The following is a 144,179-nucleotide window of genomic DNA, read 5'->3' as shown; positions in this document are numbered from 1 at the left end:
GTTTTAAGGTTCTTTTCTTTTACCTCGTCTATGTTGGAATATGCAGAACCTGCTATGGTAGGATAGAAAGACTCTAGTGAAGACAAACTGCCTTGGTTGTTGTGTTCTTATGCTGGTGGCACCCGGGCACCTGGATTTGAGATGATTATAGGCCAAGGTGCTCATTTCTGGATTTATCTTTGTTGGATGATTGTTGTGTTCTTATGCTGGTGGCACCCGGGCACCTGGATTTGAGATGATTATAGGCCAAGGTGCTCATTTTTATCTTTGTTGGATGATTGTTTCATTTCTTGGTTTCTGTTTCCTCTCTGGGTCCTCAGAGAGTGTGGTGGCTGTGTGTTGACTGTCTTCCCGGCATGTTCAGCTGGTGCATTTTTAAGGAACACCTGATGGTGTTGGCATCTGTGCTACTGGGATGAACTGGAGGAAGAAAGTTTGGAAGTGAAGATCTTTGTGGTACCTTGGGGATTTCATCAGAGAGGAAAGGGAGACTACAGTGGATTTCAGGAGCAATTTGAAGAGGTGTGGGTCCACCTTGAGCCCATTTGCTGTCCTGGGAAAAGGGGTCTTTGGGTTAGCAGTGAGTGCCTATTGGATTTGGGGCCTGGGACAAAGAAACAAGTAGGGGAAGAGAGGTAAAGAAGAAGTGTTTTGTGGAATATGAAGGATGTGGACAGGAAGGAGAGAAGGTTATAGCTTCTGTTCTGATGTAGTGCTAGGGAGGAGACTGAAAGATTGGGTCTGGAGGAACAGAAAAAGAAGAGAAGGCCTGCTGGCAGCCTACCTGGTTTTCTTATAGGCATAGCCTGTGGTTTAGCTCCATCTGGGGGCTGGGATACAGTAATGGGTGGTCAGAGGGAGGTTGGGAGGGGATCACATTTATAACCATGTTATCTCTATCTGCGTGTGCGTGTGTGTGTGTGTGTGTGTGTGTGTGTGTGTGTGTGTGTGTGTGTGCGTGTGTGTTGGCAGTCTGTATCACATGGGTAGAAGTTTAGAGGATGACTTTCAGCAGCAGTGGTTTCCACCTTCCATCCTGCTACATTGACTCTTCACATTCTTGTCTAATAGACCTGGAAGGTCCTGGCAGTTTTCCCATCTCTGCTTCTCATATCATCATAGGAATGCAGAGATTATAGGAGAGCATCACCACAAATGTTTTTGCTTGTTTCTTTTGTCTTTTTTTTAATGTAGATTTTAGGAATTGAACAGTCACCAGACTTGTACAGCAAGTCCTTTTACCTGCTGAACCATCTCACCAGCTAACTATTTGTAATATTTTTTCCTTAGGCTTCACTCACTAATAAAGTGTGAGAGATCAAAGAAAGGACATTAAACACTTTTAAATTGCAAAGCAAAAGCATGGCAAATCGGTGAAATGCTATAATGTCAAGTCATTTATTTACAAAGCAATGCCAACATTTTAAAAGCAGATAAAATTCAAGAAGCTTCTTTTACTGTACTATCATTTAAGGTATCCTGAGTTTTATTCATGTTTTAAATGTCAAACACTCGGAGCAGTGGGCTGTGGAATGTATCCTTGCTCCTAGTTTCAAGGCTTAAAACCCTGGTGACCCTAAGGGATAATAGGCATTTCCCTTAGCTCGAAGGAAACCAGCCCCCGCCCACCCCCCCACCCCAACCCCGTCAATTAGCTACAACTCCCCCACAACCCCCTATAGAGAGGTTTGTGACCATCAGTCACCTAGGAGCAGCACCCCAAGGCCTCCTATCCATCCTCAATCTCCCAGACCAAGCCAATAGGAAGTACGTACTGTCAGGCCCTGACCCACCTCAAAACTGTATGTAAGAATCCTTTCCAGTAGGAATAAAGGTATGTGCAGGAATTACTCCATCATCCGAGAGCTACTGTCATAAGAGCTGTAACACTGCTGGTTGGGGAAGAGATCTACTCTCCCAAAATCACTGCCGGAAGCTCCCCTGCACCCATTGCTAGCTAGTCAGCCTCCTGCTGGCTCATCTGCCCAGTGAGCAACTGAAGAGGCAGTGGCAGAGGTGGGGGTGGAGCAACGCCAGCAGTGGAGGCGGCAGAAGCAATTCCCCCTCCCTGCCCGAATTCTTTCCCCTTCACCGGATCCCTAGCACCTGGCCAGAGATCTCAGTGGAAAGCCTACAAAACACATCAGGAAAATTCCTTTAAAACAAATACAAATGCTCCTTTAACCCTGTAAGTACCAATTACATATTTATAGCATTCCTGAAGCACTGTTTATTACCCTTTCACTTGAACTTTGTGAGGAAGTTAATGGTCTATTGTGTCTATTGCACTTGAAAATAGCACCAATGAATGCAGACAAACTATGCCTATAGTCAAGAGTTTGTTGTTTGTTTTGTTTTGTTGTTGTTGTTGTTGTTGTTGTTGCTGTTTTTGTTGTTTCCTAAGAAAGTCTCCTATAGCTCAGATTAACATCAAGCTCAACTGCACTGGAGAGGATATCCCTGAGCTTTAATTCTCCTGAGCTACCTACCAAGTTCTGGCATTATAGGCAAGCTCTAGCATACTCCTTTGTGTGGTTCTAGGGTCAGAACCTAGGGCTTTGTGCAAACACTGTTCATCCCATCTCCGTTACACAGAGAGCTTTCTGGCCTTGTTTCCAAAACCAAACCGAGCAAAAATTTATGATGATTGTTTTTCAAAAGAATAATTGCTCATTTTTAGGGCATGAACACAAACCTAGAACAAGAAAATAAAACATTATTATCAAATATCCCTACCTTCCTTTTTAAAATGTCATTTGTAGTCCCCGACACAGTAAGCTTTGTGGGACCCTGGCTGCCATAGTTTCTGTGTTGTCCTTGAAACTGCCCTCTACTTTGTAAGACAAGCGATGCTTGCCACTGTCCCTGGAAAAGTCACCTTAAGCTTGCACCAACTTAGCTGACAGCTTCGTTCATCATGGCTCTACCATGGTGTTCTATAACCTTGTTCTCAATCACAATACACTCACTTCTTCCCTCATCTCACCTGCCTAAGACCTAAATTCCCAGTGAAGTTAAAAATCTAAGCAAGGCATGTTGTCTCACTAAAGGAGGCAAATGTTCCTTAGAGAAGACTATGCAATAAGCACGTGGATAAGTCAGAAACATTTATGCAAACATTTTCTTCAGCATATAATGTTTATTTAGATTAGAAACAAATGGGTATGTAATTTACAAAACAGCACACAAGTAGTTAAATGATACACTATCAACTTTTCTACTTCCATTATGTAGGCCACACTGGAGCAACAGAAATAGTAGCCAGAACATTAACATTGTTGTTTTAACAACTTTCTTAAAAATCATATGCTGAAAAAGAAGATAGAATTTGGAAATGTAGAACTAGCAGTCTACAGGCCCCAGGAAAATACAGTCAATTTATGAGGTCTTCCTCTCTTGTTATCAGTTGAAATTTGTTATCAATTAGATGACAAATGTCAGTTTATTCTATAGTAACGTCAATACTAGGGAGATATTCCAGCCTGCTGCAATATTGGAAGTGGAAAATTGTTGTTGTAAAAATATAAAAAATTTAAAAGGTAAGGCTGTCTTTTATCCCCACTAGTGCCCCAAGATATCTGCTAGATATCTTGCCAGAAGCACACATCCCAACTCCGTGGTGGCCCAGACCAGCCGAGTCACACTCCCTTACACTTAAATCGCTACATGAAAGAACACACAACACAACAACCTTTGGCCAAATTGATAAGATATGGTTCCCCACCTAAACATACAGAGCCCAGTACCATCCATCCCTTAAGAACATTAATAACAACCTGTAAATACACAGAGCAAAATCTTAATGTCAGATGCCATTTTCTCTCTGCCGTGACTGCCCTCTCTGTCCTTTCTGTCTCTCCCTCTTTCCGCTCCAGTCTCCTCCTCTTCCTTCAAACTTTTCTCCCATCCATCCTTCCTTCTTGTCCAATGACAGTCTTCCTTCTATCTTATACCTGCCTCACCTGTGACATCATTCCACAGAAAATGATCATAATGAAATTAACAAATTAATAAGGTTATTCACAACCTGCTAAATATTATTTGTTATCTGTACATTCTTTATATCTGAGAGAGAGAGAGATACAGAGACAGAGAGAGACAGAGAGACAGAGACAAAGAATGAGTAGCATGTCTTATACCAGTGTATTCTTCCAGGGTATCCCTGGTCTCATTAGAAACCTTTCCTATCACTCTCATAATGCCTGGATGTATCAATCCACAACATTATTATTACTGCTGTTATTTTTATTACTATCGTAACAAGTCTAATTGTTATAAATAAACTTGGGAGCAAGCATACTGGCAAAGAACCTAAGTTTCTACCTCCTAACTGTGACTATGATCAAAATTTTACTAATTTAATAAACAAGCAACAACTCTACATGACTGCTCCAGACAAGCAGCAGCGCCATCTATATGCTGCAAGTATTAAGCAGATCTGGGCTGGAGAGATGGCTCAGAGGTTAGGAGCACTGGCTGCTTTTGGAGAGGACCTTGTTTCAATTTCCAGCATATTCATGGTGGATTATGATGACCTAGATCTCCAGTTACAGAAGATCTGATGCCCTCTTTTGGCCTAAGCATAGGCATTAAGCATGCAAGTGGTACACATGTGTACATAAGGAAGAACACCCAGACAAATAAACTAAAAATAATTTTAAGAAAGAAAATCAGTGATGTCAATAACTAAAAAATTTGGTGAAATTTCAAAAAGTCCCCATACATATGTAACTAACATAAATAGTAATATAGTTGATTATACTGTCAGTGGTGAAAGATCCCCGAAGAGAGACCCTTACTCAAGTCTCGGGAAGTCACGAACCTCAGACACAGAGAGACCATTTTGGATGTAATATGCAAAGGCGAGGTTTATTACGGAGATCTATTATGGAGATCTCCAGGCCGACATGTATCCCACACAGGAGACAGAGGTGTCGACCCCAAGTGGCTGGGAGAAGGGCTTTTTAAAGGAAGAAGTCACAAGCTCCAGGAGTTGGGGGGATGTCAAAAGGAAATACCAAAAATGTCACAAGGGGAAACTCTCAAAGTCACAGGATTGTTCTTAAGACTCTAGGGTTTGAATGAAGGGAAAGGTCAAGCATTCTCCTGAGAACAGATCCTGATTGTCCTTTAAGGTAAATGTTTGTCAGAGTTGATGAGGCATCTGCATCTGAAACACGTCTGGTTAGGCTTGGCTGGAGTACTCCTGGAATACTCTCTGCAGGACACAATGGCTGGAGGGCACAAAGGGGACTTGAACAAACATCACAAGGGCAGAACAAAACCCATTACTCATTTACTCAGTCCGGTGATAAGTGGGAGGGTCAGTGTATCTGAACCAGTTCTCCTGCATTTTTAACAATCTGTCTTCCTGAGTAAGATCCTGTTGCTGAGTTTTGAGCTAATTTAAAACTCTATCTTTCATTCCCCTCTTCTTCTACTAAGTAATTCTAATCTTAGAATTTTGATATCAAGTCTCATATTTGGTCCCACCAGTTGCTCTAACTGACTGGTACTGTTGTCTCAGAACCATCAACTGCACAGCACCCACCCGATTTTTAACAAAAGCAATTAACCTGTTTGCCATGCAGGGGCCAAAAATTAAAACCAAGAAAATTATTAGTGATGTCCCAGCTACAGCAGAGAGTAGGGTAGTCATCACGGGAGACGGAGTGAACCAAGACTCAAAGCAACCTTGTTGAGCATCTCTATCTTTTTGTCTCTTGTCTAATCTTTTTCTAAGTTTACTCATAGAGTCTTTAATTACTCCTGAATGGTCTACATAGAAGCAACATTCTTTTTTTTAGTGTAGCACACAAACCTCCTTCTTTAAGGAATATCAGGTCTAATCTTCTTTTATTCTGGAGGACTACCTCAGAGGGAGGTTAGGGACTCTTGGGGGTCAGCTAAAAAGTCTTTTTAAAAAAATTTTTAAAAAAAGTCTTTTTTACTATTTTTATATCTAAGTCAATGAGAATCTAAGAATTCTCTATAAGCCTTGTGTTGCAGGGCCTGGCATACAGTGGTTGTGTTGTTGTTGTTGTTGTTGTTGTTGTTGTTGTTGTTATGAACTTTCCTAAAAATCTAATGGGCTAGTTGGCATTCACTAGTGTCATCTTAATTAGAATTTTAATTTATCACTATACGTTCAGAATTCAATTGCTATAATTATTTATATTCCAAAAAATCATAATTCTACTGTCCATTCTCCCCATGTCCTGATTTTTAAAAGATGTTATAAAGACCACAGGAACATTGACTGATATACTTTAGCCTCCATTACACACCACACATACATACTGTATTACTATAATATAGCCGACATAAAGATTTACCAATAGCTTGTCAAAATAAAAGTAAAAGTTAAGTGTAAAATTACAGAACACAGTTTTGCAATAGAAAAATGTCTACTAAAAGGTGATGACACAGTACAGAGTCATCAGGCTTACACTCATGGAGAGCACTATGGTTAGAGACAGAATGGAGTTGCAGGATGCATGGACATCTAAGGCAATCAGCTATGAGAAGAGAAAAGCATCCCTCCTTCAGGCCTTAGGGAAATGCTATGGAGGAGCAGACTGGAGAGTGAGGCATCAGCACAGAGGAGATAAAGGGGAAAGTGTTACAGACACTGGACATGCACAGGTCAAAGCACAAGAGTTACCTGCTCAAGACAAGACGCTGTGTGACTGTTGACATCTCAGGCAGGCCTGTCTGCTTTCACAGCTGGACCATCAAGCTGCTTACCAAAGAGAGCTAGCAAATTGGAAGTGGGATGGGAAGAAACACATTTCTGAAATTCCTTCACTCATCTCCTTTATTCTTGACAATTTCCAGGACATTAGGCTTGTTGCAGTGCATCATATGGGAAGATGTAGCTGAGAGAAAAAAATATTTGTGCACTACAGGCACTGCAGTTCTCTGGAGCCTCGAGTAGTTTAGCTGCTCAGCATGACTATGACACCCAGGTGAATCTGCAGAGCTGGTGCGGACCCTATGTGAATTGAGACTGTCATTCTGCGTTAGAGCTTATGAGATGTTTTACACATGGATGTTGCACTGAAAAGCCTCCTGGAAGAAGTTATTTGAAATGAAAACAAAAAATTAAGAAGGCAAAATCCCCATGAAAGGGGATCTTTTTTTCTGGCTGAAAATGTATGCTAAACATCTTGAAGTCACGAGGGCTGTGCTGACTGCAGTTTCTCTTTATCTTAAGTACTAAATATAATCCTTGAGGCACTTTCTGCTTTGGAACAGTCTTTAAAGCCCTTTAAGAGCATGATAATATTCCATGTCAAATATTCTGCCTAAATTTGTAGTTCTTCACTCTGCAGAATAATACAGAATAATATAGAATAATCAGGACATCTAAAAATGAAATGACAGCTATACTCAGTTGATTTTTTAAATATTAGACCACAGAATAATAAATAATAATGGAGGGATTATTCTTGCAACTTAAGTTCATTAAGTAGTTTCCAAGAACTATCAGCTACTGTAATTTTCTTATCCAATGTGTGTGTGTGTGTGTGTGTGTGTGTGTGTGTGTGTTAAGATTTTATTATTATTTTTAATTATGTGTTTTTATGGGACTGGGAGTGGTTCTGAGTGTGATGCCTACACAGACCAGAAAAGGGCATTAGATCCCCTGGAGCTAGAATTCTAGGCACTTGTAACTCTGTGCACTCCATAAAATAGTACAGGATCTTAATCACTGAGCAATCACTCCTGCCTCTCCCAATTTGATTTAGAAAAAAAGAACAGTCATAATTCTTTCTAATAGAATCTTGTTGCCTTCTGGTCAATACACTATTTTCTTTCTTAGCGATTCCTGTTGTCTTCAGTTCTCTAATGTAACAAACATGAAATAGAAATATTCTCTCCAGCATCCCAACTACAGTGACCATCCATATTTTATCTTTCTGTCACTCTCCTGGTTTTCCTTGAACCCCAATTACTCTTTTGTGCATAATCATATACAATGTGAAGCAGTTCAAAAGACCAACACCATGTGTCCCTGGAATCTTGATTGCCCAAGACCTGGACACCAGACCTGAATCAGAGCAATCAGTCTTCCAAGGAATGTCAGGAGTGCTTGAATGCTGAAACTACCTTGTTTCCCATCTCGAGGGACCAGAGAAGTACTGGAAGGTGACCTATAGAATGGGAAGGTGAATGGGTCAGGTCTGAATATGTTTCTGGTCATGTGACCAAAGAGATGAAAGCAGAAATGAAGGTAAGCCCATTCTCCCTAACACGCATTTGCGGTCCTATCACAGGATTTCTAAGAGATGGCCCAGCAGTGTCAAACTGTGCAGTAGACTGCCAGAGCTACTTAATCTGGGTTTTTTTTTCTCTCTCTCTGTGAAAGCAACAAAATATTATGTATTCAAGAACTATTGTAACTGTAATTCCTTTTGGGAATGTTTATAATTTATAATGCAGAAAGCATTTGCATTTTTATATAAGCAAACATTTTTTTTCAGAGTAGCTGTCTTGAATATAGTTCTTTGAATAGTAATAATAATGACAGTTAATGGGTATTTTGGGGCTATGTAATCCTAAGTGCTATGTTTCTATAAGCTACAGGCATAGTGTTGTAAATCTACATGCTTTACAGACATACTGCTGTCAAGCTATATGCCATGGTAGGAAGAAAACTGAAACTCTGAAAAGTTCATTGGGGGAGGACAAATACATACCATCAAAGAAACACACACACACACACACACACACACACACTCACTCACTCACAGAGAGAGGGGGGGGGGTGGACGACTTCCCTGGAGAAAACTTGTCAAGAAGCAATTTCAGCTGTCAGTCCCTTCAAGAATAGCCTTGGGTGGAGAGAGATTTTGTTGCTTGTGTTCAATGGTAAGTGACGACATAAAATTCTGCAAGCTACTCCAAGAATGGTTGATAAGACTTACAAGTGTACCTTGTGGTTCCACTCCCACCCTACACACTCTGCTTCCTATGACTCCCTTATACAGTTGTTTAGTACAGGGGTCCTCCCTAATAAGCACCTAAGCCCTAGCCTCTGTCTTGGCATCTGTACTCTAGGCAATCTAATCTGTGACATTAAGTTAACCTCTCCAAGTTCTAGCTGACTCAGGCAGAACAGAAAATTACATCCATCTCTTTACTCCTAATATGAGGTGTTTCTCCTCTGTTCTAGACATGGTATGCATACCTGCAGGGCACTCTACATAGTAATAGCTGTTTATTTTTGTGGGATGCTTCATTGGTCAATAGATAAGTCTTGAAATAGTACTCCAGAGGGAAACCAACTATCTTTTCCTTATTAGAAATACCTCTGTAAACTCATAAGTTCTTGAATTAGAAAGTGAAAGGCTTATTTAGCCAATATTCTCACTAAATGTAGGGACAGTTCAATGTTCAAACACAGGAGTGTCCTCTTGGCTCACTTTTGATGTAACAGGCACCGATGGGTGACATAATCCATGTTAATCTCAACCCCAAAGAAAACTCAATACTTCAAATTATTAATTCACTAATGCTGAAAAAAATCAGACTTTAAAATTAATTTAGGACAGATAGAAAATTAGATTAAAATGTCAGTGTTTCCCATTCAAAATCTCAATCCCTTTCCTAGTGAGAGTTTGGAGCTTTGAATAAAAATGGCCTCTTTAGGTGCATAGCTAATGTCATTGTTATGAGATGTGGCCTTGGTGGAGGAAGTGTGTCACTGAGGATGAGCTTTTGGGGTTTCCAGTGCTCAAGCCAGGTCCAGTGTCTCACTCTTTGCCTGCAGCCTCCAGGCCCAAATGTACTCTCAGCTCTTTCTGCAGTACCATGTATACCTGCTCACTGCCATGGTCCCTACAGTGATGACAAGGAACTAAACTTTTGAACCTGTAAACCAGCCTCAATTAGATGTTTCCCTTTATAACATTTGCTTTGGTCATGATGTCTCTTCCCAGCAATAAGCCCTAACTAAGACAGTTAGGGAGTTGATATTCTAGTTTTAGGAGCAAATAAATGCATAAAACACCCTTCTACAAATACTACAGAAATGTTCTCAAGAATCTGCTCAATTAGAAAATAAAATAATTTCAAAGATTCATTTGGGACTTTAATCATAGAGAGAGACTGGCATTCAAGAGCTAATGGTTAGTTAGCATTTAATGAGTCATGTTTCCTACTCCACTCCCGGTACCAGAAGGCAACTGAGAGCTGACCAAAGAACAAAGGCGCACAGAGGCTACTCTGAGAAATGGAGCCCACTGACTGTGGGGGAGGCCAGCTGGGCAGCTTTTATCCCTATTAAGAACATGCTTTTCTTCCTTAATGTGAATTGAACCATATTGCTACTGAGAAGCACTGCCTGGCCCAGGATGGTGCCCTGTGCTATTTAATTTGATCTTAAATTCTGGATGACCCTGAAGCGTGAGAAGACACATGTACTTCAAATGAACTGTAGTAAATTGCAGAAGCATGACCTGAACCCTGTGGACCCAAGCCCCAGGAGTTTCCAGCTGAACCAATGACTGCCCTACCTGCACCCCATGGAGCTTAAGTTAGGTCTTTTCTTCCTTTCTGTTCCAGCACTGATATCTGGGCAGCATCTATTTAGAAGAATTCATGGCTGGTTACCCTTTGCTTGCCAATAGATATGGTTTGTCCTACTTTCCTAATCAAATTCAATTACAAAGCACTTAGTTAGGTAAAAGAAACTTGGGAATAAAAGGCTTCATTTGACTCTCAATCAGAGGTTGTACTGCATCATTATGGGGAAATGAAGGTTTCAGGAATTTCAAGCAGATAGTCAAAGTGCATTCACAGAGCAGAGAAAGTCGGAAAGCTTGATTGATAATGCTCAGCTCCTTTCCCCACACCTCAGCTGACTGGTTAGCCTCTCTGCATAAAATGAAAATTAAATTTGAAATTCTAAGTGTATTACTTCCTATGGTGGTTTGAATGAGAAGGACCCCCATAGGTTCATGCATTGCATACTTGGTCCCCAGTTGATTAACTGCTTGGATGATTAGCAATGTGTCCTTGTTGGAGTAGGTGTGTCTTTGTTGAAGGAAGTACGGCACTGGGGATAGGCTTTAAGATTTCATAGTTCTTGCCAAGTTCTCTCTCTCTCTCTCTCTCTCTCTCTCTCTCTCTCTCTCTCTCTCTCTGTGCCTGCCTCACTACCTGCCTACCAAGTAGGGTGGACAGCTCTCTCAGTTATTGATCAAATGGCATGAATGAATGCTATCATTCTCCTTGCCATGATGACAATGGACTAAGCTTCTGAAGCTGTAAGCCAGCCCCAAATAAAAGGCTTCTCTTTTAAGAGTTGCCTTGGTCATGGTGTCTCTGCATAGCTACAAAACGGTGATTCAGGCAGTTCCACAAGTCCAAGGCAACTATATGCCATGGAACCCTAGGTCAAGACTATGTGGTGGGTCTAGGAAGGAAGATCCTCAGTGTCTCCCCTAGCCAAGGCCCAAGTATCGATTTCAGAATATCAGCAGCACCCTCCCCAGGAAGCTGACATCATGAGGTTTGAGGGTTGATACTGGTAAGAAGTGAATATACGGAAAGAAGAGAAATGCCAGAGAATAGAGTTCACATCTAAGATAGTTATTTGTTCACAAATAGGTTAGAAGCAGCCCCGCAGCCTGGGAAGGAACACCATTTCTTAGGGCCATTCATCAGCTGGGTGAGCAGAGCAAATGTTCCTCTCATGTTGGATTTGATTTGGTTGCTGTGCTATTATATTTTGTGTCTGTTTTGAATGTTTTACATTTTTAATTTTCAGCTAAAATTTGAAAATCAGGTTTCAACTTATAGCTTCCTTAAATCTACCAATACTAAGCCAAATTAAAGAATGCCATCACTCTGCTATGGCTGATACTATGCCTAGAGGAGTGTTACTTATAATACTACCTTACCCCTGTTGTATGAAGAACTGCCAAGTGAGGCAAGGGAGAGTGACATCTCCTGTCAACTGAGGGAGAAGCAAAATGGATCATGTGAGCCTTTATTCTTGTTGGTTGACTGTTTACTACTACTGTGCTTTAAAGAAAAGAACTCTGCCAAATGAGTAAAGGTAAATGACAACTGACTTGCCCCTAAAACTGCAGGTTTACAAGATTCATACAGAAAGAAGAAAAATATTCTGAACCCAAATAATGAACACTTTAAATCAGCACTTGGGAAGTAGAGGAGGCAGAGAAGGAGCTCAGAGCCACCCAGGTTTCACAGACAGTAGGTCTTGAAAGATGAAGAAAGGAAGGAAGGGAAGGAGGAAGAAAGGAAGAAAGAAAGGAAAGGAGGGAACAAGAGAGGAAAGGTAGATAGGAGGAAGAGAGGAAGCAAACAAACAAGTAACTTAAAACACAAGCTAGTACATTTTTAAGTTATAAAACTGGCAGAAGTTAGTAAGAATTTCGGAGGTGTGATGGATATTCCCAGTTGTCAACTTCACTATATCTTGAATGAACTACAATCCAGAAAGAAATAGCACACCTGTGATCCAGACCTTGAGGCTAGAAGTCATAAGCTCATAAGCTTTTGATCCATATCTTGAGGTGGGATGATACATGCTTTTGATTCATATTGACACATACCTTTAATCCAGATCTGAGGCACACCTTTAATATAGGCTATACTTTCTGCTAGAGGCCTATATAATGACAATGGAAGAAGAAAAGGGTTGTTTACTCTTTTCCTGCTTACACTCACTTTGCCAGCAGATTCATTGGTGCTTACTCCTTTGGGATTCCAGCTTATACAAAGGACCAGCTGAAATACGTATCCTCACAGGACTGAGCAACTATTAGATTCTTGGACTTTCCATTCACAGCTGGCCATTGTTGGGTTACTTGGGCTGCAGTCTGTAAGTCATTCCAATAAATTTGATAAATTCCAAAGATTATATATACTATTCCAAAGATTGTATATATTATATATGTACATTATATGTGTGTGTGTGTGTGTGTGTGTGTGTGTGTGTGTGTGTGTGTGTATTCATTCTTTGGAATTTAGATAAATAGATAGGTAGATAGATAGATAGATAGATAGATAGATAGATAGATAGATAGATAACAAACTTATGGAATGAATCTCTCTTATATGTATGAGGGAGGAAGGGGGGAGAGAAAGAGAGAGAGAGAGAGAGAGAGAGAGAGAGAGAGAGAGAGAGAGAGAGAGAGATTCTGAAGAAATAAAGTTTCATAGATGTGAAAAACAAAACTGTGAAAACAAGGTTCTGAGAAATTCATCTGATGTCAGGATGCCTAGTGATATGACAAAGTTTTGGTGATCAAGATGTTGAGTCGGAATAACCAGGCTCAGATCAGCCAAAATAATAATAATTGTTCTCGGAGAAACTCCATACCCCTCCCTGTGGTAAATTCCAAAAACAACCACAAGATGTCATCCTGACCCTGCCCAACCACCCAGTTTCTCCATCCTCTAAGGGACTTGCCAACTTAGCCCTTTCCCTGGGATTTTCCAAGGCCAGGTACAGGGCTCGATGAGGAAATTGACTGACTAAGCCAAGAACAGCCCCTTGAGCAGGCTAGCCAATACCTGAAAAGATCCTTTGTCCTGTGTTCCACCAATGAGAATAGGCCAGCTAGCCCTGTTGCTGAAGTCTGCCCTCTGTAAAGTATAAAAGATATGTGCTTTTTGAGTTTGGGGTTGCCTCTCCCTGTGTGGATGAGCAACCCCACGTATGTGGATCATTAAACCTTTGGCCATTGCATTAATCTCTTCGTCAAGCTGTGTTCTGTGGGTTGTGCACCTGAGCTAAGACCACTTTGGGGGTCTTACAACAATTCATTCCATAAGTTCTGTATCCTTGGGGGACTAATAAGGAGGAAAAGCAGTTTCCAAAACTCTGAAATAACAGTCTGAAGATTTTGAGACCAAACATTTCACAGGGCCGTATCTCAAATTCAAACATCCTTACTTATAAATATAGAGGGATAAAATTATCCCCTAAAATTATGCTCCCAGATATATATATATATATATATATATATATATATGTGTGTGTGTGTGTGTGTGTGTGTGTGTGTGTGTGTGTGTGTGTATGTGTGTGTGTGTGTGTATGTGTGTGTATGTGTATATATGTGTGTGTATGTATATATATATGTGTGTGTGTGTAATATATATATATTTGTTTTCAGCTAAAATTTGTATATATATCTGTTTGAGACAAGATATTCAATCTTAAGTTACAGTTCAGAGTTAGACATCCCATCACTGAATCACGCCTAGGTACATTTAGACTATCTGGTAAGATATTGAAACCAAGCTATATTTCAAACCTCTGTGGACTCGAGATTGAAAATCCACATCTAGAGTTAATTTTTGAATTCCTGGGACATATCTAAAAATAGGTTTTAACAAAATATCTTCAGAGAAGGTTAATCCTCTATTTGTTCTGAAGGGAACTTTTTCCCAGCTGACTTAGGGAACACGAGAAGCATGCTGAGTTTTACTGAAGTTGGTCACTCCCATGTGTCTCCCAAAGTTAGATTGCTCTCTGTCCACAGGAAAGAAAGTGTGTTTCAAGAATAACTTGTCTGAACACGGTTGAGCTGTCTGTATAATACAAGTGAGCAGATATGTTCTGACCTCAATGTTTAGCTGAAGCTGCAGCAGAGTTATAAAGCCTTCTTACAGCTTCTTCTCCACTGCTTGACCCTCAAACTCCACAAGCTCAAAAAACAGATTTAGAAAGGGTCCATTGGCAATGAGGACTGCAAACTAGCATATCCACCTATCTAAATGAGGATGTTGCCTGTACAGTGTACCATCAAAAAGCAACATGGCCACACTAGCCTCAAAAGACAGTGACTTGGATCACCCTTAAGAGGCACATGACAAAAATGCACTCCCTCCCCCTGAAATGCCTTCAGCCCTTCTTCTGGCCCAGAGCAACATATCATAGGAAACCAGGGGAAAAGTTGCTATAGCTGTTGATGATCACACTGAATATGGATTTCTCGAAATAAGAGAAGAAAGAAACAGCTGAATTAGAGCAAACTAAAAAACAAGCAAGCAAGCAAGCAAACAAACAAACAAACAGAAAAGATGCCAAAGGGCCTGATGAGGAACTGAGTTAATCTGTTGGTTATTAGCCAGGAGATGATAGCACCACTAACATTATAGACTATAATACAACCCAGGTTCTACAAAAACAGTAAAAGTATTAGCATTGTTTCAACTTTATTTTGAAACAATTTTCAGCTTTCACAGCTTAGAAAAAGTCACATCCCACCTCTCCTGAAGCTGGCACCTTCGAAATCATAATATAGTTATCAAAAACAGCTAGCTAATACTGGTGTAATTGTATTTACTAAACTTCAAGCCAGGCTTTATTCAAATGCTGCCAATCTTCCACTTAGTGACCATTCCTCATCCATAATCCCAGTCAGGATTTTATAAGAAATCAGCTTTACCATATTAGTCTACTGAGGAGTTTGCAGCTTTCTCTGGCCCTCCTTCCTTCGTTTTTATGCTTGACTGCGTTTGATAAGCATTGCTGCTGCCTGGTCGGATACTTCTCAGGCGATTGCCTGGTGCTTTCTCCAAGTCCAATTTGCATTTACATGAGTCTCCTCATATGCAATGCTACACCCTCTGTGCATCCTTCATTGGGTGGACTGAGATCTGATGTAAAAGTGGCTTGCTTGCTACTGGTGTGGTGAAAATAAGAATGTGTTACCTTAGTCACTTGTCTTGTCTACAGAGATCCTTTACTGCCATTTCCCTTCATTCCAGTTATAATACTAAGTATGCTGTGAGACCATACACAGCTATTCCCCTACAACACTACATTTTGTTTTCATTCATGGATCTTGCAAACTACACTGTTTTGCATTGTGTTGTTAAGGTCTAAGAATAGCAGCACACCAACCGCTCAGACATTAATGTCAGACAAGATGAAAGTTATTAAGCAATTCTTTCAATCTGATTGATCAGGGTCACAGAAAGGACTCCAAAGCCAAACTGTGATTTTGGTTTGCTCTTATGGCAGGCTTTTTACAGAAAAACCATGCATTGGAGACAAGGGACAAACCAGTACTACATTTTGGCTAAATAGACAAAGTATTATCAGCGTACCTTTAAGCTTGTTGGTCCTACGTGATGTAAGAGAGGTGGTGGTTAGGGATTTTCCAGAGTATTAAGATAACAAAACATGAGTAATACAACCATAGTGTTATGACCTTTTAGGAGAATTTTTCCAGTGTAAGCTACAAATAAAGTCCAAACTTAATATCACTTTAGGAGAAAATAAAAATTAAATATAAAATGGCTACAGTCATGTTAAAAGTAGCAGACCTTACCACACCGGCGGATCCCGGACCGCAGCAGCTCTCTGCTCCCAAACCCCGTGGGAGAGAGACCTCACCGCCTGATCAAGTGGGCACTCCTGAGGCTGCAGAGCGGAGGAGACCACCAACACTGCCCACCCCTGCCCACATCCCTGGCCCAAGAGGCAACTGTATAAGGCCTCTGGGTTCCCGTAGGGGAGGGCCCGGGAGCGGCAGGACCCCTGCGCCTGAGACACTGCCGGAACCTGAAGGAAACAGACCGGATAAACAGTTCTCTGCACCCAAATCCCGTGGGAGGGAGAGCTGAACCTTCAGAGAGGCGGACACGCCTGGGAAACCAGAAGAGACTGCACTCTGTGCACATCCAGGCGCCAGAGGAAAACACCAAACGCCATCTGGAACCCTGGTGCACGGAGGCTCCTGGAAAGAGCGGCGCAGATCTTCCCGGTTGCTGCCACAGCGGAGAGGACTTGGGCAGTACCCCACGAGCAAACTTGAGCCTTGGAACCACAGGTAGGACCAATTTTTCCCCTGCAAGAAACCTGCCTGGTGAACTCAGGACACACAGAGGCAAAATTCCTCTAAGGCCGGGCACTTCCTGTGTTTACTGGAAGTCCCACACCGGCGGATCCCGGACCGCAGCAGCTCTCTGCTCCCAAACCCCGTGGGAGAGAGACCTCACCGCCTGATCAAGTGGGCACTCCTGAGGCTGCAGAGCGGAGGAGACCACCAACACTGCCCACCCCTGCCCACATCCCTGGCCCAAGAGGCAACTGTATAAGGCCTCTGGGTTCCCATAGGGGAGGGCCCGGGAGCGGCAGGACCCCTGTGCCTGAGACACTGCCGGAACCTGAAGGAAACAGACCAGATAAACAGTTCTCTGCACCCAAATCCCGTGGGAGGGAGAGCTGAACCTTCAGACAGGCGGACACGCCTGGGAAACCAGAAGAGACTGCACTCTGTGCACATCCAGGCGCCAGAGGAAAACACCAAACGTCATCTGAAACCCTGGTGCACGGAGGCTCCCGGAAGGAGCGGCACAGATTTTCCCGGTTGCTGCCACAGCAGAGAGGACTTAGGCAGTACCCCACGAGCAAACTTGAGCCTTGGAACCACAGGTAGGACCAACTTTTCCCCTGCAAGAAACCTGCCTGGTGAACTCAAGACACAGGCCCACAGGAACAGCTGAAGACCTGTAGAGAGGAAAAACTACACGCCCGAAAGCAGAACACTCTGTCCCCATAACTGGCTGAAAGAAAACAGGAAAACAGGTCTACAGCACTCCTGACACACAGGTTATAGGACAGTCTAGCCACTGTCAGAAATAGCAGAACAAAGTAACACTAGAGATAATCTGATGGCGAGAGGCAAGCGCAGGAACCCAAGCAACAGAAACCAAGACTACATGGCATCATCGGAGCCCAATTCTCCCACCAAAGCAAACACGGAATATCCAAACACACCAGAAAAGCAAGACCCAGTTTCAAAATCATATTTGATCATGATGCTGGAGGACTTCAAGAAAGACATAAAGAACTCCCTTAGAGAACAAGTAGAAGCCTACAGAGAGGAATCGCAAAAATCCCTGAAAGAATTCCAGGAAAACACAATCAAACAGTTGAAGGAATTAAAAATGGAAATAGAAGCAATCAAGAAAGAACACATGGAAACAACCCTGGACATAGAAAATCAAAAGAAAAGACAAGGAGCTGTAGATACAAGCTTCACCAACAGAATTCAAGAGATGGAAGAGAGAATCTCAGGAGCAGAAGATTCCATAGAAATCATTGACTCAACTGTCAAAGATAATGTAAAGCAGAAAAAGCTACTGGTCCAAAACATACAGGAAATCCAGGACTCAATGAGAAGATCAAACCTAAGGATAATAGGTATAGAAGAGAGTGAAGACTCCCAGCTCAAAGGACCAGTAAATATCTTCAACAAAATCATAGAAGAAAACTTCCCTAACCTAAAAAAAGAGATACCCATAGGCATACAAGAAGCCTACAGAACTCCAAATAGATTGGACCAGAAAAGAAACACCTCCTGTCACATAATTGTCAAAACACCAAACGCACAAAATAAAGAAAGAATATTAAAAGCAGTAAGGGAAAAAGGTCAAGTAACATATAAAGGCAGACCTATCAGAATCACACCAGACTTTTCGCCAGAAACTATGAAGGCCAGAAGATCCTGGACAGATGTCATACAGACCCTAAGAGAACACAAATGCCAGCCCAGGTTACTGTATCCTGCAAAACTCTCAATTAACATAGATGGAGAAACCAAGATATTCCATGACAAAACCAAATTTACACAATATCTTTCTACAAGTCCAGCACTACAAAGGATAATAAAGGGTAAAGCCCAACATAAGGAGGCAAGCTATACCCTAGAAGCAAGAAACTAATCATCTTGGCAACAAAACAAAGAGAATGAAAGCACACAAACATAACCTCACTTCCAAATATGAATATAACGGGAAGCAATAATCACTATTCCTTAATATCTCTCAATATCAATGGCCTCAACTCCCCAATAAAAAGACATAGATTAACAAACTGGATACGCAACGAGGACCCTGCATTCTGCTGCCTACAGGAAACACACCTCAGAGACAAAGACAGACATTACCTCAGAGTGAAAGGCTGGAAAACAATTTTCCAAGCAAATGGTCAGAAGAAGCAAGCTGGAGTAGCCATTCTAATATCAAATAAAATCAATTTTCAACTAAAAGTCATCAAAAAAGATAAGGAAGGACACTTCATATTCATCAAAGGAAAAATCCACCAAGATGAACTCTCAATCCTAAATATCTATGCCCCAAATACAAGGGCACCTACATATGTAAAAGAAACCTTACTAAAGCTCAAAACACACATTGCACCTCACACAATAATAGTGGGAGATTTCAACACCCCACTCTCATCAATGGACAGATCATGGAAACAGAAATTAAACAGAGATGTAGACAGACTAAGAGAAGTCATGAGCCAAATGGACTTAACGGATATTTATAGAACATTCTATCCTAAAGCAAAAGGATATACCTTCTTCTCAGCTCCTCATGGTACTTTCTCCAAAATTGACCATATAATTGGTCAAAAAACGGGCCTCAACAGGTACAGAAAGATAGAAATAATCCCATGCGTGCTATCGGACCACCACGGCCTAAAACTGGTCTTCAATAACAATAAGGGAAGAATGCCCACATATACGTGGAAATTGAACAATGCTCTACTCAATGATAACCTGGTCAAGGAAGAAATAAAGAAAGAAATTAAAAACTTTTTAGAACTTAATGAAAATGAAGGTACAACATACCCAAACTTATGGGACACAATGAAAGCTGTGCTAAGAGGAAAACTCATAGCACTGAGTGCCTGCAGAAAGAAACAGGAAAGAGCATATGTCAGCAGCTTGACAGCACACCTAAAAGATCTAGAACAAAAAGAAGCAAATACACCCAGGAGGAGTAGAAGGCAGGAAATAATCAAACTCAGAGCTGAAATCAACCAAGTAGAAACAAAAAGGACCATAGAAAGAATCAACAGAACCAAAAGTTGGTTCTTTGAGAAAATCAACAAGATAGATAAACCCTTAGCCAGACTAACGAGAGGACACAGAGAGTGCGTCCAAATTAACAAAATCAGAAATGAAAAGGGAGACATAACTACAGATTCAGAGGAAATTCAAAAAATCATCAGATCTTACTATAAAAACCTATATTCAACAAAACTTGAAAATCTTCAGGAAATGGACAATTTCCTAGACAGATACCAGGTATCGAAGTTAAATCAGGAACAGATAAACCAGTTAAACAACCCCATAACTCCTAAGGAAATAGAAGCAGTCATTAAAGGTCTCCCAACCAAAAAGAGCCCAGGTCCAGACGGGTTTAGTGCAGAATTCTATCAAACCTTCACAGAAGACATTATACCAATATTATCCAAACTATTCCACAAAATTGAAACAGATGGAGCCCTACCGAATTCCTTCTATGAAGCCACAATTACTCTTATACCTAAACCACACAAAGACCCAACAAAGAAAGAGAACTTCAGACCAATTTCCCTTATGAATATCGACGCAAAAATACTCAATAAAATTCTGGCAAACCGAATTCAAGAGCACATCAAAACAATCATCCACCATGATCAAGTAGGCTTCATCCCAGGCATGCAGGGATGGTTTAATATAAGGAAAACCATCAACGTGATCCATCATATAAACAAACTGAAAGAACAGAACCACATGATCATTTCATTAGATGCTGAGAAAGCATTTGACAAAATTCAACACCCCTTCATGATAAAAGTCCTGGAAAGAATAGGTATTCAAGGCACATACCTAAACATAGTAAAAGACATATACAGCAAACCAGTTGCTAACATTAAACTAAATGGAGAGAAACTTGAAGCAATCCCACTAAAATCAGGGACTAGACAAGGCTGCCCACTCTCTCCCTACTTATTCAATATAGTTCTTGAAGTTCTAGCCAGAGCAATCAGAAAACAAAAGGAGATCAAGGGGATACAGATCGGAAAAGAAGAGGTCAAAATATCACTATTTGCAGACGACATGATAGTATATTTAACTGATCCCAAAAGTTCCACCAGAGAACTACTAAAGCTGATAAACAACTTCAGCAAAGTGGCTGGGTATAAAATTAACTCAAATAAATCAGTTGCCTTCCTCTATACAAAAGAGAAACAAGCCGAGAAAGAAATTAGGGAAACGACACCCTTCATAATAGACCCAAATAGTATAAAGTACCTCGGTGTGACTTTAACCAAGCAAGTAAAAGATCTGTACAATAAGAACTTCAAGACACTGAGCAAAGAAATTGAAGCAGACCTCAGAAGATGGAAAGATCTCCCATGCTCATGGATTGGCAGGATCAATATAGTAAAAATGGCCATTTTACCAAAAGCAATCTACAGATTCAATGCAATCCCCATCAAAATACCAATCCAATTCTTCAAAGAGTTAGACAGAACAATTTGCAAATTCATGTGGAATAACAAAAAACCCAGGATAGCTAAAGCTATCCTCAACAATAAGAGGACTTCAGGGGGAATCACTATCCCTGAACTCAAGCAGTATTACAGAGCAATAGTGATAAAAACTGCATGGTATTGGTACAGAGACAGACAGATAGACCAATGGAATAGAATTGAAGACCCAGAAATGAACCCACACACCTATGGTCACTTGATTTTTGACAAAGGAGCCAAAACCATCCAATGGAAAAAAGATAGCATTTTCAGCAAATGGTGCTGGTTCAACTGGAGGGCAACATGTAGAAGAATGCAGATCGATCCATGCTTATCACCCTGTACAAAGCTTAAGTCAAAGTGGATCAAGGACCTCCACATCAAACCAGACACACTCAAACTAATAGAAGAAAAACTAGGGACCATCTGGAACACATGGGCACTGGAAAAAATTTCCTGAACAAAACACCAATGGCTTATGCTCTAAGATCAAGAATCGACAAATGGGATCTCATAAAACTGCAAAGCTTCTGTAAGGCAAAGGACACTGTGGTTAGGACAAAACGACAACCAACAGATTGGGAAAAGATCTTTACCAATCCTATAACAGATAGAGGCCTTATATCCAAAATATACAAAGAACTCAAGAAGTTAGACCGCAGGGAAACAAATAACCCTATTAAAAATGGGGTTCAGAGCTGAACAAAGAATTCACAGCTGAGGAATGCCGAATGGCTGAGAAACACCTAAAGAAATGTTCAACATCTTTAGTCATAAGGGAAATGCAAATCAAAACAACCCTGAGATTTCACCTCACACCAGTGAGAATGGCTAAGATCAAAAACTCAGGTGACAGCAGATGCTGGCGAGGATGTGGAGAAAGAGGAACACTCCTCCATTGTTGGTGGGATTGCAGACTGGTAAAACCATTCTGGAAATCAGTCTGGAGGTTCCTCAGAAAATTGGACATTGAACTGCCTGAGGATCCAGCCATACCTCTCTTGGGCATATACCCAAAAGATGCCTCAACATATAAAAGAGACACGTGCTCCACTATGTTCATCGCAGCCTTATTTATAATAGCCAGAAACTGGAAAGAACCCAGATGCCCTTCAACAGAGGAATGGATACAGAAAATGTGGTACACCTATACAATGGAATATTACTCAGCTATCAAAAACAACGAGTTTATGAAATTCGTAGGCAAATGGTTGGAACTGGAAAATATCATCCTGAGTGAGCTAACCCAATCACAGAAAGACATACATGGTATGCACTCATTGATAAGTGGCTATTAGCCCAAATGCTTGAATTACCCTAGATCCCTAGAACAAAGGAAACTCAAGACGGATGATCAAAATGTGAATGCTTCACTCCTTCTTTAAATGAGGAAAAAGAATACCCTTGGCAGGGAAGGGAGAGGCAAAGATTAAAACAGAGACTGAAGGAACACCCATTCAGAGCCTGCCCCACAGGTGGCCCATACATATACAGCCACCCAATTAGACAAGATGGATGAAGCAAAGAAGTGCAGACCGACAGGAGCCGGATGTAGATCGCTCCTGAGAGACACAGCCAGAATACAGCAAATACAGAGGCGAATGCCAGCAGCAAACCACTGAACTGAGAATAGGTCCCCCGTTGAAGGAATCAGAGAAAGAACTGGAAGAGCTTGAAGGTGCTCGAGACCCCAAAAGTACAACAATGTCAAGCAACCAGAGCTTCCAGGGACTAAGCCACTACCTAAAGACTATACATGGACTGACCCTGGACTCTGTCCCCATAGGTAGCAATGAATATCCTAGTAAGAGCACCAGTGGAAGGGGAAGCCCTGGGTCCTGCTAAGACTGAACCCCCAGTGAACTAGACTATGCGGGGAGGGTGGCAATGGGGGGAGGTTTGGGAGGGGAACACCCACAAGGAAGGGGAGGGGGGAGGGTGATGTCTGTCCGGAAACCGGGAAAGGGAATAACACTTGAAATGTATATAAGAAATACTCAAGATAATAAAAAAAAAAAAAGAGGAAAAAAAAAAGTAGCAGACCTTGTTGCTTCAGTCTTCTTTTGTGTGAAAAAATGTTTCTGTAAACAAGAGAATTCTCCTTTTCCTACACATCACGTATGGCACGATGGCCTCATGGATCCTGTCCTAGGCCACAAGTCACAGTCCATCTACCATTATTTGTTCACTCATGTTGGTCCCATGTGAGTCATCAAGAATGTCCCACTGACCTCTTGAGTCCTTCCAGTAAGCTTTCCTGTCCGTTTATCTTTGGAATGCATTCTTACTTTACCATAACAGCAGCCTATGATTCCTTTTAATGACAGTGACTGAACTGGCAACTAGAACAGAAGACTGCATTCTTCAGAGTTGTAAGAACAGAGAGGAGTCTCACAATGTTCCCTTCACAATATACAGTATACATTAAACATTACTAGATTTGTGAAAAAGCAGAACAATGCCACCTGTAATCAAGACAGCAAAAAGAATAAATACTAGAATGAGCCCAACAGACAAACCAGGTATTGAAATTACTTGAAAAAGAATTCAAAAGTGGAAGTGGTGTTAGAGACAAGGCCATGATGTGTGACAAACTAGACTGAAATTCATGCTTGCCTAGCCTTAGCCTCCTGCAAATTGAGATTCGAGGTATGTGCCACCATGCCTCATACAAAGAGTCAGTAATTTAAAATTGGATAAACAGAGAAAAGCCCATAGAAAGGGAGATAGAACATTTCAGGAGTCTTTAGGAAATCAGAAATGAATCCGGAATTCTAGAACTGAAAAAATATGTCTAAATTTTTAAAGAGCCATGAACCCAAGTTTGACCACAGCTGGATAGATCCTGACAAGTCTTTCTGCCATACTTGTTTCATGCCACAATGCTCCTCTGATTTGCCTCTGATTCTATTATTTCTCTCAACCTTTGGAGCTTATCATCATCCCTGGTCGAAATTTACTTGTTGCCTAAGTGAAGTTTGCATTATTTTGAAATAGGCAAGATATTTCAAAATGAAATATGTTTTTGTATTTTTTGATATATATTATAAAGCTTTTTTAAAAAATGCAATGTCATGTATTTAGATTTCATTCATATTGGTATTTATACTTTATTACTTCTAGCACAGTAATTCATTTCTCAATGAATCTCTACTGATGTTTTGTGTTTTTGTTGTACAACTAACATAGAACAACAGTTAAGATTGAAATTAAAGCTACCATGAGTTGAGGCAAGGTAACCCATGTCTATAATCTTTTCTTGGGAGGTGGAGGCAAGAGGATCTGTAGTTCAAGATCAACTTTGGCCGTAATGAGCTTGAGCACACTCATAGTGTCGAGGATGTGAATCCATTTCACAGGATGAGAAACAAACTAAGTATAATGCTACAATAAACACTCGATGTCAGTCTGCTTGAGAACAGGAAAGAGAATCTAAGATACTCCACGTAATATATTTCCATACAAATAGCTTCTTGTTTTATTGTTTGAAACTTGATATCAAATTTCCTGACATCAAGCTTTTTTCCAACTTAATTGTGTGACTGTACCTTTCCAGTATTTGCCAAAATGTGCCATTATTCACCTTTGAACATATTACCATACGGTGACTGATTGAAATTGTTTTAATTTGATTTAACTTGATTCTTATGTGTATAGTATGCTCCTTTTCCATTTTTCTATCACTTGTTCAGCTCCTCTGTACATTTTCTGCTGGGTGATTCTTAATGTATAACCTCCATGTAAAATTCTTCAAGAGCTTTTAGTCTTATAAGCAACCATTATAAGTTAGTTCTAAGCAACCACTCTATATTATTAGCTTTCAATTATTTTCTGTTATGTTACTTATTCTAAATAAATTTTGATAAGTTAGGACATAATGGCACTTCCTACCATACATACTTGAGACCATACATAATATACCCATCACCTTTCAGTTTCCTTAGAGTGATCGTTTGATTGGCCTAAACACTCTTGGCTCTTCCTTTGTGAATTTTAGTATCAGCTTTATAATTTCCACAAAAGAAACTCCATATGTGTTTTCAAAATAGATTTGCATTGAACTGACAGGCTTATCTTGGGAACCTTGACTTTCTGTGATAGTCATTTTTTAGTCATGAGCATGTTAGAAGTCATCTTTTACTCAGATTTTTCTTTTACGTGTTCTTTGATGACTTGATTTTTCCATAGAGTGCTTGCAAACCTACCATATGTTCTTGTTGCTACTGCTTATTTGTTTCTTTATTATATTCTCTAATTGGTTCTTACTTGTCTGGAGCTATTGCTTTTGATGTGGTGTTTTAGGAACAGCTCAGCTCCCGGGGTCTGTTTTGACAGTGATTTGAAGTGTGTATGGGAATAAACAGGAGGCATGACGCAGTCTGACTCAGAATCAATGGACGCACAAAGCAGATGTTATTGCATTCACTTGGAAATTTGTATTCACAGTTTGAAAGTCTCTGTCTGCTGCCATTTTAAAAAGGCTTAAATGGAAAGTATTTGTGAACCACATAAGCTTCAACTAGATCCAAGCTATTGGCTTGACTGGCAAGTGCTTTCCTGTTGCCTCACTTCAGATTCAGAAAGTATGCATCTATCAGCTGACAGCTTTATGCCCATCCATGCTTGCCTTCCATGCTTGCCTTCACAGTGAATTCAGATCAGCAATGGTGATAGTGGTGTTGCACATCAAACTGAGCCAATTAAGCTGCAAGGCCTTATTCTATTTGTATGAAAGGCCCCTCAAGGATATATGCCCTGTGGCAAAAAGCAACTCAAGTTTTCTTTTCAGTTGTTTCATTAGAAAGGGAATTAAGGGTCAAATGGCATCCATTATCCCCCTGTTCTTATATTTCTCTTAGATGCATGGCACAATTTCTAGACAAAAGTTCATTTTTAAAATATGTTTAAATAACCTGCAAACAGAATGATTTGGATTCTGTGGGCTTAATTTCAATGCCAGTGGTTTTTATTCTATTTACTTCCTCCTTTTATAAAATATGTCTTTATCTCCATTATCTACAAAATGCAGAATAATAGAAAATATTTATTGAGGAAATAATTTGATGAAAACCACTTTAAAGTAATAACTTAAATAATCTGGAGAAAGGTTTCTCACTGGTTCACCTTTCCCCCACACCATCAAACTGCCACTTCATGATGTGCATTAATTAGTCTTGTCTAAAAGCCCTCAGTTTGGTGTGGTAGCCACACAGATTCCTAGCAATGTCACTGACTGGTGTGTTGAAGTCTGAGCCAATGGGCTTGGAGAAAACCCCAGTCAGGAATGCTGTCATTGTCCTCTGCACAAACAGCCGTTCCTTCTTTACATCTAGAATGGTCACTGTTTCATGGCCATGATTCTTCCCAGAGGTCAAAGGATGACTAATTCCCTGCTGAGTCCCAGTGGAAGTAGAGGGTAAAACACCGTGTCAACCTATAATAACAAAGTAAGGACTGCTGTCGTCTTTAGTGTTCTCCATGTGCTGAGCCCTGTGTCAAAATTATAACTCATTGGTTTTGTTCCATCATCACACACACTCATAATGATTGCCAGCATACCTCATAGTCACATGAGTCAGGTGTGTACCTCACGCAACTTTAGTCACCCCATTTTTCTTCCATACATCCCTCCGAGAAGGCACTGTTAAGAGTTCCCTCTTCAAAATGAAGGAAGCAAAGCAAGAAGAGAGCAACTAACTGCAGTAGATGGCCAGTAACTGAATGTCTTTGATCCCAAGCTTGTACCAGAGCCACACCCTCCTGTATGATGTCACCCACTTTTCTAACTCCATCTGCAGCTCACAGAGATGGCAGAAGACCAGAGAGAATGGACTGTGTCAGACCCTACTGTGGAAGTTCTGCAGTCTGAGTCATATAATGATTCAGCCAAAGCCGGTCTGTGTTCTTAGTTGCTCTTAGGGAAACATCTATTAACCACACAGTGCTCTCACTGGTGGTGGCCCTGCAGGGCATTCTGGTGTCTATAGCTTGTCACACAAACAGAAAAATCTGTTCTTCAGTAATGTACCACATATGGTGAAAGACCCCCATGATCTATGAGAGTAAAAAGACTGGGATGGAATGCATGATGGTGCTTCTCCTTCTGTTCAGAGTAGATGTAGAGGGGAAGGTGATGGCACAGCACACAACGGATGGAAGGATGCTGGCTGGTACCTGTGGGTCTGCAAACACACTGACAGGGAAGCTGGCTAGTCTTCTTTCCTGTTTCCTATAATTTAGCTCAATATGTGCAAATGTGACAGACATATTGGTTTGTTGAAGAATAATTCAGCTGCCCAAGCAAAAGGGAAAGAAATATCACTGTGGACATTTGTAATTCCACTCATTATGCCAAGCTACTCTGAATTTATTGCCCTATTATAGTCCAATGATATAATTAAAAGCTATGTTTGCCCCATGGTAATTATACGGTATCCACCATGCTACTTCTGGGCTTTAATATTTATTCATAATTTCTTCCAACTAAATCAAAGAAGAAATATTAGACAGCTATGTGGTAATTTGGGATTTTTTCCCTATAAGTAAACTTATTACATTGCAGCTGCCAGCTTATGTTTGTAGAAAGGATTCTCTATCATTCTCATTTTATAGCAAAACATAAAACAAGCATTCGAATTGCTGTAAATATCAAATATCTGAATCTATCAAGGCTTTTAAAGATAATGAAGCATTTTAAGTTAAAAAACAGATGGTTCAATGATGTTTCTCATATTCTTCATGAAGTCAAAATCAATGACTGAGTTAGGTCGGAGTTTTCTAGAATAAGTTGGGCAAAACAGAAGTTCAAACAACAACCACTTAGAAAGCAACTTTAAAGAACACGTTTTGGAGTGCAACAGTGGCAGTTATATCTTGGAGCTAACCAATAATCATGTAATTAAGGCTAGATCAATAAAAGGCAATTCATGCCTAGTATTGCAAATCTAGTCGAATACATGTGTATTCATGGCTAATGAAACCAGAAACCCTAGAACAGTGTCTATTATAGCCATTTTCCTAAATGAGTATAATTTCCAACTGTATTCTAAATACTTATATCCATATCTAAGTGAAACACTCACTACTTATCAAAGAAGTTTTCACCCGCGGATCCCGGCCTGCAGCAGTTCTCTGCTCCCGGACACCTTGGGAGAGAGACCCAACCGCCTGGTCAGGTGGGCAATCCTGAGGCTTCAGAGTGGAAGAGACCACCAACACTGCCCACCCCTGCCCACATCCCTGGCCCAAGAGGAAACTGTATAAGGCCTCTGGGTTCCCGTTGGGGAGGGCCCAGGAGCGGAAGGACCGCTGCCTCTGAGACACCGCCGGAACCTGAAGGAAACAGACCAGATAAACAGTTCTCTGCACCCAAATCCCATGGGAGGGAGAGCTAAACCCTCAGAGAGGCAGACACGCCTGGGAAACCAGAAGAGACTGCACTCTGCATACACATCTCGGACGCCAGAGGAAAACACGAAACGCCATCTGGAACCCTGGTGCACTGAAGCTCCCGGAAACGGCAGCACAGATCTTCCTGGTTGCTGGTGCCTCGGAGAGCTCTTGGGCAGCACCCCGCGAGCAAACTTGAGACTCGGGACCACAGGTAAGACCAACATTTCTGCTGCAAGTGACCTGTCTGGTGAACTCAAGACACAGGCCCACAGGAACAGCTGAAGACCTGTAGAGAGGGAAAACTACACGCCCGAAAGCAGAACACTCTGTCGCCATAACAGGCTGAAAGAAAACAGGAAAACAGGCCTACAGCACTCCTGACACACAGGCTTATAGGGCAGTCTGGCCACTGTCAGAAATAGCAGAACAAAGTAACACTAGAGATAATCTGATGGCGAGAGGCAAGCCCAGGAACCCAAGCAACAGAAACCAAGACTACATGGCACCATCGGAGCCCAATTCTCCCACCAAAACAAACATGGAATATCCAAACACACCAGAAAAGCAAGATCTACTTTCAAAATCATATTTGATCATGATGCTGGAGGACTTCAAGAAAGACGTGAAGAACTCCCTTAGAGAACAAGTAGAAGCCTACAGAGAGGAATCACAAAAATGCCTGAAAGAATTCCAGGAAAACATAATTAAACAAGTAGAAGCCCATAGAGAGGAGTCACAAAAATCCCTGAAAGAATTCCAGGAAATCATAAACAAACAAGTAGAAGCCCATAGAGAGGAGTCACAAAAATCCCTGAAAGAATTCCAGGAAAACACAATCAAACAGTTGAAGGAATTAAAAATGGAAATAGAAGCAATCAAGAAAGAACATATGGAAACAACCCTGGATATAGAAAACCAAAAGAAGAGACAAGGAGCTGTAGATACAAGCTTCACCAACAGAATACAGGAGATGTAAGAGAGAATCTCAGGAGCAGAAGATTCCATAGAAATCATTGACTCAACTGTCAAAGATAATGTAAAGCAGAAAAAGCTACTGGTCCAAAACATACAGGAAATCCAGGACTCAATGAGAAGATCAAACCTAAGGATAATAGGTATAGAAGAGAGTGAAGACTCCCAGCTCAAAGGACCAGTAAATATCTACAACAGAATCATAGAAGAAAACTTCCCTAACCTAAAAAAAGAGATACCCATAGGCATACAAAAAGCCTACAGAACTCCAAATAGATTGGACCAGAAAAGAAACACCTCCCGTCACATAATAATCAAAACACCAAACGCACAAAATAAAGAAAGAATATTAAAAGCAGTAAGGGAAAAAGGTCAAGTAACATATAAAGGCAGACCTATCAGAATCACACCAGATTTTCGCCAGAAACTATGAAGGCCAGAAGATCCTGGACAGATGTCATACAGACCCTAAGAGAACACAAATGCCAGCCCAGGTTACTGTATCCTGCAAAACTCTCAATTAACATAGATGGAGAAACCAAGATATTCCATGACAAAAACAAATTTACACAATATCTTTCTACAAATCCAGCACTACAAAGGATAATAAATGGTAAAGCCCAACATAAGGAGGCAAGCTATACCCTAGAAGAAGCAAGAAACTAATCGTCTTGGCAACAAAACAAAGAGAAGAAAAGCACACAAACATAACCTCACATCCAAATATGAATACGACAGGAAGCAATAATCACTATTCCTTAATATCTCTCAACATCAATGGCCTCAACTCCCCAATAAAGAGACATAGATTAACAAACTGGATACGCAACGAGGACCCTGCATTATGCTGCCTACAGGAAACACACCTCAGAGACAAAGACAGACACTACCTCAGAGTGAAAGGCTGGAAAACAACTTTCCAAGCAAATGGTCAGAAGAAGCAAGCTGGAGTTGCCATTCTAATATCAGATAAAATCAATTTTCAACTAAAAGTCATCAAAAAAGATAAGGAAGGACACTTCATATTCATCAAAGGAAAAATCCACCAAGATGAACTCTCAATCCTAAATATCTATGCCCCAAATACAAGGGCACCTACATAGATAAAAGAAACCTTACTAAAGCTCAAAACACACATTGCACATCATACAATAATAGTGGGAGATTTCAACACCCCACTCTCATCAATGGACAGATCATGGAAACAGAAATTAAACAGAGACGTAGACAGACTAAGAGAAGTCATGAGCCAAATGGACTTAACGGATATTTATAGAACATTCTATCCTAAAGCAAAAGGATATACCTTCTTCTCAGCTCCTCATGGTACTTTATCCAAAATTGACCATATAGTTGGTCAAAAAACGGGCCTCAACAGGTACAGAAAGATAGAAATAATCCCATGCGTGCTATCGGACCACCACGGCCTAAGACTGGTCTTCAATAACAATAAGGGAAGAATGCCCACATATACGTGGAAATTGAACAATGCTCTACTCAATGATAACCTGGTCAAGGAAGAAATAAAGAAAGAAATTAAAGACTTTTTAGAATTTAATGAAAATGAAGGTACAACATACCCAAACTTATGGGACACAATGAAAGCTGTGCTAAGAGGAAAATTCATAGCGCTGAGTGCCTGCAGAAAGAAACAGGAAAGAGCATATGTCAGCAGCTTGACAGCACACCTAAAAGCTCTAGAAGAAAAAGAAGCAAATACACCCAGGAGGAGTAGAAGGCAGGAAATAATCAAACTCAAAGCTGAAATCAACAAAGTAGAAACAAAAAGGATCATAGAAAGAATCAACAGAACCAAAAGTTGGTTCTTTGAGAAAATCAACAAGATAGATAAACCCTTAGCCAGACTAACAAGAGGACACAGAGAGTGTGTCCAAATTAATAAAATCAGAAATGAAAAGGGAGTCATAACTACAGATTCAGAGGAAATTCAAAAAATCATCAGATCTTACTATAAAAGCCTATATTCAACAAAATTTGAAAATCTTCAGGAAATGGACAATTTCCTAGACAGATACCAGGTACCAAAGTTAAATCAGGAACAGATAAACCAATTAAACAACCCCATAACTCCTAAGGAAATAGAAGCAGTCATTAAAGGTCTCCCAACCAAAAAGAGCCCAGGTCCAGACGGGTTTAGAGCAGAATTCTATCAGACCTTCATAGAAGACCTCATACCAATATTATCCAAACTATTCCACAAAATTGAAACAGATGGATCACTACCGAATTCCTTCTATGAAGCCACAATTACTCTTATACCTAAACCACACAAAGACCCAAAAAAGAAAGAGAACTTCAGACCAATTTCCCTTATGAATATTGACGCAAAAATACTCAATAAAATTCTGGCAAACCGAATCCAAGAGCACATCAAAACAATCATCCACCATGATCAATTAGGCTTCATCCCAGGCATGCAGGGATGGTTTAACATACGGAAAACCATTAACGTGATCCATTATATAAACAAACTGAAAGAACAAAACCAAATGATCATTTCATTAGATGCTGAGAAAGCATTTGACAAAATTCAACACCCCTTCATGATAAAAGTCCTGGAAAGAATAGGAATTCAAGGCCCATACCTAAACATAGTAAAAGCCATATACAGCAAACCAGTTGCTAACATTAAACTAAATGGAGAGAAACTTGAAGCAATCCCACTAAAATCAGGGACGAGACAAGGCTGCCCAATCTCTCCCTACTTATTCAATATAGTTCTTGAATTTCTAGCCAGAGCAATCAGACAACAAAAGGAGGTCAAGGGGATACAGATCGGAAAAGAAGTCAAAATATCACTATTTGCAGATGATATGATAGTATATTTAAGTGATCCCAAAAGTTCCACCAGAGAACTACTAAAGCTGATAAACAACTTCAGCAAAGTGGCTGGGTAAAATTTAACTCAAATAAATCAGTAGCCTTCCTCTACACAAAAGAAAAACAAGCCGAGAAAGAAATTAGGGAAACGACACCCTTCATAATAGACCCAAATAATATAAAGTACCTCGGTGTGACTTTAACCAAGCAAGTAAAAGATCTGTATGATAAGAACTTCAAGACACTGAAGAAAGAAATTGAAGAACACCTTAGAAGATGGAAAGATCTCCCATGCTCATGGATTGGCAGGATCAATATAGTAAAAATGGCCATTTTACCAAAAGCGATCTACAGATTCAATGCAATCCCCATCAAAATACCAATCCAATTCTTCAAAGAGTTAGACAGAACAATTTGCAAATTCATCTGGAATAACAAAAAACCCAGGATAGCTAAAACTATCCTCAACAATAAAAGGACTTCAGGGGGAATCACTATCCCTGAACTCAAGCAGTATTACAGAGCAATAGTGATAAAAACTGCATGGTGTTGGTACAGAGACAGACAGATAGACCCAGAAATGAACCGACACATCTATGGTCACTTGTTTTTTGACAAAGGAGCCAAAACCATCCAATGGAAAAAAGATAGCATTTTCAGCAAATGGTGCTGGTTCAACTGGAGGTCAATATGTAGAAGAATGCAGATCGATCCATGCTTATCATCCTGTACAAAGCTTAAGTCCAAGTGGATCAAGGACCTCCACATCAAACCAGACACACTCAAACTAATAGAAGAAAAACTAGGGAAGCATCTGGAACACATGGGCACTGGAAAAAATTTCCTGAACAAAACACCAATGGCTTATGCTCTAAGATCAAGAATCAACAAATGGGATCTCATAAAACTGCAAAGCTTCTGTAAGGCAAAGGACACTGTGGTTAGGACAAAACGGCAACCAACAGATTGGGAAAAGATCTTTACCAATCCTACAACAGATAGAGGCCTTATATCCAAAATATACAAAGAACTCAAGAAGTTAGACCACAGGGAGACAAATAACCCTATTAAAAAATGGGGTTCAGAGCTAAACAAACAATTCACAGCTGAGGAATGCCGAATGGCTGAGAAACACCTAAAGAAATGTTCAACATCTTTAGTCATAAGGGAAATGCAAATCAAAACAACCCTGAGATTTCACCTCACACCAGTGAGAATGGCTAAGATCAAAAACTCAGGTGACCAGCAGATGCTGGCGAGGATGCGGAGAAACAGGAACACTCCTCCATTGTTGGTGGGATTGCAGACTGGTACAACCATTCTGGAAATCAGTCTGGAGGTTCCTCAGAAAATTGGACATTGAACTGCCTGAGGATCCAGCTATACCTCTTTTGGGCACATACCCAAAAGATGCCCCAACATATAAAAATGTCACGTGTTCCACTATGTTCATCGCAGCCTTATTTCTAATAGCCAGAAACTGGAAAGAACCCATATGCCCTTCAACAGAGGAATGGATACAGAAAATGTGGTACATCTACACAATGGAATATTACTCAGCTATCAAAAACAACGGCTTTATGAAATTCGTAGGCAAATGGTTGGAACTGGAAAATATCATTCTGAGTGAGCTAACCCAATCACAGAAAGACATACATGGTATGCATTCATTGATAAGTGGCTATTAGCCCAATTGCTTGAATTACCCTAGATGCCTAGAACAAATGAAACTCGAGACGGATGATCAAAATGTGAATGTTTCATGCCTTCTTTAAAAGGGGAACAAGAATACCCTTGGCAGGGAAGAGAGAGGCAAAGATTAAAACAGAGACTGAAGGAACACCCATTCAGAGCCTGCCCCACATGTGGCCCATACATATACAGCCATCCAATTAGACAAGATGGATGAAGCAAAGAAGTGCAGACCGACAGGAGCCGGATGTAGATCGCTCCTGAGAGACACAGCCAGAATACAGCAAATACAGAGGCGAATGCCAGCAGCAAACCACTGAACTGAGAATAGGACCCCCGTTGAAGGAATCAGAGAAAGAACTGGAAGAGCTTGAAGTGGCTCGAGACCCCATATGTACAACAATGCCAAGCAACCAGAGCTTCCAGGGACTAAGCCACTACCTAAAGACTATACATGGACTGACCCTGGACTCTGTCCCCATAGGTAGCAATGAATATCCCAGTAAGAGCACCAGTGGAAGGGGAAGCCCTGGGTCCTGCTAAGACTGAACCCCCAGTGAACTAGACTGTTGGGGGGAGGGCGGCAATGGGGGGAGGGTTGGGAGGGGAACACCCATAAGGAGGGGAGGGGGAGGGGGGAGGGGGATTTTTGCCCGGAAACCAGGAAAGGAATAACACTCGAAATGTATATAAGAAATACTCAAGTTAATAAAAAAAAAGTTTTATTTTGCTGCAGACTAATCTCATTAAAGAAAGCCAGTACTGGTCAAAATGCAGAGAAAAATTGGCTATGAGTGCCCAGACCCAGTTTATACATCCATAATACAACGCCTATACCTAAAGTTCAGGAAACATCAAGGAACATAGAGAGGAAAAGATTTAAGTACCAGAGGACTAGAACATCAATTACTGAAGGCCAAGATACAGTGCATCCTTACTAAATGTTTACTCGATGAATGAATATATCTGCGTCTCATGTTATTTTCCAGATAAAATTTTCATATGCTACAAAGGACGCACTCAGGAAACAAACAATTTCTTTGGAAGAATAATCTTGAAAATCCCAGTCTAGAAAACATATGTGCATTGTGTCTGTAGCTCACTGTCTTTGTATGAGCCCATATGAACTACATATCATAATATAACCACTTGCTAGCTGCATTCAGTGAGATATGAGTACTGACTTATAACCTAACTGGTTTATGTCTCTGTCTGGGTGCCTCCAGAAATTCTCAGGCTATGCCTTTACTGTAATTCTGAGATGTCCTTTGCCATTCTGCAGATGATGGCTGTTCTTATTTGAAAGTACTCTTCCACTTCTATATTTAAACAGCAGAGATCTATCAAGAGTCAAGTGAACATTTCTCACTGACTCTCTGTGGAAGTTAGTTTGCTGCTCTACGGGGATTCTTTATCTCTCCACAGAGTGTTAAAAAATAACAGCCACTTGCTGTGTTTGTTTTATTTTCTTCTCTCCTTAATGAAGACTTCCTCTGCTTGAATGGAGTCTCAGTTAGGGCTTCTCTTGAAGCAACAAAACACCATGACCACAGTAACTTGGGAAGGAAAGAACTCATTCAGTCTATGCTTCCAGTCACTGTCCATCATTCTTTGATGTTTGTAGAAAGGATTCTATATCATCAGAACAGGAACTCAAGCATTGCAGGAACCTGAGACAGAAGCTGATGCAGAGACCATGGAGGCTCTGCTTACTGGCTTTGTCCTTGTGGCTCTCTCAGCCTGCTTTCTTATAGATGCCAGGACCAATAGCCCAGGGATGGCACCACCTGTAATGGGGTTGGGTCCTAACGCATAAATCTCTAATTAAGATAATGACCTACAGGCTTGCCTACAGCCCATTTTATGGAGGCAGTTTCTCAACTGAGGCTCTCTCCTCTCTGATGACTTTAGCATGTGTCAAGTTGACATAAAACAAGCCAGTACAGGGGCTGGGGATTTAGCTCAGTGGTAGAGCGCTTGCCTAGCAAGCACAAGGCCCTGGGTTCGGTCCCCAGCTCTGAAAAAAAGAAAAAAAAAGCCAGTACAAGTAATTCTTTGTCGATTTGTCACACAAACACATGATTTTTCAATTAGAACCTTATTTTCTCCTTTATCCCCTACATTATTATTAATACAGCAATATCAAACATAAATTTCTTTGAAAGTCACACATTCCTTAGAAATTTAAACACATTTAAACTCTAATCTCTTGAAAATGTCCAACTCTTTTAAAAATCCAGACTGAACTTTTCAAGACTATCCCTTCAAAGAAGTTGTTTTGTGAGTGTGTCCTTTGTAGCATATAACAATTTTATCTGGTATATAACATATGAGACACAGATGTATCCATTCATTGAATAAACATTTAATAAGCATGCACTGTGTCTTGGCCTATAGAAAGCAGGATGTGAGGCATAATCTATGAAACTCTTTCCAAAGTGGACCACGTTTAGGACACAAAGCAAGGCACAATAGTTATAAGAAAATAGAAATAACACCCAGCATTCTATTTTTCTCTCAGAGATTAAAGCTGGATATCAACAAAAGAAATGACAGAAAGAACACAAATTCATGGAAGCTGAATAGTTCACTACAAAATGAAAATTGGCTCAAAACAGAAATCAAGAAAGAAATTAAAACTTTTTAAAAGCTGAGTGAAAATGAAAACAGAACATATTCAAACCTATGAGATACAATAAAGGCAGTTCTAGGACAGCAATTTATAGAACTACATGCCTATGCCAAAAAAGAAGAGATTTCATATTAATGACACAGTGACACACTTAAAATGCTAGGAAAACAAGAAAAAACAATAGTCAAAAAAGGAGTAGATAGGAAGAAATAATCATATATATATATATATGTATATATATGTATATATATGTATATATATTGACCCAACTTACTGTTCTTTCTCTTCCCCTCCCTCTTCCCCTCCCCTCCCCCTCTGCCCTCTGTCTCTGTCTCTCTGTGTCTCTGTCTCTGTCTCTCTGTGTCTCTGTCTCTGTCTCTCTCTCTCTCTCTCTCTCTCACACACACACACACACACACACACACACATACACAAAAGCAGAAGGCTCAGTGAGTTTGTGCATATGCCTGGCCATTCACTTGTCTGAAGCCTCTTGCCACTTCAGTGTATGTGATTCTGCTTGCACCAGAATAGAAGGCGACAATGAGAGAAATATGAGCATGATTTGCTGCTTGTGAGCAGAATTAGTGTGTAACTTATGTAATTCTTTGTTTTTTTGGTTTTGTTTTCATTGAAAATGTTATGGTAAAGAAAACAAAGCTGAAAATGTTGCTGCTGATAAGAACCGATTCATCACTTTTTCAAATTTCAAGTTACTAATGTCCATTGTGACTAAGGGTAAAAAAGCCTAATCACTTTGCACAAAATTGTTTTTGTACTATCCACTCTCAATTTTGAATTATATGCTCATTTGAGGTACATTAGCATATTGATATTACATGTTTCATAATGGTGCAGTTTTGATGCTAAACTGCCTTACTTAATACTTAGTGAGAATGCCAAACAAGCAGAAATGGCTGCCCCAAGCTAATATCATTTTATTGGCAAGTTGAGATTTAATGATAATCTCATGGACTCCATGGGCAGGTACTGTTCCATTGTACCTCTAGGCATAAGTGCACAGGTTATCCTTTCTTCCATCACAGAATAGATGGCTCAGGGGAGAGGAGCCTCCTATTTGTAGAGGTGAAAGCAGGTAATTAGAGAAGATGGCACAGGGTTCTGTGTCTGCAGAACAAATTTGTTCCTGCCACATTTCTCCCTAAATTCAACATGTAAAAGAAAGCTTGTCTAAAATCCATTTCCCAGGTCTTTAGGAGATGTAGTAATTCTCTCATTATGGTAGCAGCAGGACACAAATTCAAGTAATTCTCAAAACAAAACCACTCTCATGCTTCAACCTAATGACTTGCAAAACATTCTAAAATAACACTAATATCAAAGAGGTTTTAACTGAAGTTTCCTTTCCTGCAAATAGAAACATGACCTGGTACCAGGTTTTAGATTCTTAAGATCCTTAAGACGATGACAACTACTACTACTACTACTACTACTACTACTACTACTACTACTACTACTACTTTCTTCTCCTTCTCCTTCTCCTTCTCCTCCTCCCCTCCTCCTCCTCCTCCTCCTCCTCCTTCTCCTCCTCCTCCTCCTCCTCCTCCTCCTCCTCCTCCTTCTTCTTCTTCTTCTTCTTCTTCTTCTTCTTCTTCTTCTTTCCTTTTCTTCTTCTTCTTTCCTCTTCTTCCTCCTCCTCCTCCTCTTCCTCCTCCTCTTCTGGAAATATATTTTCCAATACAATATAGTCTCCTCCCCCAACTCGTCCCACACTCTTACCACCTCGATAAAATAACCTACCAGGAAAAAATGTTAAAGGAAAAAGCTTAAGAAACACATACAGGTGCAGGACACACATACTCACACAAAGAAATACTATTATTAGAAATCATAATAAATAAAGGACCTATATAAGGTAGGAAATGACAAAGTCTAGTGAAACATAAAAACCCTCCAAAGATACCACTGAGTTAACTTACTATTGGTTATCGACTATTTGCACATGGCTTGCCTTTAACTGTGGTTTGGATACCCAGTGAGATTCCACTGAAGAGAACTGATTTTGTTGTTGTTTCTGGGAGGTTGTCAGTTGGAGATAGCTTCTGGGTTAAAGATGGAGTCATGCCCACTTGCCCTCTCAGCTCTGGAACCTCATCTGGCCCAAATCTGTTGAGGATCTGAGCTTGCTGCCACGATCTCTGTGAGTTCTATGTGCATCAGTCTTGTTGTGTCTAGGAAGCCATAATTCCTTTGTATCTTCCATCTCCATCTTCTGCCTACTCTTTCACAAATTTCTTTGAGCTCCGAGGGGAAAGATTTGATAGAAGTGTACCATTCCTAAATGAGCATTCTGAAGTCTCTCACCCTTTGCACATTGTCCAGTTGTGGGTGTCTATATTTGTTTCCATGTACGGGAGGTGGAAGCTTCTCTGATAATACACTGATAATGAACAAGGCACTGATCTAGCTGGTCACTAGGAGTCATTATATTGCTACATTTCTTTAGCAGAAAAATGGTATTTAGTTTACTCTTAGGTCCATAGCTTACCTAGTCTAAGCTTCTTGGTCACCAAAGTAGTGTCAGATACAAATTTCATCTCATGGACTAGGACTTAAATCTAATCAGAAAGTTATTGGTTACTCTTACAACTTTAGTAGTTATTACACCAGCTCATGCAGGCAGGTCACCATTGCAGATCAAAGGGTGTATAGCTACATTGGCATTTACCTTTTCTTCTGATACTGTGCAGAGTACTTTCCTGTTAGAGTAAATCTCCAACTCCAACAACCAATGCAAGGAAAATGCAACTCAGTTATATATTTATAAGGTGCACACCTATACACCTGCCTCTACACCACTTTCTTCCCCAGCTATGAAATCCCTGCTATTTGCAGTTTCTCCAGGCCACACGCTTCTGTTCCATCTTCCTTCTAACTCTCAACCTCTGTCCTCTGTCCTCTGTCCTCTATCTCCTCCAACTCCTCCTCCTCCCCTTCTCTTCCTATCTTGCCCAGAAAACCTGTCTCCTCATTTTCACCCACCAATTAGCTATTTGTCATTTTCATTACCCAATCAGATATTCCTTCACATTTTCCAGTACTATTAACACATTTTCATAGGCTTGAAGGCACTAGGTAGGCACCAGTTTGACTTCTCTAGCAAAAGGACCTTACTATCATCTTGTGACAGCAACCAATAACCTTCACAATAGCCTGGATTGTTTGGGGTTTTCAATGGGACCTCTTTGATCAAATGTTAATTAGATGTAACCCATTCCTGGCACTGGAAGTTTGACTTGGTGCCAAGAGTGGTCCAGTTGATGATTTTGTCTTCCCAAATTTTTGCTGATTCCATTTAGATTTCTTTCACACATGTGTATATTTTAATAATCTACTATAGTAGGTTTCCATATGTCCCCGAAAATGTCTTTTGGTTTTTGCTGTCCCTCCCCATATTTCCTTCCTCAGATTCTTTTTCCTTCCCTTTTCATATAATCCTCCTATGTCAATACCCTACCCACTCTTCCTCAATCCATAACTGCATATTCTATTTTCCCTCCCTTGGAGGATCCTTCCCTTCTCCCTGGTCCCTTACATTAGATATAACCTCCGTGATTATATGGACTATACCTGCTTACCTAAGACTTAACATAACATTCGCATATACATAAATACACTGTATTTGTCCTTGTGAATCTGGACTACCTCAATCAGAAGGTGTTGTTATTGTTGTTGTTGATGTTGTTATTGTTGTTGTGTTTTGTTGATAGTTGTTGTTTTGTTGTTTTTTCCTGAGAGTCATTAATTTACCTGAGAATTTCATGATTTCATTTTTGTTATTTCTAGCAGCTGATTAATACTGCATTGTGTAAGTGTATCACACTTTCTTTATGCATTCATCCAATGATAGACATCTACATTGTTTCAAATACCTAGCTATTACGAATAGAGGAGTAATGAACATGGATGGGCAAGTGTCTCTGTAGTAGGATGTAGAGTTCATATGGTCTATGCTCAAGAGTGATATAGCTGCAACTTGAGGTAAATCTGTTTCCAGCGTCCTAGGAATTGCCACACTGATTTCCACAATGACTGTATGAGTTTTCACTTCCACCAGCAATTGGATGAGAGTTCCTTTATTCCAGATTCTTGCCAGCATGAGCTGTCACTTGTTTTGTTGATCTTCACCATTCTGACAGATATGAGATGAAATTTCAAAATAGTTTTGATTTGTCTTTTGCTGATGGCTAAGGATGTTAAACATTTCTTTAAGTAATTCTCAGTCATTTGTGTTTCACTTTTGAGAACTGCATAGCTGTGTACCCCATTTTAATTAGGTTATTTCTTTCATGGTGACCATTTTTTGAGTTCTCTATATATTTTAGATATTAGCCCTCTATCACATGTATAATTAGTAAAATCTTTTCCCCATGTTGTAGCCTGATGTTTTGACAAAATATGGTGTCCTTTGCCATACAGAAGCTTTTCATTTTTAGGTCCCAATATTAATTGTTTTTAATGCTTGTGTTGTTAGTGTCCTGTTCAGAAAGACATTTCCTGTTTCAATGTGTTCAAGGCTACTCCCATCTTTCTCTTCTATGAGGCTCTTATGTTCAGGTCCTTGAGCTATTTGGAGTTGAGTTTGGAATTGAAAAATATTTGTACATATTTTCATCTCTTTACATGCAACCATCCAGTTTGACAAGATTTTTTTGGTGTATTCTGGCTTCTTCATCAAAAAAATCACATGTCTGTAGATATGTGAACTTATATCTGAGTCTTCAACTTGATTCTATTAACCAATGTATCTGTTTGTGTGCCAAAACCATGGTGTTTTGATTACTACAGCTGTATAGTACAACTTGGAAGTGAGAATGGTAACACCTTTAGCAATTCTTTTATTATTCAATATAGTTGTAGCTATTCAGTGATGTGCTTCTATATGAAGCTGAAAACTGTCCTTTCAAGATCTGTTAAGACTTGTGTTGAAATTTAGGTGGGAATTGTATTGATCTGTACCTTGCTTTTTGTTGGATGGGCATTTTTACTTACTTCATATTACTCTTATGGGTCAATGGGCAGGGGAGATCTTTGCATGATCTGATAGCTTCTTCAGGTTTTTTTCTATAGTATCTTAAAGTTTTTATTACACAAGACTTTCACTGCCTTTGTTATTGTTATCCCAACATATTTTTGAGGTAAGTGTGAAAGTTATTGTTTCCCTGATTTCTTTCTTAGTCTCTTATTTGTATAGAGGGAAGGCTACTGATTTTTATGTCTTAATTTTGTGTCCTAATACATTCCTGAAAGTCATCATCAGCTGTAAGTTTTATGGCAGAGATTTTAGGATCATTTACATGTACTATCATATTCTTTGCAAATAAAGATACTTTATTTACTACCTTTCCTATTTGTATCCCCTTTATCTCCTTCAGTTGTCTTATTGTTCTAGCTAACACTTCAAGTACTACATTGAATCATGCATGGAGAGAGTGGACAATCTTGTATTATTCTTGATCATAGTGAAAATTATTTGAGTTTCTCTCCATTTAGGTTGGTGTTATCTTTGGACTTTCTGAAAACTGCCTTTATTATGTTGAAGTATGTAATTTGGATGCCTAGTCTATCAAGAAATTTTATCTTGAAGGAGTATGGTATTTTGTCACACACTTTCTGCATCTAATAAGATGATCTTTGGTCTTTAGGAGTTTGTAGAACAACTTTCTGGGCCTCTCTGGGTTTTAAAGTCTCCATTTTAAAAAATCTGAAGTATTCTAATTCTGCCTATGTATGGTCCTTGGTCTTTTTCCCCCTAAAGCTTTTAATGTTTTCTTTGTTCTGTACACTTAGTATTTTCAAAATTATGAACTGATTATTCTGTACAATATGTATTGGTCTAGTCTATTTCATGTTCTGTGTGCTTCATAGGCCTTGATATACATCTCTATCTTTAGGTTAGGAAATTTTTCTATGATTTTGTTGGAAATATTTTCTATGCCATTTACCTGGGTTTCTTCTCCTTTCTCTATTCCTCTTATTTTCTTAGATTTTGTCCTTTCAGTTTCCCATATTATGTAGATGTTCATGCCTGTTGTTTTAGATTTTACATTTTCTTTGAGATATCTATTTTTTATATCTTCTTGTCAATTATTGATAGTCTCTCTTCAGTGTCTTATATTCTGTTAGTGAGAATTGCTTCTAAGATTTTTGTTTTCCACCTAAATTTCATTTTGTTTCACCCCGGTTCAGGTTTTCTTTAGTGATTCTGTTTCCACTTACACATCTTAACTATTTTCAACATTTCCTTCCACTATTTGTTGGCATTTGTAAAGACTTCATTTCAAAGACTTTCAAAACCTTATACATGCTATTTTGAAGTTCTTGTCTTGTGCTTCTTACTGCATTTCTCAGAGCTTACTGTTGTAGGATTTCTGGGTTTTGGTTTGGTTTAGGCATCTGGTTTTGGATGATTGTAATTCTAGGTATTGATATCTGGTCTTGTCTTTATGGTTCGGGTGTTCTATTTCTTGGTTTCTGTTGCCCTCTGTGGATCTTAGGAATGTGTAGTGGCTGTGAGTTGCACAGCAGAAAGTGTTTCTAAGAGCTGCCAGATGTGGACACTGGGAGTCATAGGGATAACATGTTTCTAGGTAATGGGGTTGACACAAAGGGGAGGAGATGGACTGGAATTGCTCACAGGATTCACAGAAAGGAGAAGAGCTTGGTTTGCTACAATCCTCAGCAGAGTCCCCAATGGACAAAATCAAAGAGGGAGGACAGATCCCTGCAAGTGACTTGCTACAGGAATTGGGATGGGACTAGGAAACTTGCAATGGAGGGCAGGAAGGAAAGTGAAGATCACCTACTTCTGGCCATTGGTTTTAGGTAAAGAGTGCCACCATGTATAGTGGCTAATACAAAGAGATGAGGTGAGGGAGGAAAGTTGGTCCACTGTGGGGTTCCATGGAGTCCTCAGAGATTGGAGGCAGAAAGGAAAAACAGGATCCTCCAAGTGTTCTGCCTAAGGGCTGGAGATGTGTTTCTTCCACGTGAACTATACTAAAGAAAGTCAGGCTGTTAGGACTAAAGAAACTTGGAGATGGTCTTCATATTAGTACAGATTTACAAACCTAAATATTATACAGGGAAAAAAGCCAAGTTCTGTGACTAAAGAATTACACAGCAGAATGCTAAGCAGAAATTCAATATGATGTTTATGAGAATTTCTAATAACACAACTCTCAACACAAGTGAATGATGGGAAAGAAAACAACATTGTTTGAAGACTGATATGACAGTAGTCATGGCCTATACATGTTAAATCTGTACATACAGTGATTAGTCTGAAAATATACAGAAAAGAAATATACAATACATATATTTTGTAATATTTTATAGCTTTCTACAATTTAAACTTGTAACCATAAACATACTAACATTATGAAAACATATCATAAACAAATAAAATTATAGGTTTTGGAGAACAGTGACTTAAAACAAAGGTTTTGTTGTGAAAATGACTCAGGTTTCTGTCATACTGCTACTGCTATAAGATGAGACAATTATATTTGCCTCTCTAAAACTCAGGAAAGTGGATGAATATATTAGTCATGGTTCTCTAACAGAACTTATAGAATGAATCTATTCCTCTCGCTCTCTATCTGTAAAGGATATTTACTGGAATGACTTATAAGCTGCAATCCAGCTAATCCAACAATGGCTAGCTATAAACAGAAATTCCAAGAAGCCAGTAGTTCTTTAATACATAAGGCTGAATGTGTCAGCTGGTCCTCAGTATATGCTGCCACAAAGAAATAGGCAGTGATTTAATGGCTATTGATATAATGCCAGTGATATAATGGATGTGTTAGGAAGGTGAGGACAAACAGGCAAGGAGCAAAAAGCTCCTTTTTCTATGTCTTTATATAGATTTGCAGCAGAAGGAATAGCTCAGGTTAAAGGTGAGTCTTCCCACCTGAAATGTTTACAAATGGATTTACCACTTCAAGCCAAGCAAAAAAGTCTCTCACAGGTATGCCGTCTATTTCTGGATTGAAGATCATTCCAGATGTGATCAAATTGTCAAAAGAAGCCACCACAGCTACGTTTTTAAACAGGCAAAAGATTTGTATGAGCTGAAGAGAAAACAGTGTATGGTTTTAAAGCAAACTCAGCAAATAAAGGCAGTTGACAGTAATCCTCAGTTCCCAGCAAGAGAACAATTTACCCCAGTAAGTTGTTTACTGACTCCTGTAGGAGTATGTACACAATACATAAATATAATTTTAAAAAAATCTACAAAGTTGCAGAGCCTTTAATCCCAGGACTTGGAGGCAGAGGTAGGTAGATCTCTAAGTTAGAGGCCAGCCTAGTCTACAAAGCAAGTTCCAGGACAGACAGGGCTACACAGAGAAAACCCGTCTTGGAAAAAATCTAAAAACAATAACAAAGTTAAAAAAAAATCTAATGTCAAAAGCCAGTCAGTTTCACTATTGTACTATAAACCAGCCATTTAAAGAATAACCAAGGTCAGTTCTTCCCAAATTCTTCTCAAGTAAACCTGTAAAGGAAAAAACTCTGACTCATTCAGTGAAGACTAAGATAATCTTTTTAACTAAACTGAACAAAGAGAACGCAGAGACCAATGTCTCCTCCACACAGAGATACCAAAAGCTCTAGAAGATCTTAACAGAGTCTAGCAGCATAGAAAATGGCTGTGAGAGCCACCAAGATGTCTCAGTGGGAAAAATCACCTGTTGGACAAGCCTGAGGACCTGAGTTTGATCCTCTGAACCCATGGTGGAAAGAACAAACAGACTCATAAAAGTTCTTTTCAATCTTTCACATGTGTGTGCTCATACCATCTCACACATTGTGAAAAGGAAAACCTTACAGTGCAGCCAAGTAAAAATGTAGAGAAAATGGTTGATTCCACTCCTAAAATTAATGTGATTTTTGAAGATGAGAGAATAAAGGGTTCTGGGCATGAAGATTCCTGCCCGTCCTCCTGCCCTAAGAAAGCTAAGATCAACAATTGATAAATGAGATCTCATAAAATTGCAAAGATTCTGTAAGACAAAGGACACTGACATTAGGACAAAAGGTAACAAACAGATTGGAAAAAGATCTTTACCAACCCTACATCTCATGGAGAGCTAATATCCAATATATATGAAGAACTCAAGAAACTAGACTCCAGAGAATCAAATAACCCTATTAAAAATGAGGTATAGAGCTACAAAACAATTTCTCAACTGAGAAATGCTGAATGGCTGAGAACCATCTAAAGAAGTGTTCAACATTCTTAGTTATCAGGGAAATGCAAATCAAAACAACCCTGAGATTCCACCTCATACTAGTCAGAATGGCTAAGACCAAAACCTCAGGTGACAACAAATGCTGGTGAGGGAGGATGTGGAGAGAGAGGAACACTCCTTCATTGTTGGTGGGATTGCAAGCTGGTACAACCACTCTGGAAATCAGTTTGGCAGTTTTAAGAAAATTGGACGTAGTACTACCTGAGGACCCAGCAATACCACTCCTGGGCATATACCCAAAAGATGCTCCAATGTATAACAAGGACAAATACTCCACTATGTTCATAGCAGCCTTATTTAAAAAAACCAGAAGCTGGAAAGAACTCAGATGTCCTTCAACAGAAACTGGGATACATCTACACAGTGGAGTACTACTCAGCTATTGAAAACAATGACTTCATGAAATTCTTAGGCAAATGGATGGAACTAGAATATATCATCCTGAGTGAGGTTACCCAGTCACAAAAGAACACACATGGTATGCACCCACTGATAAGTCAATATTAGCCCAAAAGCTCAGAATACCCAAGATATAATTCACAGACCCACAGCTCAAGAAAAAAAGAAGTTCAAAATGTGGATGCTTCAGTCCTTCCTAAAGGGGAACAAACTACTCACAAGCTGTAGAGGGTAGGGACTTGGGAGGAAGAGAAGGGATGAGGGGGACAAGGGGCACAAGATCAGGTATGGGGGAGACAGGGATGATATACAGAGGGTCAGGAAATTGTAGCAAGGGGAATGAGGAACTGGGGGTAGCCAAGAGCAGGTAGAGGATGTCAGGAACGCAAGAGGCTCCCAGATCCCAACAGGGATGAGATTAATTGAAATGCCCCAACAAAGGGAAAGGAGAACCTGTAGAAACTATATCCAGAGGTTAGGCAAGGTCCCTGGTTGGGGAATGAGGCCACCCACTCATCTCCAAATCTTTAACCCAGAATGGCTCCTGTCTAAAGGAAATACAGGAACAAAGTGTGGAGCAGAGACTGAAGGAAAGGCCATCCAGAGATTGCCCCATCTGGGGATCCATCCCATATACAAGCACCAAACCCAGACACTATTCTGGATGCCAAGAAGTGCTTGCTGACAGGAGCCTGTTCTAACTGTCTCTTGAGAAGCAATACACAAGCCTGACAAATACAGAGGCCGATGCTCACAGCTAACCATTGAATTGATCATAGGGACCCCAATGCAGAAGGTTGAGAAAGAATTCAAGGAGCTGAAGAAGTTGCAACCCCATAGGAAGAACAATACCCACCAACCAGACTCACCAAAGTTCCCAGGAACTGAACAACCAACCAAAGAGTATGCGTGGAGGGACCCATCATTACAGCTACATATGTAGCAGAGGATTGCACTGTCTGGCATCAATATCAGGAGAGGCCCTTGGTCTTCTGAAGGCTCCATACTCCAGTGTAGGGGAATGCAGGGGCAATGAGGTGGGAGTGTGTGGGTCGGAGGGGGAGCACCCTCATAGAAGCAGGGAGTGTGGGATGGAATAAGGATTTCCGGAGAGGAACCTAGCAATGGGGATAAATTATCCCATAAAAAATAAATAAATTATCCAATAAAAACAAATAAATTAATTAACACTTGCATGATTCTTGCTGCTGCCTTTTGCACAGGGAAAGAAAGAGAGAGAGAGAGAGAGAGAGAGAGAGAGAGAGAGAGAGAGAGAGGGATACAAGGCATGACCTGAGTTCAAGGCATGCCAGGGCAACCAGCTAAGTACCAGTCCAATCTAGATGGCATAGAAAGAGCCTCTCATAATAAGAGAGATGAGAGAGAAGACAAACAGACAGACACACACACACACAGACAGACACACAGAGAGGGGGAGGGAGAGAGAAAGGGAGAGGGAGAGGGAGAGAATAAGAATATAGTGTCTTGGGGTTGGGGATTTAGCTCAGTGGTAGAGCGCTTGCCTAGGAAGCACAAGGCCCTGGGTTCGGTTCCCAGCTCTGAAAAAAAGAACCAAAAAAAAAAAAAAAAGAATATAGTGTCTTTTCAAGGTTGTGTTTTAATTATAACATTTCTCCTTGTCCTTTTCTCCCTTTAAGTTAGTGGTTCTCAACCTTCCTAATGCTGAGACCCTTTGATATAGTTCTTCATGTTGTGGTGACCCCCAACCATAAAATTATTTTTGTTGCTATTTCACAACTGCAATTTTTCTGCTGTTGTGATATGTAATATAAATATCTGTGTTTTTCAATGGTCTGGTCTTAGGTGATCCCTATGTAAGGGTCATGTGACCTAGAAAGGGATCACAACCCATAAGTCGAAAACCTTTGTGTATCTTTTTATTAAAAACAAAACTACCCCTTTTTCAGAAATTTAGAGCACACTGGAAGTTCCCTGATGTAGGGAATGATATTTATGCAAATCTACAACTAAGACTGACTCTGATAGTAAAAAGGAAGTTATTTTCCTCCAAGAGAAAGAAAGAAGGAACAGTGTTAACCACTATCCTATGGCTGTGACAAAAACCCACAAATGTATTCTGTGTGTGCATGTGATAGATTTGAACTCACTCTTTCAGGAATTTTAATGGAGTCCTGGGTTCTATCACTTCAGGGACTGTGTTGAGGCTGGGCTTCTTAGAGGAAGCATGGGAAGAGGAAAAACAGCTGCCTCATAGGGATCAAGAAGCAGCAAGAGGGTCTAGGCAGGACAAGACATAACTTTCATTATCAAACTATCAGTGCCCTGTGTCCTCCAGCCAGAAATAGCTTCTCCAGATGGAGACACTGCCTACAACACTAAGCCTGAAAGGACATTTTCGTCTCAGTTGTAACAATTGAAGTGGCCATTTTTACCAGTTCTTTTCAATATTGTAACAAAAATCATAGCCAGATAATTAGATAAGAAAAGTAAATAAAAGATGCCAAGACTAGGAATGAACAGATAAGACCGTGTCTATTTGCTGATGTCACATTTTTTTGGATATTTTATTTATTTACATTTTAAATGTTATCCCTTTTCCTGGTTTCACCTCTGCAAACCCACTATTCTATCCCCCTTACTCTACTTCTATGAAAGTGCTCCCCCTCCCACCCATCCACTCCTGCCTTACCACCCAAGCATTCCTCTACACTGGGGCATCAAGCCTTCACAGGACCAAGGGCCTCTCCTCCCATTGAAGCCAGATATGGCCCCGTCAGCTCCTTCAGTCCTTCCCCTAACTCCCCAACTGGGGTCTATGAGATCATTCCAATGGTTGGCCACATCTTTATACCAAACACAGAAACCGAAGAACAAAGACACATGTTAAAGTTAACAAGTTCACCAAGGCCACAAAATACAAGGCACCATAGAAACCCCATTGTATCTCTGTAGGCTGACAATGACCATCTAAGTAAGGGATTTAGAAAAAAAAAATCTCTTTATGATAGTATTAAAAAGAATAAAGTATTTAGGAATAAAGGCAGTCAAGGAAGTACAAGGTTTATACATTGAAAGCGTATATCATTGATAAAAAGCAGTGGAGAAATCTCCTGATCATGGGTTGGAAGACTTTACAATGTTAATGTAGCAGTAGTGTTACTGAGAGGGAACTGCATATTCAGAGCAAACTCTTCACAAATGCATCTTCCTGTTTTATAGGAAGGAAGAAGCATGTCAACAATTTTAGGAATTGAAAGGTACTCAGAACAGCAAAGACAACCTTGAAAAACAGTTAAGTTGGAAAATATGCTTCTTAGCTTCAAAACTGATTGCTGAGCTATACCAAGCATGCGATGAGGGCGCAAGGGGAGAGATGGAGATACACACAGTAGGACTGGAGTCCAGAAACAAATCTGTACATCCTTAATCAGCTCATTTTCCAAGGGTCTAAGACCTCCCATGCTAAAATAATGGTCCCTGCAACAAATGAGATCAGGACAACTAGATAGGCACCCAGATGAGCTGGGGCCACTCTGTCCATCACATACAGATGTTAGGTCAAAATGGCTCACAAAGGTAAAAATACAAAGTTCTTAAAACATAACAATTAAATCTGTGTGACCTTGTATTGCACAACAATATCTAATACGTGTTTTCAAATGCACAGTTGGCCAAAGAAAATGGACTGATTAGACAATGTTCGTGGTTAGAATAATACATTTGGTAAAACACCAGTCCTTTTACAAATGACCTGCAGTATTTGTTTTGTTTTATTTGCACATATATGGGGGTGGGGAGGGGATATATGTGCATGTGGCAGGGGAGCCTGTTCCCATTCTCATGTGTAAGGAGGGCAGAGGATTTACTCTGCTAACACTGCCTATCACATTCCTGTGTGACAAAATCTCTCACTGGACCTATAGCTAAAAACACAATCTCATCCATATACCAAGTGACACTATCAAAACACAATGAGGAGATAATAAATAAAATGAGAGAAAATATGTCACTGTTTATGTAAAGACGTTAGTCCAGAAAGAATCCGAAGCAACCCAAAGTCAACAATAAAACAACTCAAATTTGTACCAAATTTTCGTATTCATGTAACAAGATGAACAAAAAGCCAATAATTCCAGATGAGCTGCTTAGCAGCATGAGTCAGTGGATAAACACATATCACTCAGAGTAGCACTTTGTACATGTGAGCATGCCTACAACCACAAAACAAGTCTTGAACAAGAGATATGGATGCCCCACCACTTACACACCACTGCTGGGCCTGAAGTGATACAGACTCTGTGGAAAGCAGCATGGCAGATCCTCAGAAAGGTTAAGTGCAAAGTCACTATGTTGTCTGACATTCCACTCTTGGTATAAACTCAAAAGAATCGAAAAAAAAAAAAGTCAGGCATGATGCCTCACATCTGTAATTCTTGCCTTCTAGAGACTGAGGCAGGAGAATTTCTATCTTTTGATTCCAGCCTAGGCTATATAATGAATTTCAGACTAGCTGGTCTACAGAATGAGAGATTGTTTCAAAACAAAATAATACAAAATGATCCAAACTTGTACCTGAATGCTCATGGTAGCATCACTTTAATAATTATTCATCATCACTTAAATGGCTTACATGTCCAACAACTGATAAATATCTACGATGATGACTATTCTCACTGCCATCATCCAACAGGGGAAGGGTCGGGGAGAAGTGCGAGACTTAAGTCTAAGTTTAATGAAAGGCAAACCTTGTAATATACAGCCTCACTTCAGAGCATCTATCTGTAGGGACCTACAGTCCACTAGAGAACCCTGAGGAGCTGACAGGAATTCAGTTCCAGAAAATCATCCCTGTATACCCATGGAGGTTGGCCACAGGACCCTGAGCAATATGGAGATTGGTGTATGCTCAAGCCTCTGGCATAGCATTTGCATACAACCTGTATACTTTCAGCACTGAGATCATTTAATTAACCTCCTAAAATGCAAATGTTCTTATATGACATTATTTAAAGAATAATGGCAAGGAAAGTTAGATAAGATTAGTTTTTCTTCAAATTGAAGGACTTGAATTCAAATCCCCAGAATTATCTGTCATATACAGCAAAAGCCAGACTTGGTTGCATGTAATATGCCTGGAATCCCAGCACTGGGGAGCAGAGACAGGCAGATCTTGAACCACATGGCCAGACAGCCTAGGAAAACACAAACCAATCAAAAGCAGTGAGCCACCAGTTTCCTGATATACACTGTCTCAAGGCAATAATATAGACAACGCCAGGCGAAACCATCCTACTCTGGTTTCCACATGTTCATGCAGATATGCATGCCCACACACTGACTCTTACCCCACACACAACACACACGTACACACACACACACACACACACACACACACACACACACACACAGAGAGAGAGAGAGAGAGAGAGAGAGAGAGAGAGAGAGAGAGAGAGAGAGAGAGAGAGACTCAGGCTGTGGTTGGTTGAGTCACTGAGGCAGGTCTATCTCTATGTATATATGTTCACGGATGTCACTATGTGGAATATTGATGACAGGTTCAAAAACAAACGGTAAAATGTGTGTCAACTCTCTCTCAAGTGACTACCAATGTCACCAAAGCTGCTTCCTTTTGCGGAGTTTGCAATGAGTCTCAGTATCCTTAATGTCACTCTCCTCCAGGCAGTCATTGATAAGTGAACAGCATCGTCATATGGAATGAAAACATGTTTGTAAATACTTGCTCAAACCCTCAGCTTATTGTAATGTCATTAGTAATATGCATATTTTAAAAAGGCAAAGCAGAATGATTGTATGTTTTGGAGGATCCTACTGACTAACATGGCGTCTAGAGTAAGACCATCCTTAAGTAGGCCCAAAGCCTTCGTGGTATATGACCACGAAGACTGTACAGGGCTTAGTGGATTTGGAGAACAAAACTCAAAGATAGCAGAAGCTGCTTTCTGTACAAATGATGCAACTGTTCCTAGCTGTACCTGGGAGGGATCCAGAAGTCTGTTAGAGAAGCCAGGACAGGATGAGAGCCATTGATCCCCACACCCCAGTCAGTGAACCACGATGGGTGAAGACCTGTTCCCAGTTTCCCTTCTAAGGGTTTATGATGGAAACCTCACTGTTGTTCTCAGCTCTGGAAAACAACTGAGCCTGGGGCAGTCTATGCACAAGTAAGAAGGTCCAGCTGTTTCCACTACAGGTAGAGCCTTAGGTGGGCTTTGTCCTGTCTGTGATGCCTGCTGGGTAAGCAACTACAGCTGGACTTTTCCATCAGCCCAACCAACTGTCTTCTCCCTTTTGTCCTTCATTGATATTGACACCTAACAAAGTCTTGCACCCAAATGTTTCAGAACCTTTATCTGGACAAACATCCTATAATCTCCACTCCCCAATGAAATCTCTCAGTCACTACAAACAAACAAACAAGTGCATGTGTGTATCAAGTCCCAAGGCTTGCATGTGGCATCCCAGGGATCAAACTCAGGTCTCAGGTTGCCAGACTTGAAGGCAATTATTTTTACCACGAAGTCGTCTTGCTAACTCCTCAGCCGAATGTAATCCCTTATTCCACAGGCTCGACACACAAAGAAAATGACAGGAGACCTCTGTTGCTCATCCCAGAGCTGCTGGAGTGAAGGAACAGCATTCTTAGCATTGTTATTAGATGGCCACATGTTTGACTTGGGGACAGATGCTTAAATTTCTTTGTAGCTAAAAGCAAATTAATCCCTAAGACAAGACACAGATGTTACATTTTTCCTTTATAGCTTTAACTAGAACAACAGAACATTAAAGTTAACTGGGACAACAGACCATGAAAATGCATTTATGAAAATTTGAATTTCCGGAATTCACAAAACAAAGGTGAGGGAACCATGATTGACAGGTTACTGTGGAAGCTATGCCCTTACTCTTACCACAGACTATTTCTAAGATGTAGCTGGAATGAAGCTGTTCCTTCAGAGACACAACAGCTTTCCACAGTGGGCCATTTCAATTCAATGACCATTCAGAAGCGTGCTCTATAGCATCCATCAGCCCATCCCCCACTGGGCTGCCTCAGCACCCAATTCTAGGCCTGCAGCCCCAGCTTTAAATCAGACTCCCAGGTGAAGGGCTCCAGCCTGCAGTCACCACACATAGCCACAAGGGGTCAACCATTCCATCTACTGTAACCAAAATACTGTAAAAAACACAAAAACAAAACATTCATTTTTATGTTTAACAAAATGTGTTCACGGCAATGTATTTTTCAAGTAAAGAACTACACAACTATAATTTAAAATTATACTTATTTATTTCTCTCACACACACCCCCAAAATGGTTAAGTTTTATTCAAATGAAAGCATGGATTTGGATAGTTAGGAAGCACCTGCTGTCAGTGAGGAATGCAATGGAACCACTCACATTGGCTATCTCAGTGATACTTTTGAATCACAGACACTTGGGCCAGATGTCCCCATCCCACATTCTAGATCAGATATGGGAGTGCTCGCTCGCTCTGGTTTGCTTTTCTTGGGCTGTGACAGAGCACTAGCCAAAGCCAACTTGGAGAGGATTCTTCTACTTACAGGTTACAATCCGTTACCTGGCAAAGGCTCTTCAGGAACCCAAGGCAGGAGCTTGAAGCACAAACCGTGGAAAAGCAGGATGTAGTGGCTCACACCTTTAAGCACTCAGGAGGCAGAGCCAGACAGATCTGAGAGTGGGAGGCCACCCTGGTCTGTGTAGTAAGTTCCAGGACAGCCAGAGTTAAATAGTGAGAGCCTGTCTCAAAACAAAACAACAAGAAGGAACACTACTTATTGGTTTGCTTCCAGACTCTGTTTCTGCTGTCTTTCTTATGAAAGAGCGTACCCCCAAAACGGGGAGCCGCGTCTCTCGCTCCGATCGCAGGGTGGGGTGCCCCCAGGAATCACGAGGAGCCATTCTTGATGTAACAGCAAGAGGTAGCTTTATTAACGAGATCCCAGGTCTTAGCGGGATCCCGGGTCGACACATATCTCACACAGGAGACAGAGGAATCGACCCCGAGCTTCCAAACTCGGGGGTTTATATAGGGGAGGTTAGGGGCATTCGCGCGGTTACACATGATTGGTCAATTCAAATGGTGCACAGTTACTTTCGGCGCGAAATGACATCAGCAAGGAGTACGTGCTCTCTAGCAGCTCGGCAGGCAGGTACGGTGGCTCATCTCACTCAGGGGGGTGAAGGAAGGGGACGGGGTGGCTACAGATGATCAATGTCCTTGGGGCTGATAGCTGGTTTGGCAAGTCCTATTTCTGGCTCTCCCTCAGGCACGTCCGGCCCTGCACATCAGACTCTGACAATGAGCAACCTTTATGAAACTCTAGTTCTACATTTACACAGCTCAGGAACCTCCTATGTCAATTAGGAAGCTAAGAAAATGCCCTACAGACAAGACCAGTGGTCAATCTAATAGATCCAAGTCCTCAGCTGAGGGTCCCCCTTCCAAGGGGCAGTTAAGCTGACAAGATCATGGAGCACAGGGAGCCTCAGAAAGACGAAGTTTCTCCCATCACCAAGTATTTTAAAGCAGTAAAGACAGGAGAGAAAATCAGTGGGAAGTGGACTTTATTTTGTCTGACACCAAAGCCGGGAGCTTTCTGAGGTTCTCCAATCCTTTCTTTTACAGTTGGGGAAGCTCTAAGAGAGAGGATAAAGTGATTGGCCAAGCCGGGAGTAGATGTTAGATTCTGGAGCCTTTAGATCATGACTCCATTGGCCGTTGTCTCTACCACCCAAACTAATGTTGTATTAGAGGTGACAAACTGTCCTTTCTGTCAGAACCTCAGCATCAGAGAACTATTTTAAAGCCAGCTTTTTATGAACATTTTTTTGAAGAAACTTGTAGATTTCATTGAATCCGTAATTTTCAAGACTTTGATAAGAAAACCCCAAATCATGATGGAATGATTTTAGATCAACTTCAATAAGTTTTCACTAGATTGGTGTTGCCCCACAGTTTTAACAGTATTATTCCATCACCTCTGATTCCTCTTATTACTGGTGGAGCAGCTAAGTGTTCTGATGATATTTTAATATTCTGTCATTTATCTTGGGCTCTCACCCATCCTTTTGTCAGTGGCATCTATTATCACTACACTGTGGTAGATGGCACTGTAGTTTATATCCAGTGTATATAGAAAGGAATTACTACTTCACCTTATGATCAGAATCAAGCAGAATTGTGCATTAATGGTTTTTACCTTTGCTAGTTCTCTACCCTGGTATCCTTGATAAACTTACTGCTTCTCACTGGACATGCTGTATCTTCTAGGTTGTCTTTTGTACCATTGGTAATGACTACTGTATAGTTTCTACATATCTAATTTCAAGTGCATTACTTTTAAAAACTATGCGTGGCATGTTATTTTATCTCTTGTTTATTTTTAATTAAAAAACTCTTTAAGGTCTATGATGTTTTTTTACTTTTAAACTTTTTTGTGTTTTATGAGAGTTTTAGTTCTTCATGGAACACTGACTCCTCTGTACCTTTATCTATTTTAAATGCCATCATACTATGTTCCAGTTTGGTTTGCTATTCTCTTTTTACACATTCTGGGGTTATGATCATGCACCCAATTTGGTGTAGGCTGTGCCCTATTTTCCATACCATAAACTGAGAGACAAAGACTAAGTCACCCATTGTTCTCTGAGATTCTACTATTGTTTCTAAGTAGAAGCCCCCTGTGTTACACACAACAAAATTTCGAAATTAAAACATAGAGGTTATTTTTATCCCAATTCTCAGACTGGGATTCTGATACTAGTACAATTGTTTGGTTTCTGCTAAGGCTATCACCTTGACTTGCAAACAGTTTTCCACATATTCTGGGCTTCATCTAGCTCCAGATACAGCCACAACATGAGATAGTGGGGTTTAGTGCTTTAGCTGATAAAGGTGCGGGATGCAGATATAATTGAACCTTTAGTAAGCTCAAGTGTTGACTTCCATATTATAACTCGTTGTGTTATAGACTAGGATAAACTTTTTAGAGTTCTTGGCTCAAGTGTTCTTATGTCAGTAGGCAGTAAAAATTTAATATCCAGATCCCTGCATAGACAAGGAAGTCATTTTCAATGGTGTAAAGAGGCCTCCATTACTGCATCCACTCAAGAAAACAATGGGAAAGCAGTGGTTCATTTCTTACACCCCCACACCACTAGGTTAAGTTTGTTATACTTAACTTAAAGGTGAATAGACTAAGGATCTTTTACTTTGTATAAATAATTGCCCTGAGACTTTGAGTTTTTTTGTGGAGACAGACAAAAAGAGAGAAATAAAATGAATTTGAACATATGCTTCCAAACCCTATGGACCTGATTTGGAAGTGAGTTTGAGGATGATCTTCCTCTGAACATGTTTCTCAGGGTCTGGGCCATTGTGTAAGCTCAGTATCAAAGCATGAACTTATGTGTCCTGTTCTGTATACCCCACATGTCCTTTCCCTGAGTGTAGCAGAACCCAGAGGCATGGTAAGATATTGGTCTTAAGGTTTGGTGACCAATCAGACACATTATTAACCTGGGTGGAACTGACATAACAAAAGGAGATTGTAAAAGAGGGTAAAACATCAAAAACATGCTCTCCTGATGACATTCTTACAATAGATAGATAGATAGATAGATAGATAGATAGATAGATAGATAGATAGATAGATAAAAGATAAAATTGAGTAGCCAACTCTGATGTGAGACATTTCTACAGAGGGTAGTGTCTATGTTAAAATGATCATTTGTATGGCCACAGGGAATGAACTCAGCAAATGCTAGTTGAACATGGGAGGAGGACTTTGAATTCCAGCTAATAATCTGAGTGCTGTGGTTGATATGTGGCTTCCAGCCTGGCAGTAGCTTGGGCAGGAAAGCTCATCTGGAATTCTACAGAACAGAAGCAGGAAGTCAGTGTGAGTTTCCTAGTTAGTTCAGGAGCATTTTGCTCATAGTTAGAAATTGCTACAGCAGCGGCTACCATCCCTCATCGGTCCTACCCTCTGCCTTTGGTGGTATCAGAGGCTCACAGAGCCTGCCTCGTGTTGGCTTAAGTTCTATTTGTGTGGAGGTTTCACAGGAACACTGAGCCGCCCAACAGAGAAAGCCTGATAGTCTTTTCCACTCCATGTCACAAATGGAGCATTTGTGTTTGTTACTGTGGTTGAACCTATCACTCATCACCTGGAGGAAAAGAAACATTTTCTAAACAGAGCTAGTGTTCTACCTCATGTACGTGTTACTTAATCTACAGAGACACCTCTAACAATAAAGACAGTCTGTATTGTTCCCCTTATTCAGGAAGGTCACTCAGAAATTTTAAACAGCTTGTCTTCTCATAAAGTCAGTGGGAATAGAACCAGCTGTTCAAATGCTATGAGACATGCTAGATAGAATATTCTGTGATTTTATTAACAGCATTTATTATCACTTGTTTTATCAATGACCTGTTACAATTTAGCTGCCACACAAAAGTTTTGAAAGGTTTTGGGCCTAGGTTGAAATAGTTGAATTTAAAAAAAAGAAGAAGAAAGAAAGAAGGAGAGGGAAAAAAGGGGGTTTCATAGTTCCTCAGAAAGCAACCAACACTTGCCTGCCATCCATGGGTACTTCAGACTGATGCCTTGACAACATTCAATTAGGACAGGTATGCGACAGAATGATGTGTCAGCTCTGTGAATTTCCTATTGACATATTAATTACAAACATCTCTCTTGCTTGCCAGACATTACAGAAGCAAAAGAGATGGGTTTACTTTTAAGAGAACATTCAAGATATATCAAGACATGTTGTTCATCTTCTTATTACCCCAAGGTAATATAAAATATGGATTTTGCACAGGAACACCTGCAGTGTAATAAAAAAATACACAAATCCAATCTTCAAACTGCCTTGACGCCTCACATTACAGTACTAATATCCCTAACTGGCAGACAAGGCCTTGGATAACAATGTGCATAGGAATCTATTAAGCTTATATTAAGCTCATCAATCAAAGAACAAGTAGGAAAAACACACCTTGAGGAATGAGCTCGTGTACAGTTGTGCAAGGTTCTTTTACCTTCCTGTCATTTACAGTTGACTCTGTATATTTGTGGGGAACACAAGCCCTTTCTTTTGAGATTTTGGTCTATTATCATCATGATTTAAATGTGGAGCCAAAGAAGCAGTCGAAGAACTAATCTACAAATAGCATCACTGTTGCCCCTGTGACATGCATAGATAATTATTTTCAAGAGGCTCAACTGTGTCTATCCCCACTCCCCTGTCCATCGCTGAGCCTAACATAGGCTCTACCTAATTATAAGGAAAGCAAGAACTTGTGGATGAAACAGAAGAGTCAGAGTGACTTGGGGCCTTAGGGCTTCTTTGATTTTCTTTTGATTTCATCTTTTTCTTTCTAATGAAACATTTGGTTGAAAGACTTGGTGACTTCATTCACATCCTTTTCTTTTTCAGTTCTAAAAATAATGTTGTCACAGTCTCCTTGAGTTTTTCTCCAGTGCTTACCCAGATCCCAGTTCATCAAAGTTTTGGGGTTGATCTGGTACTGCTATGTATTTAGATTATAAATACTGGTCTCAAATATCCAGTTGACCCAAGACAAGTGAATTCTCAAGTATGCCAGCTTTTGTTGTACATACCTTGCTTCCCAAGTTAATTGGTCAATAAAAGGCTAAAGCCTATAATTGGGTAGTAGAGAGAGAAAGGTGGGACTTGAGGATAGAATGAACGGTCTCAGAAAAAACTAAAAGAGGGAAAAGAGGACCTCCATGAAAGGAGATAAACCATGAACATGTGGACACATGGCTGGAATATAAGTTAGAATAGTTCAAAACCCGCCCAATCTAGGCTTATGTTTACAAATAACATACCAGGACTGTGTGTCTTTTATACATCCTAGATAGATTAAAAAATCCATAGTACAACTTGGTGCCCAACTTAAAACAATTACAACTCAAACTTACATACAGCCTGACTTTTCCCTTGACCTTCATCTGGGCCAACTAAGGTTGAAATGTGGCTTCTAATTGACCACATTGAGCATCACTTATAAAATGATTATTAATATTTTCTATATATTAATTAATGCTTGAAATTAATTCAACAGCAGTTGTTCCTTAACCAGCTAGTTCCCCAAATAACCACACAAAGACCTTTTAATATATTTCAAAACTTGGACCTTAGCTGAATACATTCTCAATGAGCACATCTAAGTTAACAAAACCACCTAGCCACATCCGGCCATATGGCTAGCTAACTATATCTTCCAGACTCTTAGTCATGACTGTCTCCTCTCATGTTTCCTGGAGAAAGAACCTTCCTTATCCTTCTTCCTAGAGTTCGTTTCTCCCTCCCAGGAAGCCTGCCTTCTACTTTCTGCTCAGCTAATTGACCATCAGATCTTTTATTAAAGCCAATCAAGAATGCCTTAGGTATGTGAGGAAGGACAGAGACACAACTTTGTACAGTGTACCCCAACACCATACAGTTCCAATCAGAGGAGAATATGAGTGTGTAGTTTTAGGGATATAAACTTTTTCCTCTAAAGGCTGTAGGTATGTGTGGCCATGTACCTGACAGAGACAACTTGCAGGGTAGAGATTAATTCAGGTCCATTGTTTTGTAAGGTTTGGTACTTGGTTGCTTAGTTCTATGAGCTGTTCACTTCACTGTCCTAGGGAGGATAAGGGCAGATAGAGACTGTTTTAATAGCAGTAACCCAAGATGTTCAGGTAAAAGAGCATTTCAGACCAGAACTGACGTAAGAGTTAATAAAGAGTAAATACTGTGGACAGAACCACAATGAGAAAATTCTCAGAGACATGGAAGTTTTGCCCTTGCAAAGGGACAAGGCCCTTCTGTGCAGTTGACAGAAATTACCTGGGTGAGCCTATTGGGCCATGTAAATAGGGTTATAGTTACGTAGAGTAGAGTTTACAAGGTCACTTGCTGACTGAAAGTAGTAGATCTTCTTATACTACTTGTTCTTCTGAAGAATGGCCATTTGGGGTAAGGCAATGGAACTTTCCAAGTCCTCTGACATTTTCTGTATATGACCAAACATCTTGGGTTAGGCTCTAAGCCTTTGTTTGTTAAAGGGGTGGGGTTGAGATTTTGTTTGCTTGGAGCTTTTATTCCTGGTTGATTAAGGTCACATTGCTTGACATGTTTAATATGCAGCTGTCCTTTCATGTCTATGCAGGATATAGTTTTCTAGGAAGTGCTTCAGACAGCTCTATAATACTACATAGCCTCGCACCTCCTCCAGCATACTTTAAATTGCATCTAGTTTATTAGATTGTTTATAATACATGTTATTATATAGATGCTGTTGAAGCCGTGGTTAATCTGTATAGTCTATGACATGGAAAACATCTGTACATATTTAGTACAGACACTGTGTGTTTGTGTGTGTGTGTGTGTGTGTGTGTGTGTGTGTGTGTGTGTGTGTGCCTGAAGGTATAGTTTCATGCATCCATACATCTATGTGTGTTGAAGCAGGAGGTCAATATTATTAGTTCCAGGGGTCCTTTTGTCTCACCTCCATAGCACCAGGATTACAGAAACACAAACCACTATGCCTGGCTTTTTATATGCATGCTAAGAATTTTAAGTCAGGTCCTCCTGTTTGTGCATCAGGCATTTAATGCCCCAAGCCATCTTCTTAGCCCTAGATACAACTTCGTAATATTCCTTGTCTTCTGTTAGTTTAATATATGCATACAGAGGTCAAGGATATAGAGAAAAAAGGCAAATGATACGTGCACTGACTACACATTTATCGACTTTATGAGCAGGACTCCACAGTCCCTGCAGTAGAGCAGCTTTCAAGATGGCTTACTGATGGTGTGATTCATGGGCTTCCTCTCTCCCTCTGTTGACTAGAATTCCCTACTTTAAGGAGAATCCAAGATAAGCATGGATGATCTTACCACAACCTTGGTGTGGAATGGTTATATTTCTACAATATTTCTGCTATGTAAGCTGTGAAAGGAGCAATCATTTAGAATGGGAGTCAGCTGGGAAAAATATGCCTTGAAGCATATTGTATTCACATTCTCTTTGTTGCCATTATTAAATAGGAAGGATCATTAACCACCTACACCCAACTTCCCACCTCAGGAATTCAGCCTGTCACAGCCTTCCATGTGACCCCTGAAGGATCCTACAGAGCACAGGCAAAGCCAAATTAAGCCACTAAGTACTCTTAAAATTTCTTTTTCATGGCACCCAGAACTCTGACTTTATTCATATGATAACCATGTCTTTCACAAAAGTGTACTAAATGTAACAATAAAAAGTCTAACTTTCATAAGCTCTTTACCCCAGAAAAGCCTGTTTTGGGAAACAGAAATGGAACAAGTGGGAGTGTGTAGGGTGGTGGGTCCCTTGTCCCTCTACAACAGAGCATAATCACTGCTGAATGGACACTGAAAGTTTTACAGCACTTTCCCCATGCTGTCACTGGGCTGGTGTTGGGCCATAGGGAAGCCCCAGGACACTGCTCCTCTGGCTCAGGGGTTCCCAAGCCTTCGAAGAAGTCAGGGCATCTGGTTCTTAGGCTCTTGGACATCCAGATGCAGCTGTGAGCCACAGAAGAGCTGAGAATAGAGTGAGGACCCCAGGCTGAATCTATCCCAGGTAGTAGGGGGTGGGGGGAAGTGTAAGGGGAAGAAAGGAGGGAGTTCTAGTTGGTCCCACCAGGAGAGTCCTTGGTTTGACAACGGTGAACTTGAGTTTGTTGGCAGAAGTGGCAGAGAGGCCTTCTCCAGGAGACTAGAAGGCTCCTCTATAGGCTAACGACTTTTCTATGACTCCCCATGGTGGATCCCGATGAAGAGGCAGTCTGTGATTCCAAATCATTTATTGCCATGGTGGAAAGTAAATATGTAAAACCATGCCCTCCTCCTCAGGGTGAGCCTGAGATTAAATACTCTTTGCAAGGAGGCGTGTCTGGAAAGGAAAGCTTATTGGCTAAGCCCTCCAGGCCTCTAGGTACCTCATTAAAATGGATATGAGCCTATGTGACCACAGGTCATGTGTAGGGGCTTGGGGCTGCAACACTTACATGACTGATGGCCACAAACCTACAGGGGGGGGGGGGAGCTTCGGCTAGTGGCAGGGGCATGGTGCCTGGGAACAGGCAAAGCTCTTTCTGTCCCTTCAGGTTCTCCAGGGCTTCTAGCCTTAGCTCAACAGGGAACCACACTACCTTCCACGGTCCCACAGAATGGAACTCAGCCAAATTTATTTTCACACATGGAACGTGAAAGAAGCAGAATGATTCATTAAATCAGATATTGCAAATCAAACTTACTACAAACCTAAACTGGTCTTGCCTAGCACAAGTCAATAAAACTCCTCCTTTAGTATTTTCATAGAAGATGAGATAAAGTGTCACCTCTCAAATTTTTAAGCACTTGAGGATTACATGGAAATAACAGATTTCCTTATAAACATTGTATATACCATATAAGAACAGCTTGGATGACTTCTGGGGCATGGTGTTCTTTGCCTCCTTCTTAACTCTTCACTGGTTTATGAGCTATTGCAACCCCTCTTGCACCAAGAAGGGAGAGTGGAGAGGTGAGTGTGATTATACAAGTGTGTGTGTGTCCTGTGTGTGGAGTGTGGAGGTGGAAAGATGACATTAGATGCCCAGTTCTGTTATTCCCCATTCATTATCTTTATAGAAAGTCTTTCACAAAACCTCAACCTGCAGCCAGTAAGTTGCAGTGACTGTCTTGTCTCCTCCCTTTATAGCACTGGGGCTGCAGGCATACATAAAGCCATTCCTAGGATTTTATGTGGGTTCCAAGAATTTGAACACAAATCTTCATGCTTGAACTGCAAGATTTCCTACCTGCTGAACCATCTCTGCAGCAACCCTCAGTGGATTTCTTAGCCATAATCAAGTAAACTTATTCAGATAGAATACACCAGTGACTGAAGAAGACTATGAGTCACGTGGCATGAAGCAACTGCATTTTCTTCTTTTCCTTTTAACTGATGGTGAAATTGGACTTGCCAGGGGAGTCAGTCCCCAAGGCTTCCTATATACTTAGTCTTGGACAGCTGCACTTAGAAGCTAAGGAGACCTGAGCCCCAAATGGACATGCAATGTCTCAGAATATTCCAGCTTGTACAACTTTATCCAAGTTGAAGTGGTAAGTCTGCTTCTATCCTGTACGTTGCAATGTGTTAACAACTTAGAAGTCTTGCTATCGGGAGAGACATTGTCCCTGAAGATGGTCAATTCCTAGAGACAGCAAAGGACTTGGATTCAATCATACAGCTTTCAAGTGCAGACAAGCTAATGCCAAACTCATATTCCCCCCAAACACCAAACTAACCAATTTCAGACGCCAAGGCAATAGTTCCTTTGCTCTAGGAAACTAGAGACTACCAGACACAACTTGTAAGGAAAAAGTTTAAAATTGCCCCCTAGACAAAAGTTGAAGCCAAAAGAAAGAAAAATAGTCGGGCCCTGGAACTGCCTGTTCCAGGAACTAGCTGATCACAGAAAGAATAATTGCACGAGCTGGTTCAGCCACCTTGTTCCAGAAACTAGCTAACCATAATAGCAGCTGACCATAATAGCAGCTGGCCATAGTAGCAGGAACTGGTTAACCATAAAGTTAGATTAAAATCTTAAAGAACAATCATGACAAACAGGAGGTTCTTCCTTGTGATTCAGTATGGTTTTTCCTTTAAATACCCCTTTTTCCAACCATTCGAGGTTGAACTCCTCTACCCCTGCACGGGATATGAGTCTCGACCCCAGTGCACTAATTTCTGTCATCCCTATCAATAAACCTCTTCTTGATTGCATCAAGATTGGTCTCTCGTGAGTTCTTGGGGGGGTCACGTCATGCCAAGACTTGAGTGAGGGTCTTCCTGCTCCAGGGGTCTTTCCACAACCCATTTGGCTCAAAGCTGCCCAGAGCTCACAAACTCACTCAAACCAAGTTGCTCCTCTACTTTCTGTTTTTCCAGAAAACCCCAGGAAGAGTCTTATCTAGGCTCCTCCTCATTATAGTCCTTTTGTCCTGACCAAACATGCAGCTTGGCCTGCATGGGGGAAGTGCTCCTTCTTTCGGGAGATGTAAATGATTCACTCTTCCTTTGGAGGTATTGGCCTTCCACACATACCCTCTATGCATCACCTCCATTAACTTACATCTTTGTCAGCACAGAAGTGGAGCACATTGCAAACACTTAACCCCTCTGCTGTCTTGCCCCAGCATTTTGTTGAGAAATGCTACACACATTAAAATTAATCAGGAAAAGACAAATATGTGAACAGATTTATTAGGAGGAAAAAATCCAGAATTTTAGCCCTGTGCTTTTAGTCATCACAAAGCATTTAGTTAGCCTGTAATCTTATTCTAAGGAAGTTTCATAAAAGCTGTTTGAATTAACAGATAAAATGGCTTTTGAATGAAAATCTAGTGCCTCAGTTATAGGTGCCAGCAGTTCAGGATGGGGTTCCTGAACAGAGTGCAGTCTACCTGGTGAACTCCTCCCACCTGAGGGGAGGAGCCTGCTGGAGCTTTTAACCATTCTTAGGTTCTTTAAAATTTTGTCTAAGACACAGCAAGCCCTCTGCTGGAAGCAAGAATGGGTTGTATGGTATAGAAAATAGTACTTACCAATCAGAGGCACTACATTCTCTGTGTGGCCATGGTTCTTAAAACTTCCCTGGGCAAAGAGCTTTTTGTGGAAGTTTGTGCAAATATCATGGTTTATGTTCCACCGCAAGATGTTTGTATTCAGGTAGTTGAAGTCTAAACACTGAAATGTTTAAAAAGCAGAATTTATAGCAATTTTATCAAGTCCCAGCACAGACACTATAAAATGTGAATCTCCATCCCACCCACCAAGATGATGCCACAAGATTGTGCACATTTAGTGCTTACCTACAAACCAAAGCCTCCAGAAACAGTTTGGTTTAGAGAACAGAAAACTGGCATTAGCAGTGTTAATCCACAGCAACTCTCCACCTGCTAAGAGCCCTTGGATAAGTTGTTGTCATCGTCACCACCACCACCACCATCATCGTCATCATCATCATTGATCTGTTCCAAACTCATTTATTGTGGTCTATAATTCAGAGCTTCTAAGTGATCAGACTTCAAACTAAATGTTGGTGAAAATAAAAAAGAATAATCTTGGTGATACCATGTGCTTCACAGCAGAACTAATCCCTTCCCATAAGCCAATGGGAGTTTGGTGATTTGTCAGAACATTTTGGTAAGGAAAGTAAACGATACTAAAAAAGTGAGGTTGTTTTTGTGGACAAAAGTTGCAGGAAGTTGTGGACAGGAAGTTGCACCTTCACGGGACTGCAAACCAAGGTCTGAGCAAGCGAGTGTAACTGAAGAAGATGCTTTGAGAAAGTGATGGTGTTGTAGATCACTAAGAAAAACATCCTTAGTGCTATGTCTTCTCTTTTAAATTGAATATAATTGAACTGCTGTGAAATTTGTCTCTTTTTTTCTCTTGATATCAAAGAAAGCTCAGATGCCTCATGGGCATGTTCCAATTTTATGGCAAGTGATTCAACTTCTCTAATGCTCTGACAATGCTTCATAATCTTCCATGTGTCTCCTGATTGAAGTGTCTACAAACTTTACAAACAGATTCGTTCCTCTTCACATCATCTTTAAGGATAGCAACTAAAGTCAAGTAGGAACTTTAGTTCTGTCCTGGCTTCCTAAAGAGAAAGTCCTGCCCTTTATATCCTTACAATCACAGACTTCAGCTTCTAAAACATTAAGACACCGAGACATAGAGTGGCTGTTTAACAACTTTACAATGATTCCTAGAAGTGAAGGGAGAGAGTTGATTACAAGAATGCCTGTCCGAAACTGAGTATGAGTTGACTGGATTCTTCAGGTCGTGCCTCTGAACTTATTTTCTATAGAGTTTAAGTTTCTCCTTGGTTCTGTGAAGCTTGTCATCTACTTCTGTGCCAAAGTGGGGGTAGTGGAAAGTCAGAAAACAGCAATGATCCTCAGGACTTCATCTTGATAGGGACACTATCAGTGATGACATTTTCTCGGAGGAAAGAAGACGAGCTGTCCTGAAAAAGTCTATTTGGAAATGAGACCATGACCTGGATGAATTGACCCAGAATTGATGACAGCTTTTCCCCAACACCAGAACTTCACAAAAGACAACACTAGTTCCTGGATTAAAATTAAGCAAGTAACAAAGGATTTAACTTTACACATAAAATATTATAGCATCACACATGGGATGAACAGTTGCCAGGAGGGAATTAAACATCAGCCTTTCCCAAGTCTGTTAGAGGAAACCAAGACTAGCAAGCAAGCGCCTCAAAAGCTGGAAGAGTGCAAAGCCAGCTGGCCAGCACTGTTTCCTGTGCCTCTTAGTGGATTCCCTGCTCCAGTTGCTTTGCCTGGAGAAGCTATAGGAGAGGTGCACTAGAGATGTTAGATCCCTTTGATCCATCTCCTCCTACTTTTGCAGATAAAAGCTTCTACAGTTTAATATAGAGGGTCAGTGGGCAAACACTTTATTTGACAAGAAAGTGCTTGAGAAAAAGGAAAGCCAACAGTGTACATTGTGGGAAGCAGCATTCGAGAGAGCACCAGAATGAGAAAGGCAGTGGCAGCAGCTGGACATTGTTTATGGACTTGAATTATCATGGCTGGATTTACTCTCCTTAATAACGATGCATTCGTTACCTATCTTTGTGCACGATCCAACAGCTTTGAGATCCAAATTATTGTTTGTTTACAGAATGTACAAAAAGACTCTTTACCATTCACCAATCCAAATACTTAGTCATCAGATAACACAGATAACCTATCACTGAGACTTCCTGTCTTCACTGTTATTTGCCTACTGGTGTTTTTAGTCCACCCCCCTCAAATGGCTTGATTAGTAACTCTGTTTATCTGTTACTATAAAATCTTTATGAAGCCATTACCTCATTAGAACATTTTATTTGGGGGCAGCCTGAATCTGTACTTCCTACCTAAGGTCACTTACATTTGGCTCCAGAGTAAACTATGTCTTTCCCCCTTTCAGATAACCATTATGTTTGTGCAGAAGGATTAAACTATTTACCCACTTATAAATTATAATTACATATATGTTAATGTATATTAAGACACTACCTCATACTTGTGCCTAGATAAAAATAAAAGTGCCTTCAAATAGTGAACCTTGCCAGCTATTCTAAGGAAGATTAATTAGGAGTGTCATAAGTTCAAGACTAGCCAGTATAATCCTGGAGAGCTTAACTCAAAGAAAGGAGGAAAAAGGGAATGGCATACAAAGGGTTTCTCTATTGGCTTGAAGGCCAAGTGGTCTTCACTTGTGGATACCTCACAGTATTTCAAGTGCAATATCGAATGTGCAATATGAAATAGAGACTACAGAGAAAAGACACAATTGTGTGGAATGTGGATAGGATAATTTTTGCAAAATGGTGTTTTATAGCAGTTTAGATTGTGTGATGCTTTTGTAGCTTGACCTCCCTATCCTATCTGTTCCAGCAAAAGCTCGTCTTGCAGTCTGGAAACACAGCGTTGATCTAGGCTTCCCTAAAGTGAAGTATGCTAGTTCTAGGCTCACAACATGTTCACAATGTTGTACTAGTAAAGAGATATACTGTAGCATGGCCAAAGGCAAGTCCCTTCTACAACTTGTCATTGCATTTTAACAAGACCCCAAAGTGAACCTTACACAAGATAGGGCTTGAGAAAGGTGGATGTGGGACAGTCTATCTGCTACCAATGAGTGACAAACCTTTCCCTGCTTTTCTCTTATGAGCTGCTTATGCATTCAGTTGTTTTTCACATGCTTTATTCAGTCATCATTTCAATTTCAGAAGTGAGTTCTGCTGACTGCTGCTGCGGATAGTGTCTGTTGTTCCAAAGTTTATTTCTCCATGTCTTCCAGACTACTGTGGAGTCTGGAGCTCAAGGGACTTTCTGCATTGTCTTCTGCAAGGTTCCTCATGGGTGTCATTGTTAAAATAACACTTTTAGGTGGTTTCCCACCTTGGTGCATCTGATCCTACTCTGAGAGTCTAGATATACATTCCTGGAACTTTTTAAAGTTTTTTGCTCTAACTTAGAAATCTCTCACACCTAGTAATGAAATATCTTTCCTCTACCATTTAAGTGCTGCTTGCCAGTGAGGGAGTCCAGGTCCATGTATGCGGCTGTGAATTCATTGTCCATTTTGCCATTTTCTAGTCTAATAATCTCTCTTACGCTTCACATCATTAGCTTGTGGTCTATCTGTTCATGTTCTTACTTCACATTCACGACTTAAATCTAAGAGTCTTTTAAGAATCTCTGTCAGGCATGGTGGGGCATGCTTTTAATCCCAGCATTTGGGAGGCACTGGTAGATGGATCTTTGAGCTCAAGACAGCCTCGTCTATATAGTGAAATCTGGAACAGCCAGCACTACACAGAGAAATTGAAAAAGAAAACAACAATAAAAAAGAATCCCACCCAATGAGTTTAAGGAAGAAAGAGGGCATGAGTCCCAAGTCAAAGAGTCCCATGCCACAGGAAGCACCATGGTCATTTGCTTTGTGTGTACTCATCAGGCAATAGAAAAGGAGCAAAAAGTGAGAGAAGACAGTTTCTTGAGGTTTTATACCTATTCCCTGGAGATGTGGAGAGAGAGAGAGATTGATTAACCAGTGGTTCTAGGGCTTTCATTGCCCTGATAAATATTTTCTGTGCATCAGGAAGAATGAGGGAAACAATAATTTCTCTCACCCCCAGCTGAAGGAGGAGCTAGAGCATTACTTAATGCTCTCCTTAGAAGCCTTCTTTCAGTCTGCCCCCAGCAACCCTCCACACAGAACATCTTTCCATCACCATGGAAGCCCAGACTTCAGCCTTTGGGGGTTTGTTCATCTAGTTCCTCAAAGCCTTCCTTTCCTTTCCATTATTTCCTTAGTTTTGAGCCTGGAAGAGAAGTGCAAAGGTCACGTTTCTTTGAAGTCATCATAGAAACCAGTTACCTAGCTTATCATTCCTTTCTGGTACCTACTTTTTTCCTGGGACTCAAAATATTTGAGATATAAATTTGAAAAGTTTGCATGGCACATGAATATACAAAGGTTTATGGGTTGGCACAATCTTAGAAGTCACTTAGATATAATTCAGTTCAGACTTTTCAAACTTGCAATGCGTATCTTTATGTATCTGTATTGGCAACTCCCCTTCTACTGGTTGCCAAGTACTCCAGGAGTCATTTATTAATTCAACTTACTCTTGCTTGCATAATCTTATATGTATTTTATGATAAACATTTTGAAACTATAGTGAACAAGACTGTGGCAAAGAAAAAAAGTAAGGACTTGGTCTTAGCATGATGATCCTCAGGGAAGGGAGAGAATTTTCTATAGAGGATGTTCTATAAATTATGGTTGAGATCTCAGCTTAGTTCTGAAGCTCAGTCAGATCATGTGCAGGCTCAGCCAGTTAGTAACTATATATCCTAGAGGTTGGGTTTGTAACCTCTCCAATGGCCAACATCATCACCTATCACATACGCATTACTGTGAGAATTAATGTCTATAACAGACACTTAGCAAAGGCCTAATCATACAGTAAGTGCCTAATTAAAGGCTTTCATTTTTATTATGTTTATTCTATTTTATAAACTAAGAGTATTGAGAAAGATGGACAAGATGCTAGGTAAGTGTTCCATTTGAGTCTTTCTATAAAACCTTACTCAGTTCCATGATCCTCACTTATGCTCATATTTATATGTTTGAAAACTACCAATGCCCAAACTTTCATATAATCTCTTATTTTCCTCTTTAAATCTAGTTATTCTTTCCATTGCTTTCAGTTTCTGAAGTATTCAGTAATTTAAACAAAGCCCTTCAAGAATAAGTAGTTTATCAAATATAACACATTTTTAGTCAGATGTTATTTGGAATTAAAATATTTATCTTTAAGGCCTAGTGAGAACTGAGGCTTTGTTAGAATTCCAGGAAATAAATAAAAGTGAAAAGGCCTTAAACTATTAAAGTATGCATAATGTTTGGAATATAAAATAGCTTAAAAATGCCTGCTTCATTTTGCTATTTAGTAGGCTGCTAAGCATGTTAAGGACTTAAGACAAATTTGCATTTTACTGAAAGAAGATGACTTTAAAAAAACCTATCTTGTTTCATATTTGCTTAAGATGTTATTTATTTATTTTACAATTATGTTTTGTGGCTTAAATGTAGTCAACAGATCTTTAAGTCCTTCCCCTAGTTTTTAAAGATGTCTAGGGCATTTATGGTCCAAAAATGAAAAAACATGTACTGACTAATATTTCTGCCTTGAAAGAAGAAGTTCTGGTAAAATGTACTTTTTTAAAAAACAGTACTTTCGGACCTCATTACTGTGTGCAGAGAATACCTCCAGACAATAAGTGCTTATGCTATTGAGAAAGGAGCCCTATATATTTATGGCCAACAGAGTGACCTACCCTTATTTGCGGGAATCAACAACTTGCTAATTCTTGGGACCAATATAATCATCTTGGATAATATATAATGTTGGAGATTTCTCAATATACTCTTGGGGTTTTCCAGCCTAGCACCCTGACAAGCACCAAGCACACAGTGTTTCTCAACTAGAGGCAATTTAACAATGTTTAGCAACATTTTTGGTTGACATAACTTGGGTGGAGGGACAACTGGTTGTCAATGGATGGAGACAAAGGACATCGTTAACTATCTTTCAACGCTCAAAACAGCTCCTCTCAACAGATGGTCCTTCAGTATTAATGATGTTAAGGCTAAGAAACCACCATTTTCCTGAGTGGTTACATCAATGCAGAAGTTTCATTTCATTCTTTATTAAAGAATATCACTTTTTTGTTTGATTTTAGGTGAATTTATTTATTTATTTATTTATTTATTTATTTATTTATTTATTTATTTATGAGACAGGGTTTTATGTAGCCCTGGCTATCCTGGAGATTACTATGTAAGCCAAGCAGGCCTCATGGTGGTCTGCTTGCCTCTATAGCTTAAGTGTTGGAATTCAAAGCACATGTTGGGCTTTGTTTATCTGTCAGGTTGCCCAAGTTAGACTTGACCTTGCCATCCTTGAAAGTCGTGAAAGCTGGTTTTCTTCTTTCCTTTCTTTCTTTCTTTTCTCCTCCTCCTCCTCCTCCACCTCCTCCTCCTTCTTCTTTTATTTTTTCTTTGTTTTGTTTTCGGTAGTACTAGGAATCCAAACCAAAGCCTTGTATGTAAAAGGCAAATGTTCATCTAATAAGCAATATTCCTAGGCCTTGTTTGTCTGAAACTGAGTTTCATTATGTAGCCCAGGCTGCCCTTGACTTCTTGATCCTCCTGGTTCAACCACCTAGGCACTGGCATTACTAATGTGGAGCACCATACCCAGCAGAAAGCTCTTTATTGTAGCTGGGATACATACAGGATTCATCTTGGTATCTAAGCAACCGGAGGATCTTGTGTCCTGCAATTGTTGAATTATTTTACATAAGAGACATGGTGGCCTTTGTGGCTACTGAAATAGAAACTTGTTTACAATATGTTTAACTGAAAAAAAAAGCCCCTTATAAAATGATATGAATAACCAGATGTGGGGGGGGGATTGCAAACCCTACACCAACCCGAGCCACCTCCAAACCAGACAAAGCAAGAGGCTGGAGACCTTTCTCAGCAGTAAGAACACGGCCTGCTCTGGCCTTTGACAGACTTCGGCAACCTCTGTCCTCAACTCTGGAGCTCTGTAATTTCCGTCTACCTACAGGCACTTTATGAGTCATCTGGTTGGGGTTGGGGAAAGGTAGTGGTTGAGAGAGAATGCAGCTTGATTTCTGCAGTGATACAGGGATACTTCAGAAAAGACTGAATTTTACATCTGAAAAGACTGGAGAAACACCCTGTTGTGGAGTTGGGGGGGGGGGACTCATCAGGCCCCTCTATTCTCTGAGGATTTATACACAGTTCAGGGGGGAACATTTTTTTTCAGCAGTGTAGCCACTGGTAAGTTGCGCACACTCTCGTAAATAACTCCTCACCTATAACCCTGTAAGCAACTCCACTGAATCTCATCAGTAAAAACACCAAAAAAGGCATGCTGTTAGCAGTGGGCCTTGTCGGGAAGAGGAAGTGTGTCGGGGGAGCGGAAGAGGAGCAAGAGAAGGTAAGGTGAAAGAATACGATCAACAGATATGCTTTATGTACACACGTGAAAATGTCATAATGAAGCCCATTATTGGGCAGCTCAGTGGTTAATATCAGGTGTCTGGTTGTCTCTTCAAGACAACCAGAGTTCAGTTTTCAGCGCCCACGTTGAGTGGCTCACAACTGCCTGTAACATGGGATCTGATATCATTTTCTGGACTCTGCAGGCCCTGCTCTCCACTTCTATGTGCATAACCCCAATAACTCCACGTGTACATCCAATTTGAAATAAAAAGGAATATAAAAACTAATAAGCAAACAAAACCAAACCAACCAAACCCCCACACCCTAGAAACAGTACCAGTGACTTACAGAGTCTGTCAAATCCTGATCAGAACCTAGACCACCTTCTTGGTGGGAGGGACAAGCAGATCCTTAGGTTCGCGTGAAGAGTCAAAAGGACTTTGAAAGACTAAAATCATCTTGAACAAACCTGGAGGGCTTACACCCCTATATCAAGACCAACGACAAAGTTGTGGCTCTCAAGAAGTACAGTACCAGCATGCCTTAATGTGACAGAAGTTGCAGTTTGAAAATAAGACACAGTATTTGTGGTCAGTTGACTTTTGACAGGACTTAATGAGGGAGAGAAGAGTCTTTTCAACAAATACCATCATAAAGTTGTATCGTCAACACCTCATAGGAAAATTAACTCAGAGTAGACCAGGAACCTACATGTAACATTCATGTAACCTATAGGAAATACTCACGGTAAATTTTAGGAGGCACTGGACCTGGTGGTGAAAGCCAGATCACAGCAAGTTGGGAAGCCATCTGGTCTACTTAGTAGTAAGTTCAGGTCAGCCTACTGTACACAGCAATGTCTCGAAAAACAGAAAAAAAAAAAAGCTTTAGAGAAAAACGTTGGGCTGGAGAGATGGCTCAGAGGTTAAGAGTACTGACCGCTCTTCCTGAAGGTCCTGAGTTCAAATCCCAGCAACCACATGGTGGCTCACAACCATCTGTAATGAGATCTGATGCCCTCTTCTGGTGTGTCTGAAAACAGCTACAGTGTACTCACATGAATATAATAAATACATCTTTTAAAAAAAGAGAAAAAAAAAACAGTACTTTCCAGACATTAAATAATAGAGAGTCTAGGGAAGCAATCTATAGAAAGGCAGTAATCCAGGCAAGCTGGTAGTTATTGGGACTTTTTTTTGTTTGTTTGCTTGGTTTTTGTCTGTTTTTGAGACAGGATCTCCTCCTATAGTTTAAGCTGGCCTTGACCTCACAATCCCCTGGTCTTTTCTTCTGAGTACTAGGATTACAACCATAAAGACCATGCCCAGGTCACAGTTGTCTGTGGTTCTCAATAGACATGGTATGAACACAGTATTAGAGGAAGTTCAACTAAATCAACTGCCCACCAGAACAAAACCTAACATATTTTAAAGTTAATAGAACTAGACACAGAGTATAGACTGTGAATGATGATAAACATCTAACTGAAATTAATAGTCTCGTGAAGGGACAGGAAAATATAATACTTCAAAAGAAAAGCCGGTTCATGAAGTAAGACCAGGAATGGTATAAATAATGAATAACTGAGTAGTTCTTTTCAAAATATATTTAAATCCACGTAGTAGTGATACATGCCTTTAATCCTAGCTCTTGGGAGAGAGAGGTAGGTGGATCTTTGTGAGGTTGAGAACATCCTGGTCTACAAAGTTCCAACAAAAGCTACACAGTGAAATCATGTCTTGAAAAAAAACCCCAAACTTTATATTTAAACATTGATTTTCAAATGTCCTATCAAATGTTTTCTTATAAACATTTGAATGTATTATATATTGAAATATTTCTGAACATTTAAAAATTATATATATACATATATATATATATATATGTGTATGTGTGTGTGTCAAAATTAGACAAAAGTATTCCAAAAAGGAAACTATGCCAATATTCCTGATGAACCCAAGCAAAATTCTGTTTAATGAGATTATATAGCATAGTATCTTTTTAGTTTGTGTGTGTGTGTGTGTGTGTGTGTGTGTGTGTGTGTGTGTGTGTGTGTGTGGTGTTTGCGCTAGGACCAACCAAGGCTTACCAAAGGCTGATACATTTGAAAATAAGACAATGTAATTCACACATCAATTGAACATAGAAGAACATCTATTATCATCTCAAATAGATTCAGAAAATATATTTAACTAAATTTATTACCTGCTTATGATAAAGATTTCATTAATATTATAGTTTAAATATTTCTAACTGGGAAATTAAAGTATATTTTCCTTAAAAGATTGGGATAAAACAAAGTACTAAGAATCTATACTAAATATTGTCCTGTACTTTTTCCTGTAGAAAGTTTAATATAAGGTTTCACATAGAAAGAAAGAAGATTAGAAAGAAAAGGTACAAGATGAAGGTTAGAAACAAAACTACCAGTAAGTGATAAAATTATGTTTTGAAAACTCTAATCTTCGAAACAATGATCATGGATGATAAGTAAATCTGCCAGTATAAACATGACTAAACAGTTCATTATTAAGCCCATATCTTGGTAATCATTGGGAAATTAAAGAAAAACCAATACATGATCAGTAGAATAGAAACACATAAATCTATAGAAAGTTATAATTAAAATATTTATAGAAAATTCACAACCACAGCACTTCACAAACTTTAAAAAATAAGGTCAAAAGCTATCTGCTGAAACCTGAGAAATGACTGTGATAAAAAGAGAGGATCTCCAGAGACTGACTGTGTTTATTGATCTTAAGTTTCAGGATGGTCACGGTGTTAGCTTTCCTCAAAATTGATGACTTACTGCAATCGCCAACTCTCACGGGGACAGTTTTCTAGAATTCCACAGGCCAGTTTATGATTGCATGAAAATTCAAAGAACCTAAAATGGTTAAGGCAACTGAAAGAAAAACCAGAGCAAGTTTTAAAGCTTTGACTATTACATCCCAGATAGTGTGCTACACGCTTGATAATAAACAACTATTGAAGAGTAGACCCATGAGTTCTGTACCATTAGTCAGGTTTGACAAAGACAACATAACAATTCAGTGAGACAGAAATAATGTTTGCATCATTTGTGTGGGAATAACTGAGCAGCTATATAAGATACAACGTATACAAAGACAGGCCGAAACACAGCCATGACCACTAGAAAACATTCATGAAGACATTTTCAGAATCTTATTATATGCAGTGATTTCTCGAGCTAGTGTTTCAAGTAAAATATTGAAACACAGGGGGAGTGGTAGGCAGTCTTGTGATATCAGTGGGGTTTCCCTGGGCTTTTCTCCATTTAGGATAATAATGGTGGCTATAGGTTTCTCCAAAATGGCTTTTATTGTGTTCAGGTATGTTACATTCTTTTTTATCATGAACGTGTGTTAGTTTTTTCAAAGGTTTTTTTTTTCTGCATCTATTGCAATGATTCTATGATTTCTGTCTTTAAGTCCATTTATGCAGTTTATGACATTTATTGACTTGTGTATATTGAGTTATCCAGGCATTTCAGGGGTAAAGCCAACTTGGTCATGGTGTGTAATCTTTCTGATGTATGTCTATATATTGGCAAGAATTTTACTGAGAGTTTTTTAGTTCAACAGGAATATTGCCCTATAGTTTTCATTTTTCTGTTAAGTCTTTATCTCGTTTAAGTATTAACATGATAGTTTGTCTTCTGTTTCCCTTCCTTCTTTCTTCTTCCCTTCCTTCCTTCCTTCCCTCCCTCCCTCCCTGTTAGGAACTGGTTCTAATGCTTTGCATTAATTCAGCTCCCAAAAGCCATTCTTCTAAACCTGACCCCAGCTGGCTTCAACTGGTGATAAAAATTGCTGTACAGTCAATGACTGGACAGAAAGACAGAGGCAGGTATTTGTTTGTTTGTTTGTTTGTTTGTTTGTTTGTTTTTTGTTTTTTTTATTATAAAAATTTATCTATTTTACAACATGGGTTTAGCTACACTGAAAAATTACACAGCTTATTGAAATACATCTCATTTTAGAAACAGACTACTAAAGTCTATACAAAACCTCTAAAATAATTTCTGTAGTAAAATAAAGAGTGTGTTAAAAGAGCTACACAAAGAAGGAAACTCCCATCTTCTCTATAATGCTTGATATTGTATGAAACAAGGCCAGCGCGACTCTGCAGCCATCACCAAAAGGTGAAAAGAATTCATTACAATACACAGTGATACAGTTAATACTCCGGATTAATCTCACAGCCTTCCCGATTAGTATAAAGGAAACCAGGGCCATCCCCTCTTTGAGGAGAAGACCGGGATATAAAAGCAAGCATACCTCATCCACTGATATGAAATTATAAAATCCCACAATCACAGTATCTGAAATTTATAAAAGTCATCAGAAAATGCAAGCAAATTGGGCTTTAGTTCGGTGGTTCCCCTGGTTTCAAGGGCAGTCTTCTTACTCACTCCCTCATGTCAGTCTTGTGGTTCCCCAGGACAATGGCAGAGGCCCTGATGGAGGCCATGGAAACAGGAAGGCCCCAGAGGAGTCCGCTGCTGCAGCCCTTCTGCCACTCACCATGGGGACTCACCGGCTGGTGCTAATGATGCTGGGCCTGGGCTGGGCTGTTGTTCTCCGCCAGGTGCCTCAGAAAGGTGTCCTCGCTCTGGCTTCTGTGGTTTAGGGGCTCACTCTTGAAGAGAGCTAGAGGCGGGGGCAGGTGAGGCACAGGAGGGATGAGAAGGTGGTGCGCATGGTGTGGATGCGTGTGGATGTGCAGGTGTGAGAAGGGGTGTGGGACGGGTCTTGAGGGAAGCGCACCACCCACAGGGTTCATACTGACTGCGGGGGTGGGGGGGGTGGGGGGGGCTGGGCGGGAGTGTTGGCCACGGCTGGAGCTGGGGCGGCTGAAGCTGAGGCCAATGGGATCTGGACCACTGGTGGCACATTCACTGGGCTGGTCACTCGGAAGCACTTCTCCTTGTGGGCCTTCAGCATGTTGGAAAAGCAGAACCGCTGACCACACATGTCACAGGGGTAGGGCTTCTCGCCTGTGTGAGTTCTGCGGTGCCTCTTCATGTTGGGTCGACTGGTGAAGCTTTTGCCACAGATTTCACAGATAAAAGGTTTCTCTCCAGTGTGCGTCTTCATGTGCTCGTCGAAGTACTGCTTCATGTTGAAGTCCTTGCCGCACCACTGGCACATGAACTGTTTGTGCCCGATGTGGATGCTCATGTGGGAGCGGAGCTGGTACTTGTACTAGAACCTCTCGTCGCAGTTCTCACGTCTGAAGGGTTTCTCTCCAGAATGCTGCAAGGAGTGCACCTTGAGTGACATACTGCGCTTGAAAGACTTTCCACAGGTCTCACATGTAAATGGCATGTCTTTTGTGTGTGCAACCATGTGTTTCCGTACATGAGCCATGGTATAGAACTTCTCGCAAATCTCACAGGCAATTTTTTTTTCTGCATATCCATGGACAATCTTGATATGTTCATGAAGGGACCAGAGTTTCTTGAAGGATTTGTTACAGGAAACACACTCTTGACACATTTAGTGTTGCCATCTCTCCACGGGTGTAAGGAGATCTTCCATTTCCACAGGTCTGAGTAATTACAGTCTCTGTTCCCATCAGCTGCACTAGACTCTGGCATCCTTCTGAATGTTTTTTTCACAGTCTGTCTGCTGGTGAAGGGACAGCTCACTTTCCAGGACAAACTTCTTGCCACATTTATCACAGATTTGCATGCGCCTGTGAGTAAGGTTCATGTGCTTCTCCAGGTACCAGAGAGTATTAAACACCCTAGGGCACTTCTCACAGGTGAGAGTCTCTTTCTCGTCACACTTAGCTTTCTGGACTGGCGCTTTAGGCTCCTTGGCGGCCTGCTTCTTCCTCTTAGGTAGCTCTGGGCCTCGAGTTGTACGGGGCGTAGGGGAAGTGGTAGCTGCAGCAACAGAGGCAGCTCTCCGGGTTCGCCTTTGTGTAACCCTGACTTTCTCTACTTGCTTCTCCTTTTTCTTCTGCCGTCCGTTCTCTCCGTAGTCACTGCTGTTATCTGTGGCGTCCTCCTCAGTCTCTTCCTCTTCTTCCTCGCTGCTTGTCTTAAGAACAGGAGTCTCTTTGGACTGAGAAGAGACACCCTTTTCCCCTTTAGACACATTTAATGTTTGATTATTAAGGTTTACCTCCACTATGATCTGCTCCCTTTTGTAAGAGACTTCGGAGGCAGGTATTTTAGATTGCTCTGGCAAGGCACCTACAGAGGAAGAATCGCCATGACTCTGAGAGAGAGAGAGAGAGAGAGAGAGAGAGAGAGAGAGAGAGAGAGAGAGAGAGAGAGAGAGAGAGAGAGAGAGAGAGATCAGATTTAAGAGCCGCAGGAGAGAAAGATCTAACAATGTAGGTGGAAAGGAAATGTGGCCCTATTGGGGGTACCCAGAAGGTAACAGGGCAGCAAAGATAAAATATAAATTTAGAAGGTGTTGAGCCAGTAATGCTGGAAAGGGATGTGTGCTAGCTGCAGGAAGGTTTAGAAGTGCCTAGCCATGAAGATAGTCAATAGTCAACGCATATCAAAATTAGCTGGTGTGTGTGTGTGTGTGTGTGTGTGTGTGTGTGTGTGTGTGTGTGTGTGTCTTTCATTCATGAATCCAGAGCTTTTGGGCAGGTACAGTGCACTCATGACACTTCGGGAGCCAAGGCAGATTAACTAATTCACTGCTGTACGTCCCTCTTCTTCCTTCCTTCCTTCCTTCCTTCCTTCCTTCCTTCCTTCCTTTCTTCCTTCCTTCCTTTCTTTCTTTCTTTCTTTCTTCCTTTCTTTCTTTCTTCATTTTTAAAATTTAAGAAGGATTGGTTGTAGATCTGAAAGTCTGGTAGAGATGTGCTGTGAATCCATCTAGGCCTGCCTGGGCTTTTGTAGTTTACAAGTTTCTGTTTCAATCTCCTAATTTGTTATGGGTCTGGTTAGGTTGTTGAGTTCTTCTTGGTTTAACTTTGATGGTAGGGCTCTATTTAGAGATTTATTCAAATCCACAGATTTTCTAGCTTAGTGGAATATACATTTTAAAAGATATTTCCTTCTAATATTCAGAATTTCTTTGTTGTCTGTAATAGTGTTTCCATGTTCATTTACTATTTTGTTACTTTAGGCCCTCCTTTTCTTTTGAACTAAGGGTCTACTGAATGTATTTATCTTCTTGAAGAACCAGCTTTTAGATTCACTGAATCTTTGTCTTGTTTCATTTGCATTTCATTAATTTCTGTTCTCATTTTTATCACTTCTTATTGTCTACTGGATTTTGGTTTTATTGGTGTTATTTTCCAAATTTTTGAATTGCATCATCATGTCATTTGGTTCTGCTTTCTGATTTTTTAATATAGGCTCTTAGCTCTATAAGTTTTATTATAGGAAGGCTTTCAATGTCTTGTGGAGTTTTTGTTGTGTTGTGTTCTCATTTTCAGTAAGTTCTAGGAAGGTATTTAATTTTGTATTAAGTTTTCCTCTGAGCCACCGGTTATTTGGTAATGAGCTTGTTAATCTCCCTGAGCTTGTGTGCTTACCAGAGTTGGGTATCAATTTTAAGATTTACTGCATTATTATGAGATAGGTAGCATGGAGTTATTTTAATCTTTCTAAAATTTTAAGAGTAGATGAGACAAATTGATGAATTGAACTTCATAAAAGTCGGAACATGTATTTGAGCAAAATACAATGATATATGTACATGGAAGATCATAAAGGAAACCTATTACTTTTATACCAGTTAAAAATATGTGTGTTTATCACTATTTGCCAAACAATGTACAAATGTATACAAAATACATGTAAAAATAAATAGTTCCAATTACCCATTCATATGTCCAACTCTTCCAATGATCCCATTTCAAAGTTTGTGACACATAATATAAGCAACTTTCTGCACATTGCACCATCTCCTTGCTCTTTCCTCAATTGAACATGAGCAGCCCTTCACTTGAGAATGGCCTTTTGTTTACAAAATTTATTTATTTAATATGTTTCTATGTATTCTATACATATGAGTATATGAAGGGTACATCATTTTCATTGAATACATCTGAAACATATTTTAAGTTCATTATAATATAATCACCTTAGACTTTTCAAAAGATGAAATATTTTCCAGAGTGTGAACAGAATAGACTATATTAACCATTCCTGTATTTGTATATACCCATGGTCACACACACACACACACACACACACACACACACACACACACACCCCACATGTGTTCTTCCTCTTACTAAAGATATCTGAAGAAAGACAAGCCTATAGTACATTCTTCGTAGCTACCATTAAACAAGGTATGAGTCAGGAGCAGTGGCACTCTCCTGAAATACTAGCACATGGAGATAGAAGCAGGAGTATTGTGTGTTTAAGGTTATCCCTGGCTACACAGGTGAATTTAAAACCAGCCTGGAATATATAAGATCATGTCTCAAAAAGTATAGAAGGAAAGATGGAAAGTAATCAAGGGAATTATGTTGGAATAAATATCCTGGCAGTAAATACTCTGTAGCAACTCTTCCACTTAAAAAAGAGACATAGATGTTTAACAGTGAAAGCATAGGTTTCTGAATAATAACTTATTTTTCTTTTCTATATGGCATGCCAGTATTTTAAGAAAGCAGAGTTTCTCTGACTGACATAGCCTAGGACTAGAACCCCAGACTTCAAGTCGCCAGGACCTCAGTGCATAAGTGTGCAGAAAACATGAGGTTCTTACAGTGCACAGTGCAGCCACGATATGCCACCTCCTACCACTAGTGGCATCTCCTGTACAAGATCCAACCAAGCACTATCCTTAGCACATCCCCAGAAATTACTTAAAATGAATAGCAATGTATAACAAGCAGTTTTTTTTTAAAAAATTCTGGCATTAATATATTTATATCCTACATTCAAACATTGCAACCTTTGCTTTAAAAATTTGTGACAATACTGAATAAGAATTAGAACCAAAGCTCTAGCTTGAGAATTTGTAACATTCCTGGAGATACCTTTACTGAATAGATAATCTCAAATTATGAGGTGAATTAGTCAAATACTGACCACAGAAATACAAAACAAAAACTGTTAGTCTCTATGGAAAAAAACCTACGTTTTATTTATTTCCAATTCTTCTATATAAATACAAAATCAATTTGAGACACCCGCGGAACCCGGCCCGAAGCAGCTCTCTGCTCCCAGACACCGTGGGAGAGAGACCCGACCGCCTGGTCAGGTGGGCACTCCTGAGGCTGCAGAGTGGAAGAGACCACCAACACTGCCAACCCCTGCCCACATCCCTGGCCCAAGAGGAAACTGTATAAGGCCTCTGGGTTCGAGTGGGGGAGGGCCCAGGAGCGGCAGGACCGCTGCCTCTGAGACACCACAGGAACCTGAAGGAAACAGACTGGATAAACAGTTCTCTGCACCCAAATCCCGTAGGAGGGAGAGCTAAAACTTCACAGAGGCAGACACGCCTGGGAAACCAGAAGAGACTGCACTCTGCATACACATCTCGGACGCCAGAGGAAAACACCAAACGCCATCTGGAACCCTGGTGCACTGAAGCTCCCGGAAGGGGCAGCACAGGTCTTCCTGGTTGCTGCCGCCACAGAGAGCTCGTGGGCAGCACCCCGAGAGCAAACTTGAGCCTCGGGACCACAGGTAAGACCAACTTTTCTGCTGCAAGAGACCTGTCCGGTGAACTCAAGACACAGGCCCACAGGAACAGCTGAAGACCTGTAGAGAGGGAAAACTACACGCCCGAAAGCAGAACACTCTGTCCCCATAACTGGCTGAAAGAAAACAGGAAAACAGGTCTACAGCACACCTGACACACAGGCTTATAGGGCAGTCTAGCCACTGTCAGAAATAGCAGAACAAAGTAACACTAGAGATAATCTGATGGCCAGAGGCAAGCGCAGGAACCCAAGCAACAGAAACCAAGACTACATGGCACCATCGGAGCCCAATTCTCCCACCAAAGCAAACATGGAATATCCAAACACACCAGAAAAGCAAGATCTAGTTTCAAAATCATATTTGATCATGATGCTGGAGGACTTCAAGAAAGACGTGAAGAACTCCCTTAGAGAACAAGTAGAAGCCTACAGAGAGGAATCACAAAAATGCCTGAAAGAATTCCAGGAAAACATAATTAAACAAGTAGAAGCTCATAGAGAGGAGTCACAAAAATCCCTGAAAGAATTCCAGGAAATCATAAATAAACAAGTAGAAGCCCATAGAGAGGAGTCACAAAAATCTCTGAAAGAATTCCAGGAAAACACAATCAAACAGTTGAAGGAATTAAAAATGGAAATAGAAGCAATCAAGAAAGAACACATGGAAACAACCCAGGATATAGAAAACCAAAAGAAGAGACAAGGAGCTGTAGATACAAGCTTCACCAACAGAATACAGGAGATGGCAGAGAGAATCTCAGGAGCAGAAGATTCCATAGAAATCATTGACTCAACTGTCAAAGATAATGTAAAGCGGAAAAAGCTACTGGTCCAAAACATACAGGAAATCCAGGACTCAATGAGAAGATCAAACCTAAGGGTAATAGGTATAGAAGAGAGTGAAGACTCCCAGCTCAAAGGACCAGTAAATATCTTCAACAAAATCATAGAAGAAAACTTCCCTAACCTAAAAAAAGAGATACCCATAGGCATACAAGAAGCCAACAGAACTCCAAATAGATTGGACCAGAAAAGAAACACCTCCCGTCAAAACACCAAACGCACAAAATAAAGAAAGAATATTAAAAGCAGTAAGGGAAAAAGGTCAAGTAACATATAAAGGCAGGCCTATAAGAATCACACCAGACTTCTCGCCAGAAACGATGAAGGCCAGAAGATCCTGGACTGATGTCATACAGACCCTAAGAGAACACAAATGCCAGCCCAGGTTACTGTATCCGGCAAAACTCTCAATTAACATAGACGGAGAAACCAAGATATTCCATGACAAAACCAAATTTACACAATATCTTTCTACAAATCCAGCACAACAAAGGATAATAAATGGTAAAGCCCAACATAAGGAGGCAAGCTATACCCTAGAAGAAGCAAGAAACTAATCGTCTTGGCAACAAAACAAAGAGAAGAAAAGCACACAAACATAACCTCACATCCAAATATGAATACGACAGGAAGCAATAATCACTATTCCTTAATATCTCTCAACATCAATGGCCTCAACTCCCCAATAAAGAGACATAGATTAACAAACTGGATACGCAACGAGGACCCTGCATTCTGCTGCCTACAGGAAACACACCTCAGAGACAAAGACAGACACTACCTCAGAGTGAAAGGCTGGAAAACAACTTTCCAAGCAAATGGACAGAAGATGCAAGCTGGAGTTGCCATTCTAATATCAGATAAAATCAATTTCCAACTAAAAGTCATCAAAAAAGATAAGGAAGGACACTTCATATTCATCAAAGGAAAAATCCACCAAGATGAACTCTCAATCCTAAATATCTATGCCCCAAATACAAGGGCACCTACATACGTAAATGAAACCTTACTAAAGCTCAAAACACACATTGCACCTCACACAATAATAGTGGGAGATTTCAACACCCCACTCTCATCAATGGACAGATCATGGAAACAGAAATTAAACAGAGATGTAGACAGACTAAGAGAAGTCATGAGCCAAATGGACTTAACGGATATTTATAGAACATTCTATCCTAAAGCAAAAGGATATATCTTCTTCTCAGCTCCTCATAGTACTTTCTCCAAAATTGACCATATAATTGGTCAAAAAACGGGCCTCAACAGGTACAGAAAGATAGAAATAATCCCATGCGTGCTATCGGACCACCACGGCCTAAGACTGGTCTTCAATAACAATAAGGGAAGAATGCCCACATATACGTGGAAATTGAACAATGCTCTACTCAATGATAACCTGGTCAAGGAAGAAATAAAGAAAGAAATTAAAGACTTTTTAGAATTTAATGAAAATGAAGGTACAACATACCCAAACTTATGGGACACAATGAAAGCTGTGCTAAGAGGAAAATTCATAGCGCTGAGTGCCTGCAGAAAGAAACAGGAAAGAGCATATGTCAGCAGCTTGACAGCACACCTAAAAGCTCTAGAAGAAAAAGAAGCAAATACACCCAGGAGGAGTAGAAGGCAGGAAATAATCAAACTCAAAGCTGAAATCAACAAAGTAGAAACAAAAAGGATCATAGAAAGAATCAACAGAACCAAAAGTTGGTTCTTTGAGAAAATCAACAAGATAGATAAACCCTTAGCCAGACTAACGAGAGGACACAGAGAGTGTGTCCAAATTAACAAAATCAGAAATGAAAAGGGAGACATAACTACAGATTCAGAGGAAATTCAAAAAATCATCAGATCTTACTATAAAAACCTATATTCAACAAAACTTGAAAATCTTCAGGAAATGGACAATTTCCTAGACAGATACCAGGTATCGAAGTTAAATCAGGAACAGATAAACCAATTAAACAACCCCAAAACTCCTAAGGAAATAGAAGCAGTCAGTAAAGGTCTCCCAACCAAAAAGAGCCCAGGTCCAGACGGGTTTAGTGCAGAGTTCTATCAAACCTTCATAGAAGACCTCATACCAATATTATCCAAACTATTCCACAAAATTGAAACAGATGGAGCACTACCGAATACCTTCTACGAAGCCACAATTACTCTTATACCTAAACCACACAAAGACCCAACAAAGAAAGAGAACTTCAGACCAATTTCCCTTATGAATATCGACGCAAAAATACTCAACAAAATTCTGGCAAACCGAATCCAAGAGCACATCAAAACAATCATCCACCATGACCAAGTAGGCTTCATCCCAGGCATGCAGGGATGGTTTAATATACGGAAAACCATCAACGTGATCCATTATATAAACAAACTGAAAGAACAAAACCACATGATCATTTCATTAGACGCTGAGAAAGCATTTGACAAAATTCAACACCCCTTCATGATAAAAGTCCTGGAAAGAATAGGAATTCAAGGCCCATACCTGAACATAGTAAAAGCCATATACAGCAAACCAGTTGCTAACATTAAACTAAATGGAGAGAAACTGGAAGCAATCCCACTAAAATCAGGGACTAGACAAGGCTGCCTACTCTCTCCCTACTTATTCAATATAGTTCTTGAAGGTCTAGCCAGAGCAATCAGACAACAAAAGGAGGTCAAGGGGATACAGATCGGAAAAGAAGAAGTCAAAATATCACTATTTGCAGATGATATGATAGTATATTTAAGTGATCCCAAACGTTCCACCAGAGAACTACTAAAGCTGATAGACAACGTCAGCAATGTGGCTGGGTATAAAATTAACTCAAATAAATCAGTTGCCTTCCTCTATACAAAAGAGAAACAAGCCGAGAAAGAAATTAGGTAAACGACACCCCTCATAATAGATGCAAATAATATAAAGTACCTCGGTGTGACTTTAACAAAGCAAGTAAAAGATCTGTACAATAAGAACTTCAAGACACTGAGGAAAGATATTGAAGAAGACCTCAGAAGGTGGAAAGATCTCCCATGCTCATGGATTGGCAGGATTAATATAGTAAAAATGGCCCTTTTACCAAAAGCAATCTACAGATTCAATGCAATCCCCATCAAAATACCAATCCAATTCTTCAAAGAGTTAGACAGAAAAATTTGCAAATTCATCTGGAATAACAAAAAACCCAGGATAGCTAAAACTATCCTCAACAATAAAAGGACTTCAGGGGGAATCACTATCCCTGAACTCAAGCAGTATTACAGAGCAATAGTGATAAAAACTGTATGGTATTGGTACAGAGACAGACAGATAGACCAATGGAATAGAATTGAAGACCAAGAAATGAACCCACACACCTATGGTCACTTGATTTTTGACAAAGGAGCCAAAACCATCAAATGGAAAAAAGATAGCATTTTCAGCCAATGGTACTGGTTCAACTGGAGGTCAACATGTAGAAGAATACAGATCGATCCATGCTTATCACCCTGTACAAAGCTTAAGTCCAAGTGGATCAAGGACCTCCACATCAAACCAGACACACTCAAACTTAATAGAAGAAAAACTAGGGAAGCATCTGGAACACATGGGCACTGGAAAAAATTTCCTAAACAAAACACCAATGGCTTACGCTCTAAGATCAAGAATCGACAAACGGGATCTCACAAAACTGCAAAGCTTCTGTAAGGCAAAGGACACTGTGGTTAGGACAAAACAGCAACAAACAGATTGGGAAAAGATCTTTACCAATCCTACAACAGATAGAGGCCTTATATCCAAAATATACAAAGAACTCAAGAAGTTAGACCGCAGAGAAACAAATAACCCTATTAAAAAATGGGGTTCAGAGCTAAACAAAGAATTCACAGCTGAGGAATGCCGAATGGCTGAGAAACACCTAAAGAAATGTTCAACATCTTTAGTCATAAGGGAAATGCCAATCAAAACAACCCTGAGATTTCACCTCACACCAGTGAGAATGGCTATGATCAAAAACTCAGGGGACAACAGATGCTGGCGAGGATGTGGAGAAAGAGGAACACTCCTCCATTGTTGGTGGGATTGCAAACTGGTACAACCATTCTGGAAATCAGTCTGGAGGTTCCTCAGAAAATTGGACATTGAACTGCCTGAGGATCCAGCTATACCTCTCTTGGGCATATACCCAAAAGATGCCCCAACATATAAAAAAGACACTTGCTCCACTATGTTCATTGCAGCCTTTTTTATAATAGCCAGAAGCTGGAAAGACCCCAAATGCCCTTCAACAGAGGAATGGATACAGAAAATGTGGTACATCTACACAATGGAATATTACTCAGCTATCAAAAACAACGACTTTATGAAATTCGTAGGCAAATGGTTGGAACTGGAAAATATCATCCTGAGTGAGCTAACCCAATCACAGAAAGACATACATGGTGTGCACTCATTGATAAGTGGCTATTAGCCCAAATGTTTGAATTACCCTAGATACCTAGAACAAATGAAACTCAAGACGGATGATCAAAATGTGAATGCTTCACTCCTTCTTTAAAAGGGGAACAAGAATACCCTTGGCAGGGAAGAGAGAGGCAAAGATTAAAGCAGAGACTGAAGGAACACCCATTCAGAGCCTGCCCCACATGTGGCCCATACATATACAGCCACCCAATTAGACAAGATGGATGAAGCAAAGAAGTGCAGACCGACAGGAGCCAGATGTAGATCGCTCATGAGAGACACAGCCAGAATACAGCAAATACAGAGGCGAATGCCAGCAGCAAACCACTGAACTGAGAATAGGACCCCCGTTGAAGGAATCAGAGAAAGAACTCGAAGAGCTTGAATGGTCTCGAGACCCCATATGTACAACAATGCTAAGCAACCAGAGCTTCCAGGGACTAAGCCACTACCTAAAGACTATACATGGACTGACCCTGGACTCTGATCTCATGGTAGCAATGAATATCGTAGTAAGAGCACCAGTGGAAGGGGAAGCCCTGGGTCCTGCTAAGACTGAACCCCCAGTGAACTAGACTGTTGGGGGGAGGGCGGCAATGGGGGAGGGTTGGGAGGAGAACACCCATAAGGAAGGGGAGGGGGGAGGGGGATGTTTGCCCGGATACCGGGAAAGGGAATAACACTCGAAATGTATATAAGAAATACTCAAGTTAATAAAAAAAAAAAAAGAGAGAGAGAGAATAGTAGAAAATCTTTGCCAACCATTAAAAAAAAAAAAAAGAAATACTCAAGTTAATAAAAAATAAATAAATAAATAAATAAATTTGAAATATCTTTTCTATCATAGACTTACACTTCAACTGGATAAAAAATCATATATTAATTATTAAGTATTAATAAATTTTATTATAAACATCTTGCAAATTAAACATCATACGCTAAAACTAGTCAGACTTTAGTTTGTATAATTCAATTATTTCTATACAATTAGAATTGGCTTTCAAATCAGAAGTTTTGAAGTGGCACATTTAAATTTACATTCTTAGTATTCAATGTATTTTATTAATTTCCCACCACCAAAACCACCATGACCCGATAGTCAACAAGCTTTATATCCTCTGACTCAATTGTTTTCTTAACCTGCTTGTTCAACTTTATCTCAAATTCTCCAACCTTTTATAGGTGTCTAGAGGCTTCATCAAATATATCCAGTTCATGTATTTTGAAATCTAAGATATGTTTATTTACAGTATGACAGGAAATTCTTATTACAAAATAAGATGTGACTCAAGAAGCGAAATAAAATACTCATCTAAAAAGGGTTTTCTCCTCTAAGAAAGTATACAAAAACATTGATGGAAACCCATACACGAAATAATTTGTTAATATGGTATTTGAGTGATTATTTACTTCTACTTATGCTACTAAATCAAATCTTTGCAAGTAAGGACATCTATAGTGAGTATAGTTTTAGACTAGATATGTTGAACATCTATAGAAAGAATTTTTCTCATTTTCTTTTTCCATTGCCTTGATAAAGCACTCTGACAGAATAAACCTAATGGTAGAGGGCTTACCACTGACTCATAATTCTCATGTGCATGGAATTGGATGGATTGGCGTCCAGACAACAGAAGCTTGAAGCATCTGGTCACTTTATCTCCACAATCAAGAATCAGTGATGAATGTATACAAGCTAGCACTCAGTTGTCTTCACTCTTATGTACTACAGGATTCCCTGCCTAGGAAATGGTGCCACCTAGAGTGTGTGGCTACCTCAATAAGCTTGATCAAAAGAATCTCACACATACATGTCCAGAAGCTAACTAAACCTAGATAAACCTTCACAAGTGTGGTCAAAGATTTGCCTCTTGGGTGGTTTTAGATCTTGTCAAATTGGTAATTAACAGTAACAACAAGAACAACATTTTATAAATTACAACTTCCTGAAAGGAAGACAGTGAGAGACATTTTTTATTTCTTAGATGCAAGTGATGCCAATTATATCACTAAGAAGAAAATCTGACAAGTAGATTGGCACTTTTCTTTTCAGTGGAGTTTTTATAAGTTGTGACTACAAAGTACTATATGATTGGAGGACCACACAAACAAGAATTTGAGCAGTACTAAATTTTGAAAGAATGAATCTGATAAAAAAAATTCCCCAAAAAAGTCCCTTAAGGAGGATATAAATAACTCACTGAAAGAAATACAAGAAAACACAGGTAAACTGGTAGAAGCCCTTAAAGAGGAAACAAATAAATCCCTTAGAGAAATACAGGAAAATACAATCAAACCGGTGAAGGAATTGCATAAAGCAGTCTAAGACCTAAAAGTGGAAGTAGAGACAATAAAGAAAACACAAATGGAGGTAAACCTGGAAATGGAAAACCTAAGAAACAGGTCAGGAATTACAGATATAAGTATAACCAACAGAATACAAGAGAGAGAAGAGAAAATCCCAGGTGTAGAAGATACTGGAGAAAAGATTGACACAATGGTGAAAGAAATTCAACACATAAAACTTCTAAGCCAAAACACCTAGGAAACTCAGGACACAATGAAAAGACCAAATCTAAGAATAATTGGAATGGAAGAGAATGAAGATTCCCAGTTCAAAGGACCTGAAAATGACTTCAACAAAACCATAGAAGAAAACTGCCCCAACCTAAAGAAAGAGTACCATAAAGGTACAAGAAGCCTACAGAACACCAAAAAAATGGGACCAGAAAAGAAAATCCTCTTGTCACATAATAATCAAAACACTAAACACAGAGAACAAGAAAGTATATTAAAAACTGCAAGAGGAAAATGCCAAGTAACATGCAAAGGCAGACCTATCAGAATTACACCAGTCTTCTCAACAGACACTGTAAAAGCCAGAAAAGCCTGGTCAGAGGTCATGCAAGCTCTAAGAGAGCACAAATGTCAACCCAGGCTACTATACCCAGCAAAACCTCTCAATCAACATAAATGGAGAAACCAAAATATTCCAGGACAAAAATAAATTCAAACAGTATCTATCTACCAATCTGTCCAACAAAGAATCCTAGAATTAAAACTCCAATACAAGGAAGATACCTATACCAAACAAAAGACAAGATATTAAGCATCTCACAGCAAAGCCAAAAGGAGAAAACCACAAGCATATAAGGCTACTGAAAGAGCCAGAATTGGGGCCAATCTGGGACCAGTGGGAAAATTCCCACCACAAACCTCCAGGCACAAGACTCTTCCCTTCCAGAAAGAAAAAAGCTGGTTTAGTTCCTGGAACAGCTACAAGCCAAACTATCACACAAAGCTACCTGTGGTTTCCAAACGACCCCCCTCCCCCAACACTGAGTTGGTTCTGAATGTTGTTTTGTTCATTGTACCCTGCCTGGTTACCCTTATGCAAATTGTGCCCCAATTGTTTGAATTCTGCCACAATTCTTTGCAATGTATAGAACTTTCTGGTAGAATATGTTCAGGGTTGTTTCCCCTTGAAGTGGGATGACCCTAACATGTGGGAATTAAACTCCTCTTGCTTTTGCATCAATCACTGCCTCCAGGAGTCTCATTCAAGAGGTCCAGAAATAGATTCAATTTGGACCTTACACCACATACAAAAACAAATATAACAGGAACCAAGAGTCATCTGTCTTTAGTATTTTTCAATATTAATAGTCTCAACTCAGTTATAAAAAGAGATAAATTAACAGATTGGATAGACAAACAAGATCCAACATGTTGCTACATACAATAAACACACCTCAATAACAAAAACAGATGGTATCTCAGAGTAAAGGGATAGAAAAAGTTCTTCCAAGCAAGAGGTCCCAAGACACAAGCTAGAGTTGCCACCCTAATATCCAATAAAATAAACTGTCAATCAAAAGTTGTCAAGTGTGATGAGGAAGAACACATAATATTCATCAAAAGGAAAATCCACGAAGAGAAAGTTTCAATTCTGAATATCTATGCCCCAAATGCAAGGGCACCCACATTCATAAAAGAAACTTTATTAAAGCTCAAAACACACCACACAATAATAGTGGGAGACTTCAATACCACACTTACACCAATGAACAGGTCATTGAAAGAGAAACTAAAAAGAGACATAGTGAAACTAACAAAGATTATGTACCAAATGGATTTAACAAATATCTAAAGAACATTTCTCCCTAAAACAAACGAAAATACACCTTCTTTTCAGCACCTCATGGCACCTTCTCCAAATATATATAATTGGTCACAAAACAATGTTCAACCAATACAAGAAGATTTAAATAATCCCATCAATCCTATCAAACCACTATGGCCTATAGCTGGTCTTCAATAACAGCAAAAGCGACAGGAAGCCCACATACATTTGGATACTGAACAACTCTTTACTCAATGATAATTTGGTCAGGGATGAAATAAAGAAAGGAATTAAAAACTTCCTGGAATTTAATGAAAATGTTGACACATCACACCCATAATAAATGGGACACAATGAAAGCAGTGCTAAGAGGAAAATTCATAGCACTAAGTGTATTGATAAAACTAGAGAGATCTTATACTATCAAGTTAACAGCACACATGAGAGCTCTAGAACAAGAAGAAAGAAGCTTGCCCAAAATGATTAGAGTGCAGAAAATAGTCAAACTCAGGGCTGAAATCAACCAAATAGAAATGAAGCGAACAATACAAATAGTCACCAAAATAAAAAGATGGTTCTTTGAGAGAATGGACAAGATAGATAAACCCCTGGCAAAACTAACTAAAGGGCTCAGAGGCAGTATCCAAATTATCAAAATCAGAAAGGAAAGGGGAGATATAACAACAGAAGAGGAGGAAATTCAAAAAAATCATCAGATCCGACTACAGAAATCTATACTTAACAAACCTGAAAAGTCAAGATGAAATGTATGGTTTTCTAGATAGATACAACATACCAAAGTTAAATCAAGATCAGGTAGACTTTCTAAATAGGCCTGTATCCCATAAGGAAATAGAAGTCATTAAAAACCTCCCAACCAAAGGAAGCCCAGGGTCAGATGGACTTAGTTCAGAATTCTACCAAACTTTCAAAGAAGACCTGATACCATTATTCATCAAACTATTACACAAAATAGAAACAGAAGGAACACTACCTAATTCATTTTATGAAGCCACAATTACTCTAATACCTAAACCACATGAGGACCCTACCAAAAAAGAAAACTTTAGACTAATATCAATGAATATCGATGCAAAAATACTCAATAAAATTCTTGCAAACCAAATCCAAGGACACATCAACACCATCATTTACCATAATCAAGTAGGCTTCATCACAGTGATAGAAGGGTGGTTCAATATACAAAATCCATTAACATAATCCACCATATAAACAAACTAAAAAAGCAAATAAACAAAAAAAAAACACATGATCATCTCCTTAGATGCAGAAAAAGCATTTGACAAGATACAACACTCTTTCATGTTAAACGTATTGGAGAGATCAGGAATTCAAGGTCCACACTTAAATTAATGTAAACCAACAGCCAATATCAAATTAAAAGGCGAAATACTGATAGAAGGCTAATATTCAAAATATATAAAGAACTCAAGAATCTAACCACCAAAAAAACCCAAACAACACAATTAAAAAATGGGGTATAGAACTAAATAGAAAATTCACAACAGAGGAATTTTGAATGGCTGAGAACCACCTAAAGAAAATTTTGAAGTCCTTAATGATCGGAGAAATGCAAATCCAAATGACCCTGAGATTACATCTTACACCAGTCAGAAGGCTAAGATCAAAACCTCAGGGGAAAACACATGTTGGTGAGGATGTGAAGAAAGAGGAACACTTCTCCGTTGCTGGTGGGATTGCAAACCAGAACAACCACTCTGAAAATCAATTTGGAGGTTCCTCAGAAAATTGGAAATAGACCCACCTAAGACCCAGAAATACCACTCTTGGAAATTGTGATGGTTTGCGTTCACTTGGCTCAGGGAGCAGAATGTAATGGTTTGCAAATGCTTGGCCCAGGGAGTGGAACTATTAGAAGGTGTGGCCTTGTTGGAGGAAGTGTGTCAATATTGGGTGGGCTTGGAGACCCTCCTCCTAGCTCTACCTAGGATTCTGAGGCTGTTCCTGACTTCCTTTCTGTAAAGATGTAAAACTCTCAGCTCCTCCTGCACCATGCCTGCCTGGAGGCTGCCATGCTCCCTCCTTGAGGATAGTGGATTAAACCTCTGAATCTGTTAAGTCAGCCCCAATTAAATGTTGTGCTTTATAAAACTTGCATTGACCGTGGTGTCTGTTCACACCAATAAAACCCCTAACTAAACTGAAGTTGGTACCAGGGACTGGGGTATTGCTGTGATAGGCCTGACCATGCTTTTGATCGGAAGAATGTGAATTTTGGGACTTTGGACTGGGAAAGCAGAGGAATGCTTTAAATGGGGTTTAATGGGCTTAGTAGGAATGCGGAAGTCTTTGTTGCTAAGAGTGATTTGAACTGTGCAGGCCTGGCTCTAGAGATTTCAGAGGAGAAGAATTTTGGTATGTGCTGCTTTTGTGTTATTTTGGTGAAGAATGTGACTGGTTTTTGCCCTTGTCTGAAGAGTCTGACTGAGGCTAAGGTGAAAAGACTCAGATTAATTGCATTAACAAAGGAAGTCTTAGAAGCACCCATCATAGACTTTGTTCTCTGGTTAAGTCTCCTGAAGAACATTTTAATGAAAAAAAAAAAAAAAGGAAGTTAAGAAAGGAAAAATACAAAACATATGGTTCGAGTATCAAAGGGACACCAGGAAGTGAAATGAAGCTGAATCCTGTGTTCAAGGATATTAAATTGAATTAAGGGAGTAAAGACCTTGGGACAATATCCCACCCAGCTAAGTTAGCTCCAGGTAACTTGGTACAAACCTTTAATCCCAGGAGACAGGTATACAGATCTCTAAATTCAAGGTCAATCTATAGAACAAGATTTAGGACAGCCAAGTTTAGGCAGTGAAGGAGTTAGAAAAGAGGAACCTAGTGATAATGTTGGAGGGTAGACCAGGAGGGAGATAAAACCTGGAGTGTGGAAATAAATTGTTTTTAAAAAGAAATTTAGTAATAAAATGAAAAAAAAAACAAAACAAAAACTCTAATTAAATGTTAAACATAGAGTTGCCTTGCTCATGGTGTCTCTTCACAGTAATGGAACTAAAACAATAGGAAAGCCGATGTCTCCGCAGCTGCCATCAGGAGGGAGGACTGCAAGAGAAAGGGAGAAAGCATGACTTTTGAGCTAGGGCCTGAGCAAGATAGCGTTTCAACAATGGAAGTCATGAAGGTGCTCCATGCTATAACAGGAGGAAGCTTCCAGAAAAGGCAAGAAAGCACAGAATGCCAGGGAAACCTTGCATAGAACATTGACTAATATCCAAAAGGAACCTGTGTTCTCTCTCTCTCTCTCTCTCTCTCTCTCTCTCTCTCTCTCTCTCTCTCTCTCCCTCTCTCTCTCTCTTTCTCTCTCTCAGTTCCTTTTGGATATTGGTAGAGAGAAAGAGAGAGAGAGAGAGAGAGAGAGAGAGAGAGAGAGAGAGAGAGAGAGAGAACACAAAGGAACAGTTACACCTTCCTGCGTTATAATTGAAAATCAGCCAAGAAAATTCGCAGTACTGCCAAAAAGGAAGTTTTTCAAGGAGCTATGTCAATGACAGTTAGGGGAACGTAAATATCTTATCAAATTGATAATGATTCATCTGATATCTTTACTGTATCTTCAGAACAATTAGACTTCCAGAGGAGTGGTCCCCTAGAAGCCCAGTAGATTAACTACTAGGGAAGTAGGCCACTGTGTATGTACTGGAGCAGAATAGAGTGTCATATCTCAAGCCAAGGTGAGAAGTAGGTTAGATTCTTTGACCAGGAAGAAATAGTTTTCTCCTAAAGGGATTCAGCCAAGCACAGAAATCCCCACCTTTTCATGTGGCATTGTAGATTCTACAGAGTGACAAAATCTGATGTGTACTTTTCTAATGTTGCCAAAAAAACAGGAACTGGGGTTGAAACCCAACCAGGAAGGAGATTCATCTTTCACAGCCTCCAGGAACAATAATCCTTGTAACCACAGCATTCCTCTGCAAACATGGGGTCCTGGTTTTGAATCCTTTGTAGCCACATAAAAAACACCCAGCACAAAGAGACAGGTGGCTCCTGAGAGCTTGCTGCCAAGTCATCTTAGCCAAATGGCAAACTTTCAGTTCAGTTGAGAGAACTTTCTCAAAGAAATAAAGTAGAAAACAATAGAAAATATTGAATGTCTTATTTTGCCTTCATGTACACATACATGGGTACATTATACATACTAACACAGGCACATGGATTTTATACACACACACACAGAGAGAGAGAGAGAGAGAGAGAGAGAGACAGAGACAGAGAGAGAGAGAGAGAGAGAGAGAGAATGACTTTTCTTGAGACTTGTACTTATATACTAAAGCAAAAAGCTTAATCTCTCTCTCTCCCTCTCTCTCTCTCTCTCTCTCTCTCTCTCTCTCTCTCTCTCTCTCTCTCTCACACACACACACACACACACACACACACACACCTCCTGATTTATTTTCAGTTTGTTTTCCCAAGGAGAGACATGTTAATTTCACTGACTGCTGGCCAATAGTAGCATTATCCAGACCCAGTTACATAGGCCAAATCTTTGTAGACTACAATATGGAAATCCCTTTTAGACAGCATCTCAATTTTAACTTAAATCAGGAGCAAGCTCGTCAACCAATAATGGTACAGGAAAAAGGGCTTCTCTAGAAGTCTGAGGCCTAGAGGAAATTGGGAAATAGTTGTCTTAGAAATAGGATAGTGACTTGACATAGGAAATGTTTCTTACTGGTAGACAAGCCTGAGTTGTTAAAAGCCATGTTACAAGTTCAAAATAAGTATGTTATTGATTTCTGTAGAATTTGGATTTGACTCAGTCTTAACCCATTTTCTAGAATTTGACTCATTCCATGACTTATACCTTGACCTCCACCCTAATAAGATGTTTTGTCAAACTATTTTGAAATGCTCTACCAAGTTCTTAACATAAGCAAAACCCACTGGAAATCTACTGCTCTTGTAGTTTTGGGGCTTGTAGATAAGCCCCATCTTTTCTATGTTCAATGCTATTTTCTCAAACACAGCTTTTGGTAGATAGCCTTGTGTGACATAAACTAAAGCCCAATTTGACCAAATTGTTGGGTAATGATCTTTCTTCTCTTTTGGTGGAATCAACAGTGTCCCATCACTAGAGCTTCCATCAAGACAATGATAATGAGCCCTTCAGCCCTGGAAGACGTTCCAAGGGTGTTTGGAGCCCGGTTTTTCGGGGCTCAGCCTGTATCGGAAGGATACGTGGTTTTAGGTTGGAGGAGAGAGGAGAGAGCCAGATCCACTGAAGGATCCGGACCCTCGTCGCCTCTGTCTGAATTTTTGGTTTCAGTTTGACACCGAAGCTGCGCGGTGCATCTGTCTGTTGCTTGTCTGACTGTTGGAATTGTTTGTCTTCTTTGTGTCCTAATTTTCTTTGAACATCTGTGGAAATTGGTTATAGGATTCTTTGTCTTGGTCTTGTTTGTCTGGGTTGTTTTCTGTGGTATTGTCCAGTGTCTTTTTGGCTTTTGTTTCGTTTTTGGACTTTGGATAGACAACTGTGTTTAAAATTTTGGACTGACGACTGTGTTTAAAATCATGAAACTGTTTGTTTGTCAAGGAGTTTTACTTGGTCCTCTTGGTGCTTAACTTGGAAATAATTTGCTTGAGAAAAATTGTTTTCTGCCGGGGAGTTTTATCTTTCTCTCTTGGGCCTCCTCTCCAAGGAGAGATGCCCCTCCCTTTGCTCCCCTTGTCCAGTCTAGCTGCTGTTAACAGTTGTGTATGAAGAACTCCAGGTTAGTGAGTGACCCTGTCTGAAGCAGGTATTAACAAGAGCCTGAAAGCTTTACCTTAGATCCTGAAGAAAAATTCTCCCTGTTGCTTAAACATTCACAGCTTCTAAGGAAGGGACAGCACAGAGTAGAGAAATATAGGGGCTGAGGGTGACAAGCATGCAGGCCTGCTAGCAAGCTGCAGGCTGCGCGTGGGCAGTGGCACAGCTCTGGCCAAGTCAGCGTAAGAGGAGTTTCAAGGTGATGAGGCCGGCTGGGGTTGACGCTTTGACAACAAAAAGATAGGTATAGAGTTAGTGGTTGTTTTATGAGACTTTTGGCCCTGAAAAAAAATAATTCTAGTTGCTGCCTTCAGTGGCCAGACCTTCAACACTTGCTCACAGAAGGAGAGCGTTCATTAGGAGAAGTTCTTTAAGGGAGCCTGCCATATCTGCTGGCCCTATTCCAAGAGAGGAGTTGATCTCCAACATTAAGTAACCTTCCCTGTTAGTCATCATTGACATGGAGAGTGCCTTTGATCCTATCCCCTCAGCAGCCAGTTCCTACCCCTGTGGTCAAAATGCCCCAGGTTGGGGGGCAGAGAAGCCCCTAAAATAGTTTCAAAAAGAATCTGCAACAAACTGTGAAGAACTTTGTTTTGCCAGTCAAAATTTAGAATTCAAGCTTTGGCTGTGGCCAAGGTCAGTATTAATGTTTTCTTTTCCATGGGCCTTTAACCCAGTGAGACAGTTTGGTAAAGGGCTGCTACTGAGGTCCTGAAAGTCCCAGGTGAACCGGTTACAATTCTTATGTCAGCCACTTGGCATCTAGCACCCAGGTCCTAACTATCTCTCCATCCTTTTGTTATTAGTTCTTACTGGAAGCCTAGTGTCCTTCAGAGGCTGGGTCTCTTGAGAGGCAGAGCCACTGAGCTGGCACTGAAGGGAGGTACTCCTTAAGTAAAATCTAAGTCCAGAGAGACAATCGGTAACAGATCAGCTGCCTCTCTGCTTGCCTTTCTGTTTCACAGACACAAAGCTTGTGCTTATTTTTACACTGGCCTTTTTGTCCCAAAAAGTCCTCCTGGTTTAGCTGTGTGACTAAATGCTATTTGTCCTCTTCAGTGGACTTCTATTCTCTAGATTCTCTTCTTGTTTTCTCACATCCCATTTGAGATGCTTGTTAGTAACTGTTGCAGGTCTTCTTTACCACTGAGGAAAGACAGAATCCTGCTAGAGGCCAGAAAGAATGTTCCAGACATAGATGGAAGACCCTCACTCCTGACTGTTGACTTGAATACCCCTGAAGGTAGGGAGTGCTCCAGGTCTGCCACCAGGCTCCAAGGGTGGGTCTCCGAGGGGCTGGAAAATGCCCCACCAATCTGGCTAAGATAAGGAAAAGATATAAAGAGAGAAAGTTACAGAAATGTAAAGGGTTAAGCTAAGTTGCTGAGAGTTAGTGTAAGTTACAGAGAAAGTAAAGTTGAAGTGTAGTTACATAAGTGGACAGCATCTAATAGCTGTAGAGGAAGATACAGGAGATATGAGAGCGACTGAGGAAGAGAAAGAGGAAAGAAGGTAGAAAGAGCAGGAAGCTAAGGAAGAAAAGAGACAAAAAGAAGAAGCTAGAGAGCTAAAGAGGGATAAAAGACAGGAGAAGAATATATACTGGCCACAGTAGTTAGGGAACCTAGGAAGACAATACCTGGCAACAGAAGAGAATTCCTAGCTAAAGATCAGTGTGCCTATCAAAAGGAAAAAGGACACTGGGTGAGGGACTGCCCCAGGAAGAACAAGAGGGGCCTCTCCAGCAGCCCGGAAGGCAAGCCTCTTGGTCCTAGAGTGCTGGCTATGCGCAAAGATAGAAGAGAAGCCCGCCCAGTTGTTTTGTGAATATGGGGGCCCAACACTCTGTGCTCCTACGCCCAAATGGGCTAGTGTCCAGCAAAAGACCTTGAGTACAGGGGACTACCGGCAACAAATGATACTCATGGACTACCTGAAGAACGGTGGACCTTGGCGTGGGCCGGGTATCCCACTTGTTCCTTGTGATTCCAGACTGCCCCTATGAGTCTAAACCCTGCAACCCTGCTCCCGGACCCCGACCTAGACACCCCCTTTCATGACTGTCAGCAGGTGCTCACTAAAGCACAGGGGTGGCATAAAGATCTGACTGACCAGTCACCAGAGGGGGTAGATGCCATCTGGTTCATAGATGAGAGCAGCTTCTTACAGAAGAAAAAAAGATGGGCTGGGGCAACAGTGGTAGATGGAAACAGAATCATATGGGCTCAGGCCCTACCAGAAGGCACTTCTACTCAGAGGGTAGAGCTTGCTCCCCTCACCAAAGCCCTTGGGCTGAGAAAGAGACTTAACATCTATGTGGACAGCACGTATGCCTTTGCTACAGCCCATCAGCAGAGGGGCCTGCTGACATCTGAGGGCAAGAAAAAAAGAGATTCTGGCTATGTTAAGGGCCCTCTATGACCCAGCCAGGCCGAGGAAGAGACTCTGCTACACCTCAACAAGAAAGAAGATCCTAGGGTTGGGGATTTAGCTCAGTGGTAGAGCGCTTGCCTAGGAAGCGCAAGGCCCTGGGTTCGGTCCCCAGCTCCGGAAAAAAAAAAAAAAAAGAAAGAAGATCCTGCTACAATTTTTACAGGCAGAGGCATGGTAAAACAAATGCATCAATAGACTCACTTAGGGGTAAGCAAACTCATCCAGACGTTTTCAAAAACTAAATATTATGTCACAGGTCTCAAGTATCTTGTGGAACAGATAGTGCACTGATGTATACCATGCCAAAAGGTAACTGTTTTCAGGAAAGTTGACTGTGGTAGGAGGCTCCGTGGGGAACGGCCTGGATACTACTGAGAAGTGGACTTCACAGAGATAAAACCAGGAAAATATGATTTCAAATGTCTCCTAGTGTTTATAGATATCTCTTCAGGAATAGATAGAAGCTTTCCCCACCAAACAAGAGATGGCCTCTACAATCAAGAAGATACTGGAAGAAATCTTCCCCCGATTTGGAATGCCCAAGGTAATCTGGTCAGACAACAGCCCTATTTTCGTTGCCAAGGTAAGCCAGGGTGTGGCCAGGTATTTAGAGGTTGATTGAAAATTACGTTGTATTTACAGACCTCAAAGTTCAGGACAGGTAGAATAAATAAATAAGACTCTAAAAGAGACCCTGACCAAATTAACCATGGAGACTGGCACAGACTGGGTGACACTCCTTCCCTCTTGCTCTCTTCAGAGCAAGAAATACCTCTTCCAGATTCAGCCTTACCCCGTTTGAGATCTTATACGGGGCCTCAGCTCCCCTGACCGAATTAGATGATGTTAATGAACCAACATGTCATAGTAATAATGATTTGTATGCCAGGCTAAAAGACCTACAGGTGATATAGAAAGAAATCTGCTCACAGCTGACAGCAGCCTATGCCCTGGAGACCCCTGAGACATCTCATCAGTTCCAGGTTAGAGACTATAGCTACACTGAGCCCAGACACTCGAGCCTCGCTGGAAAGGACCGTACCTGGTGCTGCTGACCACCCTGACAGCCATCAAGTCTCAGCCCTCACCAACAGCGTACTAGCTGTTGGGGCTGAGAGCTGGGACCTAGAGGGACACGCAGATCTTCAAAAAGCTCCCTAGACTTACACATCAGATAAGTGGATATATCAGAGACATGACTGGGAGGTTGCTATAATGCTCACTTGAGGAGTGTGCTTTAGAAACAAGAAAATCATGTTTGCTCTCAGTTCCCTCGGAATAGGTGTAGGGATAGGCTTGATTTTTATTGCAAATGATGTAACATTGCATATGTTAGTACTCCTAACACTTCTTGGGACTGTACCTCAGGGACCATAAGTTTAAAAGTTCTAAGATACTCATGACCTTGGTGTATAGGTTTAGATAGTGTTCAGATTGGAATCCTAAAGACTTTTTAGCTGACCTCCAAGAACACCTAACCTCCCTCTCAGAGGTAGTCCTTCAAAATAGAAGATTAGACCTGATATTCCTTAAAGAAGGAGTCTGTGTGCTACACTAAAAGAAGAACGTTGTTTCTATGCAGATCAGACAGGAATAATAAGAGATACAGACTTTCAGTCATTCAAACTTTTGTGCTGAGACAACAGTATCAGATGGTGAAACAACAAAAAACAGAGGTACCTTAACCAAGTTGAGTGGAAGATTCCACTCAAAGACAAAAAGAAAATGGGGGAATGAAAGACCCCCTCCTAGAAAGGGAATTGTACAAGCCCAAGGCCCTCAACTATAAAAGTAAAAAGTAAGTTTTTAGATATGTGGGACAAGCTGACCCATCATTTAGACGAAACAGACCAGAAAAGAAAACAAAATGCAGAAACCAGACTAAATTATGGGCACTGCTCCATGGGCCACCTGGCAGGAAAAAGAAAAAGTCCCTGACCCCCCAGAAGCCCTGACCACCATGTACTTTTTGCTAACTCACTGTTATGATTATAGCCAAAATAGGTAACATACACGTATGCCTCATTTACTCCACCAATCACATCCCTGTAACCATGCATCTGCTTCTGTAAGCCTGCTTCTGCTCCCCAATGCCCTATAAAAACCCGTCCCTGGTTCTGCTAGGCGCGCCAGTCTTCCGAATTGACTGGGACGCCCACAGATACCTGTGTATCCTGATCAATAAAAATCCTCTTGCAGATTGCAGCCTGTGGACTCGGACTGGTCACTGGGCTCGAGGATCTCCCTCCTGAGGGAAGATTCTCTCAGAGAGACTTACACTATTACCTTGTTGTTTGAGTAAACTTACAAGCTTATCTACGATCAATAACGAGGAACTTGTAGTTCCCATTGCTAAGACAAAACCTTTGTAGCACTACTTACTTCCAGTTTTGCCCTAGGGTCGCCGCTTGTCCCCAATAAGTTCTGCTTCCTTGCTGGCCGGCCTTTTGGAACGATCCCGTCAGTTTGTCCTCTCTTTCCCAATCTCGGTGGGACCTCCAGATGTCGACGCCTGCGCCGCCAGTGTGTGAGTATCGGGCATAGCTCTGCAGGATTGAAAGAAAACACGTACACGGGTCACCCGTTTTCAGCAAGTGCCACCAAGGCTTTACTGAGATCTCCTTACATACCCCAGGCAAAAGCCGAGGAAAACAAGAAGGCAGGTGAAAATCCCCAACCAGGAAAACAGGAAAAGTCTGTGTGGTGAAAGTTCTGGCCCAATCAGGGGCATAAACAACTTCTTAACAACAACAAGCAGGAAGGCTCATTGGGGAGGAAGGGTGCCATGGAAAATCCCAGCCCCAAATCAGGGGCTAAGAGCAGCTCCCAAGGGTGGAAACAATTTCTTGCTATAGCAGGCTAAGAGGCTCAGCGAGGTGGGAGGGAAACACCAAGGTAGGGCCCAACAAAATGGAAAAGAAAGGAAAGGAAGATGGCTGCTTTTAGGTGGAGAAGAGTTTATTAAAGATATGTGGAAGAGCATAGACAGCTACAGGAAGAGTCATCTGAGAGAATCCAATGTGGAAATGAGCAGACTGAGTTGTTTTGTGTGTGCGTGTGTGTGTGTGTGTGTGTGTGTGTGTGTGTGTGTGTGTGTGTGTGTGTGTGTGTGTGTGTGAGCCAAATGGGAAGGGAAAAGAAAAGGCAAAAGGAGACCAAGTGCAGCAACCAGGACCCCCCCCCCACCCACACACACACAAAGAAACGCAGACAAAAGGGACCATGTAACCAAAATGGTTGAATTATAGTGGGAAAAGCAACCCAGCCATCTGGGCTGGAGAAGTTTGTGATAGAAGGAAGGCATGCTACCCAGGAGAGGATTAAGAAATACAAAGAGAATCTGGTGTCCAGTTCTGCTTTGAAATATTAAACAGGTACCTGTCTTAGTTCGGGTTTCATTCGTTAAGTGAAGCGACTCCATGGCCACTGCAACTCTTATAAAGGACATTTACTTGACTTGAGACTGGCTAACAGTTTTAGAAGTTCAGTCCAGGGTTGGGGATTTAGCTCAGTGGTAGAGCACTTGCCTAGCAAGTGCAAGGCCCTGGGTTCGGACCCCAGCTCCGAAAAAAAAGAAAAAAAAAAAAGAAGTTCAGTCCATTATCATGGTCAGAAGCATGGCAGCATCAAGGCAGCTATGGTGCTGGAGAAGGAGCTGAGAATTCTACATCTTGATCCAAAGGCAGCAAAAGGCATCCTGTTTATCCCACACTGAGCAAACTTTGAGTACTATAAACTCTCAAAACTGGCCTACACAGTGACATGTATCCTCCATCCAGACCACAAGTAATCCTACAAGGCCACACCTGACAGTTCGATTTCCCATGGGCAGATCATATTCAAACTACCACAGCACCTTAGCCATTTGTCCCTGGTATGAAACTTAACAGTAATCATGGATTTTAGAAGTGAGCATTTCTCTGTGCCTATATGTCTTTCAAATGGGATTAAAAGCTGGTAAAGATTGTGAAGGTAAACATAAACCTATTACATGTAAGGACTGAACTGATAGATTTCCTTGTGACCTGCCATCTGCTTGGCTGAGCTTCTGAGGGTGAAGAGAGCCCTCTGCCCAGTCATAAGCTTCAGATTACTTGTTGCTGCCTAAGGAAGGACTTATCTACAAAAGCATCTTTTAAAAGAAGGCAATCTCGTTCTTTAAATTGATTGTACTCCTATCAATCTCAATAGGAATTGTCTACAAACACAGAGAAGAAAAAGGTCCCCTTAATCGTGATCTGCCTTGTGAAGGGTTAGAAAGCGTTAGCTATTCAGCATTTACAACAGTTTTATTTATTGGAAACAGGATGGAAAGAACTCGTTTAAGTTTTATTTGAGTCATCTCTGTTTCTCTTACAGCTAGGGCATTGCAGAAATTGTCTGTACTTGACTGAAAACGAATATCCTATTAATGATAAAAGCATTACACTCATGGAATGGGAAGGGAAAACCCATCAGTTTTCACTTGTTATTTTATTTTTTCCTTTTTTCTTTCATTATTTATTTTTACACTCCAGATTTTATTCCCCTCCCAGTCTATCCACTCCTGACAGTTCCACATTCCATACCTCCTTCCCTCCTACCTATCCCCCTCGTTTCTCTACAAGGATGTCCATATCCTAACCAACCCCACCAGACCTCTAAACTCCCTAGGGCCTCCAGTCTCTTGAGAGTTAGGTGCATCTTCTCCAGACCCGGGAATCCTCTGCTGTATATGTGTTGTAGGCCCAAACTGGAATCCAGATCAAGAGGAGGCCCCAAGACCTGACACCATTACTGAGGTTATGGAGCACTCACAATAAAAGGGTCCTATCATGACTGCCCTCCAAAAGACCCAACAAGCAGCTGAAGGAGTTAGATGCAGCAGTGTGCCCCCAACCAATGGACAGAAGCTGTTGACCCCTCTTGTTTGAATTAGGGAAAAGCTAGAAGAAGTTGAGGAGGAGAGCAACCCTGTAGGAGCACCACCAATCTCAATTAACCTGGACCCCCGAGATCTCTCAGGCACTGGAACACCAACCAGGCAGCGTACACCAGCTGAGATGAAGCTTCCAACACATAAGTTTTCTTAAAAAGATATTAAGTACAGAAATTCCTGCCCAGGACAAAAACTCTGGATCATCATTGGTAGAATTAAAGCTGTATTTTCCTATTACTTAGCATATTTAATCCCCTAATGTAGACTGGTAAATGAGGATGGTTGGAGCAACCAAAGAACTTATATCTAGTATTATACTCTCAGAAACTCATTCCTTTCCTGAGATAGTTTGTAGAAGTTTAGAAAAAGTATAGCTTAAATTGTGAAAATTGAAAACTAGATCAGTCTGTAACTCTGCTTTCTTTTTCTAAGTAGAAATGTTTTCTATGAATAAAGATTGAGGTTGGAGGGCAAAGGTTCAATTAAAACAATTCATATTTTCCTTCTGAACATCTGCAAAACCACTGACAACCTGATCATACAAACGCCTAAGAGCAGAGAGTGCATCATATACACAGATATTTTGTCACATATAAAATTAGATATTTTTAACTAATTTCACCATTTAGAATGTGTCATCCTTAGTCGAGTAGTGGTAGCACACACTTTTAATCCCAGCTCTCATGAGGCAGAAGTAGGCAGGTCTCTGAGTTCAAGGCCAGTCTACAGAGTGAGTTCCAGGACAGCCAGGGCAATATGGAGAAATCTGATCTCAAAAACAAAAACAAAAATCAAAACAAAAAAATAATAATAAGTCATCCTCAAAAAGTATGTAAGTTAATAAGGTAGTGGTTTTGTTATTAGTCTTGTTGTTAAAAATAGCAAAATAAATCAGGAAAAAGAAGAGAAATAGAAAAGATGGCTTAAAATTATCATAGAACAACCATGCAGAAGGATACTACAAAGACTTTTTAAAGTATTCAACAAAATATAAATGACATAAAATATATTTGCACTGCATTTTAAGTAGAGACACAGGTTATAAAACATACTCTTATAAAACAGGAATTGGACTGAAGAGATGGTTTGGCCATTAGAGCTTACTCTTTCTGCAAAGAACCTGGGTTTAGCTCCTAGCAACACTTGGTGATTCACAACCACTCATAACTCCAGTTACAGGGGTTCCAAGGCTCTCTTCTGACCCCACAAGTACTATGAATACATAGAGCACACATATAAAATATCAGGATTATATAGGAAAGAGCCTTAGGGGAAGGAAGCCCAGCTTATGAGCTGAAAAGTTAAGGGTAGAGGGTGGGTTAGTCCAGATAGGGACTGAGGGATGTTAGGAAAACCTGGACACCACGTCCCATTTAGTATCTTAAATATGCACCTCAGCCCTCTGTCACACATCTGAATCCCAGGAGGTATATAACGATATCTTAGTTAAGGTTTTATTGCTTAAGAGACACCATGACCAAGGCAAGTCTTATAAAGGCAAACATTTCCTTTAAACTCGCTAACAGTTTCAAAGTTTAGTCCATTATCACATAGCCAGAAGCACAACAGCTTGCAACAGACACATTGCTGGAGGAGCTGAGAGTTCTACATCTTGATCATCAGGCAGCCAGGTAGAGAATATTCTAGAGATAGCCATGAGGAAACTCTGATTTGACATTGGGCAGAACCTGAGCATAAGATTTCTCAAAGCCTATACCCTCAATGGTGCACTTCCTTAATAAGGCCATGGCTATTCAAACAAGGCAACATCTCCTAATAGTGCATTCTTTATGGGCCAAGCATTCACTCTATAGGGGCCAAACATATTCAATCCACCACAAATAGTATCCAGGGTGATTAGAAGTGCATCAGATGAATTTGTGTACATGTTCATCTTTACTCTGTTAATATGGTCAATCGCCTCAGTTGATTTCTAAATATTTAACTTTATACTTCTGAGTAAAACTCCCTGTATTAAAGATTTATTTTCCTTTTTATGCACTGCAGACTGTGCTTGGTTAGGGGTTTTCATGTCTTTGTCATCTTTAGTTTTCCTAAGTTAAGCCTGACTTTATTAAATGGGCAGAGATGGGTCTTGCTACACAAGCATTATCTGTTGAAGTAGTACACTGCACATGTGAAGTCACTTGGGCCCGAGTTGAATTGCTCTTTGCAGTCTATGTAAGGCTAAATGAAGAGAGTCTTTCTTCTGCAAGATCTAGCCAGGCTTAGTAGGGCAACTGGAAATCATAGCTACTCAAGAGCATGAAACAGGAGGCTAGTGAATTCAAGACCTACCTGCATGATATAGTGAGTAAAAGGCCAGCCCAAGCATTTGGGAAGTATAGTGAGCAGTATTCTACAAGTGTGGAGCCAGCCTGGTATGTAGAATAAAAGAAATATAGTGAGACTCTATCTTAAGAAAGCAGAAGGAATTTGGAATTAGCAAGACCTTATCTCCAAATAAAAGTCAATAAAAATGTGTGTGTGTTGGGGGAGCCTGGGAGTACTGGTATGTAGTAGAACTCTTGGCCAACCACTCCAAAAGTGCTAGCTCAAGCCCTATTAGTATCATAAAATAATAATGTTATTATCAATTATCAATTAATAATAATTCTTAAACACAAAATATATAATTTTATATTTATACATTTTTCTTTTTTTAACTTGGTTAGTAAAGCTGGAATTCACTAACTTTATTGATTTTTAATATAAGCAGCATTACTGTAGTGATAATTTTTAGCACATCTCCATTTTCTCTTCCTTTCCTTTCAGTACTCACCATTTTTTTTTGCCAATTTTTGTGAGGATTGTATCTGCAAATGCACTTTTTAAACCAATTCCAGCCCTCTGGTTGCCACTCCAGCTCCTCCAAAGTACTCCCCAACCTATCGAATCCATATCCTCTTCTTCTATAACTATTATATATATATATATATATATATATATCTTCTATATCTTCTATAACTATTATATATATATATATCCCTGTTAGGGTTTTGTGTTTCCATGGGTTTGGAATTTACCAACACATGCATTAGGAGTAAGAAACTTCCTGTTTCTCTTTACAGTGCTGTTAGGTTGTTCATATAAGATCTCTCCATTTCCTTAATGGAGGTACTTTATGCTATAAACTTTCTTCTCAGCACCATTTTCACTGTGTCCCTTAAGTTTGGGTGTATTGTAATTCATTCACATTAAATTCTAGGGGGTATTTGATTTATTTATTTCTGCTCTAACCTAGCAATTATTCTGTAAAGAGTTGTTCAGTTTCCATAAGTTTCTAAGCTTTCTGTTGTTTCTATTGTTGGAATCTAGCTTTAATCTATGGTAGTCTTGTAGGATGCAGGGGGTTATTTCAATTTACTTGTATCTGTTAAGAATTGCTTTGTAATGGAGTGTGTGGTCAATTTTGAAGAACATTCTATGAGGTGCTGAAAAGAAACTATATTCTTTCGTGTTTGGGTGAAACGTTCTGTGATATTTGTTAGGTCCATCTGGTTCATAACATCTGTTAACTCCAGTATTTCTCTGTTTACTTTTTGTCTGGATGACCTGTTTATTGGTGACAGTGGGGAACTTAGTCTTCCACTAAAAATGTGTGAGGATTAATGTATGACTTATGCTAAAGTATCTTTACCTTTACAAATATGGGTACCCTAGGGTTTGGGGTATAGATATTAAGAGTGAAAAGTTATCTTGCATGATTTCCCCCTTTTTAAGAAGGGCACTTGATTTTTGACAAAGGAGCCAAAATCATCAAATGGAAAAAAGATAGCATTTTCAGAAAATGGTGCTGGTCCAACTGGAGGTCAACATGTAGAAGAATGCAGATCGATCCATGCTTATCACCCTGTACAAAGCTTAAGTCCAAGTGGATCAAGGACCTCCACATCAAACCAGATACACTCAAACTAATAGAAGAAAAACTAGGGCAGCATCTCGAACACATGGGCACTGGAAAAAATTTCCTGAACAAAACACCAATGGCTTACGCTCTAAGATCAAGAATCGACAAACGGGATCTCATAAAACTGCAAAGCTTCTGTAAGGCAAAGGACACTGTGGTTAGGACAAAACAGCAACCAACAGATTGGGAAAAGATCTTTACCAATCCTACAACAGATAGAGGCCTTATATCCAAAATATACAAAGAACTCAAGAAGTTAGACTGCAGGGAGACAAATAACCCTATTAAAAATGGGGTTCAGAGCTAAACAAACAATTCACAGCTGAGGAATGCCGAGTGGCTGAGAAACACCTAAAGAAATGTTCAACATCTTTAGTCATAAGGGAAATGCAAATCAAAACAACCCTGAGATTTCACCTCACACCAGTGAGAATGGCTAAGAGCAAAAACTCAGGTGACAGCAAATGCTGTCGAGGATGTGGAGAAAGAGGAACACTCCTCCATTGTTGGTGGGATTGAAGACTGGTACAACCATTCTGGAAATCAGTCTGGAGGTTCCTCAGAAAATTGGACATTGAACTGCCTGAGGATCCAGCTATACCTCTCTTGGGCATATACCCAAAAGATGCCCCAACATATAAAAAAGACACGTGCTCCACTATGTTCATCGCAGCCTTATTTATAATAGCCAGAAGCTGGAAAGAACCCAGATGCCCTTCAACAGAGGAATGGGTACAGAAAATGTGGCACATCTACACAATGGAATATTACTCAGCTATCAAAAACAATGACTTTATGAAATTCGTAGGCAAATGGTTGGAACTGGAAAATATCATCCTGAGTGAGATAACCCAATCACAGAAAAACACACATAGTATGCACTCATTGATAAGTGGCTATTAGCCCAAATGCTTGAATTACCCTAGATGCATAGAACACATGAAACCCAAGACGGATGATCAAAATGTGAATGCTTCACTCCTTCTTTAAAAGGGGAACAAGAATACCCTTGGCAGGGAATAGAGAGGCAAAGATTAAAACAGAGACAGAAGGAACACCCATTCAGAGCCTGCCCCACATGCGGCCCATACATATACAGCCATCCAATTAGACAAGATGCATGAAGCAAAGAAGTGCAGGCCGACAGGAGCCGGATGTAGATCGCTCCTGAGAGACACAGCCAGAATACAGCAAATACAGAGGCAAATGCCAGCAGCAAACCACTGAACTGAGAATAGGATCCCCGTTGAAGGAATCAGAGAAAGAACTGGAAGAGCTTGAAGGGGCTCGAGACCCCATATGTACAACAATGCCAAGCAACCAGAGCTTCCAGGAACTAAGCCACTACCTAAAGACTATACACAGATTGACCCTGGACTCTGACCTCATAGGTAGCAATGAATATCCTAGTAAGAGCACCAGTGGAAGGGGAAGCCCTGGGTCCTGCTAAGACTGAACCCCCAGTGAACTAGATTGTTGGGGGGAGGGCGGCAATGGGGGGAGGATGGGGAGGGGAACACCCATAAAGAAGGGGAGGGGGAGGAATTAGGGGGATGTTTGCCCGGAAACCGGGAAAGGGAATAACACTCGAAATGTATATAAGAAATACCCAAGTTAATAAAAAAAAAAGAAATAAACTTCTCTTATGAAAAAAAAAGAATGAAATGTCCTTCCTCATCTTTTTTTTTATTAACTTTGATTTGAAATCCATTTTGTTAGATATTATAATGTCTATGCAAGATTCTTTTTTAGACCCATTTGCTTGGAGGATCTTTTTCTGATCCTTTACCCTGTCTATGATACTGAGGTTATGTTTCTTATATGTAGCACAATGCTAAATCCTGTTATCACATTCATTCTGTGAGTCTGTGTCTTTATTGAAGGATTGGAAGCATTGATATTGATAGATCTCAATGAGAAATGATAGTTAATTTATGTTGTCATTGTTGTTGTTGTCATTGCACAAGAACTTTCCTTCTTTGGGTTTTGCTGGTGTGAGGTTATTTATTACCAGTGCTTTGTGAGTGTAGTTAGTCTCCTTGTGTTGTAATTTTCCTTCTAGTATCTTCTATAGGTCTAGATTTGTGAATAGATATTGTTTAAATTAGGTTTTATTACGGAATGGCTTGTTTCTCCATTTATAGTGATTGAAATTTTTGCTGGGTATAGTAGTCTAGAATGGTATCTGTAGTCTCATAGATTTAACAGGACATCTGTCCAGACCCTTCTGTTTTTAGAGTCTCCACTGAGAAGTTGTGTAATTCTAATAGGGTCTGTCTTGCTATTTGGTCTCTGCCTCTTGCAGCTTTTAATATTTTTTTTCTTCTGTGGCTTTAGTATTTTGATTATTATGTGGTAAGGGAACTATTTTTACTGCTCTGACCTATTTAGTGTTCTGTAAGCCTCTTGTACTTTTATGAGCATGTCTTTCTTTAGATTAGACTTTTTTCTTTTATGATTTTGTTAATATTTTCTATGCCTTTGAGCTAAGGTTTTTGTCCTGTCCTTACTATTCTTGGGCTTGGATTTTAATGGTGTCCTAGATTTTCAGGATGTTTTATATCAGGAATGTTTGTTTTAGATTTAACACTTTTTTGACCAATGTATCAGTTTCTTCTATTGTATCTTCTATGCCTGAGATTCTCTCTTCCATCTTTGTATTTTCTTGGTAATGCTTGTGTTTGTAGTTCCTGTTCATTTACTTAGATTTTCTATATACAGAATTCTCTCAGTTTTTTTTATTGTTTGTATTTCCATTTTAGGTCTTGAATGGTTTTATTTGCTTCCTTTAGCTGTTTAGTTGTTTTATTTTGTTTGTGTGTTTGTTTGTATTTTTTGGGTTTCTTTAAGCGATTTATTTATTTTACCCTATTTTACTTATTTCCTTCTTAAGGACCTCTATCATGTTCATAAAGTTGGTTTTCAGGTTATTTGCGTGTGCTTCAAATGTGTTGGAATATTCAGGGCTTGTTGTAGTAGGATAGTTGTAATCGAGGTGATATATTGTTCTGGCCATTGTGGATTGTGTTTTTCCACTGTCATCTAGGCTGCTAGGTTTGGGGTAATTATAGGTTTAGGTGCCAATTTCTGAGTTTGTCTTTGTTAGATGGGTGTTGTGTTCCTTGGTTTCTTTCCTCCCTGGCCTTCTGGCTGGACTAGCTTATGGTTAGTTAAAAGGTTGGGGGACGGATTTCTGATAGCCATAGCAGCCTCTGCTTGAGCAGTGGGGTTCTACCAGAGTTGGGGGGCTGGATTCTGGCAACCTCTGGGTCTTTGTCACAAGTTGGGGGCTGGCCAGGATATTGTGACAATGTGAGGAAGGCCTGTTGTGGTGGACTGGGCAGGCACTGAGAGATTGGGGTTAGTCTGTCTGTGAACAGCCTATCTGGGGTTTTGAAAGCCTCTGGTGGAGCACATGACATCTACCAGGCTACGGTGATAAGGATAAAAGGGGTGGCTGGGAGAAGGGTTGGAGAACAGGCAGGAGTGTTAGTAGTCTACCTGAGGTTCTACTTGTCTGTCAGCATGATGTCTGGTAATGCAGGTGTGGGCCAGATATGGTGATGAGGGGACAAGGGGTAGATAGGGATAGGGTAGGCAGGTGCTAGGGGAGTGTTGGTAGTCTGCAAGTACAGGCTTACTTGGAATTCTGAGTACTAGCATTGTCTCTGGTGAGGTAGGAGCCAGACTACTTTCTTATACCATCCAGAACCACCTATATCCTGTGGAATGGACCAACCCTTGTCAATCATAAATTAATAAAATGTTCCCATGAGCTTGCCCACAAAGAGCATTTTCTCAATTAAGATTCTTTCTTTTGAAATGACTCTAACATATATTGAGCTGACATGGGGGCACAGGAGGTCAGTGTCAAGTGTTGCTCCTCAAAATCTCTCTACTTCTCCCCCAGTGGTCTCTTACTAACCTGGAGCTTACTACTGAGCAAGCTTGGCAAACTTCAAGATCAGACTGGCTACTCTGCCTCCCTTGTATTGGGATTACAGCTGGATACATTTTTGTATGTGGGGTGAGGGTATTGAACTGGGGTCATCACACTGACATGCCAAGCACTTACTCTTTAAGCCATCTCCCCAATCAGTATCTCTTAAACATTGAGACTTGTTTTGTCCTGTTTAGTTTATTTGTTTTATCATTGTATTGTTGTTTATTTGTCTTATTTGTGTTTCCCATTATCATGCAGATCAAAGCACTTTTAACTTTTCTATTAGTTAAAAAAAGCCTGACTTTATTTATTTTGTGATTCATGCATTCCTTAGAACATTGTTTAATTCCCAAATACTTTGACATTTTTCAGAGTCTAAAACTTGGCTTCTAGCTTTGTACTGTTATGACCTAGTATAGGCTCTGCATTTCCATCTTTAAAAATCTGTTGATTCTTACTGGTTTCCTGTATGGTTCAGCAAATTATGTTGGTTGGTGATTCAAGTATACTGATAATATATTGTTTGCCATGCTGGGTGGAGTATCATATAAATGTCACTGAGGTACAGCTGCTCGGCAATATCAGCACTCACATTTTCAGTGCACTTCCTGTTTTTTTTTTCTTTTGTGCACATACTGTAAAAATGACAGAGGTGCATTTGGAACCTTCCTCTACACCTATGGCTTTGCCCTGTTCCCCCATTCTCTCAGTCTTATTCTGCCTGTGGTGATGTACATGTGCTCAGATCATTACGTCACAACGACTGTCTCACTCTCACAACATCAAAGAATGCCTTGGTTCTGAATATTACTTATTTGCTCAAATTTTGTTTTCTTTCGTATTGATATAATTCCTCCACATTTTCTCTTCTCTCACTCTGATAAATCTCCCCATCCTCCTGCTTCAGTCTCTTGAAGGTTAGCATTACAGGCATGTACCCCGCTATGTTTATAGTAGAATGAGTAGCTTCTTTAGTATGCGTTTCTTATGTATGTATAGAACTGTTTTCTCTGTTATATTAGATCTGTCTGCTAAGTAGTATGTTTATACAACAGCCACTCAATGCTATTACAATATGACTTATTAGAATATGACTTATTCTAGACTATATCTTTCTTTCTGTCTTGTTCCTCTTTTTTCTTTTCTTCATGTAATTTTTTGATAAATGCACATTTGTCTTTTCTTGTCCTGTTTTATTTTGATTTTTCAAGGAAGAATTTTTCTGTGCAGCAGCCCTGGCGGTTCTAGAAATTTGTAGACCAGACTGGCCTTGCACTCACAGACATTCACCTGACTCTGCATCATAAGTGCTGAAATTAAAGGCGTGTACCACCATATCTGGCAAATGTAATAGATTTTAAGATTTCATCTCCTGAGTTAATATGGTTAGATATTAAGTATCCTCTTTTATTAAAGAATTGGTTCTCAGTGCAGTGTTTTGAGGGTAGAGCTTGTGACCCATGAACCTCTGACCTAATAGCTTCATCCATGAATTTGATGCCATTACTGAGAAACTGTGTAAAACGGAAATAGAATCTTTTCTGAAGAAGTATGACACATCAAATGTGAGCCAAGGTAAGTATTTCTCCATTTAAATGACATTCTTAGGCATCTGTTAGGATGTCTGAATTAGTGTGCCTGGTTGGCTATTTGTTATTATCCATTGTTGCTATTCTTTATCATATCAGTGTGTCCATTCAAATGGAATAGCATCACAGTTTACCAAGAAGAGCCACTTATTTTTCCTTTTTTTATTATTTATTTCTTTTATTAACTTGAGTATTTCTTATATACATTTCGAGTGTTATTCCCTTTCCTGGTTTCCGGGCAAACATCCCCCTCCCCCTCCCCCTCCCCCCTCCCCCTCCCCCCTCCCCCTCCCCCTCCCCCTTCCCCCTTCCCCCTCCCCTTCCTTATGGGTGTTCCCCTCCCCACCCTCCCCCCATTGCCGCCCTCCCCCCAACAGTCTAGTTCACTGGGGGTTCAGTCTTAGCAGGACCCAGGGCTTCCCCTTCCAGGATATTCTTTTTTCTTTCTAAAGATTTATTTATTTATGTAAGTACACAGTCATTGTCTTCAGACACACCAGTAAAGGGCATCAGATCCCATTACAGATGACTGTAAGCCACCATGTGGTTGCTGGGAATTGAACTCCAGACCTCTGAAAGAGCAGTCAGTGCTCTTAACCACTGAGCCATCTGTCCAGCCCAGAAGAGCCACTTCTAATGGCAGGTTTTATGTTCCCCACCTCAGTCTTGTTGTGTCATTGTGACATGTTTCAACTCACATTACAAGTGATTTTCTTGAAATTACTTTAAAGGTTTACATAAGTAAGATTACTGTTTTATTTACCAATCTGTTGACTATTTCTACTAGGCTTTCCTTCCTCATGTAGAGTCAAGTTTTCATTTAATGTTATTTGCCTTCCACTAGCATTCTCAGATTTCTAATAGCATTTCTTATATGGGCAGGTTATCCAGGAAGAAAACATTCTTGCTTTTTGTCTGTCAGGAGTGGTCTTTACTCTCAGTTTGAAAGCTATTCTCACTAAGAAATTGTATCCTGGCACCATTTTACATTCAGCTCCTTAAAAGTCACTTAATAGTTTTGTGGCAATAATATTTTTAATTTCAAGTACATGTTTCTCATCCGCTCTTTTGTATAATATATCTTTCATTTCCTTCCTTCTTTCCTGTCTGCCTTCCTTCCTTCTTTTCTTCTGCCTCTCTTCTTCTATTTCTCAATCTCTCCCTCTTTCCCTCTCTCCCTCTCTCCCTCTCTCCCTCTCTCCCTCTCTTCCTCTCTCCCTCTCTTCCTCTCTCCTCTCCTCTCCTCTCCTCTCCTCTCCTCTTCTCTTCTCTTCCCTTCCCTTCCCTTTCTCTCTCTCTCTCTCTCTCTCTCTCTCTCTCTCTCTCTCTCTCTCCCCCTTCCTGTCATTCTTTCTTTATTAACAAGGTCTCACTAAGAGCACTGGCTGTCCTGAAACTTTCTACATAGACCAGACTGACTTCCACCTCACAAAAATCTGATTGAGTTCTGTAATTAAAGTCATGCACCACCACACTCATCATGTTCTTTATTGCCATTTTTAGCATTGATTTTGTTTTGTTTGGTTTTCAAAGTTTTGTGAGGATGATCTTCCAGATTTTGTCTAGAATGGCACAGTGTTAATCTTGGATCAGACCAAGGTTTGATCCTTTTGTAGCTCTGTAGAATGCCGTGAATCTTCATCTAAATGTCTATGTATGACCAGTAGCTCTCACCGAGCTCTGTTCTCTTTCTAAACCTGTAGAGTTTGTCTGCCTATACATATCTGAATGCTGAACAGAAGAAGCAGACATGCGTACAGACTCCAGGATCTCCCAGTGTTTGGGAATTACAGGCACCATAACATCCTGAAATGTGAATCACTGTCTCTACAGTAATATGAGAGTCCTCTAGGTAGTGTTGTAGGACTCTTTCTTCTTGGGCTCCTACCAGACAAAAATAAATACAAATATAAGTGTCTTTGCTTTCTGGTAATATTACAAAATGCCTAAAACTGGGCAGCATTATGCACAAAGTTAGTCACTTATATGAAGGTCCAAAGACACGATGCTCTTGGCTCTTGGTTCTATGCCATCACAATGGAGAATGTGTGAAAAGAATCACATACCAGGACAGGGAGCCAAAACACAAGTAATAGCTAGTTTTATGACTCCAATTAAGCCTACTTGCTTAAGGTCTCCAACATGCCCAGTTAGCCAAACTGAGGTCCAAGCCTTCAGTACACTAAACCCTGAGGACATGTTCAAATTATAGCTACAACAAAATATAAAAAGTAAGCTGCAACTTACTTTTCTTAGTTACCTCAGAGATCTTAACCCTACAGTGCCTGTGCCCAGTATGCAAAATTTACTCTTCCATGTAGTTTATCAAATTGTTTGTGGATGGAGTAAACCAAACAACCGTACTCCTATCAAAGGGATGGGGGATGTTTGATCTCCGCTTGACTGTGTTTTGCCAAGGCAGACCTGCCAGGTGGTAATGCAGACAAAGTTCCCAATGAAAAGAAATTTACTTTGATAAGAGAGGGCAATAGGTAGCAGATGTGGCCCAGGGATATCATGGAGGCAATATGATTAGCATGATGTGTGATAAGGGAAATTCCACAACTCAGGATCAGAAAGGTAGGCATGTTGTTCAATGCTATTGTTTTACCAAAGATATATGTGTGTGATTTTTACAGAAATAGTAGGCATCAGAGAAGCATTCTAAATTTTACTCCAGAGTCAAGTGCCAAGATCGTCAGGAACCCATAATCCTTAGGAGGAAATGACGCCTCAGATAAAATGTCCAGAGAAACAAAGACATCCACCTACCTCAGATCCAGGCTTTTTTATTTAGGTCCATCCAACTCCTATTTTTATGAACAACTTAGTAGCTACTTTGGCAACTTGGCTGGGGATTTCCTTTCTGTAGAGGGGATTATTATAGGACTCAGCTGAAACATAGATAACAAAAAAATAGTTTCTGTTATTCTCACCCTTCATTAGACTAAATACTCAACAGTCCTTATACATGATGCATTGTCTTAATGACAATCGAGAATCATTCAGAACTAGGGCTAGACTTGATGTTCAGGGTCTCAACCCCAATGTCCTGGATCAATAGAGAATAAATGGTGTAGAGAAAATGCTATGCAGGAGGTAAAGGTATATCCCACAGTGTTGATAGACATAGTAGGATGTTTTTCTCATTTTCTTTAGTAAATATTCTGATTTATTTACCAGCAAAGCAGGAAAATATTAGCTATATGGTAGATGCTAGCTGGTGATATGCTTAGCTTTTGGACTGATGGTAGCAGTGGTCTGTTAAGACACCCCAAAAGCATTCATGTGATATTCATAAAGACATTAGGTCAGATACAGTGGTGGGTGATTAGTGGCTATTAAAGGGAGGTAAAGATAGACCACAACAATTTGGCTCTAGACCGCCAACATTCCAAGTCTTTACACTAGTGTAGGTTCTAGTCAGCCAATCCACCTTCTAGAATCTTGAATGCATGTAAAAGGAGAGTGGAGGCAGGAAATCATTAGTTCACATCTTCCTATATGGTCCCAGTTGACTTCCCTTCCCTCTCCCAGATCTTGCAATCCTCTGGCCCCAACCTCTGAAGTACAAGGATTATCAGCTTGTTCCAATAGCCTGGATCTAGTAATTTCCTCTTGTATCATATTTTAAAGAAAACACACACACACACACACACACACACACACAGAGAGAGAGAGAGAGAGAGAGAGAGAGAGAGAGAGAGAGACTCATACGTAATTTTTATTTGAAGACTTGTATCACATTTAATTCCTACTTTATGCTAAATAAGCCAAGTCTATATGAAAGCCCGTGTATTCATTCATGAAGTTATTCCTGCTAAGCTGAAGACAACATTTTATTTTCTATTATTTTATGTTTCCTCCCATTACCCCTCCATATATCGATCATCATCCAAACATCCATCCATCCATCCATCCATCCATCTATCCATCCATCCATCCATCATATAGCTAACAAGGTATTCTATTAGGTTGTCTCCTTCAAGCTAAATTGTCTTCATTACTCTGTGCATCTTATAAACAATGCCTATTGTATCTATCACTAGTCTGAAATTTTTACCGTAACAATGCATCCCTCTGAAGTTATAAAATTCATTCCTAGGCTCTTTTGCAATTATTTCCTAGTCATAGTGATCAAATGATAATTGGAGGTGGGCACCAACCATGTCTATGAAGGATCAATAAGGATCCATTAAGAGAGACCAGAGAGGAAACTTGCATTGTCTGGTTCTCTAGCTGTGTTAGCAAGCTTAGATTCCTGACCAGAGACATACCATAGAATAGCAGTGTCTGGTGCAGTATGTTCTTTGTGACTTCCCAGGCCAGGAATAATAGCTCTTAGCTTCCTTTTAACAAGCATCATTTCTGCCTCAGCACACTGTGTCTTTGAGACGTGCTTTCTGGTGCCCTAGTTGTTATCTCTGCTCTGGCATTAGAGTCCCAATCAATGTACTCTCAGTAGAGTGTGCTCTTTACTAACAATAGACTTTCTACCTCTCTGCTCTGGGATCTGAGTCATAACCAAGGACCCTCAGAGTGAGCCTGCAATGTAGAAACAATAGAGTTCTCACGCTCTATTCAACATGCAGAAACGTTCCAACCTCCCAACCTAAAAATAAAGTGAAACCCTTCTGGCTCTACCAATATCTGCCCTTCCTCTCACAACAAAGACCCAAAGAAAACTGCAAGATTGTTGGCTTTGCTCTCACTCTTCCAGCCAAAGCTGTCCATCACTCTACAGATCTTGCTGTCTCCAAGGCCTTCAATTAGCCTCTTAGTACAAATAACAGATGATTTTGGGAGACAGATGCTAAACCTTTTTACTTGGAAATTTCCAGTTACTTCTAACTATATGTCACCTATCTAGAAAGGAGAAAAATGCAAGGAAGGCATTCTATTCTTTCCATGGTAACCTCTAATTTGAATCCACAGCTACCCCCTCTGTATTCCTTTATATCAAAACAATCTCTTTTTGCTATGAAATTCTTTGCCATTATTTGTGCAAACTATAGTCTTCCAAGTAGGAATCTGGGTAAAAAAACTGTACTGGAAGTTTGACAAAAATGGAGGAGGTAAATTCCACAGAAAAGCAATCAGGCTCATTGCAGTTCTTCAGCCTCCCCACTCTGTGCAGCATCTGAACATCTCCTTTGCTCCTCTCTCTTCCCCCTCTGATATCTTCTTACTCTGAAAAGAAAATTATACAGATTTAAGGTTTAAAATATAAAATATAAAGAGTAAGTTATAAAATCCACAGACTCAGAGCCAAAAACTATAAGAAACAAGCCCAGACAAGTCCAGGCAGGGCAGGGCCCACCCTGCAACCAAGACTGACAGGCCATAAAGGTAAAGAAAAGGAATACAGGAACCAGCCCAGGCTTCTAAAATCCTGAACGTCCCAGTCAGCACGTACTCTTCTGCTGTGCTGTAATCTCACTGCTATGTTTGAATGAGCCAATCACTTATAGCCGAGCCGACTCTCCCCAACCCCCTGTTCCTCACCCTATAAAAACCCCTTGCTTCTGAAAGTCCGGGTCGACTCCTCTGTCTCCTGCATGGGATACGTGTCGGCCCGGAGATCTCTATAATAGGTCTCCGTAATAAACCTCGCCTTTGCTTATTACATCCAAAATGGTCTCTCTGTGTCTGGGGTCCGCGATTTCCCGAGACTTGAGTAAGGGTCTCTCTCTGCATGGGATCTTTCATTTGGGGGCTCATCCGGGATCAGTGTTTCCTGGGGCATGCCATCCTGAGACTCGAGCTAGGTTCTTTCAACTCCATTCTTAAAAGTCTCTTGTTCCCTTCCCTCCATGATAGATAATTAAGTTAGTCAGTTTTCATAGAACTAGCAAATTACAATCTAATCTTTTTAAATCTAAATAAAAATAAAAAGGCTAGGCCATCGAGATCACTCAGCAGCTAACAGCTGACAGCTCAAGTACCTGAGTTGTAACATGGTTTGAGGAGAGAACCAACTCCTGGAGTGTGTCCTCTTCAGGCATGCAGTAGCATGAATGCCACACTCGTGTAAAATAAACAATAAGTCCAAAACAGAAAGAGATGAATCAGGCTTTTCTTTCTGTTTCGTGGTTATCACTTCACTTCAGAATGGCCTGGATGCATTGAAAACAAGTGACTCCGAAGGGCCATCTGCCTCACGTCAGTGTCCCCGCCAGCAGGGACCCAGTTATTCAGGGTCCCGAAGGGGCGCTACCCTTGGGCCTAAATGGGGGGCGAGAGAAGAAGGAGACCAAGCAAAAGTTCTGTTGTCAAGGTCTCATTTATTGAGAGAAATGTACAGCATTTAAAGCTCTGAGGCAGAAATAGAAGCGGGAACTGAAGCTTAGAGTGGAGGAGTTTGGGAAGTGTCCAAGGATATAAGGTGAATCACTACACTGCAAGATATCCTCCTATAACAAAAAGGCAACAGTCTTTCAGGGACATGTTCTTTGAAAAGGTCGAACCCTTCTCAGGAATCTGCTCAGGGACATCCGGTGTTTTGCTCAGGCTGAAACATCCTGTCATTGCTCCCAGGGTCTTCCTGGGAGAGGCTTTAGTTCAACAATCTCATGTCTGTATGGCAGTCATTTCAAGGTTGAACCTCTGTGGCCATGCAGCCCAGAGTCACGTAGCCACCTTGAGCTATGCAGTCACAAAGTGCCCAGGCCCAAATCCAATACGGCTCCCTACACATCAGGGCCTGAATAGGAGAAGGGAAGAAAGGTCCTAATGGATAGTTCCCTTAAAAAGATACAAGACCAGTGACCTCAGACCTCTAGGCCCAAGGTTATACCACTGTATCCTATTTCCAAGCAGCAGAACAAACCTATAACAACACTGGCTTTGGGAAACATTCCAGACCCTAGAGTATAGTAAAAAAACAACTTTGTCTCATCCCATTTTGTGAAGTCCTTTAGTCATTTCTAACCCTTACTCATAAACTGAAGACTAGGCTTTCCTGGTTCCTCCTGATGTTTCTATTTTGCAGGCTTCTATTATTCTGCACATTCTTTTTTTTTTTTTTTTTTTTTTTTTGCTCAGAACCAAACCCAGGGCCTTGGACTTGCTAGGCAAGTGCTCTACCTCTGAGCTAAATCCCCAACCATGTAACTTTTTTTTCTGCACATTCTTTAAAACTTTATTTTTTCCTTGTCCTATGAGCTTTGCTTCAGAGCCTCTCTGGCCAATAGTAACACGTTACTCATAATATCTGTAACTTTAAATGAGCTGTTAGCCTCATTATAAAAATACAGAAGAGTAGAATTTCTCTTGTTAGTATGTTTTCAACTGAAAAATAGCTAGTTTTCCATCTTGTCTTCAAATTTGTAATGTATACTTCTAGCATGTCTCCATTTAGACACAAAACTTTCATTGAATTATTTTATTTGTTATTGGATTTTAAAAAAAAATTATAGTTGACAGCTACATTTCTATATTGGAAATGTTCAGACCATTACTGTTCCAAAGACTGACTGAGAAAAGAATGCCATTATCCCTTTTGATTGACACTTGGCATATCAGGAGTGATGCATCAGCTTCACCCAACAGATATAATGTCTTTCTCCTGACTTCAATGTAACTCTTCAATTTACAATCACAACCTTTTGCGTGTGGACCCATGGTACAAGTATCAGTATTTAGGTTTGTGCTATAGATAGTTTCCACTTTAAGGTAAATCCTCAAGCTTGCATTAGCTATCTATAAATGTTTTCCTCCTTGACACTTCAAATTTAATTCATTACTGTGCAGAATGAAGTCAGTGAGAAAATGCAAATCACACATGCTTGGGGTCTAGTCATGTGGTAAGCAGGTTACTGTGTGACACTGAGTACTTGGAATGCCATTTGTACAACTGAAGCTGTGTGAAATGGTTTTCTGATAATGACTTTTTTTTTGGTAAAATTACATTTAAGAAATCATCCCAACAGGTAAAAATGCCTTTTCCTGCAGAATACATGTTGGACATAATGTATCATTTTGGATTGATTTGTTTTCTTTTGTGTTAATGGAGGCATCACTACTATACATGTATTTGAATAATTTATGTCTGGAAAAAGAGGTTACAGTGACATCTGTGTGAGTAATGGAATTAAAATGCTTTGCCACAAAACTAAATCCTTTTCTAGGTCACTTATTTGCCCCTTCACATTTTTAGCTATGAACTTCTTGGGCTTGACCAAAACTCTTCTTTAACCAAAGCCTTAATCAGGTCCTTTGAGTCTGCAGGATTTCAACAGAATGAATCTGCAAACTCAAAGACCTGAATCAATTGTGAAAACTCAAGACTCTGAATACCTAACCACCTCAGGTTTTTATCAGTTCGTCTGCCCTCTACAATAACCCTGTGCAAGTAAATAGTTTCTCTTTACTGTTACATTCTAGTATTTTTCCATTGGCTGTCTCCATCTTGTTCCTTGGTTGTAAATAATCATTTATTGTTGTCGGAGTCAGAGGTGGTTCCATTCCCTCTCTGACCACAAGATCCTGTTTCTCTCAGACCTTTAATGTTATCTTCAACATCTTTAACAGATATTTGGATAACATTTTTCTTTAACAGGCTGTGTGGACACTGTCTATCATCTTTAAATTTTTAGAGCCTAGTATCAGTAAACAACACAGAATAGATTGTACAGTAGCACTTAGAGCAGTCAGGGCTTGCTAGGCATCTTTACCATTGATTTGCTCTATGGATAACATATCTGTATCTTGGCATTCTTATAGGTGCCTTGCAATATGGAATATGTAGGAGGGAAATTTTTGTAAGAGTAAAAACAATTCTGTAAGGTATACTTTGTCATAGTGTGTCTTAAGATATTGAGAGATCAAATAATCACAATTGTATATACAGGAAGATAAGAAAGAGCCATCTTTAATTGTGACTTTTTTGTTTGTTATGAAAAGCACTCTGCAGAATCAAAACTTTTTTTCACTTTTCTCCTCATGATTAGAAACATTTTGAAAGGTCAATATATGCCTTTGTAGCTTTGTAATTTCAAGTAAACAGCTAATCTTTATCAGTCTAGGTTTGCTCAAAAGTAATTTATCAAAAATACTGTTAGTCATTTCTTGAGGTCATTGTAGACATCAAGAATTATGAGGAAAGCTTAGGATGAGTTGCCAAGTTAAGCTCATAATAGCTTAGCAATTTTTATTACAATAATGGAAAAATTAAAAAGTACATTAGCTAGTATATTCAAAGTATTTAAGCATCAGAAATAAATTTTTATTAATGTGAGCAAAGAGTAGAAATGGCTCAGGTAGTACATGTAATCAGTAAACAAGAATTAGGATCTGGGCTCTCACTGCCAGTTCCCACAAAGCACTCAGGACTATTTGAGCAAACCTGCATCTCTGAAGTTCATTGGCCAACCAGACTAGCCAGTCAATGAGCTCCACGTGCAGTGGCCGCCCGGTCTCAGCAAATGAGAAGGAGAGGGATTGCTGTGGTTTAAATGAGGATGACACCTATTGATTGACTCATACATTTGAACTCTTGGCCCCTGCCTGGTGAAACTGTTTTGTGAAGTATTGGACATGTGTCACTAGTGATGGGCTTTGAGATTTCAAAAACCCATGCCAACTTTTTGATTAGGATGTAAAAGCATTCTGCTACTGCCCCAGTACCATTTCTGCCTGCCTACTGGACTTAAGCTCTGAAACTGTAACCAATCCCCCAAATTAAATGCTTTATTTTATAAGATGCCTTGGTTGTAATTTCTTCACAGCAATAGAAAATTAACTAAGACAGTGATTAGAGAAGAAACCCAATGTCTATCATCTACATACACACCCCCACACACATATGTGTGTATATCAAGACATGCATAATACATAGAAACACACACATGTGTGCGCATGCACGCACACACACAAACACACACACGATGGCCCATTTTAGATGGTATAAAACAGCAAATAACAGAAGGACTCAATCAATAAATGAAGAAAAAGAAACAGGATACAAAGAAGCTCTGTGAACCTTTGTGTGAATTAAATAATCAGTTTCTCAAGTTGCCTGCCCATAGCTGGAATGACTCACCACAGGGACTTCTCCACTTTGTGCTTTTCTGTAAACCTATCAAAGCCACATGTTCAAACTCAAATTTCTGGAAGACTGCCTGATGCTCCTCACATAGATTTTTATACTAGTCACTTGGCATGGTAAGTTTGTAGTAGGTCTGACACAACTTAACTGACATGAAGAAAATAGCCCCCCTCCCTAAGGAAAAAGAGAAGTCCTAATATGCAAACAAGAGCCGGGAACACTGCCAGTGGGAAGGGCAGATGTGCTTCACAATCATTTTATTATAAGCTATAAATTCCATGGCATAGGACAGAAATAAGTTTTCTACTTTCCGGTTCTTCCTGTAGAGCAAGAGAAGTGAGGGAACGCTGCCTGGTGAAGACAGACCTGAGATAAGGGTTCCAACTTTGGTTGAACTTACATAACTGTAAGGTTTGCACATCTCAGTCAACAGTGTTTGAGCATGAGGGAAATATAGACTGACATGAAAAGGATGCCAGATACTCAGTCAGAGGTCAGTGAGTGTACATTAGAGACTGGGAGGTAGTAAGAGGGACTGGGTTTGAGAGTTAGAGTACCTAATATAATGCCTAGTATAACGTTAAAGCCATGAATGGCAACAGGACAATATGTTTCTTCTTCTTCTAGATCCCAGGGTATTACTCCCACCAAGATGGTTACTGGAAGAATAGAAGACAGTGGATAACCGACATTTTCCTTGAGGTCAACTTCTTGTTTACATTAAACTTGGACCATTCAATGTGTCTTCAGCTTAAGAAATAAAAATCGCCTCTGTATTTGGTTTTAACAGTTATGTGTAATAAACATCAATTTATAACAAATGAGCTTTGAGTAATTACTTTCACCTACCTATTTATTTAAGATCACTATTTAACAATATAACAATTACATGAATTCTCTCAAAAATGTATTGCATCATGAAGAAAAAGTACCTTTAAAATTATAAATATGGAAGTAGGCCACAATTTGTCTGTGAATTCCCATCAATACTAGGATGGGATGGAATCCTTTAGTAAAAGTGTAGAAAAAATTGCCAAATGAGAGGAGTCTTTCCTCATCTGGACTCAGTAAAGAGTCACATGTCACTTAACTACAGAGATGCATATTGAGTGACTTTGTTTTATGACTTTCATATTTGAAGATCATAGAGTACTTTACACAAGCCAAGAAGACAACCACAATGTGAGATAATATTAGCCTATGTGGCCGCACCCATATATGCTCAGCCATTGGCCAAAACAGTCACATTGTGGGAAATGACTACTAGTGTGCCCACCAACATACTATGTAGGGCTGCATAAAGAAACAAGATCTTACATAGTAACTTATGAAAATTCTATATCACAAGAAATCAGTGACTTAAAGTCTATAAGAGGCTATATTGAATAATTTTTAATTATCTAATGGTAGATTCAAATATGGTAAACTACTATAATCTTAAAGTTTAACCTATTGTCCCGCTAAAAAAGCTAGGGTTCATCATATACCATACTTCATACCAGTGCCCTTGTCATAAAATAACCCTTCACAACATCCCATAGCATCACCCTGTGCCCTTGTCATAAAATATCACTCACAACAGCCCCATTGTATATCCCTCTGTGCCCATGTTTCATTGCTCTAGTTTTAACTTTGTGCAAGGCTTTGAAAGCAGATCATTGGCAAAATGTATGTATAATTACTTTTGCTTTCTTATCAAGATGTAAGTTTTGCCAAGTCAAAGTTAGTTAGCAGGACCCAACAAGCCCTGGAAAGAGCTCCCAAGAAGTAACAACTTTGTTCTAGGCAGATGCCCACATGTTCCCGTGTAATGAAGAGGCCAGTCCCTGACATCTAAACACTTTCCATCATAGTGCTCTGATGTGCCTGCCATGGATAGACTACACTAGAGTGGTACAGTCTTGAAGGCCTCTTGTTTTCATTAAATTTCTCAATAGTCACAGGAACCTCTTGAGGAGGAAGTCCTGAGTTGAGCACCAGATGACTAGATCTCCATGGAAAACCCCAGGTAACAAAAGTTGGGCCTGCAAATCTCAAGCTTTTTGATTTGAGTCAATGAAGTGTAAGCCTTGGAGCAAAGTGACCTGAAGGTGAGAAGATCTGGAAATTACTTTCATTCATGACATGAGCTCAGATAATTTTGACCATCTGGTAGCTTCTGACAGATACATATGCACATCTTTAAACTGTGAAGACTGAACCCCCAGTGAACTAGACTGGTGGGGGGAAGGCGGCAATGGGGGGAGGGTTGGGAGGGGAACACCCATAAGGAAGGGGAGGGGGGAGGGGGATGTTTGCCCGGATAACGGGAAAGGGAATAACACTCGAAATGTATATAAGAAATACTCAAGTTAATAAAAAATAAATAAACTGTGAAAAGGTATTTGACAGAATATGCTGATTGAGAAAACACTTGCCTAAAATGTACATGAATCTGGGTTTGATCCTCAGCATACCTAAAGTAAACCATTCAATTAATTATTAATTATCATTACTAATTATAATAAGTAATTATAATTATTCTTATTAATTAAACTAATGTATATAGGGAGTGCCAGACCATCAATAAACAGCATATAAATTGGTATATAGCACCAAAATAGAAAAAAAATGCTGAAAGGAAACATGAACAAATGCCACAGACTGTCTGGTAGTCTTTGTTTTGTGACTTTTGTATTTGAAGATCATAGACTACTTTACGCAAGCCAAGAAGACAACCACAATGTGAGACAATATTAGCTTATGTGGCTACACCTATATATGCTCAGTCATTGGCCAAAACAGTCACATTGTGGGAAATGACTACTAGTGTGCCCACCAACATACTATGTAGGGCTACAAAAAGAAACAAGATCTTACAGAGAAACTTATGAGGTATTGTCTCCTCATTGTAAGGGAATCTTCATTATACCTCTGTGTGTGTGTGTGTGTGTGTGTGTGTGTGTGTGTGTGTGTGTGTGTGTGTGTGGTGTCTTAGGAAGTTTCTATAATAATAAGTTTTCACATGACTTTCTCACAAAACACTTAGTTTAGTTATCTTGAACTCCTGATACTCCCTCTTTACCCTGCCTTCCCACCCTACCCCAATTTAATCATTGTTTTTCCATTTTCCCCTTTAAGCTTTTAGATTATTGTGTTCAATCTCCCATCACTGGAAGATTCCAGATATTAATCAGCCCTCAATAAATTCCTGGCCAGTGTGAGTGTCCCAAATGAAACATATATACCTAAAAATTCAAAAGTAACAACAACAAATGAGAGACAAAATCTGATGTTTCTTTTACTAGGTCTGGATACCTTATTCAGGAGTATTGGATGTAGTTCAATTTATTTACATAAAATTTACACACTTACAATTTATTTACAATTTTGTAATTTAATTTTCCTTTTCTCTTTTTGAGTATCTTATTTAGTACTTTTATTGAATATATCTTAACTGAAATAGAATTACATAATTTTCACCTAAAATAATATTCTGTGGAAGTGAACATTTTAATTATTCATTCATCAGTGGATGGACATCTAGGCTGTTTCAGTTTTCTGATATTTAGGAATAGACCAGCAATGAACATGCATGAGCAGGTATGCCTTTTGTAGATCACAACATGTATCGCTTTGAGGTTGTCCTGAATGAAGTGACAGGATAGGAAGAAAGAACAGATGAATTACAGAAAAGCTGGGAGAGGGTGAGCCATGCACTCTGATGGAGAAGCCTCATCCCCCCAAAGGAGGAAGTGAGCTCACTATGTACAGGTGAAGGAGAGATTACATTCATTACAGACAGATGAAGGGGGAAGTGGTTTACCTGTATGGAGCTGAAGGAGGTGACTTAGCTAATAAACATAGAGTGGTGTCTCTGAAGGAGCAGTCTCAGGCTACATCATCTGGTAGGAGATTGGTACCTTTCGCATACACTATCGAGGTTGTACTTGGACCAGGGGAAAGCCTCACTATTCCTATGTGTCTGAGTCGCTGGTATTCTTGACATAGCTATGTTCGTGTCATGAATGCTCATTCATTTAAAAGTGTCACTGTTCTAAAGTTTGTGGAAACAGGAAGAATGGAGCCTAAAAGTGAAGTGGACTAAAGTCTCATGCAATAACTAACTTTATTTAGAGCATCAGACAAGTTTATATTCTGAAGATTAGTCAAGATCATATGAGCAAATGTCACATGATTTCAAGCTGTATATAACCACAAGGACAAGTTTTTGGTTAAATAACAACTATGCACAATCCGAAACAAACACACTCCTATTACTTACTATTATTTACTACACCTGGGAGGAGCATTCAAGTACATTCCTTCAACAATTCTTGGCCTTGGAAGGCTGAGGTCACAAGACCTCTGTCATGTTTTCTTGGAGTTTTCTCACAAGCACTCAGAATTATTCTCATACAGCTACATTCATAGATCATATTCTAACACAAGAGCCTAGTCATTCTCCATATAATAGGACATAAAATCCTTTGGGGATATGCCCAAAATGGCAAGCTTACTACCATGGATGAATTCTTCTGAATTGTTGGCCAGTGGGGTGCCATGGACACCCACAGCATTGTAGGCTACATCAGAGCTTAGTTACCCTCTAGAACTTGTCACTATCACCCCATCTTTCAACCACTGAACATGGAGAAATCACACTAATACTCACCTGCAAGTGTCATCCCTACTAGCTAGTGTTCATGGTGCTGGAAGGTCCTGGGCATGCTGCCAAAGGAGGAAAGGAAACCTTAGTTTCACACAGCTGTAGACCCTGACTGCCACAACAATGACTGGCTTGACAAGATAGTCCTACTAGAATAACAGTAGGATCTCTTTTGTCATCTGCAGGTATCAGGCACGAAAGGGGTGCATAGGCATTCAGGTAGGCAAAATGTCTATACACAGAAAACAAAAAAGAAAGAAAGAAAAACTAATGTAAATTTTAAAAAGCAAAGAATTATTTGGAGACCAAGAGTAGAGCTGACACAGCGCATGCTTACTGTGAGTGAGACTCCGATCTCAATCTCTTCCAGGGAGGAGGAGAAGATGAGTAATAAAAGGGGGACAAGGATGAGAAGGGGATAGAGGAGGATGAGCAATGCTAAATCTTGATAATATGGTGGGGGCCTATATTTTCAGCATTGAAGAGACTGAGCCAGGAAGAATAGCTAAGCCCAGGAGTATGGGGACAGTCAGAGCAATGTAGTAAGACTTCAAAATGGTAGTAGTAGTAGTAGTAGTAGTAGTAGTAGTAGTAGTAGTGATGATGATGATGATGATGATGATGATAATAGCAACAGCAGCATCAACAACTTTGCCTTATGTTATATATAAAGAAAAGTAGAAAGATAAATTAATAAACTAGACCAAAAGTAACTGTGACAGAATCTTCCCTTAATGAATGAAGATTTCAGGAGACCAATCACTGAGAGAGAAGTAAGTGGGACTTCTGGGTTGGAGAGGGGAAGAGAGGAGGCAGGAAAAGGTGATTTGCTTTTGGATGGAGATAGCTTGGAGGAAAAATATACCTAACAAGCAGCCCCTGGTTTAGATGGCGGACCTGCCAGGATTCTCCACCAGAGGAGTTTAACTTAGAATGCTTAAAAAATTAGGATGTTAGTTGCTGTGTCCAGCAATTGTGTTACCTGTTGATTCTAAACTAAGTTTTTGGCGTGTTTTCCTTCATGCAGCGACTCAACTGAGTTCCAGAAAAAGGTACGTTGGTGGGGCACCTCAGCCAGCCACGGGAATTTTGGAAGCAGTGACCAGCCATGGGAACTTAGAGAGTCGGGTGGAGAGATTTCGTAGCTCCAGGTCAAAGAGTCTGCTGAGGTGAGAACAGTACAGGCCTGCCTGCCTGCCTGCCTGCCTGCCTGCCTGCCTGCCTGCCTGCCTGCCTACATGCCTGCCTGTGGTAGCGTGGTAACAATTTTATTATTTCCCACAACAAGTAACTAGTATTGAATACAAACAAAAATACTGTTTAAACCTTTCTGAAATTAGTTTGGTAGATCTGACATCAGAAATAGCCTTAATTTTTGGATGAAGATGGCCAAGATTCAGGAAATACAGTGCCTGCTTTCTTACCAGATTAGAAATCTCCATTCCATAGAAAGCAGATTCTTACTCTCTTCTCTTTCTGTTACTTACAGCATGATTACACTATGCAAAGGATTTACATAGGTACGACTCTCCTAGTGAGACTCTTGGAAACAGGTCTGCTCAGGTGTCTACAAACCCCAAATGACATCCCAATTGGCCATTCCAGAGCCCAGTGTTGGGTCTAAAGGATACCCCAACTCCCTAAGCTCCAAAAAGCATTCCAAATATCCATACATGCATCCATCTGAACTATAGGAGGATTTCGGATGGTTAGATAAAAGCTAGCATTTCTCAGGAAATTCTGAAGCCAGTTCCCCTCCACCAAAAGGAATCATTTTCTTTATCATTAGCAAAGGGAAATATTATTATCTGTGGTGCCTATTAGTATATTGAAGTACATGCAGGCTTCCAGGTTTCCTTACTGGGAAAGGTCCTTGTTACACATTTCAAAGTCTATACTGGCTTGCATTCTAGCCCTTTCCACTGATTCTCCTACCTTCCAGCTCCCAATTTCCTAACCCCAATTACTCATTATCCCTGCTCATGGTGGATGATTGTTTTGATGTGCTCTTGAATTCGGTTTGCCAGAATTTTATTGAGTATTTTTGCGTCGATATTCATAAGGGAAATTGGTCTGAAGTTCTCTTTCTTTGTTGGTTCTTTGTGTGGTTTAGGTATAAGAGTAATTGTGGCTTCATAGAAGGAATTCGGTAGGGCTCCATCTGTTTCAATTTTGTGGAATAGTTTGGATAATATTGGTATAAGGTCTTCTATGAAGGTTTGATAGAATTCTGCACTAAACCCGTCTGGACCTGGGCTCTTTTTGGTTGGGAGACCTTTAATGACTGCTTCTATTTCCTTAGGAGTTATGGGGTTGTTTAACTGGTTTATCTGTTCCTGATTTAACTTCGATACCTGGTATCTGTCTAGGAAATTGTCCATTTCCTGAAGATTTTCAAGTTTTGTTGAATATAGGTTTTTATAGTAAGATCTGATGATTTTTTGAATTTCCTCTGAATCTGTAGTTATGTCTCCCTTTTCATTTCTGATTTTGTTAATTTGGACGCACTCTCTGTGTCCTCTCGTTAGTCTGGCTAAGGGTTTATCTATCTGGTTGATTTTCTCAAAGAACCAACTTTTGGTTCTGTTGATTCTTTCTATGGTCCTTTTTGTTTCTACTTGGTTGATTTCAGCTCTGAGTTTGATTATTTCCTGCCTTCTACTCCTCCTGGGTGTATTTGCTTCTTTTTGTTCTAGAGCTTTTAGGTGTGCTGTCAAGCTGCTGACATATGCTCTTTCCTGTTTCTTTCTGCAGGCACTCAGCGCTATGAGTTTTCCTCTTAGCACAGCTTTCATTGTGTCCCATAAGTTTGGGTATGTTGTACCTTCATTTTCATTAAATTCTAAAAAGTTTTTAATTTCTTTCTTTATTTCTTCCTTGACCAGGTTATCATTGAGTAGAGCATTGTTCAATTTCCACGTATATGTGGGCATTCTTCCCTTATTGTTATTGAAGACCAGTTTTAGGCCGTGGTGGTCCGATAGCACGCCTGGGATTATTTCTATCTTTCTGTACCTGTTGAGGCCCGTTTTTTGACCAATTATATGGTCAATTTTGGAGAAAGTACCATGAGGAGCTGAGAAGAAGGTATATCCTTTTGCTTTAGGATAGAATGTTCTATAAATATCCGTTAAGTCCATTTGGCTCATGACTTCTCTTAGTCTGTCTACATCTCTGTTTAATTTCTGTTTCCATGATCTGTCCATTGATGAGAGTGGGGTGTTGAAATCTCCCACTATTATTGTGTGAGGTGCAATGTGTGTTTTGAGCTTTAGTAAGGTTTCTTTTACATATGTAGGTGCCCTTGTATTTGGGGCATAGATATTTAGGATTGAGAGTTCATCTTGGTGGATTTTTCCTTTGATGAATATGAAGTGTCCTTCCTTATCTTTTTTGATGACTTTTAGTTGAAAATTGATTTTATTTGATATTAGAATGGCTACTCCAGCTGGCTTCTTCTGACCATTTGCTTGGAAAATTGTTTTCCAGCCTTTCACTCTGAGGTAATGTCTGTCTTTGTCTCTGAGGTGTGTTTCCTGTAGGCAGCAGAATGCAGGGTCCTCGTTGCGTATCCAGTTTGTTAATCTATGTCTTTTTATTGGGGAGTTGAGGCCATTGATATTGAGAGATATTAAGGAATAGTGATTATTGCTTCCCGTTATATTCATATTTGGAAGTGAGGTTATGTTTGTGTGCTTTCATTCTCTTTGTTTTGTTGCCAAGATGATTAGTTTCTTGCTTCTAGGGTATAGCTTGCCTCCTTATGTTGGGCTTTACCCTTTATTATCCTTTGTAGTGCTGGACTTGTAGAAAGATATTTTGTAAATTTGGTTTTGTCATGGAATATCTTGGTTTCTCCATCTATGTTAATTGAGAGTTTTGCAGGATATAGTAACCTGGGCTGGCATTTGTGTTCTCTTAGGGTCTGTATGACATCTGTCCAGGATCTTCTGGCCTTCATAGTTTCTGGCGAAAAGTCTGGTGTGATTCTGATAGGTCTGCCTTTATATGTTACTTGACCTTTTTCCCTTACTGCTTTTAATATTCTTTCTTTATTTTGTGCGTTTGGTGTTTTGACAATTATGTGATGGGAAGTGTTTCTTTCCTGGTCCAATCTATTTGGAGTTCTGTAGGCTTCTTGTATGCCTATGGGTATCTCTTTTTTTAGGTTAGGGAAGTTTTCTTCTATGATTTTGTTGAAGATATTTACTGGTCCTTTGAGCTGGGAGTCTTCACTCTCTTCTATACCTATTATCCTTAGGTTTGATCTTCTCATTGAGTCCTGGATTTCCTGTATGTTTTGGACCAGTAGCTTTTTCCGCTTTACATTATCTTTGACAGTTGAGTCAATGATTTCTATGGAATCTTCTGCTCCCGAGATTCTCTCTTCCATCTCTTGAATTCTGTTGGTGAAGCTTGTATCTACAGCTCCTTGTCTTTTCTTTTGATTTTCTATGTCCAGGGTTGTTTCCATGTGTTCTTTCTTGATTGCTTCTATTTCCATTTTTAATTCCTTCAACTGTTTGATTGTGTTTTCCTGGAATTCTTTCAGGGATTTTTGCGATTCCTCTCTGTAGGCTTCTACTTGTTCTCTAAGGGAGTTCTTTATGTCTTTCTTGAAGTCCTCCAGCATCATGATCAAATATGATTTTGAAACTAGGTCTTGCTTTTCTGGTGTGTTTGGATATTCCGTGTTTGCTTTGGTGGGAGAATTGGGCTCCGATGATGCCATGTAGTCTTGGTTTCTGTTGCTTGGGTTCCTGCGCTTGCCTCTCGCCATCAGATTATCTCTAGTGTTACTTTGTTCTGCTATTTCTGACAGTGGCTAGACTGTCCTATAACCTGTGTGTCAGGAGTGCTGTAGACCTGTTTTCCTGTTTTCTTTCAGCCAGTTATGGGGACAGAGTGTTCTGCTTTGGCGTGTAGTTTTTCCTCTCTACAGGTCTTCAGCTGTTCCTGTGGGCCTGTGTCTTGAGTTCACCAGGCCGGTTTCTTGCAGGGGAAAAGTTGGTCCTACCTGTGGTTCCAAGACTCAAGTTTGCTCGTGGGGTACTGCCTAAGTCCTCTCCGCTGTGGCAGCAACCGGGAAAATCTGTGCCGCTCCTTCCGGGAGCCTCCATGCACCAGGGTTTCAGATGACGTTTGGTGTTTTCCTCTGGTGCCTGGATGTGCACAGAGTGCAGTCTCTTCTGGTTTCCCAGGCGTGTCCGCCTGTCTGAAGGTTCAGCTCTCCCTCCCACGGGATTTGGGTGCAGAGAACTGTTTATCCGGTCTGTTTCCTTCAGGTTCCGGCAGTGTCTCAGGCGCAGGGGTCCTGCCGCTCCCGGGCCCTCCCCTATGGGAACCCAGAGGCCTTATACAGTTGCCTCTTGGGCCAGGGATGTGGGCAGGGGTGGGCAGTGTTGGTGGTCTCCTCCGCTCTGCAGCCTCAGGAGTGCCCACCTGATCAGGCGGTGAGGTCTCTCTCCCACGGGGTTTAGGAGCAGGGAGCTGCTGCGGTCCGGGATCCGCCGGTGTGGGACTTCCGGTAAACACAGGAATTGCCCGGCCTTAGAGGAATTTTGCCTCTGTGTGTCCTGAGTTCACCAGGCAGGTTTCTTGCAGGGGAAAAGTTGGTCCTACCTGCAGTTCCAAGGCTCAAGTTTGCTCGTGGGGTACTGCCTAAGTCCTCTCCGCTGTGGCAGCAACCGGGAAGATCTGCGCCGCTCTTTCCAGGAGCCTCCGTGCACCAGGGTTCCAGATGGCGTTTGGTGTTTTCCTCTGGCGCCTGGATGTGCACAGAGTGCAGTCTCTTCTGGTTTCCCAGGCGTGTCCGCCTCTCTGAAGGTTCAGCTCTCCCTCCCACGGGATTTGGGTGCAGAGAACTGTTTATCCGGTCTGTTTCCTTCAAGTTCCGGCAGTGTCTCAGGCGCAGGGGTCCTGCCGCTCCCGGGCCCTCCCCTACGGGAACCCAGAGGCCTTATACAGTTGCCTCTTGGGCCAGGGATGTGGGCAGGGGTGGGCAGTGTTGTTGGTCTCCTCCACTCTGCAGCCTCAGGAGTGCCCACTTGATCAGGCGGTGAGGTCTCTCTCCCACGGGGTTTGGGAGCAGAGAGCTGCTGCGGTCCGGGATCCGCCGGTGTGGGACTTCCGGTAATTTAATTTCTTTCTTTATTTCTTCCTTGACCAGGTTATCATTGAGTACAGCATTGTTCAATTTCCACGTATATGTGGGCATTCTTCCCTTATTGTTATTGAAGACCAGTTTTAGGCCGTGGTGGTCTGATAGCACGCATGGGATTATTTCTATCTTTCTGTACCTGTTGAGGCCCGTTTTTTGACCAATTATATGGTCAATTTTGGAGAAAGTACCATGAGGAGCTGAGAAGAAGGTATATCCTTTTGCTTTAGGATAGAATGTTCTATAAATATCCGTTAAGTCCATTTGGCTCATGACTTCTCTTAGTCTGTCTACATCACTGTTTAATTTCTGTTTCCATGATCTGTCCATTGATGAGAGTGGGGTGTTGAAATCTCCCACTATTATTGTGTGAGGTGCAATGTGTGTTTTGAGCTTTAGTAAGGTTTCTTTTACGTATGTAGGTGCCCTTGTATTTGGGGCATAGATATTTAGGATTGAGAGTTCATCTTGGTGGATTTTTCCTTTGATGAATATGAAGTGTCCTTCCTTATCTTTTTTGATGACTTTTAGTTGGAAATTGATTTTATTTGATATTAGAATGGCTACTCCAGCTTGCTTCTTCTGACCATTTGCTTGGAAAGTTGTTTTCCAGCCTTTCACTCTGAGGTAGTGTCTGTCTTTGTCTCTGAGGTGTGTTTCCTGTAGGCAGCATAATGCAGGGTCCGCGTTGCGTATCCAGTTTGTTAATCTATGTCTTTTTATTGGGGAGTTGAGGCCATTGATATTGAGAGATATTAAGGAATAGTGATTATTGTTTCCCTTTATATTCATATTTGGATGTGAGGTTATGTTTGTGTGCTTTCATTCTCTTTGTTTTGTTGCCAAGACGATTAGTTTCTTGCTTCTTCAAGTAGGCTTCATCCCAGGCATGCAGGGATGGTTTAATATAAGGAAAACCATCAACGTGATCCATTATATAAACAAACTGAAAGAACAGAACCACATGATCATTTCATTAGATGCTGAGAAAGCATTTGACAAAATTCAACACCCCTTCATGATAAAAGTCCTGAAAGAATAGGAATTCAAGGCCCATACCTAAACATAGTAAAAGCCATATACAGCAAACCAGTTGCTAACATTAAACTAAATGGAGAGAAACTTGAAGCAATCCCACTAAAATCAGGGACTAGACAAGGCTGCCCACTCTCTCCCTACTTATTCAATATAGTTCTTGAAGTTCTAGCCAGAGCAATCAGACAACAAAAGGAGATCAAAGGGATACAGATCGGAAAAGAGGAGGTCAAAATATCACTATTTGCAGATGACATGATAGTATATTTAAGTGATCCCAAAAGTTCCACCAGAGAACTACTAAAGCTGATAAACAACTTCAGCAAAGTGGCTGGGTACAAAATTAACTCAAATAAATCAGTTGCCTTCCTCTATACAAAAGAGAAACAAGCCGAGAAAGAAATTAGGGAAACGACACCCTTCATAATAGACCCAAATAATATAAAGTACCTCGGTGTGACTTTAACCAAGCAAGTAAAAGATCTGTACAATAAGAACTTCAAGACACTGAGGAAAGAAATTGAAGAAGACCTCAGAAGATGGAAAGATCTCCCATGCTCATGGAATGGCAGGATTAATATAGTAAAAATGGCCATTTTACCAAAAGCAATCTACAGATTCAATGCAATCCCCATCAAAATACCAATCCAATTCTTCAAAGAGTTAGACAGAACAATTTGCAAATTCATCTGGAATAACAAAAAACCCAGGATAGCTAAAGCTATCCTCAACAATAAGAGGACTTCAGGGGGAATCACTATCCCTGAACTCAAGCAGTATTACAGAGCAATAGTGATAAAAACTGCATGGTATTGGTACAGAGACAGACAGATAGACCAATGGAATAGAATTGAAGACCCAGAAATGAACCCACACACCTATGGTCACTTGATTTTTGACAAAGGAGCCAAAACCATCCAATGGAAAAAAGATAGCATTTTCAGCAAATGGTGCTGGTTCAACTGGAGGGCAACATGTAGAAGAATGCAGATCGATCCATGCTTATCACCCTGTACAAAGCTTAAGTCCAAGTGGATCAAGGACCTCCACATCAAACCAGACACACTCAAACTAATAGAAGAAAAACTAGGGAAGCATCTGGAACACATGGGCACTGGAAAAAATTTCCTGAACAAAACACCAATGGCTTATGCTCTAAGATCAAGAATCGACAAATGGGATCTCATAAAACTGCAAAGCTTCTGTAAGGCAAAGGACACTGTGGTTAGGATAAAACGGCAACCAACAGATTGGGAAAAGATCTTTACCAATCCTACAACAGATAGAGGCCTTATATCCAAAATATACAAAGAACTCAAGAAGTTAGACCGCAGGGAAACAAATAACCCTATTAAAAAATGGGGTTCAGAGCTGAACAAAGAATTCACAGCTGAGGAATGCCGAATGGCTGAGAAACACCTAAGGAAATGTTCAACATCTTTAGTCATAAGGGAAATGCCAATCAAAACAACCCTGAGATTTCACCTCACACCAGTGAGAATGGCTAAGATTAAAAACTCAGGTGACAGCAGATGCTGGCGAGGATGTGGAGAAAGAGGAACACTCCTCCATTGTTGGTGGGATTGCAGACTGGTAAAACCATTCTGGAAATCAGTCTGGAGGTTCCTCAGAAAATTGGACATTGAACTGCCTGAGGATCCAGCTATACCTCTCTTGGGCATATACCCAAAAGATGCCTCAACATATAAAAGAGACACGTGCTCCACTATGTTCATCGCAGCCTTATTTATAATAGCCAGAAAATGGAAAGAACCCAGATGCCCTTCAACAGAGGAATGGATACAGAAAATGTGGTACATCTACACAATGGAATATTACTCAGCTATCAAAAACAACGAGTTTATGAAATTTGTAGGCAAATGTTTGGAACTGGAAAATATCATCCTGAGTGAGCTAACCCAATCACAGAAAGACATACATGGTATGCACTCATTGATAAGTGGCTATTAGCCCAAATGCTTGAATTACCCTAGATACCTAGAACAAAGGAAACTCAAGACGGATGATCAAAATGTGAATGCTTCACTCCTTCTTTAAATGAGGATAAAGAATACCCTTGGCAGGGAAGGGAGAGGCAAAGATTAAAACAGAGACTTAAGGAACACCCATTCAGAGTCTTCCCCACATGTGGCCCATACATATACAGCCACCCAATTAGACAAGATGGATGAAGCAAAGAAGTGCAGACCGACAGGAGCCGGATGTAGATCGCTCCTGAGAGACACAGCCAGAATACAGCAAATACAGAGGCGAATGCCAGCAGTAAACCACTGAACTGAGAATAGGTCCCCTGTTGAAGGAATCAGAGAAAGAACTGGAAGAGCTTGAAGGGGCTCGAGACCCCAAAAGTACAACAATGCCAAGCAACCAGAGCTTCCAGGGACTAAGCCACTACCTAAAGACTATACATGGACTGACCCTGGACTCTGACCCCATAGGTAGCAATGAATATCCTAGTAAGAGCACCAGTGGAAGGGGAAGCCCTGGGTCCTGCTAAGACTGAACCCCCAGTGAACTAGTCTATGGGGGGAGGGCGGCAATGGGGGGAGGGTTGGGAGGGGAACACCCATAAGGAAGGGGAGGGGGGAGGGGGATGTTTGCCCGGAAACCGGGAAAGGGAATAACACTCGAAATGTATATAAGAAATACTCATGTTAATTAAAAAAAAAAAGAAAAAAAAAAAAAGAATGGACATTATACCTAAAGCCATAAAGCAAAGAGATAAAAGGGCAAATAAATAGGAGAGGAAGATTTCAAAAAATTCCTTATTTGCAGATGACATGATTCTATATGTAAAAGGCCCTAAAGACTCAACCAGAAAACTCCAAAAGCTAAACACATTCAGTAAAGGAGAAAGATACACAATTAACACCAATATATTAATATATCCTGTATAGAAGCAATATAAATAAAAACATGGAGACTGTCTCATTTATAATTCCCTAAAATAGAGGATGACCTTAACCAAAGAAGTAAAAGGTATGTCCAAGATTTTAAAACACTTAAGAAAAAAATTAAAGAGGACACCAGAAGATGGAAAGACACTCCCACATACCCATGCATTGGTAGCATTAAAATCATAAAAACGGTTACTTTATAAAACATAGCCTATAGTATCAAGGAAGTCCCATGAAAATTCCAATACAGAAATTGAAAAATAATTTTATAATTCATATGCAAATACAAAAGATTCATGAGATCCAAAACAACTCTCAGCAATAAAAACATTGCTAGATAGTTCACCTGCATTCCTGCATTCGAGTTATGCTACAGAGCTATAGTAATAAAATTTACATAGGATCAAAATAAAAGCATTCATCAATGGGATAGGACTAAAGACCCAAATATAATCCCAAAATCACACAGCTACCTGATTTTTTAGATGAAGAGGCAAAAAATATACAAATGGTTGGAGGTAGTAGATATCTGGATATAGAAAATGAAACTAATCTCTTACCCTGCACAAAACCCAATGTTAATGGATCAAAGACCACAACAAAAGACCCAATTCACCGAGTCTATTAGAAAAGAAAGTAAAAAATATGCTTCAATGGGCAGATACAAATATTTTCATCTGATTTTGGTATTGCAGAAATGAAAACAAATAATTTACAAATAGACCATGTGAAAGTAAAAGACTTCTGTACAAAAAATGATACCATAATCTAAGAGAGAGCCTATAGCTTGGGGAAAAGGCTTTGCCAGTTTTGTATCTGATTAAAGATGTCCAAGTTTGCTTTTTGTTGTTGTGATAAACACCATGACAAAAAGCAACTTGGAAGCCAAAACATTATTTCATCATATAACTCCCAGGTCAAAGTCCATCACAAAGGCAGGTAAAGGCAGGGACACTAGACAAGAACAGAAGCAGAGGCTATGGAAGAATGCTACTTCTTGGCTTGTCTTCTATAGTTTACTCAGTTTGGTTATACAACCTTTGGACCACCTGAGTGGCACTGCTTACAGTGGGTGGACCCAACCACATCAACCATAAATCAAGAAAATGCTTCACAAACAGGCCAACAACCTGTTTGGCACTCAATCTGATTAAGGCAGTTTCCTCATTTGAGGCTCCATCTTCCAAGATAACCTCTAATTTATATCAAGTTTACAAACATTGAGCAGCACAGAGGGCTAGTTTCTAGAGTATACAAATAGTGAAAAACTCAAACACCAAGATAACGAAGTTATCTAATTAAAAAAATGCACCAAGGACCCAAACAAAGTTCTTTAAAAGAGGAATATAAGCGACTAAGAAATATTTTAAATGTTCAACATCTTTGTGTAAGGTGAATGAAAAATTAAAACTGTGTGGAAATTTCGCTTTACTCCCATCCGAATGATTAAGATTTATAACCAAAACCTTACAAATGCTGGCATGAACATGGAGAAAGAGAAATACTTTGCAAACTGCCGCAGCCTCTATGAAAATCAGTGTGGAGTATTCTCATAAAGCTAAAAATAGATCTCTCATATGGTCTACGTTTACCACTCTTGGACATAGAGAGCAAGGTTCTCTAGAGCCTACTATAGGAGACATATGCTCACCCATGTCCAGTGCCTCATTGCTCACAATATTAGGAAATGGAAGCAGCTGAGATGTTCATCCAATAATGATTGGACAACAACAATGTAACCTATATACTTGCTGCAGGATTTTAAACCAGTAATCTTCTCCTATTCCACACCCCTAAGCCATGATGTAGAAGTATATAGTCTTTTTCCTCCTGGGAAACAATGTTCTTCATGTATTCTTTGTGATTGGAAACTAAATGTTACAGACATTTGATCATACTGTGAACCCTAAGATTGTTATTTACTGAAAAAAAAAAAAACTGATGTGCTGTGTCTCATCCCTAGGACACAACTTTTATCCAAGAGCTTTGTGTTTATTGTAAACAAGTACTTGTGGTGTGGCTCAGCCCTAGCACGTACCTGTAATCCAAGAAGTTAAATAAAGTCAACCCCAGGTCAAGATCAAGCAACCAGTCCCAGGGGGTGAACATTACTAAAAGGAAAGGAGGGTCTTTGAGTTGAAGGGTATTTAAGATAGCATAGAGAAGGAGGGAGAGCTCTTACCTTCTGGGACATTGGTTGAATAAAGACACTGGTTGTGTTTTCTGCTTCTCTGAGCAAGCAAGTTTTCACCCCCGCAGCTGGCTCCAGTCTTCATTGGTAAAATTGAATGACTGGGATTTTTATTTCTTAAAGCAGCAAAATGGCATACTTGAAAGAATGGCTCCTAGATTTGTAAAAGAAATGATCTCTCCTGTTAGCCTTTTCTGCACCACTTACGTTCAGTTCCATGACCTGCTGTGGGAAGATAGGCCACTCAAAGTCCCCAGAGGAGAATCGTGGTTGACTATGTTTTTTTCCAACTCCGCCAATTTGACTCTTTTTCCTTCCCTTCAGAGGCTCCTAGGCAATTGTTCGCATCTCTCTTTTCAGATTTGAGCCTTCTAGGAAGCCATTCTATATGGGTTTTAAATGCTTATGAAGAAAAATTAACAAAAGATTATGCTTTCTGAAGTGTAAGAGAGCTGATTCAATATTTCAGAGTACGTGTTCTTTCAGAGAATCTGGGTTCAATTCCCAGCACCAACAGGAAGGCTCACAACATCTGTACTACAGTTCCAGAAGATCTGATGCCCTCTTCTGGCCTTCATGGGCATTATATGCACATGGTGCACAGGTATATATGCAGGCAAAGTGCCCAGATCCATAAAAATAAAAATTTTAAGAATAATAAGTTTAGCCAAGCAACCAGAGCTTCCAGGTTCTAAGCCACTACCTAAAGACTATACATGGACTGACCCTGGACTCTGACCTCATAGGTAGCAATGAATATCCTAGTAAGAGCATCAGTGGAAGGGGAAGCCCTGGGTCCTGCGAAGACTGAACCCCCAGTGAACTAGACTGTTGGGGGGAGGGCGGCAATGGGGGGAGGGTTGGGAGGGGAACACCCATAAGGAAGGGGAGGGGGGAGGGGGATGTTTGCCCGGAAACTAGGGAAGGGAATAACACTCAAAATGTATATAAGAAATACTCAAGTTAATAAAAAAATAAATAAAAAAATAAAAAAAGAATAATAAGTTTAGTAATAACTGCCTAACTTCTTAGAATTGTTAGGATATTTTCTAAAGAAAATACACACCCCTTAGCCTAAAGAGAGAAATAGTAAGACATTCTTAGCAACTAAGTAGAAACTCTTTTAGTCTGCCTCTTTACAATAGGACAAATACAATTCACTTGGTACTGACAACTATATATTCATATTAAATATTTTTGCCATTCCTTCCAACCATTTAATCACATTGTTTAAAATAAGCTGTTATTGAAAAAACAGATGAGGATAGGATGGTAAATAGAAAGAGCCATGGGATGCTGCTTCGTTTTTATTAACTCTGCTAGTCTCATTAAAGGAATAACATAAAGTGACTCAAAAGGTAAGGCAATTTTTTTAACTATCTATTGAAATATTAACTGACCCTAAAATAAGCATTCACTACATTATGTATCGTGTGTGTGTGTGTGTGTGTGTGTGTGCGCGCGCGCGTGCGCGCGCGTGTACCTCAAGGTAGCTATATGATTCAAGGTTACATTTCTAAACAAAGGAGCTCTTTGAGTTGCCGTGGCCCTTCCATCCATATTAATGTATACAGAGAAAGATGTTATAATTTGTGTATAGCAGGTAAAGGTATACAATGAACTAAAAACACTAATAAAATCATCATTTAAGACAGTTGTTATATCTATCAGTTGCTTCAAATTGATTCCTAGACATTTACTGATAACATTATCTACTAAGAATATTTCAAGAACATCGAGGATAAAAGTGAAATAACCATGTGGAGTCCTGACTTGTACCTGTTATTCAGATCCAAATACTTTAAGTACTTCATTCAAATACCTTCCCAATTGACGTGAACCTTATGAAAGGTACATCCTCCATGAAGGTATTCGATTAATGTATGAGCAACCAACTCAAAGGGTCAGGAAGGAGGGACTGTGGCATTATATGGAGCGATTGCAAGACAAATTTCTAAGGTCCTGGTTCTGGAGCCTAACATGTATGCATTTGTACCTTAGTTCCTGACTCCTTCCTGAATCTTGAAGAGAGCTTGTAGAATGGTATACATGATTATAAAATGGGCTTCTAATATCAAATGATAGTGTAGCAGTTGCTTCCCCTAAAATTGTCAAGGTGGTTCTTTGTTATGGATAGCCCATGACAGCTACAACTCTTACATACTCAAGGTAGAAGGCAGGAGACAACTCACCTGGAGATCAAGAATCTGTTCAGACTGGGTTATCAGCAATTATGAGATTTTATTTTTGGCTTGTGCCCATAGGGCATCAAAGCTCAGAAGTAGTAGGGCCAACACTAAAGAACAGGCAAAGCCATACCATTTTCTTCTGTTTTATCCTCGACTATCTCAGAGTTTATGAGGTCTTGTAAGCCCTTGATCATCTGATCAAGGGTTGACTAGCCAATCCCCATATCATGCCAAGGCCACATTCCAAGTAATTAGAACAATTTGACTGCCGACTTGAAGCTTCCTATTAAGTAGGTTAACATGTAAGTGCTGTTGGGGTGGGGAGGGTGAACACTTAAAAGTAGAAGTGTGATAGCCTGTGGAAAGCTAAGCTGAGCTCATTATATCTAATAGAAAGGGGGATTACACATTCTACATTTAAATGGAAACGTGTTCATATTATAGCAGCTGAGGAAAATCTCAATGTTTTGAGCAACGGTTGGTTGTTAATGCAGAACCATCAGCTGTGAGAAGACTGGCCAACAAAGCCTGCCTAAACCTTGTGAAACTGGGCTTACATCTAAGAGGAGACTTATACAAGAATCTAGCTAGTAAGTCCTTCTGGCAAAATG

The 144,179-nt window shown here is 40.2% G+C and overlaps 1 protein-coding gene and 1 pseudogene across 1 annotated transcript; both read right to left on the bottom strand.

The window, feature by feature from the left end:
• Positions 1-53,785: 53,785 nt before the first annotated feature.
• LOC148005656 (uncharacterized) lies at positions 53,786-103,732 on the bottom strand. The gene is made up of 4 exons (XM_087551474.1): positions 103,398-103,732; positions 102,402-102,565; positions 65,177-65,318; positions 53,786-54,272 (listed from the first exon to the last, which is right to left on the bottom strand). The coding sequence occupies exons 1-4, from the start codon at positions 103,465-103,467 to the stop codon at positions 54,166-54,168; spliced, it is 483 nt and encodes a 160-aa protein (XP_087407600.1). The 5' UTR covers positions 103,468-103,732; the 3' UTR covers positions 53,786-54,165.
• On the bottom strand, positions 77,280-101,090 carry LOC148005657 (zinc finger protein 652-like; annotated as a pseudogene).
• Positions 103,733-144,179: the final 40,447 nt, after the last annotated feature.

Source organism: Rattus norvegicus, chromosome 5 (assembly GCF_021556685.1).
Source record: "Rattus norvegicus strain SHRSP/BbbUtx chromosome 5, alternate assembly SHRSP_T2T, whole genome shotgun sequence".
In the NCBI taxonomy this organism is placed as follows: domain Eukaryota; kingdom Metazoa; phylum Chordata; class Mammalia; order Rodentia; family Muridae; genus Rattus; species Rattus norvegicus.
Note: the sequence above shows the minus strand (reverse complement) of the source record. Positions and strands in the feature narration are given on the sequence as shown.

Coding starts and splice junctions, on each gene's coding strand:
- LOC148005656 (XM_087551474.1), bottom strand. CDS start 103,467: ATGTCCTTTATAAGAGTTGCAGTGGCCATGGAGTCGCTTCACTTAACG. Junction 65,319..102,401: donor ACCCTAGGGCAAAACTGGAA/GTAAGTAGTGCT, acceptor TAAACATTTCAG/TGTTTAGACTTCAACTACCT. Junction 54,273..65,176: donor GAATGTAGTGCCTCTGATTG/GTAAGTACTATT, acceptor GTTTTGAGACAG/GCTCTCACTATTTAACTCTG.